Source organism: Pleurodeles waltl, chromosome 5 (genome assembly GCF_031143425.1).
Source record: "Pleurodeles waltl isolate 20211129_DDA chromosome 5, aPleWal1.hap1.20221129, whole genome shotgun sequence".
NCBI lineage: Eukaryota > Metazoa > Chordata > Amphibia > Caudata > Salamandridae > Pleurodeles > Pleurodeles waltl.
This window is the reverse complement of record NC_090444.1, coordinates 117318948-117463126: the sequence shown is the minus strand read 5'-3', so window position 1 is coordinate 117463126 and position 144179 is coordinate 117318948. Positions and strand designations below refer to the sequence as shown.

Here is a 144179-nt window from a genome sequence, read left to right as displayed (position 1 = left end):
GCCGCCCTCGCCCCCATTCCTGATTGGTATGTTGTGTGAACGTACAAACTCTGGCAATTTACAACAGTGACAGGTAAGTGTGTGTACTCATGGATGCTGTTGTCATCTTCGGCGTTGATTCCGGTGTCTCTGGCGAGTAGAAGCAGCGGGAAGACATATAGTTCTGGTTCCATAGTGGCTCCAGACGAGTATGGCTTCCTGAAGGTGAGTGTCTCCTTTTATGCAGTTGGTTTCCGCCTGGGTTTCCATGATGGTGCGACCGCGGCAGAAACCTTGGTTGTGTGCAACCTCGTAATCTGTCCGGCGGAAACATGGTCTCTGCTGACCTGCAGGTGGCTACCGTCATCCGTGTGGTGCTTTGACTGTATTCTTTTGTGAATACCGCCATGGTCATAGTGTGGGGTCTTCTCCACCAGCCTGTTGGTGGTGCGACCTCAAATTTGGTGGTCCTGGTACCGTCAGACTCATAACGAGGCCCTAAATATGCGACATTGTGCCTGCATTTTCTTGCTGCATAAGTTAGTAAATCCTACCACTTAATGTGGTCCTCCCTTGCCACATAATTCAGGCAGCATAGTTATACTGAGGGATTAGGGTTAAATTCAGTTGCTTGCTATAAGTATGGGTGAGGTCTCCCTCTCACATGTGGTTACTAAGCAAGGTGCTTTCCAATATAATAAGACCAGGGGGGAAGCCCACCCCGGGACTGGGGCATTTAGCCACCACTAATTGAAAATGTAAAACCTCCCTGACTAGGTCAATGTCTAAACTTTCACCCTGCTCTTATACAAATAAAAATGTAAATCTAAAAGGCCATGAAGTTTGCCATCTCATACCAGTAATTATTAGCAACAGGTAAATGAAATAGTCAATAAAGTCAGAACAAAATCTGACTCAGGGCCTGATTTAGATATTGGTGGATGAGTTTCTCCATCACAACGGTGACGGACATCCTGTCTGCCAAAATCTAAATCCCATAAGAAATAATGGGATTTAGATTTCGGTGAATGGGATATCAGTCACCATTGTAACGGAGTAACCCATCCGCCAATATTTAAATCAGGCCTTCAGTCTCCTGTACAAGATCTTCACACTGTCACTGCACTGCATAAGCTACAGATGAAAACCTCAGTATGTTTTAAAATATTCTATAATTGCAGAGCGCAACTAAAGCATGTGCCATTTTGGATCAAAGAAAGTTGCACCAAGATGAAATTATTGTTCAAAGCTTGCACACTTCTTTGTGCTTGACCTAACTGGAAAATAAATGTGCATTCTTCACCTGATTGGAAAATAAGCAAATGATACTGCAATCCTGAGGCATCAAGTCACTGCTTTTTTTTTATGCCTTGCGTGTGTAAAGTGCTGGAGTATTTAACACTTATGAATTCAGGCGCGGACACTGATAAAACAAATAATCAATACTTGGTCGATGCTCTGTCAATGCACACAGAGGAAGTGAAGCCAGTACGCGATGGACCACTGAGAAGGAACAAAATGAGAGCAATGATGGAGCTAATCCATGGCAAGTAATCGGCCTCTAAGCCTTTTTAGGTTTATATTTTTTTTAGAAACATAGGATCTTGGTGACAGCCCATGCACTGTTTCAGCGAGACTTGATGACAGGCCATGCACGTTTTCAGCGATACCTAAAAAGAAGGTGATTTCTATTGCTTCAGGAATAAATAAATGGCTCAGTTGCTATCCTGGGGTTTTTGCATCGGACTGGATTGGGTTATTTTTAGGTCTGGCATTAGTCAAGACCTTTTGATTTTACTAACATATGTATAATACACTTACATATGGGGGATTTTAGCCACTGCTCTTCATCCTTTGATCTGTTGTTGTGTCAGTCACATTTTGCTTCCACCCACTACAGCATAGAGCATGAGGCAGTGGTGCTTCACTTTGAGTGACTGCATTTTGCTGTCTCACAAGGAGCACATACTCACACAAGTTAGTTCCCTTAAGTGTCAGTGTGTTATTTTTACTTTATGATTTCTTTAGTGTCAGTCAGTCAGTCAAAATAATTTTATTAGGCGTATTGCCATAAAAGTGCACATACATACATATAAGTCATCATAAAATACAGTACTTATTGCATAATTCAAAGGCAAGTCTCTTTGATCTACAAGTCAATAAAACCAAGCTTACCACTTGAACCTACTAAATTGATATAAAATAATAAATACTTATAAAATCGTATACAACAGTAAAACAATATCTGAATTCCCTTAATAAGTAATCACGTTACTAATTCATATCGGTTCCTAATGGTGATAGCGGATTTAATAAAGCTTAAAATAGAGCTGCACATTTGTTTGGATGAAAGCCTTTGAATGCCAATCAATCCTTCTTTGTGAGAAGAGGTGTGCAAATTACGCAAAATAGGTAATAAAAATGTTTCCCTAGGAACTGAGTAGAGTGTACAAAATAAAATAAAGTGACAAGTACTTTGTTTTGAGAAATTGTCGCAGGGGCATGGCGGTAATGTTTTTTCCCACACGCATTTTATCGGAAACGCCACTCTAAAATGGATCATGTTAAATCTAAAAAGTACAAGTAAAGAATATAGAGAAGAGATCGGGAACCAAACAAAATAAGGTTCTAACGAATCTGATGATGAAATTTGTACATATGAATTGAAAGAACTCAATTTCTCTGCCACTTGATATCTAAGGTACGTAACATGCTCTTTGTATCGGAGTTTAACAATTTCTTTCGCATTGGCGGGCAGGTGCGCTGGTTTAGAATACATAAACTCCAAATCCAAGTTTCGGAAACCATTGTGAACAAAATTTAGATTTCTTTAGTGTTGCCTTTATGTTTGAAGTCTTCTGTGATAGCAGTAGCTTCTGATGCACATTCTGGGGGTGATTATGACCTTGGCGGACGGCGGAGGCCGTCCGCCAAGGTACCGCCGCCAAATGACCGCACCGCGGTCAAAAGACCGCGGCGGCCATTCAGACATTTCCTCTGGGCCGGCGGGCGCTCTCCAAAAGAGCGCCCGCCGGCCCAGAGGAAATGCCCCTGCAACGAGGACGCCGGCTCAGAATTGAGCCGGCGTAGTTGCAGGGGTGCGACGGGTGCAGTTTGCACCCGTCGCGTATTTCAGTGTCTGCATTGCAGACACTGAAATACACAGTGGGGCCCTCTTACAGGGGCCCCTGCAGTGCCCCGCGGCACTCCCTACCGCCATCCTGTTCCTGGCGGGAGACCCGCCAGGAACAGGATGGCGGTAGGGGGTGTCAGAATCCCCATGGCGGCGGAGCGCGCTCCGCCACCATGGAGGATTCCCCCGAGCAGCGGGAACGCTTCTGACCGCGGCTGAACCGCCGCGGTCAGAATGCTCGTGGGAGCACCGCCAGCCTGTTGCCGGTGCTCCCGTGGTCGGTGGTCGCGGTGGCCGCCAGGGTCAGAATGACCCCCTCTATCTTTAACAGGTCTCATCTCCTTCCTTTTGGACTTCTGAGCCGAGCTTCAGGCACCTACACTATTTTATTGACAAATTAAGCACTGGGAGTTGGCAGCATTGCACGTGTACGCAGCACTCTCTCATCTTCTCTACAATGATCTTGCTAATTGAGCTCACTCTACCCTTGTTCCCATTGGCTTAACAAAACTGGAGCCCCCCCACAATCCCTGTAAAGAACATTGAGGGGGGCCTCCGGACTCACTCAGCCCAGGTGCTCTGCTGAGGGGGTCCCCTGAATCTAGCCCCCATTCGCCCGCCACGCGGGGGCCTTTGTTACGCCAGTGCTTGTTCCTTCTGCTCACTGCTCTGTGCAGACGTGTTTCGCTCAGTAGTTTTTACTTTGAGAACAAGTCTGTGAAATTAAGAGTTAACACTTGTCCCTCCATAGGCACACGAAGTGTCATTTCTCACTAGGCATCCTTCAGGCTTCTGGGTCTGCTGCAGGAGGTAGGACTCCTGGTCTGCACATGCGCATCTCAGCAGCAAACCTCCAACGCACCTAGGCTTAGATGCACACAACCTGTGCCCATTGAGACAGGTGTTCACCTCAGCAGGAAGAGCATAGGCGGTCTTTCTCTCATGTGGGATGTGCAGCAGCATCCTCCTGACCTAGTCTGCTATGGGAAGAAGTAGAGATCTGCCAGGTCACTTGTCCCTAACCCCTCAACCCATTGCCACTGCCTTGCTTTGCATCAGAGGAAACACTAATTGGTAATTGTGGATTCACCAAGTAAAGGTGGAGAGCTGAGAAACAGCTGTAACTAGATGATTGCACTCAAACTAGTCCTTCTGAAGGTAAGAACCAGAGGCCACGTGTAAGCAACTCACCCAAATACCATTGTGGAGATTGGTCCATCTTGGGACGAAGTAGTAACCCATCTATTATATTCGCAACTATGCTTTGCCCAATGTAATTGTGTGTTTACTGTGCATATAGGCACACTGCACACTATTGCTCATAGTGCCACAGTTTTATTCTTCCTTGCCGTTCCAGTCTTTCCTGAGTCCGGTTTCTTCACCTTCAGCGCTGTGTGTTTCTGAAATGCACGCCATTCTGTAGCTCCAGTTCTGCTTTAATAGGCTTGGAGACTTGACTGGTGTTTCTTTACTTTCAGTTTTGGATTTTGCTGCGTTGCTAGTTCTATCCTTGGATGCAAGTTCAGACCTTATATGTTTAAACATCTTCAGTCCTTTGTTGGACCTGGCCCTTTCTACAGGGTCATCCCCAAGTGTTTTGCCTTCCTTCCCCTCTGTTTCTGACCTAGTTTTTGTTGGCCTTAAGACTCTGGCCACTGTACCACTGCTAACCAGTGCTAAAGTGCATGTGCTCTCTGCTTAAAACATAGTAGCACTGGCTTGTCCACAATTGTCATATCTAATTTATTTACACGTCCCTAAAAAAGAGCACTACCTGTGCCCAGGGCCTGTTAATTAAATGCTACTAGCTGGCCGCCAGCACTAGTTGTGCCATCCACTTCAGTAGCCCTTCAAACATGACTCAGGCCTGCTACTGCATAGCCTGTGGGTGTAGTTTTAAACTGCCATGTCGATCTGGCAAGTTAACCCTCTTGCCAGGCCCAACCCTTCCTTTTTAATACATATGTCACCCCTAAGGTAGGCCCTAGACTGCCAAGGGCAGAGTGCAGTGTATTTAAAACCTAGGGCATGTACTTTTAAGTTTTACATGTCCTGGAAGTGCAAACTCCTAAATTAATTTTTCCCTTCTGCAAGGCCTTTCTCTTATGTAGGGAATTAACTTATTATATTTTATAAGTGTAATTTCAAATTGAGAAGAGATAGGACCCCAAGTTTGGTGTTTCTGGAATTTAAAATCACAACTTATGGTGAAGTCAGATTCTTAGTTGTAATTCTGAAAATGCCACTTTTAGAAAGTTGGTATTTTCTTACTTTAATCATCTGATGCCTTTTGCTGTCTCCAATAAACAAATGGGGTGGAATGACAGCCGGACTTGTGCATTCCCTCCGGTCAGCCACACACAAAGGGAGCTTAGGTGTGACTGATGGGCCATTAACATCATGATGGGGCATCCTGACACATATACCTGAATGGCCTATGTCTTGTGTTACTGTCTAGGTAGCATCATGGAAAGTTATAGCTGGTCTACTGTTGCTGACTGTTGCCAACCATGCCAGCCAGCAGGCACAAATGTTTAGCTATACTATAGTAACATAAACAATAATAGTAAAATGAATAGTATTGGTAACAGTAGTAATACTAGCAATAGTACTAGTAATAGTAATGTCAAGTGACAAAATGAATACATAGAGGTCTTTACCTACAGGGCTTGTGAGTAGGGCACTGGAATGTCTGTAGTAGAGTAGTGACTGTCTTAGTGGCCGCACTGTACACAGTCTACTAGGGTAAAAAAAACTGACAGGTATCCCGTAGAAGTGAGATGATGAGAGCTGCGTGGGCTGTGTGGCCTCCAACATGCTTTGTTTAGGAGAGTAATTGGCCAGGGGTGGAATGGTAGGTCTGAAGCCTGGCTGATCTAGATTGGTCTGTGAGATCTGAGGTAGTTTGACTCTGAAGGTTGGAGCGTGGAGATGTCTTTAGCAAGGTAGGTGCTCGGCACCACTCAGGATGAGCTACTGAGGAAGCTGGATTTGAGAAAGATCCCTCCACTGTGGGCCAGGATCTGAGAAGCATTCTTGTGGTGGCCTGACAGTCCTCATCACCATGAAGATGGGAACAGCTTGGACCAGCAGGCACCATGGCCCCAATAACATTCGGAGAAGATCAGGAACAGTAGATAAATGATAAATGCATGCTAATTCTCACCACAGCCAGATATAAACTCTGTCTTGCTTACTAGAACATTCCCCAGCTCCCGGATAAGCCCAGTGTAGGGAATGTTGCAGGAACTAAGTGACAGGGTGGCTTATGCATCGGGTGTGAGAAATAACCTATTGAGTTCAGGTGACATCATTAGGTAACACTATCTCAACTCTTCTATCCTGTAAACCATGTGAGATACTAGGGCTAATTGTGGATTGTGTGGTCCTTGAGTGAGTACTGGTGAGACTCTAATTCCACCTGACAAATAAGTATTCCCTATGTTGTTCCCTATATGGGAGTTCTGCCCACACCAACTGACCTCATTAATGCTAGGTAAATCAGCATTTCTTTGGGGCGAGTTGTCTGCAAACAATTCAGAGAACCACATCTGTCAAAAGGTACAATACCCTTTTTTTGCATGCCCCTATGCTAAAAGTACGCTTGGGACATCAGTTGAAATCTGAAATTGTAGCCCCTTTTAGGACGAAGAGTATTGGTGTAGTGAAATATATGTTTTGACCACTGACTTTGTGTTGCACCACTTTGCACATGGATTAGCTGTCCAGTGTTTACCAGTTAAAGACTACATTTTGTATTCAGTTTAGCCTTAGATTCATTCTGCTTATTGACTTTATCATAGCACTAGACACTGCCATGTTTAAGGCTGCCGGTGATTTTCCACATTGTAAATTGTGCATTCTGTCTTGTTTTCGTGCTTTTTCTCACCAAGGGCTTTGGTTGATAAGGATCTACTCAAATGGCAGGGAACAGCCTTGTTTTGACTTGACATCTTGGGATTGTGGCCAAACCCCAACGTGTTATTTTCAAAGCATACCTAAACTAGCCAGCACGTTTGAATTACAAAAGGAGGGTTTTTTCCAGAAAGCTCCTTTGTTTTTTTTAAGATATAAAAAGACCCAGTGTGACAGTGAGAGATGGGGTGGCTTCAATCAGGATTCGGACGTCTGATGCCTATACAGATTTCCTGTGAGGGTGGAGATCTCTCTTTCTCTCAGTCGAACGGGGTCATCGGCTTGGTGGCATGAGAAAGATGAAGCACCTGACAGGCCCTACGGTGATGCATTTTTATTCATTATTTGCTTTGCATTGTAATATAGATACATATATTTGCTGTGTATATTGCAGTGGAGAATCATTTTGGTATGTTTTCATTTCATTGCTATGACTATTTTTAAATGTGTGCTTTCAACATGCTAATCTCCTTTTAGGAACCGTGCATAGTGAAATAATAAATATCTTCTTTGGGCTAAGAAGTGCATTCCAGAGATTTTTGTCAGTGTATGAGTAGTTCAGCTCGGTCATTAGTGAAAAGCAAAACAATTGGGTCTTGTCAAGTAGGGATAAGCAGCCCTGAGCTAGAGAGACACAGCCAAGGCCTGGCCGAATGAGACCTGCATGAAGGATGACTTAAAAAGGAAGCCTGCTCAGAAACCATGAGAATCTACAGCCCAACTGATCTGGTCCAAAACTGAAGTTCAGAAGATTCATTATTTTTACAAGAGGGTTAAGGACATGGCAGATATATCAAAGGACTAAACCAAAGGAAGAAGGCATTGTCCCCTCTAGTGGGCCTTTCAGACCTGCCTGGTAATAGGAAAATGGACAAGTGATCAAGTGGTGGGCAAGGCATGAGAAGAAAGAAGTTCACTACAGCCCCCCAGACTGCCAAGCCTGCTTCTCCAGTTCCTTCAAGTTCTAGAAACACAGTAGGTTTGCTCACCTTTTCTTCTGGGCCCAGGTGAATCCCTCAGCATGTGGAGCAGGTTCCATTGAACTTATAAACATTAAACCATCCTTATATGATATACAGTTCATGAGTTATTGTGGCTACAAGTTTTCGTGTCACATTACTCCTGTCTAGAGGGCCCTGAGACACATAGTGAACCACTTTGTCAGATGATTTCCCCATTTAAGCCATCTTCAGAGTGGCCCTAAGACGTTACCACCAATAAATCAAAGAAACCAAGAAAATTTTCCTATCTAAGTGCATAGAATTCAGCTCCAACAGCAGCAAAGAGAATTTTGCAGTCATCTAGGACTTCCCTGCACCAGTATCTACCACCAATAGCATCACCCCTTTCTAAAACTGTTGTGACAACCTATTGGAATTCTTCAGCAACAAAACTATCTAAAACAACTCTGACCAACAACCGAACCACAGCAGTCTCACCTCCAGCCTATCCACATGGCACTCAGGAAAAGCAATGAATACTTGGAAATCAACCGCTGTGGCAGAAACAGCTAACATCATGAGAACCATCCTTGGGGGTCTCCTCAATCAGCAAAGCACTCAATTGCATCCTAAAAACCTCCATCACTAACGCCATCTTCCCGGAAGTCTGAAAACACACAGGAGTTAACGCACTACTAAAAAAAACCTTCATCAGACCTCACTCAGATAGCAAATTGCTGCCAGATGTACGTACTACCAAACCCAGCCAAGGTCATGGAAAAAGTAATCGACATGCATCTTGCAGACCAGCTCAATCTACACCAGCTCCTGGTCACCACTCAATCAGGTTTTAGCACAGAGACAGCTCTCATTGCACCAACGGACGACATCAGGATGATCCTCGACTGAGGAGAAACAGAAACCCTCATCCTGCTCGATCTCTCAGCGGCCATCAAAACAGTCTCCCACTCCATCCTGATTAGAAAACTTCACAAGACAGGCCTCCAAAAACCCACCCATAACTGAATCTGTTACTTCCTCAATGGAAGAACACAGAAAGTCATCATGCCACCCTATACTTTGGAAGAAAAGAAGCTCATCTGTGGAGTTGCCAAATATCGTCTGTCAGCCCGACGCTATTAAACATCTACATGACTTCACAAGCCAACATCATCAGGTTCCACAGCATCAACATTCTCTCCTATGCAGATGGCACATAACTGATACTCTCCCTTATGGACAAGACATCAATGGGAAGAGCTAACTTTGCCATCTACATGACTGAGGTAGCCGCCTAGATAAGAAACAACTGCTTCACGCTCAACTCGGATAAGACATAAATTGCCCAAGTCAACTCGGTGAGCTGTACCTGCTTTCACGTCCTAAGGAGGCTAAGAAAAATCTTCAAATGGCTACCATAAAATGTCAGGTAAACAGTCACAGAAGCATTCATAACCAGCAGACTCGAGTACAGAAACACACTGCATGCTGGAATCACCAAACAGCTCCTGAACAGATTCCAAAAAATCGAGAACACAGCAGCAAGACTCATCCTCAACCGAACTCACTGCTCCAAGATCTCACCATGCGTCAGAGAACTCCACTGGCTCCCCATGCACAAACACGCCCAATTCAAACTCCTCATGCACATATACAAAGCACTACACAACATTGGCCCCAACAGCAGCATACGTTTTCACCAACCCTCAAAACACTGCTGTTCAGCCGGACTCTCACTTTCACATGTACCCCGCATACACAGTAGCAGAGTAGGAGGTCGCTCCTTCTCCTACATCTCCCACAAAGCATGGAAAGACCTCACACACCAGATCCTCCTCATTGCTTCTTGAGTTCCGCACAAAGCTGAAGACCTTGTTTTTCAAATAACCTCCAAGGAATCCTCTGCCTACCCTCTTGATTAGCGTCTGGATACCCTCACGGGTGATTAGTCTGCTATACAAATAGGCATAACATAACATTCTTGAAAGCTACTGCATTTGCTAGGAATCCTTGTCAGACCTGCAACTTCCAAAAAAAAGGTTCTGTGTGCAGGGAGTAGGTGGAGCCTTGGTGGTGGCTTGGTTTAGTGCCAAGCACAGCTTGATGCATTTCTAATCATCCTCCACCCCTCTACTAAAACAAAGAAGCTCCCAAGGCTGGCACTGATGTTCTGAGAAGGAATCCCATCCTCTAATGGGCATTGGCTGTGCATGGCCTCCAAACACGATCTGGAAACCCACTCCTTAAAGGGGTTTTCAGCTCATCTTTTGTTCCCTGTGATATTGGTTCTTTTCAGGGAGTCAGGACACCAAGGACATTCTGAAACTGCAGGAGAACATGACTTTCAATGATGAAGAGAAGCTACTGATTGGCCTGGATGTTGAATCATTGTATACCAACATTCCCCAGGAATCCACTCAAGAGGTAATAGATGGGATCCTGAATAGAGTGACTTGGGAATCTATGACACTTTCTGAGTTCCTTTTAGATATAGCCATGTGGCCCTAACTCGGAATTACTTTGAGTTAGAAGGTGAGTTCTTTCTTCAGGTACACGGAACATCAATGGGGAGCACCTTTGCTCCAAGCCTAGCATACTTCTATGTTCATGCTTTTGAAAAAGAATTTGATTTGCACTCTTCCAATCCCTTCCTAAAAAAGATCAGGCTGTGGAACAATTACATTGATGACGTTCTGTTAATTTGGAAGGGTACCAGAAATTAAGCAATGGAATTTGCGGATTGGTTGAATGCTCTGGACCCCCACCTACAATTCACCATTTCCATAGGTGGCAAGGCGTTACCTTTCCGGAATCTATTGATTGAAGCTATGAATGGCCAGCTTCTAACACAAGTGTATTATAAACCCAAGGATGGGAACAATCTACTGAGATTCAATAGTTTCCGCCCCAGATCTTCGAGAGAGAATCTAGCAGTGGGCCAATGTTTGCACCTAAGAAGGAACTGTTCCAATAAACAAGAATTTGCAAAACATGCAAAGTAACCAAGAAATTAGAGGCAAAAGATTACCGAATGAACTTGATCCAACGAGCATACTAAGGAGCATTGAACAATAATAGGGAACAACTACTAGAGTCTTATGAAAGACCCTCAGTAGAAAGACTTATTTGTGTCTTCGCCTACTGTCCTCTATCTAACCATCTACGGATGATTATCAAGAAGAATTGGAGGATTTTGATTTCAGGTGGCCTCCGCTTTGAGCAACCATTGCACGGTTAAAAGAAGGACAGGAGCATCAAAGACATGTTGGTGCATATATGACCTAAAGAAAAGAAAACAACTACTGGTCAACAAACACTTTGAGACCTTCCACCACCTGTAGGCTACGTACCCTGTGGGAGGTTCAGTGTTTGCCCACCCACAGAAAAGACAACACATTTGGATCTCGGACTTAAGATTCCCTGGGAACTGAGAACCATTTCAACCTGCAGCAGTAAAAAGGTAATGCATCTTATAAAATGTCCATGTAACCTCAGATACATAGGTGTGACAACTAGGCGGGTAGAAACACGTATCTGTGAGCATAGGAGCATGATTTGTTGCAAACGTGACTCAACTATGCTCACTAACCATTTTATTAATATGAACCAAAGCGCTGATGACATTGAGTGGTACGTAGTTGTGAAACTTACACAGACACAATATGACATGACTCAACAGCTACTGTGATTTGAACAAAGGTGGGTGAGGAGGCTTCAAACCAACAAAAATGGCCCCAATGAGAAGGGCCCCTGGCCCGCACCACAGAGGCATTAGGAGTCAACACATTGGACATGTGTATTTATTATCTCACATTGGTCCTCTTGGTACCTTCGATAATTCCCACAAGGTGGGCATATGGTAAATGACTTCTCCAGAGAGGAACAACAAGGTATCATTTATGATCTAGTTGTATTGAACCGTTGATACTGTGGTTATGGTTTTTGATCCTCCCCGTCTTCTCCAGTGAGGAATATCTACACGTTTTTTTCCCCCAGCCATTTTACCAAGTTAGGGAGGTACCTCTGAAGGTGACATTCACCCAGAGCAACCATCCTCCCGCCCCCTCCGATCATTCCCCTCTCTTGCTTTTTTGAAAAAAATCCCCAACTATCTGGCCTGAGCAGATGACCATCTGAACAACTACATTTCCCAGTATCTATAGCCAGGATGTGCTGATCTGGACACATCAAGCAAAGACAAGCTACGTTTTCCACATTTCCAGGCTAGGTCGCGCTGATTATGAGGCATCGCTATGTAGGGGCTGCATTAACCATACGTCACTCCTCCGACACCGTGGAGGCCTTGAATATCACTTTCCCGCTGCTCATCCTCTGTACACAGGAGCGGGATGCCGAGAGGGATAGGTGTCAGATGAGCTAAGTACCTTTTTGATAATGTGAGCACTTGTGTGAATGTGGGCATGATTCCATTTAATTCCCATTAGGATGCATCCCAGAAAGACAAACTATGTTTCCCATGTTTCCCGGCAAGGACGCGCTGATTATGACGCACCGCTAGGACCGGGGCTTCACTAGCCACACATCACTCCCCCGATACCGGGTGGGCCTTGAAAAGCACCTTCCCGCCACTCATTCATTGTACAAGCGGCTGGAAGCGAAAACGTATAGGTGTCAGTTATGCGATGTACCTTTTGATGACGTGAGTACTTGTGTGGATGTGGACATGATTCCTGTGGGCTCGTAATGTGAAATATGGAAATGTATGGAGCTTTCCTGGGGTGCATCGATGGCTACATTTCCTTCTTTCCCGGTTCCATTACAGGGGACCGGTATGTTACCCTTCTGATTCTGCGGGGGGCTTGTAGAACACTGTTTAACCTCATGCTCCATTTACGAGTGGCTTGATAAGTTACTTTAGTTTTTATCTTGCAGTGCAGGGGCACCACTAATACAGAGACATAATGAATATTGTCCCTTAAACATTGGCACTGTGAGAAAAAGACCGACAATATAACTGGTGGTTGGATCTCTGACTACAGTATGGTCTTCTAGCCTGCTTGTAGCCCCCTTTTTTTCTTTCTGTATAAAGATAAGAGAGCTGATCGATATGCTTAGCAATTTTATCGATATTTCCATCCATCAGTATGCATCTGATTATTCAGTTTTCAAAATACGGACAAGAAGTTACTAGGCTTCACACTTGTCGTCCTCAATCTCCTCTGAGGAAAATACTTTTAGTATGATTTATACGTCCTTCTGCTGGTGTTTCCCCTAGTGTGTGACTACAAAGGACATCTCAATCGCTCCAGAGCAGAAGTTTGTTACCCCTTAAGTTTAGGATAAAGTTTTTTCTAATTTCCAAAGTAATCAAGGAAGGTGATTTCACCTTATGCCAGACCCATATATGTGGTCTAAGATTGATTCGGTACATTATGGTTCTTGAGATATCTAGTTGACATGGTCTTCTTGAGAACGCAAGGTTTTCCAGCACCTTTTTTCACAAGTGTTTGCTGTGGTTTGCAGTGACTTTGCATGCTCACATGTGTGTACTTGGACAAACTCCGACAGCCCTCATGGAGATAATGCGAGAAATTGGGAACTTTGTACCACCATGCGTCTGTAGTCCTAAAAGGGCATGGGAGGCTTCACCATAATACATGCAGACATGATTCCATGTGCACATTTTAGACCTATCCTAAATGTGTGGGCTATACTCATGCTGAAGAAAAACCCTCTAAACTCAGCACCTACTGTGAATCATCACAGTGCCTATGGAGACACAACAAATGTGGCTAAATAGCAGTGCTTAATTTGTGCTGGTTGTTTCCGGTGCTGAGCATGGCACTTATTTTTGAGGGTCGACGCTTACTCTTCTGCCCCAAGTATTTCCTGCGAGCAAAAGATGCATATGGGAGAGACGGAGGAAGAGAAAAACAAAAAGTTATCACAATGGGGGGAAGCAGAAAGCTGCAAAAGTGAGCTGAAGGGTCAGGGAGTGGCTTTAAATGGATTGAAGAGACCCGAGATGGATTCAGGATTATGCTGCCTCAGTATCCCGTGTTCCCACATTTAATTGCAGCAGCCGCGTGCTTCAGAGAAGAGCTTTAAGCAGGGCACGTATTTACAAATTAAGCACTGGTAAATTGGTGTGTGGCCCAAGTGTGCTTCCCCTTGTAACATAGTCTTCTCGTTGTTAGCATCACTGACCTTCAGACGCAAGCATATCCCTCTGTGATCCAAAAGGAGCTTTCTTTAACAATCAGTCAACCTGCGCTCCTTGCCTGATCTGCGCCGCTTGCCTTTAATTAGACATATTCTGCTTAGAATGTCCATAATTGAAGACATGCACTGGGTATTGCTAAAGCCAGGTTTGTTTATTTGCACGCGGATATGCTTCACAAAACTATGCACCATGGCTCCACATATTTCAAAACCCAAGATGCCTGGCAGAGAGACAGGAAAGTGAGAGTTGTGCCAGATCAAAAGCAGAGCTGGAGACTAATTAGAGGTTGCGGTGGTACAGCAAGCAGGGAAATTGGCAGAACGAATCGGCCTGGTCCTTGTGTGCCCTCGTTGGCAGGGCATAACGTGCTAGATAATATTGGATGCCTGCAACTTATTTTTGGGTTCCATCAACTTCCGGTCTCTGTGACATAGCAACTGTAAACACGGATTTCCACTCACTCATAGGATTGTGTACCATTGCCTGTAGGAAGGCTAAAGCAATGACCCTGTCATCTCCCTTCTACCCTACAGAAAACGTCAGCAGCAAAGAGTACAAGAAGGACTCATAAAGATTAGCGCCACTCAGTAGGCGGCGTGAGCGCAGCCACTGACATCACAGCAATGGGAACGGTGGCACGCGCCCACCAAGGACGTCCTTTATTCCTGCCCCCTCCAGGACCTCGGGTTCACGCGCTCTCATTTCTGCATTGGACTCGTCAAAATATGTAAGCACAGGGCTAGGGTGACCAGGATTTGCTGGGACACTACTGGTTTTTCACCAGCTGCCCCGGCAGACTTCGGGAAATGTAATTTACGTCCCGGTTTCTAGAGAAGGTCGACTGAAAACGGTGGGAGGTGCCTTTTTAGTTTCCCAAAGCAGGAATAGTTGGCAGCTCTTATATGGAAGCAATTTGATTAACAGGCATGATACCGGCTTTACAAATTGCCTTTTATTTATGTTTTTAGGGTGACCAGACGTCCCGGATTTCCCCCGGACTGTCCCGTTTTTAGAGGACTGTCCCTGTGTCCCGACCCTTCTCTTCATTTTAAATGAAGGTCCCGGTTTTTGGGACAAGAATCAGATCATCTAGGGAAGCATGAGTTAAAGAGGCCTACAAAGTATGACATAATTAAAGTGTTTTATCCCCCGTCTGTTCCCAGCAGAGAGAGGTGGTGGGGGCGAGTTGGGGGTGCAGGGTGGGAGGTCATGACTTGGCTAATTTCATATGTGTAATCTTGTAAATGTATGTGTGTGTGTGTGTGTGTGTGTGTGTGTGTGTATATATATATGTATGCGCATACACACACACACATATGTATAGGCACACATTCACAAAGCTATGCAAAAAAAAGGGACAGACAGATATAAAAGTGACAGTAATGTCTTTACTCCTTCTTTTATGTCTGACCTGTCCCGGTTTTTGCTCCTCAAAATCTGGTCACCCTACCTTAGTGCCTCTGCTTTAATTATATTCTGATGAGCGCTATCATTCTGCGCACCTGGATTAGAGCAAAATTGCAGTCCTTATTTTCTTTCATTGAAATGTCCCCTTTTTTTACTTTCAAATTCTGGTCACCCTAGGGCTGTCAAGGATGGGAACGTGTCATAAGGCCCAGGCCAAGGGACAACTGTGGGTCAAAGAGATAAAAAGAAGGTGGTAGTCCCCCCATCCACTCACCCAATGCTGCACTGCTTAGTGTTTGATTGTGCATTTCATTGTGCATGCGCCAATTGCATCTTGATCAAACATGGAGGACCAAATTCAGAAAGAAATTTGCAAGTCTACGCCAGCAGCATTACATCTACATGTGGGCGTACATTAACACAATATGAAGAACTTTAGGGGTATTCTCAAGCATAAGCAATTATATGTGTGTAATTGTGGAAGATAGACAATGGTATGTACAAATGCTTATCAAAAGTGCATTTGCACATGCTAACTTTTTCGTCTTTTCCTCCACAGGATTATATGTTTGACTCTTGTTTTTTACTCCCCGCCAGCTTTGGAGGTGTTCTCTTCCCATTCCTACTCACAATAGGATCATACTCCTGTGTCTGATAGAGCAAGAGTCTGTCAAGTTCAGAATGGGTAATTGATAATTGTTTGAATACCTACAAACTCACTGGTTTGGAGGTATGTGCAAGAAATGGGTTACTGGTTGAGTAGGGAAGTCACAAGCAAACCCTAAAATAACTTTTGGTTGCTTGGTACAGAGCGTTCAGGCTTAACTCAGAGGCAAAGTGTAAGGTTATTTCTGTACCTCTTCAAACAGTAATAATGTTAAAACACCACACAAGAAGGATCCCACACCAAATCAGAAAATAGAGCAAATCCAATCAGTAGAAAGAGAGATATGCAGGCTTAAAGCTTTCAGTGAAAATTAAAAAGCATAAAGAGGCAACTGTGGAAATCTGGTTGCAAGGTCAAGTCAACCGTAAATGGAGTGGGGCCAGCTACAGGGACCCAGTTAGGCCCCCTGAGCAAGAGTACCCTAAACCCTGGTTGCGGAACATTGCAAGGTTCTGCGTCGAGGATACATCTATTCCGGAGAGCTGTGAGGCTGCGATGTGAGGTCCTGCGTCGTCATCAAGGAAGCCATCAAGGGAAGCTTTCAAAGCGAAGCCGTAAGTTGAGGTTTTGTTCCCAAGAGACTGGAGGGCTTGCAATGCAATGTCCTGTGTCATCGCTGAGGCTACCGTCTACGAGAGGATTACAATGCAAAGGCCTGCATCAGATGCTCCGCACAGTGGAGGTTTCAATTGCAAGGTCAGTGCTGAGTCCTTGAGCTGGAAGCATCCTTTCAGCAGAGGTGATGCGTAAATTCTTTTTGGGGATGCGCCACGCTTCGTCGGAGAAGCACCAGTTCTGCTGGATCAACAGATAGGCTGGCAGAGCACCTTCAGGCCCACCTCCAAGGGTCCAGGACTGGGGTGGCACCATCTGGCAGGGTAGAACTCATAATTGCAGAGTTCAAGTGCTGGTTACAAGCGTCTAGCCCTTGGAGTCTGTTAGAAATAGTGTTTCTGGTTGGCTAAGGTATGCACCTAACCTGGGCAGAACCCTCTCACTTTAGTCAAGTTACACACCCAGGTTAACCCCTACTTACCCCCTTGGTAGCTTGGCACAAGCAGTCAGGCCTAACCTGGAGGCAATGTGTAAAGCGTTTTACACAACACACGTGAAACAATACACACACCACAAAAGGAAGCACAACACTACGTTATTTAAAAATAAACTGAATTGCATAAAACATAATTAGACCAAACATAACAAGTATCAGTAACACCTTGCCACACAGCAGTTGTCAGTACTTTCCTCAGGTACTATTACCCTGTGGAAACCCACAATAGTCATAATAAAATGCACAGTTTACTGGTAGTACTGCAACACAAGTAGTAGTCAGGAAAACATGACCAGAGGAATGCCCATGTCATAACTAACATAGATGGCCATAAAAGGAACATTCTCATGGAGCATAAGACAATAAACTCACCCGAAATCGGTGAGAATGTCCTGCTACCCACCCAGGTGCAAAACAAGGGGATGCTGGAAAACACAGGGATGTCCGTGCCTCAACTTGGGAGGTTCTCACGCTGTGTTACCTGCCCCTTGAGGGTGGCAACCCGGGAAAAAGGCAGTGAAGTGGTGGCCCAGGTGACCCCGCTCCTCACTCGGGGGCCACCGCGCTCCTCTGACCCTCAGCCGGGTGGGCGCTGTCCTACCCGCCGGGGAGGGCATGAAGGTCAGGTGAAGAGGGGCCCAGCGGCGCAGGGACGTCCGATGAGGCTCCTATCCCATCCGTGGCACGGTCGCACCCGACACAATGCACCTTTTCTCAGCCTTTCCCAGGCTGCAGCGGTGAAAGCACACAAAAGAGGGAACTGCCAGTACCCCGGGGCAGCTTCTAAGTATGCCACACCCTGGGGGTACCACCAGGAGCACACCTTCTCCCATCCTCGTCTTTCTCGTGTCCCGGGGGCACGTCACAGAGTGCGGATCGGACACGCCGATGGATTCCGAGCTGCGGCAGTGATTTCTTCACTCGGGCAGCACTATCAGGGCGCACAGGATGCACGTTCCCCCCACAGGTCAGCAACCGCTCTCCAGATGGTACAGAACTGAAAGGCAGGTGCCTTCAAGGTGCTGAAGGGTCAAAGTACAGCTTTGCCCTCGTGCTAAGCAATTAGCTGCAGGGGGCAGGGGCCACAGCACCCAGCCCCTGGAGACAGGAAGGGGGAGCACGGGGCTGTAAGGCCCCACAAACAGGGAAGCACAAGTGTTGCAGTCAGTGGCAGTCTCTCCTATTGAACCAGCAGGTCACAGGTCAGCAGAACATCAGCAGTCCAAGGCGGTTCCTGGTGAGTCCCTCCAGGAGCATTCTGTGTCCAGTTCAGCATCCATTCATGTCTACAATTGTGGGGGAAAGCCCCCTGTAGTTATACTCAGTTTTGCAAAGCAATTTCAATGAGGGGGAAAAGAGGTTCCATTCAGTTACAACTGGTTTTAGGAGTGTCCCCTCTCTCCTCCAGCACAGGCTCCAGACATCAATTGAGGGTAAACAAGCCCTTTGTGTGAGGGTAGGGCACAGCCTTTACAGATGCATGTGTGCCCTGCCTCCCCTTCTCTCAGCCCAGGAAGACCATTCAAAATGCAGATGCACCTCTGTGACACCTCCACCCTCCCTGTGTGAAGGCTGTCTGAAAAGTATGCACAAAGCCTAGCTGTCACTCTGCCCCAGACATGGATTGGAGTCAAGCTGCAAAACACCAGAGTCATAAGCACAGAGAAATGCTTGCTTTCTAAAAGTGGCATTTCTGTAATGGTAATAAAAATCCACCTACACCAGTAAGCAGCATTTCTCACCACCATTACAGCCATACCAAACATGCCTACGCTACCCATCATAAATCAGACAATACCCCCTAGATATAGGGCAGGGTATTTCTGATGCAATCCTATGAGAAGGCAGCACTCACAGCAGTGAGAAACCAAATAGGCTGTTTGTCAGTACCAGGAAGGGCTACATAACCAGGCACATGTCCTGCCTTTCACGTACAAAGCACCCTGCCCATTGTGCAAGCTAGGGCCTACTTTAGGGGGGACTTACATGTAGTAAAAGAGGAGTTCCAGCCCGGGCAAATTAATTTAGATGCCAGGCCCCTGTGGCGGTAAACTGTGTACGGAGGCCCTACGCTAGCAGGCCTGGGACAGGTTTGAAAGGCTACTTCTGTGGGTGGCGCAAGCAGTGCTGCAGGCCCACTAAACACATTTAATTTACAGGCCCTGGGTATAGGGCTACCACTGTACAAGGGACTTACAGGTAAATTAAATGTGCCAATCAGGTATACGCCAACCGTACAAGGTTTACGAGGGAGAGCACATGCACCTTAGCACTGACTAGCAGTCATAAAGTGGCCAGAGTCATAACATCAGCAAAGGGTCAGAAAAATTAGGAGCAAAACGCAAAACATTTGGGGAATGACCCTGTAAAAATGGCCAGGTCCAACAGAGCTCTAGTGGTCCTGGGTACAGGTTGCAGGTCCATTCCTTCTCACCAGGGAAAACGATAGCAGGTCAGCACAGCAGGCAGCAGTCCAGCAGCATGGCACTCCTTTCAGCAACACAGCAGTCCTTCTTCCTGGCCGACTTTTCCACAAGTTCATAAGTGTACTGAAGAGTTGGTGTCTGAGGTCTATTATTTATACCTGGTGCTTCCTTTAAAGTGGGAGAAGCTTCTAGAGGTTTCCCTTTGAAGTGCATAGGTATGCAATCCTTTCTGTTAAGGGAGGACACAGCCTATTCAGGTGTAAGTTGGGCTCTGCCTAACCCCGCCCCTCTATCCTGCCAGTGATGGGCCATCCAGGAACCCCATAGCTCTTTAGTGTGTGTGGCTGTCTAGGAGGAATACACAAGGACTAGCTGCAAACTACACCTAGTAATGTGACCCAGAGACAGCACTAAATGGCTAAGACAGGAAAATGCCAACTTGTTAAAAGTGGCATTGTCAAAATCGTAATTGAAAATCCCACTTTACCATGAAAGAGGATTACTTATTACAATTCCAAAGACGCCAAACATGAACTGTTTACCTGGTCCTATTCGGAAGTTATCCTTATTAAATGTAATACATTAACCTCAATGTTACAGTATGGGAGAGGTAGACCTTACAATTGTGAACAATTAATTTAAAACTTTCTTGCTTCCAGGAGAAAGTACAAGTCCTACATTTTAAATACTTTGCACCCTGCCCTGTGGGTTGTTTAATGCCTACCTAGGAGTGACATATGTATTAAAAGGAAGTTTTGGGCTTGGCAAACAGTTTATTTTGCCAGGCCGAAACAGCAGTTCAAAACTGCAGACGCAAGCTGCAATGGCAGGCCTGAGACATGTTTAAATGGCTACTTAACTGGGTAGCACAAGCAGTGCTGCAGGCCCACTAGTAGCATGTAATTTGCAGGCCCTAGGCACAGGTAGTACTGCTTTACTAGGGACTTACAAGTACATTAAATAGGCCAATTGGGTGATAAGCCAATGTTACCATGTTTTAAGGTGTGAGCACACACACTTTAGCACTGGTTAGCAGTGATAAAGTGCACAGAGTCCTAAGGCCAACAAAAGTGAGATCAGACAAATATGGAGGAGTAATGCAAAAAGTTTGTCGGAAGACCACCCTAAAGCTGACAGGTCTAATGTGTCCAACCTCCTGGGAGTTCTCATCACTAAGGCAGAAGAACCTGCATAGACCATCAGCCTGGGCGTGCTCTGACCCAGGATGGTATACCAAAGTATAGCCCAGTCCCTTTAGGGAGATGGACCACTGCAACAGTTTGGGATTTTCACCCCTCATTTGCACGAGCTACCCGAGGAGTCTGTGGTCTGTCTGTACCCGGAAGTATAGGTATGGTCTCACCTTCTTCAGAGCCCAGACCACAGCAAATGCCTCCCTTTCAATAGTACTCCACCTCTGTTCCTGAGGAAGTAACCTCCTACTAATGTAGGCTACCAGTTGGTCTAAGCCCTTCTCATTTAACTATTCTAAGACATCCTTTATGTCATGCTCTGAAGTGTGTGTCTGCATCAGGAACTGCTAAGAGAAGCCAGGAGCCTTGAGTACCGGTGCTGTACATATGGCTTCCTTAAGGGTGCTAAAGGCTTTCTGGCAGGCCTCTGTCCAGATCAATGTTCTCGGCTGCTTTATGGAAGCCAGATCTGTTAAAGGGGCAATAATTTTGTGCCCTCTCCATTAACACATCTCCTATAGTGTCTTGTGAGGCTGAGGAGGGGTCTCACGTCAGTCTGTGTTTAGGCAGTTGCCAGGCCAGGATAGTTTCCATCTTGGCCTGGAGCTGCTGCACCTTTACCCCGTCCACCAGGTGGCCCAGATATACCATGCAACCCTGCCCTATTTGGCATTTACTGGTCATGATATAGTCAAGTCTGCCAGCTGCAGGGTCTGAAGCACCTCCTGGAGGTGGTACAGGTGTTCTTCCCAGCTGGGAAGCTATGTTAACTAAGTATGTGGCACAGAATGCCTCGTTCTCAGGTAGGACCCTGTTGACCAACCTCTGAAAGGTGGCTTTAAGTCTTTAAACCAAAGCTCACCACCTTAATGTGGTAGTTGCCCTCCAGGTGTGAGAATGCAGACCTCTTTTTTGCCCCCTAAGTCAGAGCAATCTGCCAGTACCCTGATGTGAGATCAAAAGTACTGAGAAACTTGGCAGCATCCCTCCTCTCTATGAGTTCATAAATTAGGGGGATGGGGTGTGTGTCAGCCTTCGTGACAGAATTAAGTCCCCTGTAGTCCACACAGAACCTAAGTTCTGGAGTGGTGCCCAGTGGAGCAGCCTTGGCTACCAGCACTTCAGGGCTGGACCAGCACCTTTTGGAGGGCTCATTCACCCCTAAAACCTGCATCTTGGAGACCCACTCCTTGATAATGGCCCTCACCTTACCCAATAGCCTAGAAACTTTATTTTTTATAGGAGAACTATCTCCAGTGTCTATGCCTGACTCTCAGTACGAGCCCACCTCATCCCTGGTGGCCTAGTGGCCATCTGCATGTAAGTATCTTTTTGTCTCTTTTTACTACTTGTTTGTACTGCTGCCTTTACTTCTGCTTATTTTTCTGTTTATTTTTATTGCATTTTGCTTTTCTTTCTTTCTTGTCTCTTTCTCTCTCCTTTCACTCTCCCTGTATTTTCCCATGCTGCTGCTGCCCCTGCTACCCCACCCTCCTTGCAAAGCGATTTCCTGCCCTCCTGCCTCCCAGCTGACTGGACCCTCCACCTCCTACTCCTTCTTAATGGCGTCCGCTACGCACTGAAAGGGTGACTTCTCTGACCTCCTAGTCAGCATATGTTTGCCCTCCTCTGTGCAGCCGTACCTGTTTGCTGCTGCTGCTGCCTCTGCTGCGAGCAAACTGAGGATCTGCCTGACTCTAGGTTCAGGCCCACCTCCACCTCCTGCAGCCCTGCTCCCCTACCTCCCTGCGAAGCACTTTCCCACTTTCCCGCCTCCCAGCTGACCGGACCTCCTGCCTCCCACCTCTTCTTAATGGTGTCCACGCGCAGCGTGTGCGGCGCTGGCCTAAGGCAAGCCTGTCCGTGCCTGGACCGCACCCAGCACCACAATCCCTGGCCCTCCGAACTTCCATCGTTACAACATGAAGACCCTCCACACGCTGAACACATGATGACCCTCTGCCTGCCATCTTGCATCACCCAGAGACACCCACAGACCGTTCTTCTGCCTCCACTGCCACCGCACCGTCACGTTACACCAAACACTGGACCTTCCCATCGCAGAATCATCCATCCCAGAGTGTCTCAGCTGCATCGTTCTCAACATTCGCTCCCTCCACAAACACGCCAAAGAACTCTGGGATCTAGTGGGCTCCGCCTGCCCCGACATCGCCTTCCTCACTGAAACTTGGACAAACCCAGCATCTGCACCAGACATCGCCATCACCATACCCAGTGACCACAAGCTGCTCCGCCAAGACTGACCATCGTACACAAATCCTCCCTTCGCCTGACAACTAACCATAAGAACACACCCCCTTCATGGAGCACCTCTACTTACAGATACACACCACACCCAAATCAACCTTCTGCGGCACTCTCATCTACAGGCCACCCGGTCCCCCCCATCCAGTCTTCAGTGACTCCATCATCAACATCATTCTCTCCTCACCATCTCGCCTCATCAACCTACTTCCTCTTCAGAGACCTCAGCTACCACATTGACAGCAGCGGCAACACCAACATTGCTTCCCTGCTGGGCAACCTCACTACAATAAGACTAAAGCAACTGGTCACATCGCCAACACATCGCAGGACACACGCTTGATGCCATCTTTTCCACCAGCAACAACATCACAGTCGACAACACCTCCACACTTCACTGGACTGACCACCACTGCATCCATTTCACTATCACCTCACCGACCATCCACCTCCACACACTCTGACCCCCAAGCAGAAAATGGAACCGGATCATCGAGGAACAGCTCTCCAACATTCTCAGCAAGTCTCCCCCACCCCTCACGGCAGATGATAACATCTCGGCACAGAACTTCCACCAATGGATCTCGGAATGAGCCATCACCTAGCACCTCTCCAAAAGACCTCAGCCAAACACCATTGCAAGAAGGCCAGCGGTTCTCCCCCGTACTCCAGGACTCCAGGCACACCTACAGACAGCTAGAGAAAAGATGGAGGAACAGCAAGTCCCTGGAAGACTTTGGCCCTCATTCTGACCTTGGCGGGCGGCGGAGGCCGCCCGCCAAAGTTCCGCCGTCAGATTACCGTTCCGCGGTCGAAAGACCGCGGCGGTAATTCTGACTTTCCCGCTGGGCTGGCGGGCGGTCGCCTTCAGACCGCCCGCCAGCCCAGCGGGAAAGAGGCTTCCACGATGAAGCCGGCTCGGAATCGAGCCGGCGGAGTGGAAGCTGTGCGACGGGTGCAGTTGCACCCGTCGCGTATTTCACTGTCTGCACAGCAGACAGTGAAATACATGTAGGGGCCCTCTTACGGGGGCCCCTGCAATGCCCATGCCAGTGGCATGGGCACTGCAGGGGCCCCCAGGGGCCCCGCGACCCCCCCTACCGCCATCCGGATCCCGGCGGTCCGATCGCCGGGATCTGGATGGCGGTAGGGGGGGTCGGAATCCCCGCGGCGGTGCAGCAAGCTGCGCCGCCGCGGAGGATTCAATGGGGCGGCGGTACACTGGCGGGACCCCGCCAGTGGTGCCGGTCCGACCGCGGCTTTACCGCCGCGGTCGGAATACCCATTGGAGCACCGCCGGCCTGTCGGCGGTGCTCCCGCGGTCCTCCGCCCTGGCGGTCAAAGACCGCCAGGGTCAGAATGACCACCTTTGTGTCTTTCAAAGAGGCCACCAAATCCCACCACCTCCTCATCAGAGTCACCAGGAAAGCTGCCTTGCAAGACCGCATCAACGCCACCACTCACAACAGCAAAGAGCTCTTCACCATGGTCAAAGAGTTTGCCATTCCCCTGTCAGAAACCGCAAACCTCCCTCCATCTCAAGACCTCTGAGACAGGCTAGCCAACTTTTTCCACTGGAAAATGAAAGACATACGACGGCTTCGGATCCCAAGACCCTTCGAGCCCTCCAACAACCCCCCTGATCCATCCCATCAAACCACCACAGACTCTACGCCTCTCGACCACCCTCACCACAGATGAGACCTGCAGCATCCACTCCGGAGCCCCTACGGACCCCAGTCCTCACCACAATTTCAACAAGGCCAACACATCCATCGCACCCAAGCTCCGATACACCCTCAACTGTTCCATAGAGACACCCACTTTCCCAGAGGACTGGAAGCAGGCCGAGATCTGCCCGCTCTTCAAGAAACCCCAGCCTCCAATGGATACTCTCCTTCCAGTCTGGCCGAACATATAGAGTCAGACCCTGCCTTATCTGTCACAACCTACGGAGATCAGCTGTGGAGTCCCACAGTGCTCCTCCCCGAGCCCCACACTCTTCAATGTCTACATGGCTCTGCTCCCATCCATCGTCAGGGACCATGGCGTGAACATTAGCTGGGTTTTGATGGCATAGGAGACAATCATCTCACTGACCTAAAAACCCACTACTGGAAAGAAGAATTGCTACAATGGGATGGAAGCTGTCGCCTCCTGGATGAAGGACAGCTGCCATAAGCTCAACTCCAACAAGACCGAGATCCTCATCCTGGGATATCCACACCAGCCTGCGATGACTCCTGGTGGTCATCGACCCTCAGCACCCCTCCCCAACGCAACAAACCATACACGCAACCTCAGCATCATCCTGGACTCATCGATCACCATAACCCGCCAAGTCAACTCTGTCACATCCTCCTTCTTCCACACACTCCGACTTTTCTGGAAGATCTACAAATGGATCCCAAAGGACTTCTATAAAACTGTAACCCATGCCCTGGTTACCAGCAAACTCGATTATGGCAACACCCTCTACGCCAGTAGCACTCAGAAGGACCTCAAGAAATTACAGCACATCCAAAACCCCTGCCCCAGACTCATCCTGGACATTCCCCACCGCGAACATAACTTCAAACAACAAAGAGACCTCCACTGGCTCCCCATCAAGAAGAGAATTAACTTCATGCTCCTCGCCCGCGCATACAAGGCCCTACACGACCTAGGACCTGCCTACTTCAACCACCACATCACCTTTTACTCCCCCACCAGACCTCTCCGCTCTGCTCAACAAGCACTAGCCAACTTACCTCTCATACGGAAGACCTCGGCTGGTGAGAGATCCTTCGCCTACCTCTCAGCAAAGAGCCGGAACACCCTGCCTCTGCACCTCAGGCAGTCACCATTGCTACCCCAATTCAGGAAGAACCCTAAAATCTGGCTCTTTGACTGAAGCTCAGAGGACAAACCCCCTTAGCGCCTTGAGACCCTCACAGGTGAGTTTTTTACGCTTTACAAATTCTGATTGATTGAGTGATTGATTGTCGTGGGCACACAAATGTGTAGGTCCAGGGTTGAGGAAGAACAGAAAGGAGAACTGTCCCAACAACTTGGGAAAGTCACCTTACTGTCCTGGGGTCACAGTAGGGGAGAGGTTAACACACTGTACTAACCCATCTTGCTCCTGGGCAGACAGGAGCTCAGAGAGATGTTCACTCTCCTCTTCCACCTCTTCATCTGTCACTAGGAGCATGTTGTGTTCAGACCTCTCAAAATGGGATTTGAGGCAGTTTATGTGGAGCATCGTCTCCAGTAGTGCCATGACACCTTTAAAAACCTTGGAATTTACATTTACCACACTGAAACTGGCCTTAGGTAGAGCAATTTGGGGTGTGCGGAAGGTCAGTTTGCAGATCCCTCCTTTTGTGGCACTTCTTACCTCTGTTCTCAGTGGGACACGTAGCAATTGCTAAAATGCTGATCCTACCTAGACTGTATTTCTTTGCAGCCCTCCCTATAGTGCTCCCCAAGGCCTAATTCCACAAACTCAATGGCCTGCTGCTGTACTAAATTTGCGAACAGGTTGCCATCAGGTAGCCGTGGTGATCGTAAAACATCCACTTACAGAGGGGGATGGGTGTACCGCACTTCGAGCTGTACTATGCCACAGCACAACATCAGTGGTCGATGAGCTGGCTTGATGCGGCTGCCAGCCCTGAGCAAGTGATGGTCAGGAGCATGTTGGGTAATACTGGTGTTTATACCTGGCTCACAGACAGCAACTGTCGCCCACCACGTGAGCTGTGCCTGATGACCACAGCGTGACAGTGCTGGTGGTATTTTGTGCATGGCAAGAGCCCTCACATCCCATACTCCCCTTCTGTCCCACTGTAGTGAGTCCCAGGAGTCTGCTGACTGGCCCGCTGACACACTCTATTACTTTGACATGACGCGGGGCTTACTCAGATAGGGGACCTCTTTCGCAATGGAGCCCTAATGTACTTTCAGGATGTGAAGGACAAGTATGACATTGCAGCTGGACATTTCCTCTCCACTATGCTATTAGACAGCAGGTGCAAGTGACATGGGGGTGGGAGAGAGTGAGCCTGCGCTCTCGTCCATCCTACATACCCTCCTTACTTGCGGAAGCTCACAACACACCATGTCCATGTTATATTCCGCATTGTTGGCTGCGTCATTGGGCACTACAGAAAAGGAGAGGACTAGATGGGATAGCGCACTACCCTTCCCACTCAGGGCTGAATCGTGGACACAGGTGCTTCAACAGGTCAAAGAGATGCCCCACAATCCTCAATTCAGGTAAACGCAATTCAAGGACATACACCACACAATTATCCCCTCACCGCATCGGACACATGTCCCACCCCTCACAAACAGAATGCTCCAGGTGTAGATTACCGAATGCCAGCTTCTACCACATGGTTTGCCCCCCACTAAAGGTGTTGTGGCTGGAGATCACAGCTAACATGGTGACGCACCTTCCTCGGGGTAGCACACATGGCTAAAAATCCTCATTAGGACCCTGGCCTCCACTGGTGCAGTCACTGACATCAGAGGGATGGCCTCTGGGTATCGGGTGGAATGTTTTACTAACACCAGGATGAACACGTTGCCTCTCAAGGGGGTTACCAATGGCAGGTGGTGGGGTAGGGGAGCCTTGAACCAGTTCCCTGACTTGAGCTTGGTTGGGCTGTAGGACTACTCAAGAAGATGTGGGTGTATCTTTTGAGAACGGGCCTGAGTTACCCTTTTGTGGGTGTGTTAGTGGATTAGCTTGGACCAGCCTGAACTCCTGGCTAATTTTTCCTTTTCTGTCCTATTTTCGAGTAGCTATTATCCTTTTGAGTCACACTTAGAACTCCACATTTACATCTCAGTAGTAGGTTTCCATGTTGAGGTTAATACCCTGCACATGGCAGATGTCTCTACACACAACAGAAAGTACTGGCTTGTTTGGGCCATTTTCTGAATGGCCCTTTGGTAATTGCCATTATCTGGACCATTGGGTAGAACTGCTGTTGCGCTATTCCTCATGATACAAAAAGGTTATGGGAATTGGATGTCAATACCATTTTAAGTAGAGAGGTTATAGGTCCTCCTCCAGATATTTAATCGATCTAAATCGATACAATGGAGCCAATCTGATGAGTTCTAAAGCCAACTTGACCTAATTGATCGGGAAAAACAAAATACGCAAAAATAACGGGGTGTTTTTTTCTCTAATTATTTCCATCAAACGAAACCTAAAATGATTCATTGTGAATTCACTTTTCACTCTGTTAAACAGTAAAAGTATAAAACTCTGCAACCTCTACGGAATATCCTGCAGATTCATTTTTAGGATTGGATGCTCTTATCTGCATATGTGCCAAACCTCTCTACCAATTATTTTACAATAGCAGCCAATATTTTCATAACCAGCACTCAAAATCCATGCCCAATGTTCAAATACTTATGTAAGGAAAAAAGTTTAATACCAGTGCAAACATTTGGGGATCAGCTGCAATAGAGCCCCACTCTGTCTACCTCAGACAGATGTCCAAAGTGATACCATAATAATGTGCATTCAGTAATCCAAGGTGAGTATAATCTCGGTACATTTATCCCACTATCTAAATCCATTCATGCAATATATTCAGTCGAGATGTCATCCAAGTTTTAAAAATTGTGCTTTATTATATTTCTGTTCCAAAAAATCTCAGTATTTCAAAATTCCATAATCCATTACATAATTTCATAACCAACCAGTGTGTTTAATCCCAAATGGCACTTTCTCAAGACTGTAAACAACAAACATATATATCATATGAGTGCAAAGATTCCAAAACAACAGCAATTAAAAAAAATATATAAAAAAGTATCCTTCTGTGGCTACTCGTAGCGTGTAGAGAATAAAACAGTTAGTCCTCTGATCTGGGGTATTACATATGCCCTTAATGATATCCACCATAATATATATAATCTCTTAATCAAACTATGACCCATATTTACTAGGGAAAGTGTTTTCACATTTATGAATGATTCACATTGTCATCACACTATGTATATTCTAATATTAAATCTTGTTGCTAAGTACTAAAGAAAGCAAAAAAGAGTATAAGCTGAAGACAAATTGTCCAGCATATTGGAAACAGTATCTAATTGCATTTCATACATTTGTCAGTACTTTGTTAAAAATATAAATTACACTGTAAACATACCTCAATTGAATAGGTATAATCCTATTTACACATCTCCAGAATTTGTTGAAGTCAGACAATTATGTAATGTGCTCTAAAAGAGAGTACAGCTTTATATATCAAAAACCCTACTCTTCAATGACAAATAAATACAAAGGCCCTCATTACAACCCTGGCGGTCAGTGTTAAAGCCGCGGTAATACCGCCAACAGGCTGGCAGTAAAAAAAATGGGATCACGACCACGGCAGAAACCGCCAACATAGACAGACACTTTAACAATCCGACTACCAGGGCGGTAGCAACAAACACCGCAGCAGTCACCGCCAACAGACAGGCGGAAGACAATGTACCGCCCACTGTATTATGAGAGGCCAATCCGCCAGCTTTTCCGGGGCGGTACCAACAACATCAAAAGCACGGCGGAAACAGTACACTTAAGGGGAACCACTCACCTTTTGACACTCAACGAAGAACCAGGATGCCATGGAGCCCGAACTGCAGTGACGGTGAGTACTGCACCTAGCACACAGGGGAGGCGGGGAGGAAAAAGAGTGACACACACACACGCAACACCCCCACCCTCACCCAAAACACCATACACACTAACACATCCAACAACATTACTGATACACCCAGTTACCCCCTGGAAGAACGCAAGGACAAAAGGAATTGAGTTCAATCAGTGATATTTTGGAACATGCAGATATAGCTAACGAATATACAAAAATAGTATATACAAATATTTACAATATGTACAGAAGGCCGTACACTGTCCTTTGTAAATGTCCGTGGACCTGTGGCCCAAAAAATCATGGGCAAAGCCCACACTTGACTCCTGCCTCAAAATGGAGAGAACACTGCAGGGGCATCAGGTCTTAAAAACACAGGCACCTCAGGGGGAAGGGGAGGGGGGCACCTCACCCGGAAGATGGGACTACGCCACTTCTCCTCGAGGGGACAACATGCCCACAGCGATGACCTGGGGAGTGCAAAGCCACAGTCTCTCAATGGGTGGTTTGCCCACTGCTTGGTGCTGGAGAGTGCAAAGCCACAGTCTCTCAAGTGGCTGGTTTGCCCACTGCTTGGTCCTGGGGAGTGCAAACCCACAGTGTCTCAAGTATCTCAAGTGGCTGGTTTTCCCACTGCTTGGTCCTGGGGAGTGCAAAGCCACAGTCTCTCAATGGGTGGTTTGCCCACTGCTTGGTGCTGGAGAGTGCAAAGCCACAGTCTCTCAAGTGGCTGGTTTGCCCACTGCTTGGTCCTGGGGAGTGCAAAGCCACAGTGTCTCAAGTATCTCAAGTGGCTGGTTTTCCCACTGCTTGGTCCTGGGGAGTGCAAAGCCACAGTCTCTCAAGTCTCTCAAGTGGGTGGTTTGCCCACTGCTTGGTCCTAGGGAGTGCAAAGCCACAGTCTCTGAAGTGGGTGACATGTTCCACTGGTCCTGGAGGGAGCCTTGTGCCCAGTCTGCTTCATCCTGCCAAGGATTGGGTGAGTGGATGCAGTTCTCCACTGGTTCTGAAGGGGGCCTTGTGCCCAGTCTGCTTCATCCTTCCAAGGATTGGGTGAGTGGATGAGTGGATGCATCTCTCCACTGGTTCTGGAGGGGGCCTTAAGCCCAGTCTGCTTCATCCTGCTAAGGATTGGGTGAGTGGATGCAGTTCTCCACTGGTTCTGGAGGGGGCCTTGTGCCCAGTCTGCTTCATCCTGCCAAGAATTGGGTGAGTGGATGCATCTCTCCACTGGTTCTGGAGGGGGCATTGTGCCCAGTGATGCTGCACCTGGGGTGTGGCAGTTCCCATTCCCTCACCTGGGTGTCTGAGGCACGAGATGTGCAGGGAACAGGTAGCATGATACTCCATGGAGACAGAGCCACACTCCATCCTGCGGCGACTTAGGCTGCAAACTGCTGGTAGTGCCAGTACTGGTGGTGGTGCCTCAAGTGGTGTGTGCAGGGTCTAGGACGTCTCCTGCAGCCTTGGACGGCTGCCCACTGGGGATGCTGCTGATGTCTGATGTAGTGGCACCAGCTGGGCATGTGGCGGTGCATATGGCGATGCAGGTGGCGGTGCCTGCGGCGGTGTCTGCAGCAGAGATTCTGCCGGTGCTGCCCGTGGTGCAGGTGTCTGTAGTAGTGGAGGGAGACACCAGGCCGTCTCCAGCAGCCTTGGATGGCTGCCCACTGGGAATGATGCTGGTGACTGTCGTTGTGGCAGCGGCTGTGCAGATGGCGGGGCAGGTGGCGGTTCAGGTGGCAGTCTTTGTGGCGATGCTTACTGTGGTACAGGTTGCTGGCCTGTCAGGACAAATGGTGGTCACCAGTTCCTCACCAGGAGGCTCCGAGCCCTGAAGTGACTTGCCCTTGCTTTTGTGTCCCTTCCCCACCTCGGTAGACGCTGCTGGGACCTTGGCACTGTCCTCTTTTGTTTTGGATGAGGCCTTGCTGGGTGGGTGGTGCGTCTTGTCCGTGCTGCATGCCGGCCCCTTCTTTATCTTTGCAGGTGGCGGAATCGGGTGTCTTTAGCATCGGTAGGTGGCACACTGCCAGCCCTGACGGGTGCCTCCTTCGATCCTCTCGGACTTGCAGAGACCACAGTGAACGCTGATTTGGTGGCTGAGGTGCTGGCCTGGGATCTAGGCATCCTGGCCCTAGGGGAAGGACCGGGATGGGGGGGGAGGTGTAGGGAAGAGATCAACGTTGGCCAGGGAAAGTTTTTTGACACACTGGGATGGGAAGATGGAGGGGTGAGGGAGTGGAGGAAGAGGTAGTGGTTGTAGGTGTACATGTGCTGAGTTTGGGTAAAGGTGCATGGGCTGGAGGCTGTTGTGAGCTGGATGGCTGTTGAGTAGGTGTGTGCCTGCGTTTGTGTACTTTGGGAGGAGAGCTCACAGACACACTGGGAGAGGACACAGGGGTCATGGGTGTGGGGGTGGTGATTGCTTGTGAGGGGTGTGTTATGATGGGCGTGCTGGTGATGGAGGCAGTGGCTGATGATGTTGTGCATGCAGGTGTGAGTGGAGACGCTACTAGGAGGGAGGTGGATGAATAGGAGGAGGGGGACACAGTGGAGGAAGTGGATGTTGGTATGTGTGCATGGGTATGGTGCTTGTGTGAGTGCCTGTGTGATGATGTGTGGTGCTTATGTTTTCCTGAACCACTTTTGTGTGTGGATTTGTGTGCATGCTGGTCTGAAGGTGTGCTTGGGATAGGGTGAGGTAGAGGGGATTGGGTCTGGGTAGTGGAAGTTGGAGGGGGGAGGCTGGGCACAGGGACAATGGCTGCCATCGGTGCTGAGGCCAGAGCCTGAAATGCTCTCTGTTGGGCCGCCACCCCAGAATGAATGCCCTCCAGGTATGCATTTCTTTGTTGCAAATGCCTCTCGACACCCTGGATGGCATTCAGAATGGTTGACTTCCCAACAGTGAGGGATCTCAGGAGGTCAATAGCCTCCTCACTGAGGGCAGCAGGGCTGACTGGGGCAGGGCCTGAGGTGCCTGGGGCGAAGGAGATGCCCACCCTCCTGGGTGAGCGGTCACAGGAAACCTGCTGAGGGGCTGCTCGGAGGGCGGTGCTGGTAGGGGGGGTGGCGGCTGTACCTGTTGTTGGGGTGGGCACAGAGGTGTCCGCCACCGCCAGGGAGCTTCCATCAGAGGAGTCGCCGCTGTCACTGGTGTCCCCTCCTGTCCCCATCGTGGAGCTCCCCTCGCCCTCCTTCCCACTGGTGCTGCCACCCTCAGTGGATTCACCCTCATGGGCCCTGTGGGATGCAGCGCCCTCCATTGCCGCTGCCTCTGCTCCTCCGCCAGATGATGCTAATGCACACAAGGACAGGGTGACAAAACAAGAAGGGGGGGGATAGACAGAGGATACACATGGTCAATGCCAGCAACACTACCACTGCTGTTGGCGTACACAACATACACTGAGCTGCCCTATGCACTAGGCCATGCCCAACCACTCACTAAGGTAGTCACCAGCCCATGGGGTACAATGCCTAATGCCAGCATCTGACACCCATAGGACCCTGCCCAGTAGTAGTTGGCCACTTGTACCATTGGGGTAGGAGTACTTCAGAGCCTGCAATCAAGGGACCTACCCTGCCATGATCGCCCTGGCCTAGGGGCACCCACAGCCCAAATCCCCCACCCAGCTGGTTCCTAAAGTGCACAAAGTCAACTTTCTGAAACTGTACTCACCCCTTTGTGGCTGCTGTGAAGCCCTCAAGCACCCATCCAACTCCAGATAGGCCACCGCCAGGATGCGGAACATCAGGGGGGTCATGGTAGGACAGGCACCCTTTCCACGTTGGGAGGCCATCCCCAGCTGGGCCTCCGCCGTCTTCTTGGTCCAGCGGCGCAGGTCCTCCCATATCTTGCCGCAGTGGGTGCTCCGCCTGTGATAGATCCCCAGGGTCCGCACCTCCTTGGCCATGGCACGCCAAATACCCTTTTTCTGGTGGGCGCTGACCTAGAGGGAAAAAACAGCAGAAAATGTAATTACTCACCCGTCCGGACCGTCATACTCTTTGCCCACCAGTTCCCACCCATGCCCTGATGCACATACACTGACCACCTCTCATGCAGCATTCAGGCCAGGATGCCTTAGCACCTCACAACATGTGGCTTACATCCACACCACTCCAAACAGGCATTGCCCCTCATCATGCTCACATGGAACTCACCTGTTTGTCTGGAGGACTGTAGAGTAACGTGTACTGGGGGAGGACCCCATCCACCAGTTTCTCCAACTCCTCCGCAGTGAGGGGAGGGGCCCTTTCCCCAGACACTCGAGCCATTGTCGCTTCCAGACTCAGGTCACAGCAGCACTTGCACTGTAGGTCCTCTCCTGTTGATGGTCAGGTAGCAAGTGAGTGAACAGGTAGAAAATGGCGGTGACCATCACCGCCTGCGTACATCGCCATTGGCTCCTGGGACCCATAAGGCCCAATGGTAACCAATGCGGAGTTGGGCGGCGGTCATCGACCACCTACCGTGATGCAGCACAACGCCAGCGCAGTTACCTCATTTCCCCTTGTTCCTCCTTACAGGTCAGGCAGCCGCCATTTCAGGGGGGCACATGGCATGGCACCTAAATGAGTCACAGCACATATTGGCACATATACTGACTCTCAAATTCACACACTGCTTCTGTGACATGAATTAAAACACAGTTGTGCTATCTATGTGGTAAATGACTTTCTGCTCACCGTTCTCCTCCATAGGCTACAACCGCTGAGGCAGCACATGAGATGGCGGCATCCTCCGGTGTACAGACCCCTGGCGGACCTGTCAACAATGGAGGACAGACACATTATCATCACATACAGACTTGATCGTGACACAATCCAAGAACTGTGTGCCCAATTGGAGCCAGACCTGATGTCAGCTATCCGCCAGCCCACAGGAATTCCCCCTCTAGTGCAGGTCCTGTCAGTGCTTCATTTCCTGGCAAGTGGCTCCTTTCAAACAGCAGTGACCATGGCGTCAGGAATGTCTCAGCCAGTGTCCTCCAACGTGTTGACCAGAGTGTTGTCTGCCCTGCTGAAACACATGTGCAGCTACATCGTCTTACCCCAGGTGGAGAATTTGGCCACAGTGAAAGCTGACTTCTATGCCCTGGGACATATCCCCAACATCATTGGTGCCATTGATGGTACACATGTGGCATTTGTCCCCCCGCTGAAATGAACAGGTCTACAGGAATAGAAAAAGCTATAATTCGATGAATGTGCAAATGGTGTGTTTGGCGGACCAGTACATCTCCCATGTGAATGCCAAATATCCTGACTCTGTACATGATGCCTATATCTTGAGAAATAGCAGCATCCCTTATGTGATGGGCCAACTCCAGGGGCCCCCGGGTGTGGCTAATAGGTGAGCCCACGGTCCCCACACAGTATAAGTAGGTGGCTGGGTATGGGGTTGTCCCAAAGGGTTAGTGTGTGCCTAACAGTTGTACCTCAATATTTACATGTAACTCTGGTTACCCTAACCTCTCATGGCTACTGACCCCAGTGAGGGGCAGAGGAACGTTACAATGAGGCACATGGGTGAACAAGGAGGATTATTGAGAGGACCTTCGGCCTCCTGAAGGCCAGATTCTGGTGGCTCCATCTGACAGGTGGATCCCTGTACTACTCACCCAAGAAGATGTGCCAGATCATCGTGGCATGCTGCATGTTGCACAACCTGGCCTTGAGATGCCAGGTGCCTTTTCTGCAGGAGGATGAGCCTGGTGATGGTCTTGTGGCAGCGGTGGAGCCTGTGGACAGTGAGGACAAGGAGGCAGATAAAGAAGATGTGGACAACAGAACAAACATTATACAGCAGTACTTCCAGTGACACACAGGTAAGAGACTGTAACTCCTCTTGACATTTCAGTATACTTTAGGACATTGTACATGGCAGCCTCTTACCCTCTGTCTATGGCCACTGACTATTCCCTTTGGTTTCCTTTTTTCAGATCTGTATACCCCATTCTGGCTTCTGGCTTCTGCTATGTGTACTGCTGCCCACCAACTGTCATACATTGGTATAATTCAATAGACGTTGCAAGGCTTTGAGAAAGTAGTAAGAATACATCTTTCCAATCATTACACTGACTCCAGTATGGTTTATATTTCAATGGTGTTTATTTTTTGTGGTAAATAGTATGGGGGTACGTGCAAGGGGCTGAGGTGATGGTGGAAGAAGGTCAATGGTAGAGTCCAGTCTCTTGGTATCACAGGTGCATTGTCCAATGGGGCATAGGAAGGGGAGTAATGGCAGTTCAAGGTGGACAGGGTGACAGAGTGGGACAGAAGGGTGACAATCAGGAGAGTCCTATTTCCTGGCGGGGGTCTTGGCAATGTTCTCTGTCTGCTGCCTGGATCGCAGGGACCGTTTGTGGGGTGGTTCTCCTTCTGCAGGGGGTGGGGTGCTGGTGGCCTGTTGGTCCTGTGGCGGGGCCTCCTGTCCACTAGCGCCGGCGGAGGTAGAAGGCTGTTCCTCGGTTTGGCTAGTGTCAGGGGCCCTTTGTTGTGCCACTGCCTCCCTCATGGTCTTGCCCATGTCAGCCAGCACCCCTGCTATGGTGACCAGGATGGTGTAGATTTTTGTGAGGTCCTCACTGATCCCCAGGCACTGTCTCTCCTGCAGCCGCTGGGTCTCCTGTAACTTGGCCAGTACTGTGCCCATGGTCTCCTGGGAATGGTGGTATGCTCCCATGATATTGGAGAGTGCCTCGGGGTTAGGGTCGGTTTCCTGGGCCTGTCCTCCCCCTGTTGCACAGCAGTCCTCCCAGCTTCCCTGTTGTCCTGTGCCTCTGTCCCCTGAACCGTGTGCCCACTGCCACTGACCCAGGTCCCTGATCATCCTGTGTTAGTGGGGTTGCCTCGGGTCCCTGTAGTGGTGGACACACTGCTGATTGACGTGTCCTGGGGACAGTGGCATGGGCCCGCTGGGTGGGTGCTGTGGTGGTTTTTTCTGAGGGGGGAGGCTCTGTGGTGGGTTGGGACTGTGGCAGGGGAACCGATTGTCCAGAGGTCCCTGATGGGCCAGGTTGGTCATCGTGATCCAGGCGTGCAGAGCTGCTATCCTCACTGTGGGCCTCTTCTGTGGGGGGACTGGATGTTGGTGGCACCTTCTCTCCGGTGACGTTGGGTAGAGGTCCTGTTGGGATGCAAATGCATTGTTATTGTATCTGTGTGTGCAATCTTGTGCAACTGGTGTGTTTCCCTTGTATAATTGTGCTTTCACTGTCGCCTTGGCCTTGTGTGATTGCTGATTGTGTGGGCTGGGTGAGTCTCTCTACTGGGCATGCTGTGGTGATGGGTGTCCATGCATTATTGTTGCATGCAGGGCTTGGTATTGGGATGTGTGGGTTGTGATGGTGGGGTATATGTGAGGTGATCGAGTGATGGGAGTAAGGGTACGGGTGGGGGTATGTGATAGCATGCAGGTAGGGGGGTAAAAGTAGTAAAAAGTTGTCTTGCAGAGTCCCGTCCTCCTGCTACTCCTGCAAGGCCCTCAGGATGCATGATTGCCAAGACTTGGTCCTCCTATGTTGTTAGTTGTGGGGGAGGAGGTGGTGGTCCACTGCCAATCCTCTGTACAGCAATCTGGTGTCTTGAAACCACAGAACGCACCTTCCCCCGTAGGTCGTTCCACCTCTTCCTGATGTCATCCCTTGTTCTTGGATGCTGTCCCACGGCGTTGACCCTGTCGACGATTCTCCGCCATAGCTCCATCTTCCTTGCAATGGACGTCTGCTACACCTGTGATCCGAATAGTTGTGGCTCTACCCGGATGATTTCCTCCACCATGACCCTTAGCTCCTCCTCAGAATACCTGGGGTGTCTTTGGGGTGCCATGGATGTGGTGTGAGTGATATGTGTGAGGTGATGTGTGGGGTGATGTGTTGGGGTGTATACTATGATGTGCGTGGATGGTGTATGAGTGATGGTGTTCTGTGCCTCTGATTGAGAATGTGCTCTTTGCTTGTCTCTCTGTGCTTGGTCTCTTTTTTTTTTGGTTGTGGGTAGTGTGGGTATGTGTTTTATAGTGGTGTGTGTATGTATGTCAGGTGTGTGTATTTTGAATTGTCCAATGTGGTGGAGTTTTGTAAATGTGTGTGTATTTTGAGCGTGGCGGTGTGTCCCGCCAATGGTTTACCACGGTTGAAAGACCGCTGCGTTGATTCGTGGATCGTGATACTGTGGGCGTAATCCGGTTGGCGTGACGGTGTGGGTTTTGCTATCGCCAGTTTATCACTGACCTTTGGTCTGGCGGACTTGTGTGGGTGTCTGTATTGTGGCGGTATTCTCTGTGTGGGTCATAATACCCGTGACGGATTACAACCGTGGGCAGGTTTCTTGGTGGCCATCGGCACGGCGGTAAGCAGGATTTACCGCCAGGGTTGTAATGAGGGCCAAAGTCTTTTCTTTCTTTATATCTTCATTTCGTAATATTTCAAGTTCATAAAAGGAAGCACACAATCACAATAAATGTAATACATACACAACTCACATTTCATAATTAGCAGCCCAGTGTGGAATATAAACACACAATAAAAACATTATAAAAAGAGCTTTCACTCAAATCATAATAAAAAATTACATTAAAAACATTTAAAACTTAAAAATGATTTGAAATATTGGCTAGCTACACAAAGCTCGGGCCACACAAGCGTGTTCCTGTGTCTAACAGCCGCTGCCAAGTATCTGGCCATATAATCACAGACTGTGTGGGACTGCAACATTTGTAAGTAAACCAAAGCAGGCTTTGCCTGACAAAAAACCTTTCCCCATTAGTAAAGACAGTATATACACTGCTGTCTTAAGGTGCAATAGTGACCACAGAAACAAATAAAGTGCATACTGTACTGGATTGAAAAATTGTCACAAGAGCAAGGGGGCTGAATATCCCCATTATAGTGGATCTGGGAATCTGCTAGGAGCCAGTGTAAAAGGTGTAATCTAAACTGTATTAATAAAAAATAATTTGCCGAGTTCACAACGCAAAGATAGGGCTCCATGCTTAGGTCTGTCTTCAGTGGCATATGTGACCTGACTATAGACTTTTGCAACTCCTTGCTCTCCCTCACACTTTTGGCTGTTTTAAAAAATTACCAGTTTATCTTTTTGCTTGATTCACTCAGGACCTGCAAAAAATTAGGACAACCCAACTTCTCCAAACAATTCTTAATATAACACAACCATGGGATACTGAGACCATTATCTAAAGCGAGACAGTTTCTGACGATGGCCTGATTTAGTTCCAGTTTTGGATTTGACCAAAGTTTGAATCAGCTAACCAATGGGGCAAGGGTCAGTTTATCAGAGATATAGTCCAAGTCCAGTTCCTCGTGGGCAACAAAGGTAGAAATTGACTGTGGGAGACAGAGACACCTCATCCCTACTAGAGAGCATTGCCACTCTCAGACTCAGCAGGACACACCCTTGACTCCATCTTCTCTGCTGGCAACAACAACTCCATCTCACACACTTCTGAACTACACTGGCCCGAAAACCACTGTGTCCACTTTTCCTTCACCAAGAACACCAAACATCACCATGCCCACCACCACCCCTGCAGAAACAAGAGTAAGGTCTCCGAAGCCCAACTCACCAAAGCCCTCTGCCACACCCCACCACCGGACACCAACGCCTCAGCCCTCAACCTGCACCAATGGATCTCCGGCTGCGCCAACACTCTGGCCCCGTCAGGAAACCCTCCAACAATCAACACTATAAAAAAATCAGCTGGTTCTCCCCCCAGCCTCCAAGACTACAAGCGCACCTGCAGACAACTCAAGAGAAAGTGGAGAAGTAGCAAGAACACAGCAGACCACAAAGCCTTCAAAACCGCCATCACCGCGCACCACCTCCTCATCAGAACAGCAAGAAAACTGGCCATTCAGGAATGTATGATCGCCAACGCTCACAACAACAAAGAACTCTTCATCGTGGTCAAAGAATTCACCAAACCCAGCATGACATCCCAACCTCCCAAGACCTCTGCGACAACCTCACCACTTGTTTCCACCACAAGATGCAGTAAATCTATGACGGATTCACCACCCAGGGCCCACCCACCCCGCACACGTCCAAAGCATCCAAAGACTCTACCCCCCTGCCAGCCCTCCACCATTGGACCACCCTCACCTTGGAAGACACCCTTAAGATCATGAAATCTATCCACTCTGGGGCGCCCTCGGACCCTTGCCCTCACCACCTCTTCAACCGAGCTGGCGCCACCATCGCCCCTGAACTGTGCCGCACCATCGATTGCTTCATCGAGGCTGCCACCTTCCCGGAAGGCTGGAAACACGTGGAGATCAACCCTCTATTGAAGAAGCCCTCCGCCTACCCAAAGTACCTGAAAAACTACAGACCCATCTCACTGCCTCCCTACCCAGCCAAAGTCCTTGAGAAGGCCATTAACGCCCAGCTAAACAAATTCATTGAGACTAGCGACATCCTGGACCCCTCCCAATCCGGATTCTGGAGCAACCACAGTACTAAGACCTCACTCCTCACAGCCATGCATGATATCCGCACCCTCCTCGACCATGGCGAAATGGCAGCCCTCATCCTCCTCGACCTCTCCGCCACCTTTGACACCTTCTCAGACACCACTCTCTGCACCCGACTACATGACACAGACAAAGCCCTTGAGTGGATCTGCTCCTTCCTCACCGGCCGAACACAGAGAGTCAGGTGCCCACCATTCACCTTGAAACCAGTGGAGACCAGTTGCGGTGTCCCCCAAGGCTCCTCCCTTAGCCCCACCCTATCTCTACACCCTATATCTACATGACCCCGCTCGCTAACATTGTTAGGCACTATGGTCTCAACATCATCTCCTACGCCGACGACACCCAGCTGATTCTCTCCCTCACAGACGAACCACCAACCACCAACAGCCAAGAACAACTTCCACAATGGGATGGAAGTCGTCTCCCCCTTGATGAAGGGCAGCTACCTTAAGCTCAACTCCAACAAGGCCGAGATCCTCAACCTGGGACCATCCACAACAGCCTGGGACAACCTTTGGTGGCCAGCACCCCTCAAGTCAACGCCGTCTCATCATCGTGCTTCCACACGCTTTACCTGCTCCGAAAGATCTTCAAATGGATCCCTGTTGTTGCAAGAAGAACAGTCACGCATTCCCTCGTCAGCAGCAAGCTTGACTATGGCACTGCACTCTATGCCGGCATCACCAAGAGACTCCAAACAAGACTTCAGAGAATGCAGAATGCCACGGCTAGATTCATCCTGGACATCCCCTGCCACAACCACATCATCACACACCTGAGAGATATCCACTGGCTACCGGTCAACAAAAGAATCACCTTCAAGCTTCTCACACACACATACAAGACCCTACACAACATCGGACCCTCCTACCTCAACCACCGCCTCTCCTTCTACACCCCCACCAGATAGCTCCTGTGTGCCCCACTGGCACTTGCCTCCACCCCCAGGATCTGTAAGAACTCAGCTGGGGGAAGATCCTTCTCCTGCCTCATGGTGCAGACCTGGAACACACTGCTGCTCTACCTCAGGTAATTTCCTTTAGGAAAGTACCCTCTTTTTGTCATGGTTACCCCCACTTTTTGCCTGCTGTCAGTATGCCTTGACTGTTTTCACTGGGATCTTGCTAACTAGGACCCCAGTGATTGTGCTCTCTCCCTCTCAATTTGGGTGCTTAGGACTTTGCACACCCCACAATTGGCATACTGGTGCCCCTATATAAGTCCCTAGTTTATGGTACTTAGGTACCCAGGGCATTGGGGCACCAGGGGTTCCCCATGGGCTGCAGCATGTATAGTACCATCCACGGGAGCCCCTGCAAAATGTGTCTGCAGGCCTGCCATTGCAGCCTGCGTGAAAGGTGCATGTACCCTTTCACTACCAGGTCACTGCTCCAGGTCACTGTAAGTCACCCCTATTGCAGGCCCTCCTAGCCCAGAGGGCAAGATGCAAGTACCTGTGTGTGAGGGCACCCCTGCACTAGCAGAGGTGCCCCCATGAACTCCAGCTCCATTTTCATGGACTTCGTGACTACGGGGACGCTATTTTATGCGTGTACTGAACATAGGTCACTACCTATGTCCAGCTACATAATGGTAACTCCGAACCTGGGCATGTTTGGTATCAACCATGTCAGAAGCATACCCCAATACTGTTGCCAGTATTGGTTGTATGATTCCATGCACTCTGGGGGCTCCTTAGAGGACCCCCAGCATTGCTCCTATTAGTCTTCTGAGGTTTTCCAGGCAGCCCGCCCTGCTGCCACCCCTCAGACAAGTTTCTGTCCTCCTGCTGCTTGACCAGCTCAGGCAGAGGAAGGCAGAACAACGGATTTCCTGTGGGAAATGCAGGTAACACCGTCCGCCTTGGAAGTAGGTGTTACATGCCTTAAGAGGGGTACCTTCCCCAAGCCACCGGTATGCTTCGAAGGGCACATTTGGTGCCCTCATTGCATAAACCAGTTTGCACCAGTCAAGGGAGCCCTGGTCACTGCTCTGGTGCGAAAGTGGACAAAGGAAAGGGGAGTGACCACTCCCCTGACCATCACCACCCTAGGGGTGGTGCCGAGAGCTCCTCCAGATTCTTGATTCTGCCATCTTGAATTCAAGTTGGGTAGAGGCCCCTGGGAGCATCTGAGTGGCCAGGTCAGGTAGGTGACATCACATCCCTCCTGATAGGTGGTCACCCTGCTAGGTGACCAGTTCCCCTTCCTGTGCTTTTTAGGGTCTTCCTCTTGGGTGGGTCCTCAGATTCGACGTGCAAGATTCCAGCAGGACTCCTCTGCATTGTTTACTTCATCTTCTGGTCGCTAGGACCGCAACTGGACATTCCAGGAACTGACAATCTGCAACTACAGTGATGACTCCGCTCTGCAACATTGTTTATCCGGCTTCTTTCAGCAATTGCAACATTTCCCCAGCTGTGCATCCTCTGAGGGCAGTGAGTCTTCAGCCTGCACAAGAAGTAAGACGGAATCTCGCTTGGAGTGAAGGAGTCACTCCTCTGCATCTGCAGGCACCAACTGCAATGACAACTGGCAGCGCGGATCTTCTCTCCTCCAGAACTGCATAGATCCTGCATCACAGGTGGTAGTCTAGAGTGGTCCCCTTGGTCTTCTCTGCCAGCTGTCCAACTTGGGAGACGTTGAGCCCTTGCCTCTCCTTGCAGGACAGTACCCCTATGTACTGGACTCTTGCAGCTACCAAAGCTTGTTTGCTCCTCCTCCAAGGGATCTTCAGGCTCTGTGTAGCCCGGGCCCCCAGCACTCCTTCCTGCAAAGCACAGTCTCCGGCCTGCTGCTCCAGCGACGTGGGACTCCTCTACAGGTGTGCTGAGTGGGCCTCACTCCGACTCCTGTGACTGCTGCCAGTGGGCTGCCTGTGGGGGCTGCCTCCTCTTCTTGGGGCTCTCTGAGCTGCTGATGGTCACCTGGACTCCCGTCCTTGGGTCAAGTCCCCTGGACCTTGCTGGTCCTTTTCAGCCTTGCAAACCTTCTTCTCCATCTCTTGCATTTGCCAAGGATTGTTGATGGTTTTTCAGCACCACTAACCAACTGCATCTCAACCGCTGATGTGGGACTTCTCTTCATCTCCTATGCTGCACTGCTCACCTTCTTCGTCCACCGTCGACCTGGTCCTGCATCCACAGAAGGGTGGGTAGTGGCTCATGCCACAACTGGAAACCCTGTCATGAACTGGACTTGTTCCCCTTCCTTTGCAGGTCCTCCTCTGTCAGGATTCACGTTTGGCTTCTTTCAGTCTTGGTTGGGTCTTGAATAATCCTTTTCCAAAGTCCTCCTGTTGGTTTTGGGGAAAACCAGGTACTTACCTCTGCTTTCCGGGTCGCTGGGGGTCACTCTGGTACTCACCTCTTGGGGTTCATAGTTCCTCCAGCTCCCTTCTACTGATTCCACCTCCTTAGGTGGGGGACTGCCTTTCACATTCCACTTTTTTAGTTTATGGTTTGGCCCTCCCATAGGGCCCTGACTATTTGCTATTACTTTTACCAATGCTTATTGCTTTGTATGCTATTTACTGGTTGCTAATGTGTATAGAATAGTGTGTTTACTTACCTCCAGTTGGGGGACTGCCTAGTCAGTATTCTAGTATTCTAGGATTTGTTTTACCATGATAAAGTACCTTTATTTTTGTAACACTCTTTGGTTCTCTCGTGTGTAAGTGCCGTGTGACCATAGTGGTATTGCATAAGCTTTGCATGTCTCCTAGATAAGTCTTAGCTGCTCATCCACAGCAACCTCTAGAGAGCCCTGGTTTCCTTGACACTGCCTACACTTCACTAACAGGGGATACACAGCTCAGCACACACCAGGCCATCTTGCTACAATCCACCTCGCTGATCCAGTTCAGGAAGGACCTCAAGGCCAGGCTCTTTGACGGATCCGCATCCTTCCCCACAGCACCTTGAGAACCTCCAGTTGATAAGCTGCACTTTATAAATACCTGAGTGATTGAGAGCAATCTTCTTAGGGAGGCGTTTTTTTACTATCTGTGTCTCTCCACAGTCCTTGTAAGTCCATAGCTCACTACTGCCAAACACTTGGTAACATAGGCTTTCAAAATAGCCTATACCGGTCTAGCCCCCAACCTAGAACAAAAGTCAAAAAGCGAGGTCATTGCCCTGGCCATCACATTTCCCTTTGCCCTTCCTGTGGGGCCCAAGGTCCTCTCTCATCAAAAATGACCTTTAGTAGAGAAATGCAAGACCCTTGTCACCTCCTGGCGTCAATCACAATTTTTTGTTTACGCTTGTTTAAGTTCTTAATTGCCATACCATGGGGCTTGGAGTAATTTACTTCCATATCCAGAGAGGACATAAAATCACTAAAGGAGTCAAGGACGCTTTGGAGACCCACCCCAGTTCTGGCCAACAAAACCGTAGCGTCCACAACCACCAATGCGGTATCATCTGCGACCCAGAATACAACCCTGCCTCACCCCTTTGTGGATTTTTACAGGGACCATTAAGGACACTTCTTGATTATATTGCCGTAAGGTCTTAGTGAAGATCCTGCTGAAAATTAACAATACTATGATCCAGGCCCATATCCAATGAGCATAGACCATAGTATAGTTATGTTTACCCAGTCATTTGCTGATGACAGGTCCATGAAGGCTTAATGTAAACAGTCACTTTTAGCCACTGTATATTTACCTAATTGATGGTGCAGGTTGAGACACTGGCCCAGAGTATACCTACCCTGCCTGAACTCGTACTAAAAACAGGAAATCACATTCCTTTGGTCTAACCAATTTGTTAATCTGGCCAAAATCACCCTGCCCAATACCTTAATAAATGAATCGATAAGGGAGATTGGTCTGTAACATTTCAGATGAGACCTTACTCCGTTTTTTAAACACCAGGATAATAACTGACCATTGCTAGGTTGAGGGAAGACCTACTCGCCAAGCTGCATTAAAAATGCCTGTTAGGACTTTAGCCCAAAGACTGATATCTTGACAAAATAAATCAGCCAGCACCCCATCAGGACCTGGGACCTTGTTTTTCGACATACCAGCAATATCAGCCTCAATCTCCTCTTCTGTGAACCAAATAGGAAGGTCTTCCCTGAACCTATTTAGCTTTACAGGGGTCGCGCACTCCTGTGTACCACCATAAACTGCAGAGAAGTGCTTAATCCAGTCATTAGGTGGAATAGAGCAGTCTATAGTCCTGTTCAACAGTTAATACCTTCCCAGAACAAGGCACTAGTATTTAGGACATAGCGGTTCAACAAATCCTCCCAAGCTGGTTCCCTAATCTCTTTTTTGCGGGCTTGAACAGCTGATTTATAAACTCTCCGTCTACTAATAAGTTGTATCCTATCTCTAGGTTCCTTCGTAAGCACCACTTTCAGATTATAAAGGGCCGTAGAACACTGGGAATTAAACCACCTTTCGCCCAAGGGTTGGCCCTGCCTTGTGAACGCTGAAACTAATGTTAATATTTGCTACAATTATTCCTATATTTGACTAAACATATAAGATATAATCAGTATGGAAAATAACATGTGACTCATAATGTGCCTACTTGATTGGCCACCATCATGTATTGGGATGGTTAATAATGTATTAATATGAATTAAGAGTTTATATATGTTTGAAAATGCATTACTCTGTCATACTTGCAGCTAAATAATATGAACTTTGCTTAAGCTAACTGAATGGGCCTCAAGTAAGAAAGGCCACAGCTAAAGTTGAACGTCTGCCAATACATCATAAATTGTTACGTTAGTAGAACAATCTCATGTCCTTTGTATAACAAGTCTTTCAAACTTGTCCGGAGTTTGTATTAATGAAATGTATTTCTTTTCAGGAAATATTGAATAACCCAAGAATGTTTCTACATCACTGTAACTGTTGATTCGTAGCGTGTTTGGTAATGGAGAAGAACATTGAACTCTCTGATGATGAACGGAAGGATCCACCAGTTGATTCTTATTGTATCGACTAGATGTACGCAAATGGAGAAGAACAAACTATAGACGTGCAGATGTCTGCCTAATATATTTTCTGATATCTAATGTCTTTGTAATTGGTTGTTCTTTCTTCGCCTGATGTTTCTGACCACTACAAATGCTCAGGATTTTTAATTTAATGTTTGGGTACTGAGAAGTTAGACCCATTCTTTCTTCTTTGCCATGCTTCTCACAGAGCCATTCTTCGTTCATACTTGAGCGCAGTCTTCTTGGTGTGACTTGTCACTTTGACACTTCGGGCCATAGTTATACTTTTTGACGCAAAACTGCGCTAATGCAGTTTTGCGCCCAAAAAATTAGCGCCGGCTAACGCCATTCTGAAGCGCCATGCGGGCGCCGTATTTATTGAATGGCGTTAGCCGACCGGCGCTGCCTGGTGTGCGTGAAAAAAAAACACGTACACCAGGCAGCGCCGGCGTAGGGAAAAATGGCGTTTGGGCGTCCAAAAATGGGGCAAGTCAGGCTGAGGCAAAAAAATCGTCTTAACCCGATTTGCGCCATTTTTTTTGGGCGCCCAGACGCCATTAACATGACTCCTGTCTTAGCAAAGACAGGAGTCATGCCCCCTTTCCCAATGGCCATGCCCAGGGGACTTCTGTCCCCTGGGCATGGTCATTGGGCATAGTGGCATGTAGGGGGGCACAAATCAGGCCCCCCTATGCCACAAAAAAAAAATTTTAAAAATACTTACCACAACTTACCTTTTCTTCCCTGGGATGGGTCCCTCCAGCCTTGGGTGTCCTCCTGGGGTGGGTAAGGGTGGCAGGGGGTGTCCCTGGGGGCTTGGGAGGGCACCTCTGGGCTCATTCTGAGCCCACAGGTCCCTTAACGCCTGCCCTGACCCAGGTGCTAAAATCCGGCGCAAATGCAGGTTTTTTAGTCCCGCCCACTCCCGGGCGTCATTTTTGCCCGGGAGTATAAATACGACGCATATGCATCGCAGTCATTTTTTAAGACAGGAACGCCTACCTTGCATATCATTAACGCAAGGAAGGTGTTCACGCAAAAAAATGACGCTAACTCCATGAACTTTGGCGCTAGACGCGTCTAACGCCAAAGTATAAATATGGAGTTAGTTTTGCGTCGAATTTGCGTCGAAAAAAATGACGCAAATTCGGCGCAAACGGAGTATAAATATGCCCCTTCGTGCCTTGTCAGTTAGTCTACTGACATTCTGGTGTTTTATTATTTCCTAATTTTCTTATGTCTGTTCAATGCTGAACTAATGATTTGATGGTTTAGTGATTCTATAGACCAAATTCTAACCCATCCCCCTTACCTTGCTCCTATCATGATGCAGATGTTGTTGTCCTCCTGATGAAGTCGAAGCTGTGCTGCTGATTTTCCTTAGGGCTAGGTAACAATGATTAATCTTTGTACTGTTATTTGTATTTTGTTTTTCAGGTACCAACTGCAACCGTTTTAATACTGCTGGTGTTTTGATAGTGCCATAGCTAGATGTCTTCTAAGTTTGTGTTATTAAACACCTTTTGCATGAAGTCCAACATGCCGATGCTGATTTGTAGTTAGTGAGATGATTACCTAGCTCAGTTATAACTCAGATGCCATATAGGGAAATAAACAATTTAATTGATAATCAAAGGTGTGGTTATTTGTGGCCAAATCAGTCATGGAGTGTTCTTTACTGACTTTCTAATGATTTGTATGGTTTAATATTGATGACTTTTATATGTTACTTAGGGGATGATCATCTTAAACGAGTCAAAAGGTTCATCGACCTTATAGTTGCGTCCGCTTACTATTACTATGTAAAATTTGATAAGGCAAGGGCGCGCTAACACCTCCTAATAACCTTAGAATTGCTTTTAATCTGATTGCAGATCCTACCAAAAGCCTCGAGAAGCACTCTATCATGTCCTGAATCATTCAAACAAACTTCAATATCTGATTTAGTTAAGTTGCACAACATGGGTACTCACAAACATTTTCAGAGGGGCTGAAAACATCAGTCTGTGGTGTGACCAAGGGTGCACTGATGCCAGCAGGGTGGCAGTCAGGGGTGAAGGAGGTGTAGGGTTGGCGTGGGGAAGCGACACATGTACATCTAGTGGTTGAAATGCACCTGTGCTCAGTCCTGGCTTCCCCACTTGACTAAATTGTGTGATCCTAGGCAATTGATTTATTTCACTTTGCTTCTTTTTTTCTTTATTATCACATATACAAGGACCTTGAAATATATGACTTCAGGATGTGCCCTGTACAAAACCTTCTCTTGTGTTTGATGGAATAAACTATAATCTTCCCCATATATAATAGCAACCAAGGCAAGGGTGCACATGACAACTGATTTGCCTCTTAGTTCACTATTGGATTGTTGTCAGGATGGGGGCATGAATCTTTCTAAATTCAGGTTTGAAAACTATCACTTTAAAAAAACACTTTGCAAAGCACTGATTTACATCTGATGTGCTAAGATGAAACGCTTTTGCCTGTTAATGAAATACACTTTTTTGAACTTCAAGTAGATGGCTTTAAAATGAAGGTATTCTGAAAGTTAAGAGATACAGGACATCTTCTGTGTAGTGTTTTTACTTCATTTCCCCAGTAAATAAATGATTGCCTTGTATTTAAGACCTTTATGAATGTTAGTGCTTTGTAAATAAAATGACAACCTAGTGCTGCTGTTCAACTGGGGGCCGCATGCAAAGGTCAGGAGGGCCACATGCGACCCCGGGGCCGTACTTTGAGGATTACTGTTGTACAAGGTGTCTAAAAAAACATCATGTGACACATGGCTCCATTTCAACCTACACCCCTGATGGTGTGGGGTAATCTCCTTATTTGAAGGGCCTGTCACCGCAACCTATCCTCTCAGGATCCCCAGTCTATGTAAAAAGTCAATGGACTGTGGTCGCTAAACTTCGACCAATGTACTTCATAACTATGGACAAACCTCACCAAAAAAACAAAGACAAAAATATAATTGATGATCATGTTCGCCCCTCTGCCTTTAAAGATTGGATTTAGCAGCCCTTATATACCCTCCCCAACATATACTAAATCAAAATCGGCCAACACCGCATCCAAAAACTTCCCTGAAGTGAGTGCAGAAGGGCTACCCTGCTCTAAATCACCAACTGTATTGTGTTTAGTTCTGTAACAACTCAAGGGGTAAAGATGCAAATTAAAATCACTCATAAGGGCCAACAAATAAGGGCCTTTATACTTCCCTTCAAAGGACTGCAAGACTGCATGTAGAATACCTAGGTGTTCAATAGGAAATTTTACAAGAAAATACTTGGGAGACCCTCAAAGTCTAGTTTAACCACCAGCAAATGCTTGGTATCAAACACTATCTGAGAAAGGGTACTCCTTAAATTAAGGGATATATAATAAAAAGACCCCCCCTTCCTCTACCCATCCGGGACGGCTCTGCTGATACTGAGAGGGTGGCATACCCATCTAAAAAATAAATTACACTCTTTTTCCCTGGTCTCTTGCAAGCCCATAATATCAAAATATTTCATTTCCCTTATGTAAGCTATATCCTGTTTCTTTTTGCCAAGCCCGGCTATATTCCAACTACAGATTTTTCATAGTGGCAATTGCTTACTCTGGGCTTCGACCTTGGGGATAACCCGTTCCTTGGAAATACCACTAAGAGCCATGCTTTGTCAATCATTACCATCAATCTCCTCCAGTGCCTGATACCTGTTCCTCAAATTCCAAGGATAGTGAAGGTTGGCCAATGCAGGGTTCTGCAAAGTCGGTCCTGGATAGCCGGGTCCATGCCAGGTTTTTAGCATATCCACATTTAGAAAAAAGATGCTTCAGAAATCTACATTTTTCTAAATGTGGATATGTTAAAAATCTGGCATGGAACCAGCTCTCCAGGACCGACTTTGCAGAACCCTGGCCTATTGCATGCTAAATTCCCCCCTGGGGGATGATGAAAATTATTATATAACCTTGTCAGTATATCCCCAACTGGAGGATAAAATAAGTCTAAAGAGAGGACTCTAATATCCACTCCTCTCCCCCTTCAGATGAACAACGGTCCCAGCTATATCTACTTGATTAAAGTTCAACACAATACAGTCACCCTCAAACAGTTTTTCCCCAGCCCATAGCCACCGCACTCTTCTGGCCATAATAATATTTTCACAATCACTGTCAGGCAAATCCCCCTTCCATGAACACCACTGTCTGGCTTTCTGAATGAGTTTGCCTGTGGATTCATTAACCCTGCACTCAGAGGAGGAACGTTTGCCAGAATGGCCACAAAAGGGGTAGAAGCCAGAGGAAGATGCAACCTAGTCACAAAACACATTTTTATAACTCCCTAGGCAATTAGTACATTCACTTATACATTTCTTTCTACTGTACAAAAGGACATTGAAAAAAGACACAAGGAGAAGTGAGATGAAAATCTTTCCTACAGCTCCATAACATATAGTACTACTTTTTATGCTTTAGTGAATGTGCCTTAACCATTGTGCACATTTCCTCTAAATGCTTTGTTCTATTGTGTCACACACATATTCCTAAACCCTAACTGAAGGGTATCCGTGCTAGACATTGAAAGCATATTTCTAATTTAAAGTGGTGGGCAATTTCAATAGAAACCCAACATGTCAGACCATGTGTTATCTCACCAGATTGCACAATACTTATATAAAAACTAATAACATTCCCATTAGCCTAAAAGATATCCAAAATGGAGTGTCCTTTATAAGATGATCAAATTGCATGGATCAAACACCAGAATCCGGAACCTCTGCCACAATTTTGAATATTCTTGAACCACTGGATACAACTACCCCAACAAGTTAATAAGTGTAAAACTATCCTTCGTACCCAGGCAGTATAAGTCAACCTAGTAACTGTTTGTATTTTAACTACACAGTTCACAAATCGTATAATGATGAGGGTATTCCAGAAAGACTTTACATCAATAGTCCTGGACATGTGCCAAAGGGACACTCTGAAATTAGTGGCGGCCATCTCTGACATCTGATTTCTCAATGAGCTAAAAGAGAAAGCTGAAGAGATGTATACCTCAATTATGCATGTACATTATTCTTCCTGTACATATCACAAACATTAATTATATTGAAAGTCACAGTCACATCAATTACTACTATGATTCACGAAAACCATAAATTCATGTATACATATTGCATTGACCAAGTGTGAATAATGTTTCAACCCACGTGATCAGTCATAACTTCATCATCCAATACATGTATTCGGGACGAGTGCCGAAACACATGGCGGCTATCTTAAGTGTATATTGTCCCAACTAACTCTGACCATACGTCCATTCTTGTTTGTATCAAAAACACTGATTTTACTAAAAGTCGTAGTCATATCAATGACTTTCCTTCCGCAAGTAACTGCCCAAACAATATTCCGCCAAAGGCATCATTACACATGCTCATACTACATTAACTCAGATCCCTTAATAGTAGTCATGTTATGAATAACAAATGCTGAAAACTCACCACAAATATTGTGGTGGTTCTAAGTCTACAAATCCACTTGGCCTCGAACTGTGTAAATATAATTCTCTATTTCTACCTCTAGGATTTGATTCCACATAGTCAAGGCCCTGAAACCAAACATCAAGTTTGCTTTTGCAGACTTCTCTGCAGTGGATGGCCATTAGATATTTTTGATCATTATTTTTGATGGCTCATACATGTTCCTGCATGCAGAATTAAAATGATCTCACTGTGCTGCCAACATCAATTTTACTGCACGAATAGGATATAAACCACATTGTTTGTATTACAACTGATATGTCTGATCTTATAGACTTTTTTAAAATCATACCTAAATTCCATGGTCTTATTTCATCCATATTTACAGACATTATGGTCTGTGCAGGTGTTAAATTCAACCAGTTGAGCAAAATTCTTACTGATCGTCTTGGGTGGTAAGTAATTAGGGCATAGCATTTCCCTCAGGGTTTTTGGTCTTCTATCGGCCACTTTTGGTGTAGGGCTTACATCCTCATTTAGTTCTTTACAATCTAATAAGAGATACCAACATTTCATTAAAATATTTACAACTAGCCCGCTGTACATATTATATTTCATAATGAAGGCTGGACATGTCTGTTCCTGTGATTTTTTTTGGACTTCTTAAGAGTATCGTCTCCTAGATTTCTGACCTTCTGTCAAAATATACAATCATTTTTGGCAATATGTAAAACAATATATATATACTTTAGAAAAATGAATTTTTTAGGTCAGGGATTTGATATTATACTACAGAAACCCATATAACAGTAAGTCATTTGACATTATAAGTTGTTTTTTTAGAAAATGTCAGATTTGTGGTGATGTCACGATGTTGCTGCAATGTCACTGTGAATCCACTGTGATATAGAAAAAAGGCATTTCATTGGTTGAAAATGCTTTCCACCTTGTGTAAAGTAAGTCCATCCCATTGTTTTCCCTTTGATGTAGAGCATTATCTCACACCTTTCCATTCACATAAATAGGCCTGTTTTTTTATTTGTATTTGGTGTTTTTTAAAACTGGAAAATGGCAACTTCCGGTGATCAACGTGCAGAGCTGCAGCACTTTGACTCTTCATCCAAAGAAGGACATCCACCAGCAAGGAAGGAGTCGATAGCATGGAAATTCTTCACCAGTCCATCAAGGGAGAAGAAGGTGGTGGCAAAGAACATGGAATGCAGTCTGTGCAAGAAGACGCTATCATGTGCGGGAAGTTCTCCCACGGCACTACCTCAATGCGCAAGCACATGAAAACTATACACCCTCGTCACATAGTTAGGGCACAGAAGGAGAATGAATAGCAGCTTTCAACATCCACTGCAGCTCAACTTGCACCAGGAGACACTTTACAGTCCCCAGCTCCAGCTATGATCCAGGAAGTAGCTCCTGAGTAGACAAATATTAGCACTTTCTACTTGCACTCTCGTAAAGTGCGGACTGTGAGTGAACAGTCAATACCAGCCATTCTGGATGTGGCAAGAAGCCACAAATGTTTTTTTTTTTTCCAAAACTTGTTGCACAGAATCTGTGCATTTGGTTTTTATAGTTTCTATACATTTGCCAGTTGTCCATTGTTGAAAAAACCACAAAAAACACATTTTGTTTACAAAAGCAAAAAAAACAAAAAAAGGTTTTTGTTAGGACCACCTTTTATGGTTTAAAGATAGATAAACTATATGTTACATGTTTGTATGTTGATGTGTGAATGCCTGCTTATGTATGTTTATATATATCAGTGTTGTGTTAGCATATGGATGATGTGTGCCTGGCTATGCCAGTGTATGCATAAGTGTGTGCCTGGTTGTGTCAGTGTATGCATTAGTGTGTGAGTGGGTGTGTCAGTGTCTATATCACCGTGTGCCTGGGTATGTGAATGTATGCATAGGTGTGTGCCTAGCTGTGTTAGTGTATGCACCAGTGTGCGCCTGGGTATGTCAGTGTATGCATGAGTATGTGCCTGAGTATGTCAGTGTATGCATGATTGTGTGCCTGGATATGTCACTGTATCGATGAGTATGTGCCTGGGTGTGTTAGTGTATGCACCAGTGTGTCCCTGGGTCTGTCAGTGTATGCATTAGTGTTTGCCTGGGTGTATCAGTGTATGCGTCAGTGTGTGCCTCGGTGGGTCAGTGTCTGTATCACTGTGTGCTTGGGTATGTGAATGTATGCATAAGTGTGTGGTGTGCCTGGGTGTGTTAGTGTATGCACCAGTGTGTGCCTGGTTGTGTCAGTATATGCGTTAGTGTGTGGGTGGGGTGTGTCAGTGTCTGTATCACTGTGTGCCTGGGTATTTAAATGTATGCATATGTGCGTGATTAGGTGTGTTAGTGTATGCACCAGTGTGTGCCTGGGTGTGTCAAGGTATGCATGAGTGTGTGCCTGGGTGTTTCAGTGTATGCATAAGTGTGTCCATAGGGATGTTAGTGTGTGCATCAGTGTGTGCCTAGGTGTGTCAGTGTATGAGTCAGTGTGTGCCTGGGTGTGTCAACGTATGCATCAGTGTGTGTCTGGGTTTATTAGTGTATGTATGAGTGTGTTCCTGGGTGTCCCAGTGTATTCATCAGTGTGTGCCTCAATATGTCAGTATGTGTATCGGTGAATGCCTGGCTGTGTCAGTGTGTGCATCAGTATGTGCCTGGGTGTGCCAGTGTATGCATTAGTGTATGTCTGGGTGTGCCAGTGTATGCATCAGTGTGTGCCTGGGTGTGTCAGAGTATGCACTAGTGTATGTCTGGGTGTGTCAGTGTATGCGTCTGGGTGTGCCTGGGTGTGTCACTGTACGCATCAGTGTGTGATTGGGTGTGTTACTGTATGCATGAGTGTGTAACTGGGTGTCTCAGTATATGTCTCAGTGTGTACCTGGGTGTGTCAGTGCATCCACCAATGTCTGCCTGGGTGTCTTATTGATTGTGTTATCAATTGTGAAAGATGTAATTAGTCACCTACAATACTGCAATAAATGGTTCCATTGAAAAAGAGATAAAATATAAATATATGTTAATGTTCCATGTTATAAATTTACATTATAAAGGTAAGGTTTCTGCAATGCAAAAGTTCATGTTTTTAATAAAAAAGTACATATTTGTAATGCTGCAAAACAGTCATACATTTAATTAAAGTATTTCATTTTCCCTTTTTATGGGTGAGCACCAAAGCGCTCCGTCCATAAAGTAATCTCTCTTTGGACTTCAAACCAAGCCAAGGTCACGTCAGTCTCTTTCACTGGTTCCTGGGCTTGCTCTTTAAAATCAGCTTGCTTTCATTGGAAGGTCATGTTGAAGCATCTGTTTGTGATATTCTTCTCATTATATTGTGTCCATCCGGTTTTAGGGCCTGACTGCCAAACTTGCAGAGATGAGACTGCCGTAAAGCCGACGGCCTCACCCCTAGTCACATTACGATGTTCCCAACAGGCTGACCGTCAGGGACATCGTACTACGATGTTCCCGCCGGTCGGACCAACAGGAACAGTGGTACGGTATTTGTCTTGGCTCCCTTGCTTTGCAGACAGTGCGCATTCCGAGGGTACTGGGCAGAGGGGCTGCTGCACTGCCCATGACATGGTTGTGAAAAGTAGAGGGGCCCGTCTGTGGTCCTCAGCCCTTCCTTTCCACCAGCCTCTTCATTGCAGTTAAACCGCCATGAAAAGGCTGGCGGAAAGGGGACTAATGAATAGCACAGTGGTGCTGAATTCAGCACTGTCGTGGCTGACCACATGTCCGACTGCCGTCAGCCCGGCTTGAACCAAGTTCCTGGCGGGGAGGGCGATCCCCTGGAGTGCAGTAGTCCGTCCGCAACCACGAGGCTGGTGGTCTCAAGACCACCAGTCTCATAATGAGGCCCTTTGTTTTTAAATACAATATAAAGTATACAGAGGTAATAGAAACTCCTCCATAAAAGGTAATAACCTCAGTAGTATTTCTTTCTCCACAAAATAGTTTTTTGTCCCTGTTTTTAGTTTGTAATGACTGCTTCCAATTTGCTGGAATCTGTGCTGTGTCATTCTACCATTAACTGCATATCGGCATTTTGAATCCCTTAAATAGACATTACCCATGGCAGACCATATGATGTCATAAATAGTAGTATTAGAAATGTGACATGTATATCATTTCATTTTTTCAGTTGTAACCTTCCTTAAAGCTTAGGTGCAAGAAGCAGAACATAGGAATTTGGTAGTTTAAAATTAAAATGCAGTTATTATTTGTATGTGAGGTTGCTATCATTACATTCTGTCCACCCAGTTGGAGTTTTTGAATAGATGGTATACTGTCCAGATGTAATACTTACTCTTTCATGAAAAATAATAGCCATAGTGTTATACGTTTTGCCAGAAATAGATATTTGTCCTGCTTTAAAATTTGTAATTTGTGTTTCCAATCTACTTCCATCTGCTGTACATCGCTGTAGCATTAGGATAAGATATTTGCCACTTCATCATATATGCAAAGTTGATGGAAGATCTGATTGACAATTTCTATGGGTATTGTTCTGTGAAGCTGCTTCAAACAATTTGTCAAAATTGACAGTTTTGCAACCCGGTAACATTAAGTAAATAAATCACTCTGAATCTATTTGTGTATTTGATGTAGAAGAACAATTTTTGCACTCATGGTTCCATGACTAACATAGACCAAATAAGTCATCAATAGTTACTGTCTCTTCTTCTAAGATACCAAAGATTACCATAAAAAATTCCTGTGCATCTTCTTGAGTGTTTTTTGGAAAGTGTACGGATCCAGTGCAGACGTCTACAAGGTTTTGAATGTGAGATGCACAATATGTTTTAGTTCTATGACTGCACAGGTATTCTAACAAAGCAAACAGTGCAGAGCACACTTTCTTTTCTTTGCTCTCTTCATTTGCATGAACAACCTGAGGCAAAGAGAACAGTGCATTCAGAATCATATTAGCATAGCAGTTGAAACCAGAGGGGTTTGACATCTGGTAAACAACAATATCACCAACTTTGTTAGTCTTTTATTCTTAAGAAGTTCATTGTTCTCTTTCTTACACTTCTTCTCAACAACATTGGTATGATCCTTTGAATTCTTTCTCATCGGGCCAATGGTAGATGTTTCATAAACTGGATACTGTCCTAAATGAGGAGCAAGAACACTTCTCAATCGGTTGTACTCTCAGCTTAATCATTATTTACTTTACTATTATCATAGACTACAAGATACAAACTGGACAATGTTCTAGTTCAAGATAAGGCTACAGATGACATACCTTCATTAAAGACAGTAGTACCAATAATAATTAATTCTGCATCTACACTTAAACCTTGCGATTTATGAATAGTCATAGCATATGCTAGTGAAACTGTCAAATTGCTTTCTCCTCACATACACGTCTTTCACAAGCAAGAAACAAGCAACGGACCTCCCAATCTGTTTTACACCATCAACCAGATAAAATGTATTCACTATCTATTCAACCACATTACTGTTAGGAAGCAAAATAAAATCAATTACTTTACCCATAGCACCATTAATTATTCCTTCCTCAACATTTAAATTACGCCACAAAATCACCATACAGTTTTTGCAAACACGTAAACACTTTTCTAATCCTGCATTTCTGGAAACAGATTCCTCCAATGAATCCAATTTTGTTTGTAGTTTTTAACTTAGGAGAACTGTTAAACCCTGGTGCTCTATTTTTCAAATTGCTGTAAGTTCCAAAACATCTTCTTTTTCCAGTTTTAGTAATTTTTCATTAATACACAAGAACTCCTGACGTGTTGCCATTAGGCAGGCAATGGATGTCCCTTTTTCAGTGAAATTGAACATTAGCTGTGGTGCTGTCTTGTTTGTAGGAAATAGTTTCTTTATAAGTCAACTTTCTAAGCAACATTTCTCCTCTTATCTGAGAACTCCTACCAAAATATACTTCAGAATATAACTGTATTCCACATCAAATGCTTGACCCACATTCCTAAGTAGTTCTTTGTGTTGGAAGTATAGCAACATGTTTATGTTTCCATTACTTCCCAAGGAATTCTAAGTTTCATCATGAATATGTGTCATGAACACAGGCTGTCTTTAACTGGGGGTAAGATGTAGTAAATTGCCGAAAACACTTAAGTGCTTTCCTCCAAACAGCACTTCATAGTATATCTTTAGAATCTATTACATTCTCAAATGTACAAAGGCAAGCATTACATTTGAGACCATGCTCACCTCATCGCTTCTTAAAAGTTTCAGTTTCTTCAGTACTATTGAGACTTCATTTTAAGCTTCACCAAATAGCTTTTGGTACTGCAGTTTGTTGTCATGTTCTACAGGTAGCATAAGTAATCAATGTAAAGTAATTCCTTTAATGTTGTATACAGCTAATCAAGTTGGTGCTGTTACTAAACACAACAAATTTGAGTCTGCAGTCCTCTGTAGTAAGCAGTGAGAACTTCAAATAAAATGTATTTCCCAGTGTCAGCTTGATTGCTATGTATTAATAGTATTAGCTTAAATGATGAGCATTTGCATTGATTCTTCAGTTGGACAAATACAAGCTCTATTTTCTCTTTTACCTCAATATATATTTATTTCGGTTAGTCATTCAATTGTCCAACCAATTGCTCCAAAGCAACACTTTCTTGTCTTGCTTGTTGCATTGCAGTCCCCACCTCATTTATGGCTATGGCAGCTTCATTTTCAATAATTGCTTGTCCAAGAGGATCTTGACTCAGAGGTCCTGAACTATGGCTGATTTGTGAACTGCCTTTAGCTATCTCAGCAGCAATTGTTTTCTCCTGTTCAATCTCATCATTTAACGTTTTCATGTAGTTGGGAAAGACTGAACACTGAATGATGTCTTTCACAGTGTTGAAAGAATCTTCATAGCAGTCAAAGTGTTCGAGTGACTCCGATTCAGAATGCCAACGCTTAAACAGTCGCAGAAGTGCCGCAAAAAGAAACTATCTCTCATCAGGAGTTTGGCAATTAAGTTTTCTGTGGTTTATTAAACTTCCTTTTGTGTGTTGAAGCAAACAACCATTGCAACCAACTACTGCATATTTCCCTTCATCTACATTTTCTTTTACATTGTGTCTCTATGTATAGTTTTGAAGTATTTCATAAAGACATATGTTTTCAAAATGTGTACTCCTTCTTGGATAGTGAGCATCCAACTGATTTGTTTTAACAATATCTGTACTTTCTGGGTCAAACTCTGCTAGGTACTGAATTGTCAGGAAAGATTTCAACACTCTGTTTTACATCCTTGCAAAGCCTAGACTTGCCCAAACAATTCTCCTTGGCTTTGAGTACAAACTGAGCTCAACCAACCAAAGCATTCATAGGAACCTGTCTCCCGATGAGAAAACAATTTCTAGCTGAAGCTGTAAAATGTCTTTAAAGACTTTTCAGAAGAAATCTCCTTCCACATCTCCTTCAAATGTGTCCTCTCTGATTTTGTAATGTAAGAAGTGACATAACGAGCAACAGCAATGTAGTTGTCGGAAACAAACTGTATATCCATGTTCACATTCCACATTTTTAGACTCACAAGATTATAGTCATCAATTTACCTGGAAACCTCTGTTTGTGTTGTTTTGGTGATTTTCGTGTCAGTATATGTCTGACTGCAGATATAAAGCTGTTCACTCTTCCTTTGGAAATGACAGGTCTTGGGAATCCAAAATGAAACCTTGTCTAAAATTTTCCTTTACATCTGTATTTTCAATGACAGTACTTGCCACATCTATATGTTTGAAAGTGTAGAACTTATTTTCATAGGCCTTCTTCATCATTGTCTTTCTGGATGACGCTAATCACACACTGTTCTATGAAAGAGAGTACAGAGCCATCACTGTGTGTTCCAAATTTCAGAACATCTTATCCATAACAGCATGTGAATATGAGGAGCACCTCTTGCTTGGTACTCTTTATGCCAAAAGAAATCTGTAACTTCACCAATAGGATGATTTGTTTTGTTGCAGATGAAAGACAGCACGGCCTTGAAACCTGTGGTTGAAATATCCAAAAACATTAGATGGATCCAAAGAGAAATGTTCTCCTGCTGTCTTAGTATTGATGTCCTTAATGTTTGAGTTTGCCTCTCTTAAAAAGTCAAATAACTTATCACACTCATACTCTGCACAAATGAGTGTCACAAACATGTAGGCGCATCTAAGTTTCTCAACATACATTTCAGTTCTCCATGACGACGATACCAATACTCAGTGCCACATTGACATACAATCAGATTAATCATATTGTATTCCAAGTTTTCATTCTTACCTTCAACATTTTCAACACATTTCCTTGTAAAAAGATTTTGTAGATTAACTCCTGTCTTCAGAATGTGGTTTGTAGCATATGATAGTCCACACAAATCACTCTCATATAATAGATGGAATATGTATGGACTGCACTGGCGAAATCTAGGATCCTCTGAGTGTAATGTAGTTGACCTGTACTCAGCTGCTTGTATTTGTACAGGGTGGTCATTATACCGGACAGCTATTCCAGTGGGAAATAGGTGTGGAAAACAGCGAGCCTATACACTTTTTTACCACACACTCAAACATGCGCCCTTTGCTTGTTTCATTAGAAGGCGATCAATAGCATCACCAATAACTTATTTGGAAGAGAGTGGATGGATACAATAGTGTTAATATATTTCTTCTGATGTGGGTCCATCCACTTTCTCAGTTTGTCCACATGATGGTAATGTTTCATTATCCATAGAACTTGCATCTCCCCACAACATTGACATTTTTGTAACTGATATGTTTTGTCAGGTGTAATATAGTTTTGTTTTTAACTTTACTAACATCTACTAACTTTTGCCAGATTTGTTTTGGTAGGCACACCATTCATTAGAATGATCAGTAGATCATCAATATGTTTGTCTACACCCACAGTTTCTACATTCAGTTTAAAATCTAAAGGTAAGTAGATAACTCTTTCTTTAAGGCCTTTGTGTAGCTCTATCGGTAGCAGTTTCCTAGTCTTTGGTTTCATACAAATTATTGCTTGAAAAGAGTACGTAGATTGTATGAGAATTGACTCATAAATATTTAATTGAGCAAGTTCTTCTGGAATTTATACCAATTCTAACTTGCTATGTATTCCTCTGGCTGGCATTTGGTTGCCCTCTAACTTATCATAGCAAAACTTACATCTAATTTGCAGTGTTGACAAATCAAACCATTCCTCCACAAATAAATATACACCAATTTTTTGCCACTTATCTCTGTTCTCCTGTTCAGTTTTTGAGACTACAACATCATTGCGAGTTTGGCTTTTGGATTAAGTGCATTGAGGACAAATACAAACAAAGTTTGGCTTCTTATAACATTTATTGGTTTTAATGTCACTTACTGTTTCTCCTTCTTTGGTTTAATTTAAAACTTTGCTTTGTTTTTCCATGCTTTGGCACACTTTGCAGTTTTACACACACTATTTTGAGGAACTTCTTAGTTTTCTTACCAGCAACTCTTGTCTCTTTACACACATTATCTGCTTTTTCCCCTTTTCAGTCTTACTTACAAGGACATAGCATTCTTTCCTCTGTTTTTTTCTTGTTTCTGTCTTTTTTGTCATTCTTTCTCTTTATTTGTAAATGCAGGTACATATCTGAAAAGCAAAAAAAAAAATACATTTAGGGTTACATGACATACTATTAAATTAAATAATTTATGTGATTAAGTTGCTACATAAAAAGTTATATCACTATGTAGCAGCCACTCCAAGTGCCTTACTTTGCATTTGTAATTGACTGTGTCAATGTTTGCATGTGTGTCCTACTGACTGCATTAGCGTTTTGCTGGGTGTCGCAGTGTGTGTTTCTGAGTGTGTGACTTGGTGTATTAGTGTTTGCCTAGGTCTGTCAGTAGCTGTATTAGTGTGTGACTGGATGTGTCACTGCCTGCATCAGAGTATACCTGTGTGTCAGTGGCTGAATTAGTATCTGGCTGAGTGAGTCACAGTCTGTATCAGGGAGCACAAGTGTGTGTTAGTAACTCTATCAGTGTTTGACATGATGTGTCAGTACCTGCATCAGTGTGTGCCTGGGTGTGTCAGTGGCTGTATTAGTGTTTGGGTGAGTGTGTCAGTGTCTACATCAGTGTGTGCATGAGTGTGTCAGTAGCTGCAGGAGTGTTTGGCTGGGTGTGTCAGTGCCTGCACCTGTGTCTGCTTGGATGTGTCAGTGACTATATTAGTGTTTGGCTGAGTGTGTCAATGTCTGCATCTGTGTGTGCATGAGTGTGTCAGTGACTTCATTAGTGTCTGCCTGGGTGTGTCAGTGCATGCACCAGTGAGTGTGAATGCATGTGCCAGTGACCGCATTAGTGTCTGGCTGGGTGTGTCAGTGCCTGCATCACTGTCTCTCTGGGTGTATCAGTGACTGTACTAGTGTCTCATTGTCTGGATCAGTATGTGCATGTATGTGGCAGAGACTTTATTACTGTCTGTCTGGGTGTTAATGTCTCCATCTGTGTGTGCATGTGCGTGTCAGTGGCTGCATTAGTGTCTGACTGTCTCAGTGTCTGCATCAGTGTGTGCATCGGTGTGTCAGAGCTTATACTAGTATTTTCTCTGGGTGTGTCAGTGCCTGCATCTGTGTGTGCTTGGGGATGTCGGTGACTAAATTGATGTTTGGTTTAGTGTGTTAGTGTGTGCATCAGTGTGCGCATCTGTATGTTAGTGGCTGTTTTAGTGTTTGCCTGGCAGGGTTAGTGTCTGCATCAGTGTGTGGCTGGGAGTGACAGTAGCTGTATTAGTTTTTGGCTGGGTGTGTTAGTGTCTACATCAGTGTGTGTATCGGTGTGTCAGAGACTGAATTATTGTTTGGTTGGGTGAGTAACTCTGTGTGTCAGTGTGTGCCTGGGTGTCCAGGTACCTGTATTAGTGTTTGGATGGATGTGTGAGTAGCTGAATTAGTGTGTGCCTAGGTGTATCAGTGCCTGTATTGCTGTGTACCTGCGTGTCTCAGACCCTGCATTAGTGTTGCAGTGGGTATAACAGTGTCTGTGTCAGTGTGTGCCTGGGTGTGTTAATGTCTACATCAATGTGTGCTTGGGTGTATCAGTGCGTCCATCTAAATGTCACTGGATGGGTCAGTGGCTGCATAAGAGTATACGTATGTGTCGTGGGTGTATTATGTTTTAGGTGAGTGAGTCAGTGTCTACATGAGTGTGTGCATGGGTGTGTGAGTGTCTGCATTAGAATTAACCTTGGGTCTGTCACTGTCTGTATCAGTCTCTCTCTGGGTGCGTCATTTGCTTTATTAGTGTTTGGCTGGGTGTCTCAGTATCTCAGTGTATGCTTGGGCATGTCACTACCTGAATTACTCTCTGCTTGGATATCTCATGAGCTGTGGGTGGGAATGTTAGTGTATATGGGGGGTCTGTGAGTGGCTGTCTGAGTCTGTGAGTAGGTGTATAAGTATTTATGGGGGCCTGTGAGAATGTCTCCATATGTCTGTGATTGGGCATGTGTCTGTCTGAGTCTGTGAGTGGGTGTATGAGTTTATATGGAGGTCTGTGAGGTGGTGTGTGAGTGTCTGCATGGGTCTGTGAGTGGGCATGCAAGTGTCCATGTGGATCTGTGAGTGAGTGCATGAGTTTCTATATTTTTTTCTCTTTCACGACGGGATCCGTGGATTCACCACAAATGTATACGTCGGACCAGGCTGAGCCCCCAAAAAATCATTTTTGGGCATCTACTTCCCATTCTACCTACTTTTGCCACCTCTATAAGACAAACATGGGACAGGAAATCTTCATGTAAATTGCAGCCCACATTTCAGCCCCAGGGACCATTTGCCAATATATAAAAACGGAGGCCACAACTTTTCTCTCAAGTTGTGGCCAGGCAATGTGGGCCATGCTTTGGAGTCTGCAGATCCACTGTGGATGGTTCAGCAGAGGGTTGGCGCTTCTAGATATACCAATGTGTTTTTCCTTTAATATCTCTGTAGGAGCTAGTTTCCATACGAAAAGCGTTTTTTGTTTTGCCAAGAACCGCCATTTGACGAATCCTCACAGAATTTTCAAAACTAGTTTGCCACTTACTTCAGCTGCTGTCATGAAAGTTTCGGGGTGATTCATCAAGCATGGGGTGAGAAGAAGGAGGGTCCCAAAACATGTTTTCCCCAATTCAATTTCCCATAGGGATTTTGAACATGACTACAGCCCGAACCGCTGGACGGAATTACACCCAATTTGGCAGGAAGGTATCTCTTGGTCCAGAAAACATGCTTTGTTTTATGTCTTGTAAGTCAAGTCAGTGGTTTTTGAGATATTAGAGGAAATAAAATGTGTAAATCTGGGCGGAGCCTAAGCACAGATCTCATGGTGAGGTTTGATTGGCTGCCAGCACTTCAACCAGAAAGTGATAGCAGCCATCTTGGTACCAATATACATGATTGCACCCCATTGGAATGCATTGTAGTGAATGGCAGGTTTTGAGGGTCACAAAAAGGTGAATGTATAAAGGATGATAACAGATTTTAGTTACAATATAAATCATTTTATCACTAGGGTGATTTTACCCTGTGAATAAGCCTTCTGCTAGGATTTCAGAAATCATGTTGAGAAAAAAGTTTTCTCATGATTTTCCCATTGAGGTTATGGAAGTTGCTCCAGAAGCTAGAATGGGAGCATGTTTTCTGTAAATTCACACTATCTTCCTCAGCAATATGAGAATGAAGTCTGAAATTTTCAGTAAAACATGTTATTCCAACAGGAGCAGCCTGTCAGTGGATTCCCTTGTGTTCTACTGCAGCCTCCTTCTAAAGAACAACTAGAGTGCTAACAGTCATACTTATGATAAAAGTGTAGGACACCTGAAGCCATCTTGATTGAATCAAATTGGTAAAACTTAAAACATTTAATTTAGAAAGGAACAACATGAGGGGTTTATTTTTTTTCTTAGCAATTGTGGTTAGTGCTGTAGAAAGAAAAATTACAACATGTTTTATGTGTGTTCTCAAATATCGTCCTCTTCTATTTCATTAAAACATTCTGATGTGTAGACTGAAGCATGCACTTTCAAAAACCAGCAGCAGACTTCCACTTAACTCCCTAGTGAGCAGCAGTTTACTACATTGTACTAAGGAGCAACTAAAGTGCTAACATTCTGAATTTATGCCAAAAGTGTGGTACATCGGACCGCCAACTTGATGAAATTGAAGTAGAAAACTGAAAGCATTTTCGACTGAGAATACTCTAGTAAATGAGGAAATTAGGGAGCTTCATAACAAATAGGTCTTCCAAGATGGCCACCAGAGGAAAAAGAGTCCAAATGTAGTATACGTACCCAATTGGAGCCCAAGTATAGCCCAATGACATAAGTGTGCAAAACACTTAGGCCCTCATTATGACCTTGGCAGTCAAAAGACCGCCAGGGCCGTGGTGGCGGTCTCACAGCGAAGACCGCCACATTATGAGTGTGGCAGTTTGGCCTGTGCCAAACCGCCACATCCATACTTGTACCGGCAGGGCGCTTAGAGAGCTAGACCGGAGATCAGCATCTCTGATCCAACTGTCCACTGAAGACCGCCGGCAGTATCAGTCAGCTTTCCACCACGGTTTCTGCGGCGGTAGCACCGCCATGAAAACCCTGGCGGAAACGATACCGGTGACAGGAAATTTCTTTCCTGTCACCGGCAGATGACTTCCCCAACCACCCCTCTTTAACTTCAATATACCCCACCCCCTTCCATAACAGCCTCCCACTATGCCCCTTCCATGCCTGCACCCCCTCCCCACACTCCCACTTCCATACCAGCATCCCCTTCCCCCGACCCCCCTTCCATACCAACACCCCCCTACTCCACCCCCACTTCCATACAGCACCCACTTCCCCTCCCCCTCCCCACATACACTCATTCACCAACACTTACATACACGCATTCACTCACACGCATACATACACACATTCACTCACACGCATACATAGACGCATTCACTCACACACATACATACACACATTCACATAAACATTCCAACATGCACTCCCATAAACAATCATGCACGCATTCACACACCCATACACACACGAATACACACACGCATTCAAACACCCATTCACACAAACATACACACTTGCATTAACACGCAGACAACACCCACTCACACATGCACACACAACACACCCCACCCTCCCACCCCCCTCCCCTGTTGGACGATCGACTTACCTTGTCCGGCAAGGAGGTCGTTCAGCAGGGAACGGGAACAGGCGCTTCCAGTGCATCACCATCAGGACACCGCCAGGCCATATTACAGGTCGTAATACTCCTGGCGGAGTCCTTGAGGCGGGGCAGGGAGGTCCCTGCGTCTCCAACCGCCAGCACTACTACTGGAGGATTTCCACCCAAATTGTGGTGGAAATCCTTCAGCACTCGTAATATAGTGGTCGGAAGACCGCCAGCACTGGCAGTCTTCTGGCACCCATGGCTTCGGCAGTGTTGAGAAAAGACCGCCAAAGTCATAATGAGGGCCTTAGGTTTTCGTTTTTTACAGTATTATATAGCGCAGACTTGACCCTAAGGTAGTGGAGTGCTTTGGGAAACGTCCTCTACGCCGACTCTTTAGTAACAAAGTCCTGGTTAACGAAAGCGGAACAGCGATTTCTTTAACCACGAATTTGTTATTTTGTGCCTAAACCACGCATGTCCTGAACAACGAACATGCGTGGTTAAGGCACAAACAAGGGAGTCGGCTGAGGAGGACGAAGCGGATGACGAGGCGATGACTCAGGTAAGTGGGGGGGGTGTTTTTTTTTAGGTTTTGGGGTGGGGTGGGGGGCGGGGTTTTAGGTTTTGGGGTGGGGTGGGGTGGAGGGTCGGGGTTTTTAGGTTTTGGGGTGGGGTTGGGGGGCGGGGCGTTTTAGGTTTTGGGGCGGGGGTGGGGGGTCTGGGTTTTAGGTTTTGGGGTTGGGGACGGGGCGTTTTAGGTTTTGGGGTGGGGGTTTTAGGTTTTGGGGCGGGGTTGGGGGGCAGGGCGTTTTAGGTTTAGGGGCAGGGGTGGGGGGTCGGGGTTTTAGGTTTTGGGGTGGGGTTGGGGGGGCGGGCGTTTTAGGTTTTGGGGCGGGGTGGGGGGTTGGGGGGTTTTAGGCTTTGGGGTGGGGTAGGGGGGGCGGGCGTTTTAGGTTTTGGGGCAGGGGTGGGGGGTCGGGGGTTTTAGGTTTTGGGGTGGGGTTGGGGGGCGGGGCGTTTTAGGTTTTGGGGCGGGGGGTTGTAGGTTTTGGGGTGGGGTTGCGGGGCGTTTTAGGTTTGGGGTGGGGTGGGGGGTCGGGGTTTTAGGTTTTGGGGTGGGGCTGGGGGGGCAGAGCGTTTTAGGTTTTGGGGCGGGGTGGGGGGGTCTGGGGGTTTTAGGTTTTGGGGTGAGTTTGGGGGGGCGGGCGTTTTAGGTTTTGGGGTGGGGGGTCGGGGGTTTTAGGTTTTGTGGTGGGGTTGGGGGGGCGGGGCATTTTAGGTTTTGAGGCGGGTGGGGGTTGGGGGTTTTAGGTTTTGGGGCGGCGTGGGGGGTTTTAGGTTTTGGGGTTGGGTTGGGGGGCGGGCGTTTTAGGTTTTGGGGTGGGGTTGGGGGGTCAGGGTGACGCATGCAGGATCAATGGGTGCCTATTACTAATGCCTTTACCAGGAATGCCTTTACAACAAAATATTGTTGTTAAGGCATTCGTAGTAAAGGCATTAGTGGTAACAACGAGGTTGGTGTTCTGACCTCGTTGTTCAGGCACTCGTTGTTTCAGCAGGCGGCGTTCCGACATACAACCAAGAGCTTTACATGAGCATCAGTCACATTACACAAGGACACAATCCTTTTAGGCTTTAGGCATGTAGAGATGAAGTGATTTACCCAGAATCACAGGATGTCAAGCTGATGGTGAAACTCAAACCTGGTTCCCCAGTTGCAAAGTCTGCAGCTCTGGCAGTAACCCCAGATTCTCTCCCCGAAGTGCTACATACAATCAAGTGATAAACTGGATTAAAAAAATCAAGACAGCAAATAATTGAAAAGTTCTTTGTGGCTATTTGAGAAGCCACAAACTATGTCCTTATTTTAGTTTTCTTAGAGCACTAACCATAATTTCCCTACCCACCTTCCCCCTGCCCTCTGATGTATGTATGCTTACCCCTGCTCCCTCCTTTTTGCTCATCATGTTCCTTTGACCTCCCATTGCCCCTCCATTCTACGCTGGGTATTCTGTTGAGCTTTCAGTGCCCCTCCCACCTGCCTAGCATGGTCAGATGACTGCTGCCTGCCCTGGTTGCCTCATCACTGCCTGTCTGAGTTCATTGCCACTAGTCCGTCGCTCCTGTTCTCCATGGTCCATTTTCCTGCCACTCCCTTCCGCCTTCCATGCTCCGTTGTGCTGCAACTGCTTCTCCTGCTTACCCTGCATTGTGCTGCAACTGCTTTTCCTGTCTCCCCCACGTGGTCTCCTGTGAAGCCCCTTCCCTTGCCCTCTCTTGCCTGTGTGAAAGCTGAACTAATGAATAACAAAGTTGCATTGATAAATGAACTAAAAAATTACATGTTTTAGGTTAACTTAGGGAAAATAAGTGTTTCTGGAAAATGTGCTCACCAGAGTGTCCATCATCATGCATGCAACATTTATAAATAAATAGCATTAACTGTTATATTAATGTGCATAAGTGAATGAAATGTATTAATAGACCATATTGATGTATAATTAACATGTATTTGCTTAATTTACTAAATGTAGAGTAATTGCGAAAATTCTAGGCCTGCTCAAGGCTTGCTCGACTAAGACTCATGATAAGTTTCATGATATTAAATAAATGGGGGATTCCAGGAGGAAAGTTCGTAAATGTCCTTTTGAGTAGAATTGACATTCTGTAATTTACAAATGACTAACCGACATTGAGGGAGAAGCCAGTGGAATGTTAACAGCAGACAGATAGGTTTGTGAAGTTCGCAAAATTTCAAAATGCTATTTGAAATAGTGGTTCCAGCTGAATTATGGGCTGAATGCAAAAGGAGTGTGGATTGGTCAACAAAAGAGCCTCCACTACATTTAGCTACAGGTGCACCATCTCCAGATGTGATGAAGTGCTATTATAAGGTGATCGTATTTTTGAAAACAAGAATTTCTCCCAAGAACATTGACTGGTGGAGAATGGACAGGACAGCTCAAGAGGGAAAGGAGTCCATACATGCGTACTATGAGAGATTGTTGCAAGCATTCAAGCATTACAGTGGTACAGAAACAATTGAGCCAAAATACATTATTCATTTTGTGTTCAAATCTGTGGAAGGACTGAGACCAGAAATTAGCCAGATGATTAAGAGCCATTTAATTTGTTGACAAGCTAAGACGACTGATGAAGTGGTGCAGTATGCACAATACTGTAGTGATGATATTGAAATGAAGCAGAGATTGAAAGATAAGGCAATGGTGATGCAGATTAAAGCAGCACAATCAGGAATTCAAAGAAGTTTTCCACAACAGCAGCCGGGAAACATGTGGTTTCAGAATCAGGCAAAAGGTAGAGGTCGTGGTGGAAATATGGATGTGAATCGTGGACCTGATTTGAGTACTGTACAAAGTGATGTGCAAGAAATGAAAAGGTTGTTACCATGTCACAGTTGCGGTGGCCTCGGGCATTGGAAGCGGGAATGTCCGATGTTAGATCAGAAAGGTGTAGTTTCACAGATGAATGAAAACAATCCTTTTGCTGACATGAGAGGACCAAGAATGAGAGGACAAAATTTTAATGTGAACCAAATGCAAAGTCCTCAGCCTATGCAGCAGATGCAAATGCCACGTTTGCAGGTGCCAGAGTCACAGCAAATGCAGTCCCAGATTCAGATGGTGCCTAGACAACAAATTCAGATACCTCAAGCCCCAGAGAAACAGCAACAGATGATGCTTACTCAGCAGAGCACCGGTCAAAGGTTTAACACCAGTAATAACACAATACACCAATACCCATTACACAGCGACGACGAGTCGAATGATGAGTGAGAGTTTGGATGAAGAAGAATGCATGCTGGCAGCATCATTAGAGGTAGACCAGAAAGGTCCATATGTGAAGGGAAAAGTAATGGGTCACAAAGGCCCTCATTATGGACTTGGCGGTCTGGGCCGGCCATGCCGGATGGCCCACCATCCGGCATGGCGGCCCAGACCGCCACACAATGATGACAGGGAGGGCTGCTATAGGCGGCCCTCCTCCACCGCCAAGCTGCCTCTGATAGGCAGCCTGGCGGTGGACAGCATCATTATACGACAGGGCAGCACTGCTGCCCCTCGGATAATGATCCCATTTCCACCAGCCTTTCCCTGGCAGACTTCCCCGCCAGGGAAAGGCTGGCGGAAGGGGTGCTCTGGGGCCCCCCTGGGGGCCCCTGCACTGCCTATGCACTTGGAATGTGACAATCAAATTCACCAGAAGGGATAAATATAAAACCAATTATCTAAGCAAAAACCTCAATTTTTCACTGAAACATAATTTCTTTATTATAATTAAAGCAATTCTATCATAATGTCCCCAAATTACCTAAACACCTAAACAACTAATGCACAAAATTATATACCAGTAAAATCTAATTATATACAAGTCTAGTACATAAAGCAATCAGCCAACAATTCCATTGGGGCACCGTATTACATAAGACATAGGTTGCTTAGCCATCCAGTGGCAAGCAGTCACAAAACAAGGCAGTGGCAGTTGTCCAAGAAAAGTATCTAGCCTCAGTGAGAGCGAACAATCACTGGAAAAATGTCCGATACAGTCCATAAATTATTAAATCCAACAATTCGGGAATTCCAACAGTCACTCCTTAGGATTTACAGTCGACGCGTTTCGTCCTTAACAAATCCGGCCTCCTCAGGACAATGGAAACAGTGCCTGTATATACAACATAAACAAATTACCTAAACCGTTATAACTCATCACAACTATATACACTACCAGGTGTAGAGGTCCCACACCTGTTCACCGAAAAAAAACACCTTTGTGCTCGTGAAAAAATAAGTGAATTAAATGTGAAAAACAATAGAAACCTTTTTTGATAATAATAACCCAATAAGTCAGGCTGAACGCCATAAAGATAATTGTAGAGATGTTTTTTAAAAGATGTTTTTTAGAAAAACAGAGTCAGACCCAGAGATGTGGCAGAAATGAATAAAGAAATAAAAATATAACAAAATAAGAACAATAGAAAAAAACAATAAATGGCACTATTACCACATAAGCCTTTAAAAGGTTAATCATTATACTGCAATGTATGTATAAGAGCATGAGAGAAAAGCGTAGCAAGAGGGACTAACCTTAGGGCAGAAAATTCATATACTGCAGGAGCGATAAGAAACTAATAAATCGCAACCAGACTCCTATTGTGCACAACGGAGAAAACAAAGAGTTTTACTCAAAGAGTCTAATTTATTAAACGGATCACAAAGAAAAACCGAAGCACTAAAAAGCGCACAGATTTACCCAGGGCGTACCTGTTGAAAAAACAGCAAACCAGCCGACTTTGTACCGGGTTTGACGCTTATATGCATAACGCGCTGTCAAGAAGCACGTATAAATAGACATGCCGCCGGCAGTCTCTCTCGCTACGCGTCCTCAAAATAAACAGCGAGAAGGTGACTAAACATGCCTCTCGCTCTGTAACAATAATATGGTGGCCATTTTTAAATGTCAAAACAATCTTTAACTATAACAAAGAAGTACACAACCCAATTATACTCAGCTCACTTAACATGCTATCATTCTGACCCAGCGCATAAGAGGCTTTGAAGTTAACACAGCCTGTTAAAACTACCAAAAACACGAATAAGTAAATTTATAATCATTAAAAATAACATACCGAAGCAAGATACATCAAAGAAAAATACTTACAAAACATATGATAAATACATAAACGCGACAGACACCTGCATATATTATTAGCAGTACCTGTCCCATCAATAACTACCCAAGTGTGATATATATGTATAGCATACTTACAGGACTTGTACTAAATACATGATCTAAACAGGCCTATGTATCTATTATTAACAGTGCCTGTCCAAACGATATCTACCCAGGTATGATGTATATATTTATCAAGAAAACTCATGAAACCCACATATGTAATAAAAACCACCCACAATAAACAGAAACAATAAAATTAAACAAAACATTTTTTGAACAAAAAATTATATACATCTCTGGGACTGCTTGCAGCCAACATCTTTTACCGATGTGGAGCTATACAGATAAGGCCGATATTTAGCCAGTTACAGTTTGATTAGGGCCCACATTTCAGACAAATCGTTTAGTCCCCTCCTAGCCGTCCCAAATCTTTCTATCAAGCGTGCTTCCATTCTGTCCAACACGGAAGCTGACAAACTTCCTGTTTTTATTTTGTCGACTACATACAAAATCGACCATGTGATGTCTTCTGGACGATGATGCTGTTCAATATAGTGGTCCACCATTGGGGCACCATGTACCGCACATCTGATCCTGGACATAAGTTGGAGAATACGTGTTTTCACGGGTTGTGTCGTCTGACCGATATAGGTCAGTGAACAGGGACAAGTGATACAATATATCACTTGACGAGTATTACAATTTGAAAAACAACGTTGGTAATGTATTTTACCATTCAGCTCCAACTGTGTGCTCTTCTCTCTGTACTGGCAAGCCAGACAATTCATACATTGGAAATGTCCAATGATTGGAGGAAGAGCTAGCATGCTTCGCAAATTGGCCTTTTTCTTAGTATTAGAGCTAAACGGAGCATGTACTAAGGAATCATAGATATTCCGACCTCTTTTAAAAGCAAACAAGGGTTTATCTAACCCTACAGGAAGAAGTAACTTACAGTTTTTTTCAATAATGGCTCTAATACGGTTTGCTTTAGGGTTGTATGTCAATACGCACGTGAAAGGACACTCCCTGTTTTTAGGCTTGGGGACTAACAGATGTTCACGTGGAGTGTACCATGCGCGTTTACATGCTCCTTTTACAATTTTTTTAGGGTAACCCCTATTCATCAGTCTAGATGACAGCAATTCTGCATTTTGGAAGTAGTCTTCTTTGGTAGTGCAATTTTGACAGATCCGAAGAAATTGACCATAGGGTAAGTTCTCCTTAAGAGACCGGGGACGATTACTTGAAAAATGAAGTAGGGTATTTCTATCAGTGGGTTTTTTGTATAGACTCACTGAAATATAGCCTTCATTAGATTGGATCCCTAGGTCTAAAAAATTGATCCGTTTACAGTCAGAGGACAATGTAAACTTAAGATCAGGTGTTAAATGATTGATCCATTGATGAAAAACAGTAAGAGCCTCCAGATCGCCTTCCCAAATCATAAAGATGTCGTCAATATATCGTAGCCACATTTTAATGTGGGTGTGAAAAGGGTTATTTGTATCAAAAATCCATTTGTCTTCAAAAAATGCCATAACGAGATTCGCAATTTCAGGGGCAAAATTGCACCCCATTGCTACACCCTTAACTTGCAGGTACAGCTCATTGTCAAATGTGAACACGTTGTTTTTTAAACACAACGTAGCCAAAGAAAGCAAAAAAGAAGAAGGGACTTTATGCGGAAGAGGTCTCTGATCTAAATAGGAACTTGGAATGGGCAGTGCAGGGGCCCCTGTGCAGTCCCCCATTGCGCAGGTCACTGCCTGATTTACGCCTGCCGCACAGAGGTATTGGCAGAGGCTCCATTTGGAGCCACCGGCAATGTCCCGGCCAGGCATTCTGCTTGGCGGGCGGGCGGAAACAATGTTTCCGCCCACCGGCCCAGCAGAATGTTTATAATACGGCCGGCAGGCGGTTCCAGGCGGGCTGGTGGTCACTGGAAAGACCGCCAGCATGAACACGGTGGTGAAAACTGCTGTGTTCATAATGAACCCCAAAGTCTCATTCTTAGTTGATACAGGAGCTATACGCTCTACTGTGAGATCTGCTGAGGTCCCTAACGTGCCCCATTCAGGGAAAACAGTGCAAATTGTAGGAGTTGCAAATCAGTATTTGACCAACCCAACCACAGAACAAGTCCCAGTTAAAATTGGAAACTTCAAAGGCTTACACATGTTTGTGACTCGAGTCCAGTTTCCCTATTGGGAAGAGCCTTGTTGTGCAAAACAAGATATTCCATTCCCTGTTCAGATAATGGGATTGCCATTCAGACAAATAGAGATGATCAGGACGAACGGTTTGAGGAAACAGAGTGCAACCCAGTAAATGAGGAGTACCGACTGATCAGTTTCTTTCCTGTCTTTACAGTACGAGATCTTACTTCTGACTTACAGGGAACAGTTAAGATCAAAGTTTGGGATTTTTCAGGGAAGGAGATCAGTCTAATCAAAGGAGTTGAGCGAGTTAAAGTCCCAGTCAAGCCAAAGGCAGTTTTTCCTCAAATTCACCAATACCACATGACTCAGGATACTATTGAAGGGATTGCAGCCATAACTGCAGAATTTGTGAGACAGGACGTTCTAAAAGAAGTATTGAGTAGCCCATGTAATTCTCCTATCATGGGATTGCGAAAACCCTGTTGTAAGTTTCCCAAGACAATATAAAACACACACCCTCAAACCCCCACTCCTCCAGAATCGGGACCACGCACAGAGAAATAGAGATCCGAGCACCCAGACGCGCATTTTACTTTCACCCAGCAATATTACCACGCACTTCACACAACACACCAATACACATCACCACACTTAGCACCACACAATCCACCCCACACATCACCCACACCACCCCATGGCACTGCAAAGACACCCCAGGTTTTCTGAGGATGAACTCAGGGTCATGGTGGAGGAAATCGCACGGGTAGAGCCACAGCTCTTCGGAACACAGGTGCAGCACACCTCCATTGCCAGGAAGATGGAGCTATGGAGCAGAATAGTCGACAGGGTAAATGCAGTGGGACAGCACCCAAGAAATAGGGACGACATCAGGAAGCGGTGGAACGACCTACGGGGGAAGGTGCGTTCAATGGTATCCAGGCACAACATCACGGTGCAGCGGACTGGCGGCGGACCCCCACCTCCTCCCCCAGAATTTACAACATGGGAGGAGCAGGTCTTGGCGATCCTGCATCCTGAGGGCCTCGGCGGAGTATCAGGAGGAATGGACTCTGGTAAGTCTCATCTTCACAACTACATCCCCCCACCCCACCAGCATGCCAACTCATACCTCCACCCACACCCTCACCCCCATCACACCTACTCCTTGCAAATGTCTCACCATCACAACCCACCCATCCCAACCCCAAGCCCTGCATGCGACCACAAAGCATGGACACCCATCACCAAAACATGCCCACTGCACATACCCATACCCCCCCCAAACCACTGTCACAAAAGCCCCCACACAGGAATGCCAGCACTGGGGTACACGGGCACCCACCCATTGCACGCTATGGCACACACAGATGCAATAACCATCCATTTATACCCCTGCAGGACCCGAACGCTACGTCACCGCGCAGGAGGGTCCACAAATGTCCACTCCACCCCCAGAAGAGGCCCACAGTGATGACAGCACCTCTGTCGACCTGGATCTAGATGACCAGCCCGGCCCATCGGGGACCTCAGGACAGTCGGTTCCCCTCAGACAGCCACAGGCCACAGCAGACCTTCCCCCCTCTGGGAACACCAGCACAGCACCCACCCAGCGGGCCCATACCTCTGTCCCCAGGACACGTCAATCAGCGGTGTGTCCACCACTACAGGGCACCCAGGTTAACCCACCACCCCAATAACAACAGGGACCTGGGGGCAGTGGTAGTGGGCACACGGTCCAGGGGACAGAGGCCCAGGGAAACAGGTGAACTGGGAGGGCTGCTGTGCGACAGGGGGGGGACAGGCCCAGGGAACCCACTCTCCACGAGGCCCTCTCCTCCATCATGGGAGCCTACCATCATTCCCAGGAGACGATGGCGACGGTCCTGGCCAGGTTTCAGGAGATCCAGCTCCTGCAGGAGGAACAGTATTTGGCGTTCAGGGAGGAACTACGAACCATCAGTTCCGCCATGGACACCATTGTAGGGGCTCTGAATCAGGTAGTCACCACATTGCGGGACACTGTGGCACCACAAAGGGCCCCTGACACTAGCATGGACCAAGAACTGCCTACCACCTCTGCCGGCGCTAGTGGACAGGAGGCCCCGCCACAGGACCAACAGGCCACCAGCACCCCACCCCCTGCAGAAGGACAACCACCCCGCAAGCGGGCCCTGAGATCCAGGAAGAAGACAGAGTAAGATGTCAAGACCCCCGCCAGCAAAGAATACCTCCCTGATTGTCATCCCACTGACCCACATTGTCACCCTGTCCATCCTTAAACTGCCCCTGCTCCACTTCCCACAGCCATTTGGACAATGCACCTGTGATAATACTAGTCTGGACTCTGCCATGGACAATCCTCCACCATCACCCCTCACCGATTTGCAACCACCCACCAATATAGAGCAGAGAAATAAACACAGTTATTGCACAAAACATTCTGGAGTCTGGCTGTGATTTAGTACAAATGTATTAGAGATGACTGTGCCAAAATGCATATTTACATTGTGATGCCAACATACCACTGTCACACAGCTCTAGTCCATGGGGAAACAAAGCAGATGTCACGCAGTGGGGCCCACATCTCTGAAATCGGAAGGGAAAGTCACAACTCAGTTACCATACACTGGGGGAAAAGGACAGACAGTAGAGACGTAGTAGTGGTTAAGTATATGTAATATGCCGGTGTGGATTCTTACCTGTGTGTCACTGAAAATACTGCTGTATTACTGTGTTCCTGTTGTCTATGTCGTCCTCTTCGGCTTCCTCGTCTTCACTCTCCACAGGCTCCACAGCTGCTACAATACCACCATCTGGACCATCCTCCTGCAGAAAAGGCACCTGGCGTCGCAAAGCCAGGGTGTGAAGCATACAGCAGGCCATGATGATCTGGCACACCTTCTTTGGTGAGTAGTAGAGAGAACTACCTGTCATATGGAGGCACCGGAACCTGGCCTTCAGGAGGCCGAAGGTCCGCTCGATCACCCTCCTAGTTCGCCCATGGGCCTCATTGTAGCGTTCCTCTGCCCTTGTCCTGGGATTCCTCACTGGGGTCAGTAGCCATGACAGGTTGGGGTAACCAGAGTCACCAATTAGCCACACACGGTGCCTCTGGAGTTGACCCATCACGTAAGGGATGCTGCTATTCCGCATGATGTACGCGTCATGCACTAAGCCAGGGAACTTGGCATTCACATGGGAGATGTACTGGTCTGCCAAAGACACCATCTGTACATTCATCGAATGATAACTCTTCCTGTTTCTGTACACCTGTTCACTCCTGCTGGGGGGTACCAAAGCCACATGTGTCCCATCAATGGCACCTATGATGTTGGGGATATGTCCAAGGGCATAGAAGTCACCTTTCACTGTAGGCAAATCCCCCACCTCAGGGAAAACGATGTAGCTGCGCATGTGTTTCAGCAGGGCAGACAACACTCTGGACAACACCTTGGAAAACATAGGCTGAGACATCCCTGATGATATGGCCACTGTTGTTTGAAATGACCCACTTGCAAAGAAATGGAGCACTGACAGCACCTGCACTAGAGGGGGGATCCCTGTGGGTTGGCGGATTGGTGACATCAGGTCTGGCTCCAGCTGGGCACCCAGTTCATGGATAGTGGCTCGGTCAAGCCAGTATGTCAGTATGACATGTCTTTCCTCCATTGTCGACAGGTCCACCAGTGGTCTGTACACGGGAAGATTCCTCCATCTCCTCGCATGTCCCAGCGGACGGTGCCTATGAAGGACAACAGCGAGCACAGAGTCAATCAACCCACAGGTACGTAACCACAGCTTGCACATAACACGATTCGCAATGCATTGAATGGCTTGTATGAGTGTTGATGCAAGGCCTAGGTATGTGTGACTCAGTAGAAAGAAAGCCATGTGGGCCCCTGAAATGGCGGCTGCCTGACCAGTGAAGTGCGACAATGGGATGTGAGGTAAATGCGCTGGCGTGGCACACCGTGGCGGTAGGCGGTCGAAGACCGCGGCGCTAAGCACCATTGGTTAACATTGAACCCTATGGGTCTCAGGAGCCAATGAAGATGTGCGCCGGCGGTCGCGGTACGCACCACCGCGGGCGTGACCGCCATTTTCTATCAGCTTAATCACTCGATACCTGATCTTCGACAGGAGAGGACCTACACTGCAAGTGCTGCTGTGACCTCGGTCTGGAAGAGACAATGGCTCATGCGACTGGGGAAAGGGCCCCTGCTTTCACTGCTCAGGAATTGGAGAAACTTGTCGACGGGGTCCTCCCCCAGTACGTGCTACTCTACGATCCTCCAGACCAACAGGTAAGTACACTGGGACCATGCTTTGTGGGCAATGCCTGTGTTGAGTGGGGTGGATGAATGATGGTGGGGGGGAGCGATTGAGGCGATCAAACGACGGTGAGAGCATGTGCCACATGGCAAGGGTAGGGATGGGGGGCCACTCACATTGAGCATGCAGATGGTGATTACTATTTTTCCCCCCCTGTACATTTCACAAAGGTCAGCGCCCACCAGAAGATCGATATTTGGCGTGCCATCGCCAAGGACTTCCGGACCCTGGGGGTCCACCAGAGACGGGGCACCCACTGCCGGAAGAGATGGGAGGACATCCGACGCTGGAGCAGGAAGAAGGCGGAGGCTCAGCTGGGGATGGCCTCCCAATGTGGGAGGGGTGCCAGTCGGACTTTGACCCCCCTGACGTCCCGGATCCTGGCGGTGGCCTACCCCGATTTGGATGGGCGCGTGAGGACATCACAGCAGACACAAGGGGGTGAGTACACTCTCATTCTGTTGACTTAGCGCGCAGTGGAGGTGTCTGGGTGGGGGAGGAGGGCTGTGGGTATCCCTAGGCCAGGGCGATTTCTGTAGGCTAGGCCCCTCCGTAAGGCATGGCCCTGTGCCCCCGCCCCCCACCTCTGTAGGGTGCCAAGTACAGCTAATCAAGGCCCTGTGTCATCTATGTGTGCAGATGTCGTCCATAGGCTTGCAGGCCATGTTCCACGGCTTGAGTAGTCGACCCCAAGTGCGCGGCGTAGTGCAGGGGGCTTCTGTGTCTGTCCTGTCTGCCAACGGTGTCGCCAATGCATGCACTCAACATGTCTTTATTTTCTCCCCCCCCCCCTTTTTTGTGGTCTTCCTGTTCATGTGTGCATTAGCATCATCAGGCGGAGCACGAGGGAGCTGCATCCCACATGGCCATGGAGGGCCATGCAACGGACTCCGAATTCACCAGTGGGACGGAGGGCGAGGGGAGCTCCACAGCGGGGACTCGGGCAGACATCAGCGACACGGACTCGTCCTCTGAAGGGAGCTCCCTTGTGGTGGCGGCAACATCTGTGCCCCCTGCAACAACAGGTACAGCCGCCACCCAACGCACCAGCACCGCCCTCCCAGCAGCCCCTCAGCGTTTGCCCCGTGCCCGCTCACCCAGGAAGGTGGGCATCTCCTTCGCCCCAGGCACCTCAGGCCCTGCCCCAGTCACCCCTGCTGCCCTCAGTGAGGAGGTCATTGACCTCCTGAGGACGCTCACTGTTGGGCAGTCTACCATTTTGAATGCCATCCAGGGTGTAGAAAGAGAGGTGCACCAGAGTAATGCATACCTGGAGGGCATTCATTCTGGTCAGGCTGCCCTACAGCGATCGTTCAACACTCTGGCCTCAGCACTGATGGCAGCCATTGTCCCTGTCTCTAGCCTCCACCCTCCAACTTCCTCCACCCAGACCCTATCACCTGTACCTCTGCCTATCCCTGACACACCATCAGACCAGCCTGCACACACCTCAACACCCAAGGGAAGCTCAGGCAGACATAAGCACCACAGATCACACAGGCATTCACCTAAGCAACATCCACATACAGACATACCAACACCCACTGCCTCCACTGTGTCCCCCTCCTCCTCATCTCCCTCCTCCCTCCCTGTCACGTCTCCACTCACACCTGCATGCACAACATCTTCAGCCACTACGTCCATCACCAGCACACACACCAGAACCCCCCGCACATGTGCAGTCACCACCCCACTAGCATTTACACGTCCCCTGTGTCCTCTCCCAGTGTGTCTGTGACCCCCTCTTCCAAGATACACAAACGCAGGCAGCCACCCGCCCAACAGCCATCCAACTCACGACAGCCTCCAGACCAAGCACCTGCACCCAAAGACACCAGACTTCATACTCCTACAACCACAACCTCTTCCTCCACTCCCATACCCACTACACCTACCCGTCCCACTGCTCCTAAGAAGTTTTTCCTGTCCAAACTCAACCTCTTTCCACCAACTCCCCCACCCCGTCCATGTCATAGGACTATAGTCAGCACCTCAGCCATGACAAAACCGGGCCCTGTCATGACAGTCTGCCATGGACTGTGGAGTCCCCCACCCTCCAGGGCAGCAAGTTCAGTACGGAGCCAAGGCACGGGCAGCCCATCCCCGGAGAAACATCCAAAGATAGGCAGTGGCCGGCGCGAGAGGGTGAAAACAGCAGGGACTAAAACCCCTACCATGGCTCCGGCAGGAAGTGTGGAGACAGCTGGCACACCGCCCAAGGTGGGGAAGGGACACAGGCGATCAGGGAAGGCTGGGAAGGGCCCGACAACACCGCCAATCAGCCCAGCTGGCCAGGAGGGCCCCGCCAGCCCCGTCCCAGGTGGGCAGGAGGGCCCCGCCAGCCCCATCCCAGGTGGGCAGGAGGCCACCAACAGGCCCGGCACTGCAGCCCAGAAGGGCCCCGCCAGCCACAGGACAGATGGGCAGGAAGGCTCCGCCAGCCACAGGACAGGTGGCAAATGACCTCCACGCCATGGCCAGATCCGCTGCACTGGGCCCTTCATCTCAAGCACCGCTGAACTGGGCCCTTCATCTCAAGAACTGCTGCACTGGGCACCGCCGTCTCAAGCACCGCTGAACTGGGCACCGCCGTCTCAAGTACCGCTGAACAGGGCACCGCCGTCTCAAGCACCGCTGAACTGGGCCCTTCATCTCAAGCACCGCTGCACTGGGCACTGCCGTCTCAAGCACCGCTGAACAGGGCACCGCCGTCTCAAGTACCGCTGAACTGGGCCCTTCATCTCAAGCACCGCTGCACTGGGCACCGCCGTCTCAAGCACCGCTGAACAGGGCACCGCCGTCTCAAGTAACGCTGAACTGGGCCCTTCATCTCAAGCACCGCTGCACTGGGCACCGCCGTCTCAAGTACCGCTGAACAGGGCACCTCCGTCTCAAGCACCGCTGAACTGGGCACCGCCGTCTCAAGCACCGCTGAACAGGGCACCGCCGTCTCAAGTACCGCTAAACTGGGCCCTTCATCTCAAGCACCGCTGCACTGGGCACTGCCGTCTCAAGCACCGCTGAACAGGGCACCGCCGTCTCAAGCACCGCTGAACGGGGCACCGCCGTCTCAAGTACCGCTGAACAGGGCACCGCCGTCTCAAGCACCGCTGAACTGGGCCCTTCATCTCAAGCACCGCCGCACTGGGCACCGCCGTCTCAAGCACCGCTGAACTGGGCCCTTCATCTGAAGCACCGCTGCACTGGGCACCGCCGTCTCAAGCACCGCTGCCCCATGAGTGGCAGGGGCTGGCCCGCATCTGTGTTGGGCAGGGCTGCACGAAGCACTCTGGGCACAAAGCCCCCTCCAGAACCAGTGGAGACTGTTATCCACTTGTGAGACTGTGGCTTTGCACTCCCCAGGATGGTACAGTGGGCAAACCACCCACTGCAGAGACTTGTGAGACTGTGGCTTTGCACTCCCCAGGATTGAACAGTGGCCATGGAGGCCCCTCGTGGATCTGGCGTCGTTCACTCATCTGGCTGAGGTGCCCCCCCTTCCCTTCCCCCTGAGGTGCCTGTAGTTTTGCTATCTGATGCCCCTGCAGTGTTCTCTCCGTTGGAGCCAGGTATCTTGTGTGGGCTTTGCCCATGTGATTTGGGCCCAGTGGTCCACGGACAATGCATGCTACAATGCTCGGACTTGTACATTTATGTATATAAGATTTTTTGATGTGTAGATATATTTTTAAGCCAGTTATACAATATATTCCAATGTTTAGAATCATTTCCTTTTGTATTTGCATTCTTCCAGGGGGTTTGGGGTGTGTCACTCTGATGTGTTGCTATGCATTGATGTGTGTGTTGTAGTGGGTGAGGGTGAGGGTGGGTGTGTCGCCTATGTGTGTACCCGTAATATGTTCTTCTCCCCCCTCCCCTGTGTCGTAGATGCTGTACTCACTGTTGTCTTCTATGCCGGCGTTCGTGCTCCTGGTAGAGGAGTAGGTACACTATCGCTGGGAGTATGTGGAGTTCGGGTTCCATGCTGTCCTGATTCCTCGTGGGGTATATGGAGGTGGGCGTTTTCCCTTCTAAATGTCTGTTTCCGCCGTGTTTTTATCGGCGGGGCTACCGCCCCGGAAAAGGTGGCGGATTGGTAGCTTGTGATACAGTGGGCGGTACATTGTCTCCCGCCTGTCTGTTGGCGGTGACCGCCGCGCTGTTTGTTTGTGCCGCCGTGGCGGGCGGTGTGGTAATGTGGCGGTCTCTGTTGGTGGTTTCCGTCAGGGTCGGAATTCCATTTTTTACCCCGCCAGCCTCTTTGCGGTTTGGCCGCAGGTTTAACACCGACCGCCAGGGTTGGAATGACCCCCAAAGTGTCTCCAGCAAAATCACAGTACTGTCAGAAAGAAGTGAAATATTTGGGACATTTGATTGAAAAGGGAGTGAGAAAGATTTCAAGAGTGAGAGTTACTGCTATACTGCAGATGAATCCCTCAGTTACACAGAGAGATGTCAGAATGTTTTTGGGAATGGTTAGATATTGTCGCCAGTGGATTCCCTACTTTTTTGAATATTTCAAAGCCATTGCAGAAGTTGACCCACAAAGATGTTACTGAACCCTTGGATTTAGATTAGGTCTGTATGAAAGCTTTTGCTGAGTTGAGAGCAAGTCTGTGCAAAGCTCCGGCTTTGGGAATGCCTGACTACACATAGCCATTCATGTTGTTTTGTCATGAGCGTGATGTATGTGCACTCTCTGTTTTGACACAGGTACATGGTGGTGTAAACTGCCGAGTAGCATATTTTTCAGCTACTTTAGACACAATTGCAGCAGCTTTACCTGGCTGTTTGCAAAATGTGGCAGCGGTTGGATTGAGCCTCACTCAAAGTGAGAGCACAGTGATGGGACATCCCTTAACTGTTTTGTCCCTCACTCCATTGAAGTTTTGCTTACCTGAATGAGAACTCAGCACCTCCCAAATGCAAGATTGACCAGACATGAAACTGTAATTCTTGATTCGCCAAATGTAACTCTGAAAAGGTGGACAGTGCTTAACCCAGCAACTTTGCTTCAGAAAGAAAATGTTGAAATTGACAATTTGAAAGATGTTGAACATGACTGTCTTGAAGTGACTGAACTGTGCACTAAACCTAGACTTGACATTCGAGATACCCAATTGGAAGAAAATTATCAAATTATTTTTGTTGATGGTTCCTGTTTAAGAGACAACATGGTAATATTGAGAGCAGGATATTCTGTGTGCACAATTTCTGGCATACTCGAAGCGTCCTGGCTTCGGCGAGTATTTTCTGCGCAAGTGGCTGAATAAGTGTCTCTTATTAGAGCTTGCCATGCTTCTGCACATCTTAAAGTTACTATTTATACAGACAGACAGTATGGATTTGGAATAGTGTATGACTTTGGCCAACTTTGGTCAGGGAGAGGCTACATGACCTCTTCTGGTTCGCCAGTTAGAAATGGTGAAAGAATTAATGATTTGTTGCAAGCTTTGCAAATGCCTGAAAAGATTGCTGTGGTGAAATGCAGTGCACATCAGAGATCGCAAGACTTTGTTTCGATGGGAAATGGATATCCAGATCAAGTTGCAAGATTTTGTGCATTGAAATGTATATATTTCAAAGACAAATGAGAACTGTTAACTGAAGAAGAAATTTGTACAAATTATGCTCTGTCTGTCATTGACACCTGGGAAGAATTAAAGGGTCTTCAGGAAAATGCTGACAGACAGGAAAAGAAAATGTGGGGGAAATTAAAATGTGTCCAATGGGAAAATGATTTCTGGGTGTCCGGGGAGGGACAAGTGGTTCTGCCAAACTGCTTACTGCCTCAAATGGCTAGATATTATCATGGACAAGCAAATGTTGGGAGAGATGCCATGATTCGTACTTTTAAACAGTCTTGGTTTAATCTGAAATTCAGACAGGTTGCCGGAGCAGTTTGCCACCGTTGCATTACCTGCTAACAGATGAACGTGGGTAAAAGGACAGTTGTGAACATGAACCACATTGGAAAAGCAGGAGGTCCGTTAATCAGAACGCAAATGGATTTTATTGAAATGCCTGTGTGTGTAGATTTGAGATACGTGCTGGTAATTGTTTGCATTTTTAGTCACTGGATTGAAGTGTACCCTACATGTAGGATTGAAAGCCTCTCTGTAGCGAAATTACTGCTTATTGGAACTGATACCACAATTTGTTTTTCTGGTCTCTTTATAATCAGATCGAGAAAGTGACTTCAACAACGAAATAATTAAATTACTGTGTTCAGCCTTAAACATTAAGCAGAAGCTGCACTGTAGTTATCGCCCAGAAGCATCAGGACTTGTAGAGCAGATGAATGGTACCCTGAAGTCACGTCTTGCAAAAATGTGTGCATCAACGAATATGAAATGGCCGGATGCATTGCCGTTAGTTCTGATGAGCATGCAAAATACACCTTACAGGAAGACTGGACTGTCGCTACATGAAATCCTCATGAGAAGAGCTATGAGGTTACCAGCGGTTCCTGCAAATGCTCTTGTGAACCTAACAGATGATAGGGTGTTGGATTACTGCAAGGGTCTAGCTGATGTGGTTCACTCTTTTTCTCATCAGGTGGAAGATACAACTGTACTGCCATCTCAAGAGCAATTTTCACAACTTGAGAGCTGGAGACTGGGTTGTGATCCAAAAACACATGAGGAAGACTTGCTTGGAGCCTCGGTGGAAAGGCCCTCACCAAGTGACACTGGTTACCAAAAAGGGGGGCCCTAGGACGCAAAGCTAGAACTGTAGCTAGTCCACCTTTGAATCCTATCCTTGAAATATACAGAGTTCAAATTCAAGGTGCTGCACTGTACGGGGCAGAGTTATGGGGTTCCCAAAGGCAGTTGGATGTCCTCCAAATTAAAGAGAATCATTTCTTCAGGTATATAACTAGATTGGGGAAGGGTACACCGATGATCCCTCTCAGACTTGATCTCGGAACAAACAGCATCAAAGATGTAGCGGGTCTGAGACCTCTCTTAAATTGGATCCGCTTATGGAAAATGGAAGAACTGGAACCCTTTCGAGAGGCAATTAAAGATCTTATAAAGACCCAGTGTAGCTGGAAAAAGGTCAGCTGGTTGAGGGAGATGAAATTGGCCTGGGACGAATTGACTTTCCCCCAATTTTTAGGAGAGGCCCGAGTCGATCCGCAGGCCAATGAGGAGATCCTCCATAGTAATGGGGTAGGCCGATTAACATCTGAGTGATTGCCAAACAAGAACCATGGCCTGAGCAGTTTTTTGATCTCCCAATACCTGCATATGCCCGTGTTTTATTCCTCCAGTTTAGACATGGAACCTTACCAGTTAATAGTTTTACTGCTCGATGGTCGAAGAATAGTTCTGAGGCCAACAAGTGCTCAAACTGCAATACATACGAGGAATCAATTGAACATGTTCTGTTTTTTTGTCCCCTATATCAGAGTCCTGGGGAAAAATGGATTATCCCATTGTGCAAAGCTTTGCTATTATATGATCGAGCTAACGCATATAGAATTTGTAAATATGATTCGTCTACACTGGTTGTAAGTGCGGTCACCAAATGTTTTACAGCAGCTTGGTCCATTCGTCACAGGGCCACTTTAGTGTCAGATTTTTAATGTTGAGCCACATAGTAGGAATAGTGGGGAATAATAGATGGTTATGACTTTTGAATGGCTCTTCCCATTTTTCCTGTTTTTATTCAATGGTTTTAGAGATGATATTCTCATACCAAATTTTATTATAATTTACAGTGATAATATTATGATAACAAAAGTATCTGCTTTTATTATTCTATGTATAGCTTTTATGATCAATGGTTGAGATAAAGTATTTATTTATCAATCTATTTACTGTATAACAGTACACTGCACTTTAGACTGTTAGTACCAGAACAGTTCTTATGATTCACGGTCGAGATATAGTATTTATTTACAAATTTACTTACTGTATGACAGCACACTGCACTTTAGACTGTTAGTACTACAACTATTTTAATACGAGCGGTTCTGGCTATAAAATGTGTCTTCCCTTAGGATAATGGTATATTGAATCCTAGACTAGCAGTCCCGGAATTATTCTTACATTGAAGTCCTGACTCTATTATGTATTTATATATGTATTAATGGTTAACAGCACATTCCATTTTAAATAGTTGTGAATGGAAATTCAATAGCCTACAGCAGGAGCTTGCCAAAATGTGCTGACGATTGGTTTTTAAGCAGGCAAGAAGGTCTCCTGTTGTTTTCTCCAGATTATAAAGAAGCCAATGGTTGTTCTTGCTTTTAGTATTTATTAAGAGTTTTATCATTTAAAAAAAAAAATGTATGTACTGATGTATGGTTGACTACACTCTAATGGTCTAAATTTTTACAGAATAAAGAGAATTGAATTGAATTGAATTGACACTGTTTACCAACACGGCTGTGAAATGTGCAGTAGTCCCAAACTGGATTCATGCCAGCCATACTCGGAAAGTACTGTGCCATTTGAACAATGAAGAAGAGTTGTTGAGAGTACCAACAACTTCCAGACAAGCTCTGGAAGTGGAGAACGAGGCAGGAGAATCATAAACAGGCACTGAATCATCAGAGGAAAATCCAGATACCCCAGTAAGAGACAAGGACATACAGGAGGTCAATGTTGAACCAGTCTCAGCCGAGACAGCAAGAGAGTCTAGTCAAAAGCAGACGATTTGAATGAACAAAGAGAGCAACCCCTTGACCTGATAGAAGGGGTTGAAGCAAACCAGAGTCAAACAGATCTGACCCCTCAAAAAACAGTTACAGGTACCTCAAGTCAAAATCCTGCAGAGCAAGAAGATACTGTAAGACTAACATTGAAAAGATAATTGAAAAAGGGAACACCGAGAGAAGATAAGTGGCCAAGATCACAAGCTAAAATAAAGGAATCAGTCACATTGTCAACAATTGAAGAAGAAATAGACACAACTAGAAGGGATGACCTGAGTGATGGAGAAATAAGTGCAGATCGAAAACTAAAAAGAAAAAGAATAGTCAAAGGTATTCGGGACCTGAATGGGCATATGCAGAAACTGAGGAGTGGAAAAGTGAATTTTTGTCATTTTGCTTTGATGGGAAAACTCCAGGTCAATATTTCGGCATGTGAAGAAGGTTCATGAACTGAAAGGAGAAAATACACTGTGAACTGAAAGTGGAAAAGAAGAGAGACTTTAAAGATAACTTGAAGAGACGTTTTGAAATAACCTGATTTGACAAGCTGCTAACCGAATTTGACAAACATTACTGATTTTTGACAAAAGCTCTGAAGAAACTGAAAGCTGTAAATAACTGCCAAGATTTGAATTTCTGTTGTATAAGTTGTTCTTCCACTTCTGATTCTTTACAGATCATGGATAACCATAGCAAATAGGTTAGGAATAATAAGTGCTGTAAATACATAGGTAATGGCTTGGCCATTGTGTGTCTGATACTATGTATACTATTGATTGTGAGTGTGAGCTTCATTAGTAAGCCTGAGACTATTCACACTTCTTCTTTAGGAGTTACTACACTAGAATTAGAAACGTTTAGGCAGGATGAGAAATATTTGCACGTAGACAATTCGTAAGGAGATCTTTCTTCCAATGTTTTCTATCGCTTATTGTATGAATATGTTGAGATGATGAATGTGAGACAATGCTATGTTTGTATGCAAATTCCTTCATCAGTGGGAGAAGGAGTAACCTACCAGAGCTTGCCATTAACATATGAAATTAGTTGCACTCTTCTACTAACAAGAGTCTACAACCAGGAGTACATTTCAATATTTTTATTCAAACCATGATTTAGTATTTTCATTTGTTGCTATTATTAAGTACCTGAGTACTGTAGCTAGAGCAGAAAATATAGAATTATTAAGGGGTTTCTTTGAACCTACCCTAACCTTTAGTACTGCTTATGCTCACAGAAATAACCTTGCATGCTTATTAACACCCGTGGAAAAGAGCTTTGTAGATCAGACTGATGACAGGAGAAAGGCATTGAAGGAGATGGTAGAAAAAGAGTTAGTGAAAAGAACATTTAGAAATGATCATGCTTTTAGTGTCACAAAACACAGGGGAAATTAGCTTTAGATGGGCAACATGTAGAGAAGCTTTGTATATATAGACCGCAATCCAAAGCGGACACATTATTTGTGGGAACGAGTAAGTGCAGACGTGTTTCTTTTCCATAGTGAATGGACGTTCATGCTAAATGGACAAGACCCAGCGAGTCCTGGGGTTTACTATATATGTGTACACAATGCTTATCACTGTCTTCTAAGGGGATGGTACGGTAATTGTTATTTGGGAATTGTTTTCCCAAAGATTTATCAACTTGAGAAATTAAATGAGACACCTAAATTAAATGAATTACATCTTGCTAGATCTAAGAGAGAATCTTTTGCTGCCATAGTGGGAGATATATTTGGAACAATTATTCCTTCAGTGGGAGTAATCCTGAATTCTTTGAAAATTCAAAAGTTGTCTACTATTGTGTATAACATGCTGACAAGTTTTTCTGGCACCATGGACTTAATAGACACTGAAATGGCTGCGGTACGATCTATGTCTCTTTAGAAATGCCTTGTGTTAGACATCCTTTTAGCAAAGGAGGGCGGAGTCTGTAAAATGCTGAAATCGCAATATTGTTGCACATATATTACTGACAATAGTAGAGAAATGAGAAGCTTTATTAACAATTTGACTAATGTTAACTCTGACTCAAAAGTTCTAAAAGAACCTGGAATTTGGGAAAAGGTTTGCAAAGGTTTTAGTGACGTGGGAAGTTGGTTGGGCAACCTAGGGAAAGGTATAATTGTGAAAATATTGATTATCTTAATTTGTATCATTGGCCTATGGGGAGTTTATAAATTGTATACTATGATTAAAAGGCAGAAAATTAAAAATGATCAGAGGAGAGAACAAATGAAATTAGTAAGAATGAGGTATAAATATTTTAATGACAATTGGAGAAAGAAAAGAAATGCAAAATGTTATGAAGAAACAAAATTTGAGATTGACAAAAATGTGGGTTATGTCAGTGTAAGGTCTGATGACATATTTAGTCATCAGAGGAGGGATTGTGAAAGCTGAACTAATCAATAATAAATTTGCATTGATAAATGAACTAAGACTTTACATGTTTTAGGTTATCTTACAGAAAATAAGTATTTATGGAAAATGTGCCCACCAGAGTGACCACCATGATGCGTGTAACATTTATAGATAAATAGCATTAACTTTTATAATAATGTGCATAAGTGAATGAAATATATTATTAGACCATATTGACGTATAATTAATATGTATTTGCTTAATTTACTAAATGCAGAGTGTTTGTGGAAATTCTAGGCTTGCTCGAGTAAGACTCATGATAAGTTTCATGATGTTGTACAAATGTTCAAAATTGTTTTCTGATGCAAGGAGAGACGTTTTACTGTTCATTGTTCCTTGTTCATATGAGGTTGACCAAACCGGTTGTAATGCTGCATTGTAAGCTGGCTGATGTCCTAACTTTCTCATGAGAACTGCTTGCTGTAATGATCTATACTAGATGTTGCTACTTTGTAATTTTGGTGCATGAGAAGTAAAGGTTCCCAGGAGGTGACAATGACTGTACTGACGACAGATGTGATGTGCAACAAAAAATACTCGAAGAAAACTGGTGACAGGAAATGGAGAAGAGGAGCCAATCATTGACGTGTGAATGACTGTCTAACTATATCATTGATTTAGAAATTAGAAACTATTGGTTCTAGGGTAAACATTCGATATTCTGACCAATGGCAATGTGGGAAATTATTGTGTAGTTTTGCTTTATCCCCGACTTCACTTGATAGGAACAGTTAGTGTTGAGGCAGAGTGTGTTAGTGTGCGTGAGATGGCTTTTCAGGTAGTCAGAGTGTGTGAGTGTATTTTGGAAATGAGTGTGCATTAGAGAGAGACTTAGATATTGTTTCCTATATTGATTCCCTAATTTGGTTCAGCTGACTTAGAGCCAGTCCCTTTCACTGTCCTCAACGGTGAATCCTGACCAGACGGATGTCCAGCTGACAAAAAAGTCTCTGCTTTCTGAATCCATAAAGGAGAGGTATAAATGAAATGAAATGTGTTTGCTACAGATTTTGTTCTTTCTTTCTAGGTACCAACCGCTATATTTTTGCTTAGAGCCCTAAGATGTTTTCGAAATTAACTTTTGTCTGTATTTTCTTTTTGCATGAAAGCCTAATCATGCCATTTGAATTAGAAGGTTAGTTAGAAAGTCCATGTCCCACAAATGTAATTAACAAAGATTGATTTTGTCCATCTATGAATGTCTAATTATACGCTATTTCTTTAATTCAGTTACTGTTGATCCTAATCTGCTTGAATATTCTTAAATGTTTAGTGTTAAATGTTTTGGTTAAATTGAGGTTCTTTCGTCGATTGCGTCAACCCGTGTTGTTCATTTATGTGTATAAATTGGTTTTGAGATTGCTTTACATGACTTTATCATTGTTAATATAGGGAAATAAACATTTTAACTTTTATTGCAGGTGTGCTTATTCATGATCACATGGGTGCGTGAAGGATACTGACTCAAATTGACAGATGTTTTATTGTAATTATCTGCGTTATTGGGAGAAAGAGTATGTGCAGGTATTGCGTCCATGATAGATCACTCTTAACTGAGTCCAAAGGTCCATCAAACCTCTAACACATCCCCTTATAAATAAAATAAATATAAGGACAAATAAGGTTCGACACGCTCACACGTGTCCAGACCCTACCCATTCCTTCTGTCCTGCATGCCCCTTCCTCTTGCCCACTTGGCCGTTGCGCTGCCACTAACCCTCCTGTTTGCCATGCGTGGCCTTCTGTGCTGCCACAGACCCCTCCACCTGCCCAATGTGGTCAGCTTGCTGCCCCTGACCCTCTCACCTTCCCTCTGTTGTCTGTGTGTATGCCATTATAGTCTCACTATTGCCCTCTATGGTGTGTTGTGCTTCCAGTGCCCATCTTCCCAAGTCAGGTTGCTGCTCCCGCCCTGCCCTCTTGCCCCCTGCCCTCTGCTTTCCATGTGCAGGCCCTTTTCCCCTCCCTCCTGCCTTGTCTGGTACATTGTCATGCCCCACCCCCCTTCTCATACCCATAATGGTCCTTTATGGTGCAACAGTCCCTCCTGTCTGTCTGGTATGGTCAGCTTACTGCCATTGCCTCTTTCCCCTCTTCTCTCTGTTGCCCATGTGCACGGCCATGTTCCCTCCCTATTGCTTTCCATGGTTCATTGTGCTGCACTGCCATCCTGCTTACCTTGTGTGGTGTATTGTGCTGCTGCAACTCCTGACGCCTGCTCTGTAAGGGAGGACCTGGTCTGGCAGTTCAGGCTGGACTGTTCCATGGGGAACAGGGTCAAGACTGATTTGCATATAGCTGGGTCCAAACTGGGGTGATGTGGCAAGCAAAACAATGATGGATTAAACCCAGATATGTGACTGGGGGTGAGTGTTTGAAAAGTTTAGCACTCAGTCCATCATTTTATGTTGTTTTGTGATGTTGCTTTGTGCGTCTTAAGTGGCTAGGATATGCCCAGTTGTGGGTCCCTTGCTCGCTGCACCACGATATTCAAGCTAGCCTGTCTGATGAAGGGTGATGTGCTGAAACTGGTCCCCGGATGCTTGTTTTCTGTCCAGTGAGGACCTGGCCTGGCAGTTCGGGCTGGACTGTTCCCGTGGGAAACAGAGTCAAGACTGATTTGCATATGGCTGGGTCCAAACTGAGGTGACATGGCGAGCACAATAATGATGGAACCCAGATCTGTGACTGTGGGTGAGTGTTTGAAAAGTTTCAACACAGTCCATCATTTTATTTTGTTATGTTGCCTAGGTTTGTGTATACAGCCTGCCTTCTTCTGCAAAGATTGTTACTTCTAGGAACATGAATGACTCCTTATTCAGTGTATGGGTAAATTTCAAATTATGATCACAAGTGTCTATCGAGGCAAAGAATAGTGGAATAGAGGTGTCATCTTCTTCGCAGAGGACAAGGATGTCATCTTTGTGCTGTTTCCACAATTCAATATTTTGCCTGTAAGGGCTCTTAACGTGTAGAATATGTTAGGCTTCAAAGTTGTACAGGTACAATTCTGTCACACTAGAGGCAAATGTGCTTCCCATTGAAGTGCCAAATGCCTGTAGATATAATGTACCTCCATATTCAAAATAGTTCCCCGCAAGTGCAAGGATACACATTCAAGAATGAAAGTCTTAGGGGTTTGGTAGTGCTGTTCCTCTTTGTCAAGAGTCTCTTGGGTGACTAATACGGTGCCTTCCTGTGGGAGGCTAGTATAAAGGCTCTCTACATCAAGACTTAGAAGCATGTGTTTTTCTGGGTCATATGTAATGTCTTTTAGTAGATATAGCAGGTATTTTGTGTCCTTAAGTTATGTGGTGGTATGCTGTACCAACGGTCTGAAGCCAAAGTCACAACTTTTTGTTTTTGTGAATTTGTGGAAGTGTATAAAAATAGGATATTCTTGGGTTAATTGTGAGGAGAAATTCTGCCAATTTTTTAGAGATAATGGGGCATATTTATACTCCGTTTGCGCCGAATTTGCGTCGTTTTTTTCTACGCAAATTAGACGCAAAACTAACTCCATATTTATACTTTGGCGTTAGACGCGTCTAGCGCCAAAGTTCATGGAGTTAGCGTCATTTTTTTGCGTGAACACCTTCCTTGCGTTAATGATATGCAAGGTAGGCGTTCCCGCCTTAAAAAATGACTCCGATGCATATGCGTCGTATTTATACTCCCGGGCAAAAATGACGCCCGGGAGTGGGCGGGTCTAAAAAACCCGCATTAGCGCCAGATTTTAGCGCCTGGGTCAGGGCAGGCGTTAAGGGACCTATGGGCTCAGAATGAGCCCAGAGGTGCCCTCCCCTGCCCCCAGGGACACCCCCTGCCACCCTTGCCCACCCCAGGAGGACACCCAAGGATGGAGGGACCCACCCCAGGGACATTAAGGTAAGTCCAGGTAAGTATTTTTTTTTTTTTTTTTTTGTGGCATAGGGGGGCCTGATTTGTGCCCACCTACATGCCACTATGCCCAATGACCATGCCCAGGGGACAGAAGTCCCCTGGGCATGGCCATTGGGCAAGGGGGCATGACTCCTGTCTTTGCTAAGACAGGAGTCATTTCAATGGGGGATGGGCGTCGTAAAAAAATGGCGCAAATCGGGTTGAGGCAATTTTTTTGCCTCAGCCTGACTTGCACCATTTGTGGACGCCCATACGCCATTTTCCCCCTACGCCGGCGCTGCCTGGTGTACGTCGTTTTTTTTAACGCACACCAGACAGCGCCGGCGGCTAACGCCGGCTAACGTCATTGAATAAATACGGCGCCCGCATGCCGCTTCAGAATGGCGTTAGCCGGCGCTAATTTTTTTGGCGCAAAACTGCGTTAGCGCAGTTTTGCGTCAAAAAGTATAAATATGGCCCAATATTCTTGTTCTCTGCTGTCTCAATTAGATTCTTTATCTCTGTACCTAGCTGTTGTCAATGATCTGAGGAGAGAATTTTATAATTATTTCTGTCTCCAAGAAAATGCAGACATTCATTGCCATAATCCTGTTTGTTTTTGACTACAGCTTCTACTCCCTTATCTGCAAGTTTTATGATAAACCTTTTCTCCATTCTTAGCTCCTTTAGTGCTAAAGTCTCTTCTTTGCTCATGAAAAACCTCTCTGTCTTCTTCGTGGGTTGCTTCTATTTCATTAAACACTTCCTACCCAAAGACTAACACCGCCATAGGTTTTGTAGTTGTGTCTGGAAAAAATGTAGATCTAACCCCCAGGCCTGTGTCTCCATCACTGCATGGAGCTCCTGAGGCCACCAGGTAGGTGCACAAAAGGTTGATTTCACTTGACGAAGTAAAAGGAGGCGGAATACCAGGAATATGGTGATATTTTCTAGCCTTAACGACGAAGGTATCCTTGACATTGGATATAATTTCTAACAGTGTGTGACTACATGGCTCTCTTCCCCCTCCCAAGGCTCCCTGTGGTGAATTACTACCGATTGAGAAGTATGTAAACTTTCAGACATTCTGCATGACATTTACGTCACCCCACACCTATTAACACGTGTGCTTTGGTATTTTTAAACTCAAAAATATAAGCCTGATACATAAATGTAATGAATACTTACAGACATCATTTTACCATCACAACACATAGCATGCAGAATAATGATGCACAGTGTAATTGTCACTTTATAGTCTTGATTAGGATAACACCATGGAGTGTTGCAGGGCACATAGAACTTGGGCCCATATTTATACTTTTTTAGCGCCGCATTTGCGCCGCTTTTTGGCGCAAAAACTGTGCAAACTTACAAAATACAAAAGTATTTTGCAAGTTTGCGCAGCTTTTGTGTAAAAAAATTATGCAAATGCGGAGCTAAAAAAGTATAAATATGGGCCTTGGTACGCTATTTTAGAGCACATGTACAGGTGTCCTGCAATTGGGATCAAAAGAACTGGAATTCCACAGCGCATGGAATATATGACACATACGAGTGTTCTCCTGAATAATATATCAACTAATGTTGGGAAACACAGAGGGGACAATAAGTTACACACATGAATTTGTGGCATGCCTTAGCATGCATACGTATTTGGTCCTGAAAAAAGCCATATCCACCCTTCTGGGCAACTTAGATATTATGGCTGAAACATGTCGACCTACACTAAGGACGTGAGAGTGAACTGGTTCTCATAACATATCCATCACTGTTTTTATCCTTGTCAAGGGTTATCATTATTAAAATATCCACCTGTTTGGTAGCCTGAAGACAATTTTAGCTCCCCCTCTTTTTTTGTTTGAAGAATTGTAAAAAAAAAACCTTCAGTCTAATCAAGTTTTAAAGCACATCCTTGATATGCTAGGTGTCTCTGGTGGGACCCCTATGATGAAGCATGCCACCAACCAGGTTGGTCAGTGAATGGTCTTTAAAACAAAATCAGACTTTTTTTATATTGGGATATGAATATCTCAAACAGACAAGTAAATGGATATGGTGGCTTGCTCACTTCTTTTGTTTTAATGCATATTTATGGGGGAAGGCAAGCTCTCTTCTCATTCCCTTTTTTATTGTCTTGTAAATATGATCAAGAAATAATGAGACAATTATCAGATACCTGTGATATGAGGGTAGCTGAGACCCCTTTGCCTGTAGTAAAATGACTGATAAGTTCTAAGTTAAAGGATTGGAGGGAAGGGGATATCTTTTAGAAGAGGAATTTAGATAGCTCCTTGTAACATAACCCAGGCATCCCTGCATATACATATTACCGAAGGTACATAAAGGGATACCATTTCCACCAGGCAGGCCAATAATTTCCAGTGACGAATCACCTAATGAAGAACTATTGGAAAATACATCCATTTGTACAGAATTTACCAGAGTATATACAAGACAGTACAGGTGTATTGAACAAATGTGACAATTTCCAGGGAATAAGAGATAACATAATTTTGTTACCTGGGATGTTAGATGTTTATAAACTTGGGCCCAAAAAGGAACAGGGCATGATGGCCTCACAATATTTTTACCACATAAAAGAGACAATTATATGGGTATACAGAGATGCAGATGGAAATGGTAGAGATTATACTGTCACATAACTATTTTCTGCACAATGACTCATGGTACCGTCAGGTGCAAGGTACTGCAATGGGTTCCATTTTGCTCCATTTTGTGAGGTGATATGAGAGGGAGAATGCCTGGGTCTCACCAGCTAAGGAATGGATTGATTGCACTTACTTTTAGGGGTTTTATATCAACAATATTGTTGTAATCTGGAAAGGAACAGTATAGCAACTTATAGGATATCATGACTATTTGAATGACAATGGGTTCAATGTCAGACTGACCATAAATTATAAACTGCATAGAAAGTTAACATCATACCTTTAACGTTCTCCTGGGAGTGCAAGTTTAAAAATAGGGCATTGTGATTGGCCCAGGGAGCTTTATTTCCCTTGGGCCATCCCTCTTCCATGGAAGTCAGACTACCACGAGAGAGAGCCCTCCGATTGGCTGCCAGCAACATGAGAAAAATGTTGCTGGTAGCTATTACAGGACTTGGGGAATCACTCCCCTGTCCTGAAGTTTTAAATAAAAATAATAAATAAGTGGGGGCAGGGTAGGGACACGCTGACCCCTAGGCCCCATCGGGGGATCCAGAGGGACCCCCTGGGGCCATAGAAAAACAAACATTTGAAATGCAATGAGGCTCACTTGTGACGCCGTGAAGACCGGCGGTGCCTCATTTACAGGCCGCGGTCAGATTGGCGGGCCGCGTCTCAGACGGCCGTTTCTGCCACGGTCCACTTTTTGGTTAATTTTCCCCTTGGGCACTGTTTTATGCTGCCTCCGCTCTTTGCCCTCTTTAGTTGCTTACCTGTTCTTGCTGTTTTTCTCTTTTCTTATTTTGTCTTCCTTTTTTCTTTTTTCTTGCCTTGGCAATGTTTCTTCTTCCCAAGAGTCGGTGTTCCTTTCCCTACATGCTTTGCTCACTACCTTTCTATGCTATGGCTATTTTTTAATTCGCCTGAATGTGGTCTTTCCCAATCCAAGATGGTGTCTTTGTAATTTCCTGCATGTCACTTCCTGTTTTTTCAGTATATAGGCACAGTTGGTTTTCTGTTCCTTGCGTTACAAACACTTCCTTTGTGGTTGTGCTCCTCGCTCCTGAATCCTGTGATTTTGAACTTCTCCTGTTCTTTTTCTGCCTGCAGTTTGTTCCAGTTCTTTTTTGTGGTTTTGTTCTTCTTTTTCAGGAGTCCTTGATTACGAGTTTTTTTCCAATGTTGGGTTTTTTCCTCTGGGACTCCTTCTGGAAGTTATGGCCTGCTTGGTGTTATATTATCAGCAGAACCGTGGCTACTGGAAAAGGTCGCTCCTACCTTGGTCAATCCAGAACAAGCATGAAACCAAGTGGTTTCCAGAGACTGGCTGACTGTAGCGGTAAGAAGCACTCAAGTCGTGACAGATTGCAACACCCAAAGTTTCTGGGTTGTTCTGGAGCCATGGAAGGTCCACCAGAACATGTTGTGGATACTGCACAGTCAATGGTTCATACCGTACACTAACAAGCACAAGATTTACAACAATATCTATGTACCGAAAATACTGCTCTAAGAGAGGCCCTGGTGACTCAATTCATTGATGTACCTACTATCTCTGCCTCAACACTACATTATTCTGGAGACCCAAATAAGTTAAAGGAATTTCTGGATTCCTTAACAGTATATTTTGCTTTTCGACCCTCTCAGTTTGATAAGCTCCCTTTCTGGTTCAGCCCTAGCCTGGGCAACCCCATTGGTAGCCACCAGTGACTCCTTATCATCTAACTATTCAGATTTCCTTCAAGCCTTTAAACAAATGTTCGAACGACCTGGATTGGAAGCTGCAGCTGAACAGGCGTTATTCGAGATACATCAAGGGAATCAGGATGTCCTTACTTACATAACTTGTTTCAAACAACAAGCAGCTGAAACCACATGGGTTGAACATACTTTTATGACACTCTTTCGTCAAGGGTTACAAGCCAAAATAAAAGATGAAATGGTGCATTCGATCCAGGCATCATCATTGAAGGAACTGATGGATCTGGCACTTAGGGGGTTATTACAACTTTGGAGGAGGTGTTAATCTGTCCCAAAAGTGACGGTAAAGTGACGGATATTCCACCAGCCGTATTACGAGTCCATTATATCCTATGGAACTCGTAATACGGTTGGTGGTATATCTGTCACTTTTGGGACGGATTAACACCTCCTCCAAAGTTGTAATAACCCCCTTAGTATTGAGTACCGTTTACAAGAGCGTAGATTGGAGAAACGAAGGTCCAGATTTCCGTCCCAGCCTGTGTCTATGTACCCCTCTGCACGTCGTCCTGAAGAAGATCGATCAGAAAAAACAGCTTCTACAAATGAAGAACCTATGCACACAGATGTTGCTCGTGGACCGCTATCTAAGGCAGAGCGAGAAAACAGACGACGCAAAGGCTTGTGTCTTTATTGTGGCAGTATGGGGCATTTAATTCGAATGTGTCCAGTCCGTCCCATCAGACCTTCGGGAAACGTCAACTCCCGTCCCCTGTGAGACGGAAGGGGACGGGAGGCATTGAGATACCTTCTATCTGCTCATCCAGAGAAATTACCACACCTCTTTTCATATTCTCAGTAATTCTACAGTGTCCTAATCAGGAAGAACAAATATTTGCATTATTGGATTGTGGAGCCAGTGGAATGTTCCTAGATGAGAGTTGGACTAAAGAAAAAGGAATACCCTGTGTTCCTAAAGATGTTCCCGAACATGTTCAAACAGTTGATGGCTCACCCTTAACTTCCGGACCAGTGATGGATACCACTCCTACTCTTTGCCTGCAATTCGGAAAACATAAGGAATATGTTGCTTTTGACTTGATATCTTCCTCTAACCATACAATGATTCTGAGTATTCCTTGGCTAACACAACATAATCCCTATATCAATTTGGAAACAAGGACCATATCACTTTCGTCCCACTTTTGTCAAGTACATTGCTATTCAAATGATTCCTATTGGTCTCAAAGAGGGTAAATTTTTTCTTCCACTGATGCAAGCAATACTATTAATCTGATTCAAGGAGTAGCCAGATGTTACTAGGATTACTCCGACGTGTTCCAGAAACCTCAAAGACCCATTTTGCCTCCTCATCGGGAGTATGACTGCACTATTCCTGTGATACCTGGGGAGGTGGTTCCATTTGGAAGAATGTATTCCTTATCAGAGCAAGAAAGGAAGGTTCTTAAGGAATACATTTATGAAAACATGCAAAGTAGCTTGATTGTTCCCTCTACATCATCTGCTGGGGATCTTCTTTTCTTTGTACCAAAGAAGACCAAAGCTCTCCGTCCCTATATTGACTTTTGAGGGTTAAATAAGATTACCATCAAGGATAGGAATCCCCTACCTCTCATTAAGTATGTTTTGGAAGCAGTCCAAAGGGCCACGATTTTTACCAAGTTAGATTTGCGGGGTGCCTATCATCTGTTACGAATCAAGGATGGAGATGAATAGAAGACCACTTTGCGTACCCCGTTAGGTCATTTTGAATACTCATCATGCCTTTTGGTCTGACTAATGCCCCTTCTATATTCCAAAGATTTATTGACTCAATTTTCTCAGATCTTTTGAATCAAAGTGTTGTAGACAATCTGGATGACATTCTGATATATATATATAATAGCTCTGATACTACATAATCCTGACACTACAAAGAAATTTATAGTGGTCACAGATGCATCAGATAGAGCCATTGGAGCTGTGTTATTGCAAAAACAAGATGATGACGACCTAGAACACCCTGTCTTTTATCTGTCCCATGTGTTATCAGATAAGGACGAAATAACTCTGTGTTGGAAAAGGAATTACTAGCACTGAAAACTGCCTGCAAGGAGTGGAGGCAATTTCTAATGGGTTCAGAGTAAACCTCTGAAGTCACGACAGATCATCGCAATCTACAGTGTCCCCGCAGTTTTCAATGCAGGAACATTCAGCAAGCCAAATGTTTTTTTTTCTTTTGCCAGTATGACTTTGTGGTAACCTATATACCTGGATCCCAAAATATTGTGGCTGATGCTTTATCCCGCCGATATCCGGAAAGCACAATTACCACCTTTCCACACATAATAGAGCCATGTCGAATAGGAGGGGTCGTTCAGTCCTATCTCGACAGAGTGAAGACTGAGTATCAGGGGGTACCTATGGAAGAATGGAACGTCTTAAGTTCCCATATACAGAAATACCAAGAGTATTACTATCATAAGAACACCTTATTTTTGCCTACTAAGAAGGTGCAAACGGAAGCCCTGCAAATGTGTCATGACTATTGCTGGACATCGTGGAATACAGAACACACAGGAACTGCTCCTTCGCTCCTTCTGGTGGCCCACATTAAAATCTGATGTGGAAACATATGTAAGATCTTGCCCGATATGTGCTCAGACTAAGACACCTCGAACAAAGTCAGCAGGTTTATTGATGCCCTTGCCTGTGCCTTCCGTTCCATGGCAAACGGTGACCACAGATTTTGGGGCATATTTATACTCTGTTTGTGCCGGATTTGCATCTTTTTTTTTTTACGCAAATCCGACACAAAGCTAACTCCATATTTATACTTTGGCGTTAGACCCGTCTAGCGCCAAAGATCTTGGAGTTTGCGTAATTTTTTAGCGTGGACACCTACCTTGTGTCAATGATATGCAAGGTAGGCGTTCCCTTCTAAAAAATGACTCTAAGGCATGTGCGCCTTATTTAAACTCCCGTGCAAAAATGACGCACAGGAGTGGGCGTGCCTGAAAAAATGACGTCCAGCCGCTTTTGCGTCATTTTTTAACGCCTGGTCAGGGCAGGCGCTAAGGGACCTGTGGGCTCGGAAGGAGCCCAGAGGTGCCCTCCCATGCCCCCAGGGACACCCCCTGCCACCATTGCCCACCCCAGGAGGACGCCCAAGGATGGAGGGACCCATCCCAGGGAACTTAAGGTAAGTTCAGGTAAGTATTTTTTTATTTATTTTTTGTGGCATAGGGGGGCCTGATTTGTGCCCCCCTACATGCCACTATGCCCAATGACCATGCCCAGGGGACACAAGTCCCCTGGGCATGGCCATTGGGCAAGGGGGCATGACTCCTGTCTGTGCTAAGACAGGAGTCATTTCAATGGGGGTTGGGAGTAAAAAAAAATGGTGCAAATCGGGTTGAGGCCAATATTTTGCCTCAGACCTGACTTGCCTCATTTTTTTACACCCAAGCTCCATTGTCCCCTACGCCGGCACTGTCTGGTGTGGGTAATTTTTTTTTACGCACACCAGTCAGCTGCGCCGGATAACGTCATTCAATAAATAAGGCACCCGCATGGCGCTTTGGAATGGCGTTAGCCGGCGTTAAAATTTTTTACGCACAACTGCGTTGGCGCAGTTGTGCGTCAAAAAGTATAAATATGGCCCTTTATATGTTCATTACCATCATCAGCAGGATATCAGGTCATAATGGTTACGGTGGACTCTTTCACAAAGATGGCTAATTTTTCAGCCCTAAAGAAGTTACCTACCGCTAAGGAAATGAGTCAAGTCTTTCTACAAGATATTTTCAGATTACATGGCTTCCCGCAATCATTTCTGATCGAGGACCTCAATATGTGTCTAGTTTTTGGAGTTTTTTTTTTACATTTTTACATATAGAGGTGGCTCTATCATCTGGTTTTCATACCCAGACCAGTGGTCAAACAGAACGTTTAAATCAAGGACTACAACAATTTCTACATTGTTTCTGCAATGCAATTCAAAGTAATTGGTCATTCTATCTACCATTAGCATCAAAATCAAAGGTATATTTGCTACGTATCAAGGCTCAGTTGACCTGATACATGGTGTAAATTAGTTTGGTCCATTTCAAAAGAGCTGGCTTTCGTCACATAAAACACATGTACTGTGTATAATTTTATCATCATTTGATGTTAAGACTCTGCTGGGTAAAAAAGGGCATGTAACTGTAATCTTACATTTTAGCCAAACAATTTTTTCAGTTGGGCAAAGCTTGAGGCAAATGGATTTAACTCTGTTTCGTTGCAATTACTTATTAAAAACAAGACGATTTAAAGGGCCACGCCACAGTCAAACATATCAGCAGTTATGCAATTATCCATGTAACAGAGTCGATGTCATGCAAATCGCTCAACTACTGCCCAGCGAGATCGCGCTGCATAGGAAATAAATAAAAAAAGTAGTCCAGAAGACATACGGAAAACATGGAGCCTGATGTGTTTTTAGTAGTTTACCAGTGCTCTCGAGGAGGGCTAAACACCGGAAAAGGCATGAAGTATGCATGCCTTTCACAAATTAAATCAAGCAATTTTTAAAAGGCAAGCCCACGAACCTGCTGGGCATGAGGAGGCCATGGTTAAAAGCCCACAGAGAGATTACAACAGGAGCCAGAGCACTTGTGCGCTCAACCCTAAAATACAAAAGAAAATGCTGCGATCCCACACGATTTTTGCAAGATAAAATAAACAAAAAAACGCAATGGCACCAAGGTTGTTTATATTTATTATAAGCCACAGTGAGCCTTCACCCAGGACTCTAATGCCACAGTAATTTACACACCAATATGCAGGAAAACGAAGCTTGGCTGATTTCATCCGTCAAGTCATCAGTGATGTCATAAATTATGTGATTTGAGATGTCATCAGGGATGTCATAAATGATATCCTAGAACATGCCATGAGTGTTGTCATATGTGAGGTGATAGACAGAGCATGGCGGGGGTGCAAGTTATAGTTAGCGCTGCTAACTATAACTGGTGAATTTCTGTGTTTTTTTAGTATAAAACGTTAATGTTGTCACTGACAAATTCATCTAACTATAACATTACTTTAACCTTTGTTTTGTTTCAGTAAATTTCTAAACAGATCCATCTTTTCACAAGACCGCCGAGGGACCGCCGTGCTGAAGACCGCCAGTGGTGGCGGTTTTCCGCTCGGCATATTATGACTGCTGGCAGCCCTCCGTCCTTTTTTGGACGGAGAGCCGCCAGCAGCCATACTGGCAGGCGGCGGGGAAGTGGAGGTTGCTCCACCTCCACCGCCACATCAACAGAACACCGCCCACCGAATCACGTCCTGTGATTCGGCGTGGCGGTGTTCTGTTGACGGTGTGGTGGTGGCGGAGCAGCCCTCATGGATCCCGTCCCCTCGAGGAGGATCAACGGACCAGGTAAGTTGATCGTCCGTTAGAGGAGGGGGGGTGGGGGGATGTTGTGTGTTGTGTGCGTGCATGGGGGTGTGCGTCTGTGTATGTAGAGGGGATGGGTGAGTGCGTGTATGATTGCGGGGGTGTTGTGTGTTTGGAAATTAGTATGTGTCTGTCTGTATGTCTGTATGGATGTGTGTGTGTATGTCTGAATGTGGGTGTGTGCGTATGACTGTGTGGGTGGCAGTTGGCATGTATGTTGGTGTGTGTGCGTGTATGTGTCTTGGTGGTGCCTGCGTGCGTGTCGGTTGTGTATGTGTAATGTAATGTTGGGGGTAGGGGTGGGGAGGGGGGTCCTGCCACCTTTGGGGGTGGCAGGGGTGGTGGGGGGTGTAGGGGAAGGACTCGGGTGGGGGTGGAGGGTGGGGGAGACCCCTATCAGTGCCAGGGAAGGAATTCCCTGGCACTGATAGTGCTTACTGCCATGGATTTCATGGCGGTTCCAAACCCCATGAAATCCATGACGGTCAGCCGGGTCATGATACCGCCGGCGGTATTGTGACAACTGCCGGGCTGGAGACCCAGGTCTCCAGCCCAGCGGTCATCTCCGCCCTGGCAGGCGGATCGGAGAAGTGGCAGATGACCATGGCGGTAACCGCCATGGTCATAATTCCAAAAAATTTACCGCCAGCCTGTTGGCGGTAAGACCGCCGCTTATCCCCGCCGACCGCCAGGGTTGTAATGACCCCCATTGTGTGGTAAAGAATGCGTGGTAAAGGCATTTGTTGTAATGTTATAAAACCTTGTACCACTATTCATACATTTTTGTACTGAGTTTTCAGCATTTATTGTTGATAACATGACTGCTGTGAAGGGATTTGATTGTTTGGACTGTCAGGAAAGTCATTGTTGTGTCTGATATTTGATGACTGTGACGTTTAAAAAAATTAGCGTTTTTGATACATACCTAAACAGAGGTATGCTCTGAGTTAGTTGGAACAATATATGCTTAAGTTGGCCACCATGTGTTTCGGCACTCATCCTGAATACATTATTGGATGATCAAGTTATGACTGATCATGTGGAGTGAAACTCTATTCACATTGCGTCAATGCAGTGTGAACACATGAAATTATGCTTATGGTGGATTATAATAGTCACTGATGTGACTGTGACTTTCGATATAATGATTGTGATAGGTATCCAAATGAGAAGAATAATGTACATTCATATTTGTGCTATACAACTGTTCAGCGGTCTCCTTTAGCTCACTGGGACATTAGATGTAAAATATGACCGCCACTAATTTCAGCATGTGCCTTTGGCTCATGTCCAGGATTACTGATGTACAGTCTTTCTGGAATAGCTTCACCATTATATGATTAGTGAACTGTACAGTTGAAAATAAAAATAGTTACTATGTTGACTTATACTGCCCGGGAATGAAGGATAGTTTTACATTTGTTACATTGATGGGTTAGTTGTATCCAATTAATCAATTATGTTCGAAATGGTGGCCGATGTTTCCGTGTCTGCTGTTTGGTCAATGCAATTTGATTAGTTTATCAGAGATGTTCCTTTTTGGATATCTTGTAAGCTAATGGGAATGTGATTAGCCTTGATATAAGTATTATGCAATCTGAGACGAAAGTTCTCAACTTCGGGAACTACATCTCGCCATGGAATGATGCATGGTGGCCTGCTTAATTTGGACCACTCTCTGCCCCGACAGACAATCCCTGCAACCTCAGCATCATCTTGGACAGCAAGCTATCTATGAAGAAACAGGTACGTGCAGTCTCATCCTCTTGCTTCCACGCCCCATGTGTGCTCCACAAGATCTTTCAGGTGTAACCAGAAGGACCATCACGCAGGCCTTCATATCCAGGAGGCTGGACTACAGGAGCACTCTATGTAGGGACCACTGCACGCCTCATGAATAGACTACAGACAATACAAAACTCAGCAGCAAGACTCATCTGTGACCTCTCAAAATGTACGCACATCACATCCCACCTCAAAAAGCTACACTCGCTACTAATCCAGAAGAGATGATGGTTCAAGGCGATGACCCACGCATAAAAAACCCTGCACAATGAAGTACCAGCATACATCAACAAACACATAACCTTCCTCCTACCGACTAGACACCTACAATCAGCCACCCACTTCCTCTCAGACACCCCCCAGATCTGCAGAAGCAACAGCGGAAGATGCTCATATTTCACACCTAGTGGCAAAAGCTTGGATTGACCTGCCTCTGCACCTCAGGACGGACCGCCTCATCGCTTCAGGAATTCAGGAAATAACTCAAGACTTGGCTGTTTGAATGAGCAGACCAGATCTAACAGGTAACAACTCCAGCACCCTGAGACCCTCACAGGTGATTTGCAGCCCTTCATAAATCCCAGATTGATTGATTGATTGATTAATTGAGAAATAGCAGAAGAGCTGGCGTGTTGGGTTTCTATTGAAATGGCCCACCACTTTAAATTAGAAATATGCTTTCAATGTCTGGTACTGATACCTTTTAGTTAGGATTTAGAAATATGCGTGTAGCATAATAGAACAAACCATTTAGGGGAATATGTGCATAATGATTAAAGCATCTTCACTAAGAGCACAAAAACTAGTACTGTTTATATGTTATGCTGTGTTATGGTGCTTCCTCATGTGTCTTTTCGTAATGTCCTTTCATAACGTTAAAAGAGATGAATAAGTGAATGCTCTAATCACCTACATAGTTATAAAATTTGTTTTGTGAGTTCGTATTTATTTGTCATTGATAGGTAGGATTTTGGATATATAGAGCTATTCTCTCTTTTAGAGCACATTAAATATTTGGCTGACTTCAACAAATACTGGGGATGTACAAATAGGATTACACTTATTCAAGTAAAGTTTGTTTACAGTGTGGTTTATGTTTCTTAACAAAGTACTGACAAATGTATGGAATGCAATTAGATGGTGTTTACATTATATTTTGGTTCAAACATGCTGGACAAATTGTCTCCCACTTATGGTCTTGCTTTTTTTAGTACTTAGCATCAACATATGATAATAGAATAATTATGATGACAATGTGAATCATTCATAAATGTGATATTAGTTTCCTAGTAACATGGGTCATTAACTGATTATGATTAAGAAACAATACATGTTATGGTGGATATCATTCAGGACACATACATTACCTCAGATCAGAAGGACTAACACTTTTTCTCTCTGTATGCTATGGGTAGCTACCGTAGAGTATTTTCTGATATGTTTTAAATTGTTGTTTCTGCAGTCTTTGCACTTATATGTTTTTATATGTGTTTATTGTTTACAGTCTTGAGAAAGTCCTGTTTGGGATTAAACACGTCAGCTGGTTATCGAATTATGTAATAGATTATGACATTTTGGAGTACTGAGATTTTTGGAACAGAAAAAATAAAGCACAATTATTTTTAATGAAATCTTTACTAGATATATTGTATGAATGGATTTACATTGGGGAATAAATAGATTGAGGTTATAATCAACTTGGATTGCTGTGTGCACATTATCATGGTTTCTCTCTCAGTGCTTAATTTGTTGAAAAAATAAATGCCTGTTTCCAATTTTTTAAGACGCTGCTGCCAATGCCTACCAGTGGAACGGCATGCATCCACCACCAGCCCGCCCACGCCAACCACTAGCATCTCCCACAGCTCCATGGCCCCTCCCACTGGCTTTGCTGCTAGCACAAGACTCATTTGTGAGCAGTGGTAGCTGATGAAAGAGGTGGGCATAAATATCTGCCTCAAATTGGATTGTGCAAGCGAGTGAGCCTTGCTTTATTGTAAGGTAATTTATGGGGATTTCTCCTCCTAAGAATATTTAAAAAAGGGTCAAATGGTACATTTTTCCATCACAGATTTCACATTAATGGACCGAAAGTCCAAAGGTCCTGAAGGGACATTAATGAACCGTTCTAACATTTTTGTAGTGTGCTCCATAAACATCCTCACCAATTGTTATTGGGGCTTACAATATTTAGAGAGTCTGAGAAAAATGGGGCAAAACAGTGGAAGATTTTAGTAGAATTTGTCTTATAATTGTCTAAAGAGCTATATGAATATCATACATTTGAGCAAATTTAATTATCCAATTTCACATGGCTTATCGTTAATCAAAATGAATAAATCTTTCTTCTCTTCTTTTTTCATTCTGAGAATGCACTTGAAAAGACCTGGGTACAAAATGTTTTTAGTTACACACACCCCACAATCTTGTGCTGTAGATAGGATACTTCACCAAAACCAATAAGGGAGTAATTAAGAGTTTGGCGGACGGAAAAGGCTGCCGGCCAAACTCCCATGGTCAAATTACCGCCGTGTGGTCCCCTTCCCGTAGACCCCATTAAGAGTTTCCCACTGGGTCAGTGGGTGGAAAGGCCCAGCGGGAATCTGCCTACAACACTGACGTCAGCTCATTGCCAAGTGCATGGGCAGTCCAGGGACCCACCTGGGGTACCCTGCACCCCGTCTCCGACAGCCTTTATATGGCAGGGCTACCGTCATGTAATCACCAGCGGAGAAGGGACTCGTAATCGTAAAAATGTTTTTAGTTACACACACCCCACAATCCTGTGTTGTAGATAGGATTCCTCACCAAAACCAATAAGGGGGTCATTAAGAGTTTAGCGGACGGAAAAGGCTGTCTGCAAAACTCCAGCAGTCAGGTAAGTCCTGTAAGAGTTTCCCACTGGGTCAGTGGGCGGAAACAGAGTTTCTGCCCCCTGGCCCAGCGGGAAACGGCCTACAACATTAACGTCGGCTCATAACTGAGACGGAGGCAATGCTGTAGTGCGTAGGGTGCATTACAGCAGACAGTGAAAATCGCGATGGGGCTGGCCAGGAGGGCCCCTGCACTGCCCATGCCAAGCTCATGGGCAGTGCAGGAGCCGCCCTAAGGCCCCCTGAAACCCGTCTCCCCCAGCCTTTACATGGCGGGGCTACTGCCATGTTATCGCCAGCAGAGACAGGACTCGTAATCCCCAGTGCAGCGCTGCCCTGGTGGATTAGGACCACCCGCACCGCCGGACTGACGAAAAGTTGTAATCTTGTAGTGCTGGCGATCTGACCATGGCGCAACTGCCACAGTCGCAATGTGGCTGCCTGACCACCACATTGGCGGCGGTCCAACCGCCTCCTTGACCCTCGTAATGATGCAGTAAGTGTGTCTAAAATTCTGTTTATTAAATTTCAATTTCTAGTTTTAGTCACTATCACTAACAGTGTCTCCATTGTCTTTGACAGATAACACCCAAATTGGCCTAATTTAGATTTCTGTGGATGGGTTACTCGGTCACAAGGGTGATGGATATCCTGTACGCCGAAATATAAATCCCATAGGAAATAATGGGATTTACATGTCAGCAGACGGGATATCAGTCACGGTTGTGATGGAGTAGCCCGTCTGCTGAAATCTAAATCAGGCCAGAAATCATCATCATGTCTAGTGGAGTAATCCCCATCAAATTAATAAATGGTTGTAGTGAAATACAGAAGCTTTTCACATCTCAAGGACAGTGCATGTTGTAGTGTAGCTGTTTCATCTGATACCCTTAGCTAGGCTGTGATTTCAATCCTGGCAGGGAAATGTAATTCAAAATCTGATGCAGTCAGTCACTAGTGTCACATACATCATCAACTCTTCCTTTGTTGAAAGGCCATTAAAAGGGATGCTAACCTCACTCCATTCCATCACAGACAAGACATCCAGTGCAGGCTTTCATGTGATACATTCTGGAGGTTGTAGTCCAGTATTCTTTCATTTACCAAACAAGAAAAACACCACCTCTGGGGTGAAGACTGGAAATAGAGTCTGTAATGATATGGAATGAGGTGGCGTAAGCTTCTCTGCCTTAGAAGAGAACAGCCTATTAGAAGCAGTGCAAGCTTCCCTCATCATATGGAGAAGTGCTGCATGCTTATCTCACTCAGATGAAACACTTCACAAGAAGCAGCTGCACAAGCTCATACAGTAAGTACTGCACTTGGGGAAGCAGTGCAAGCTTAGAACTGAAAACTCTTACCTGCAGGTTGCACACAGATCCCAGCAGCAGGTACATCAATCAAAACAATTTACTCATTTAGCTATGTGAGCAGCATTAGCCAACACCAGGGCAACATGACATATATGCACATAGTGACCAGACCTAAAAATGGGAAATGCCAACACACTTGGCTTGGTACTGATTGGACAGAAACCCTCGCCTACACCTGCATTAAGCAATTCGAAACTCCACAGACCATAGTTTAATTACCATAACCCACAGAAAAGACAGCTAATGAGATGTAGCAGGAAATCAACACTATAACTAAGCAACCCTGTTTTAATAGGAAAATTAGGAGAACTATAAACGATGTGTCACCATTTTCTGGACGCAGGAGAGTGCTCCAATTGTCTCACGATAGCAACAAGATGATGCTTATTGCCAGGACATGATAGACCAATATACTGAGATGGTCAGAAAAGGGAAGCCGGCGATTTCCCGACGGCTTCCCGCTGCCCCAGGGAATCCTCCATGGCGCAGCACCGCCATGGGGATGCCGACCCCCTTCCCGCCAGCCTAGTTCTGGCGGTTTTCACCGCCAGAACCTGGCTGGCGGGAACGGGTGTCGTGGGGCCCCTGGGGGCCCCTGCAGTGCCCATGCCACTGGCATGGGCAGTGCAGGGGCCCCCTAACAGGGCCCCACATAGATTTTCAGTGTCTGCGTGGCAGACACTGAAAATCGCGACGGGTGCAACTGCACCCGTCGCACCCCTTCCACTCCGCCGGCTCCATTCGGAGCCGGCATCCTCGTGGAAGGGGGTTTCCCGCTGGGTGGGCGGGCGGCCTTCTGGCGGTCGCCCGCCAGCCCAGCGGGAAACTCAGAATGACTGCCGCGGTCTTTTGACCGCGGTACGGTCTTTTGACCGCGGTACGGTCTTCTGGCGGTTCCCGCCAGGCCGGCGGCATCCGCCGCCGGCGGGGGTCAGAATGACCCCCTTAGACTCCCTTCCCGGGAGTACCCGAAATTGGATACGACAGCACCCTAAGATAGACACCGAACTGGCAGTTGACCTGGCCTGTGCTTACCACCGGTCTGTGGATGTTAAGCCCCTAGTTCCCAGGAACCTCAGCAAACCATCTATAGGAACCCTCAAGTATACACCCCGACGACCCCTTGAGGAAGCTGGATCCTCCCGAAGCGGAGAACATAGCCCCATGCAACAACCACAATGCTTCAGTTGTGGCGAATGGGGCCACATCGCCAGAGGATGTCCTAAAAACAGGAAGCGGTTGAACCTATGGAAATAGGAGTCACCCGGGGTAGGGTGTTATGTGTTGGGAAAGGGAATAACACCTTCAAAAAAATCATAAGGATAAATGGAACCCCGGTAGAGGCCTTGATTGACTCAGGTTGTAGCCAGTCGTGATACGCAGAGAAGTGGTAAAAGACGTAAGCCTGACTCCGAGTCAGTGGGTTACGATATGCTGTATCCATGGAGACAGAGCCAACTACCCCCTGGAACTGGTCAGAGTAAAATGGGGAACACATCATGATTTCCTTCCCATAGGTTTAATGGACCACTTAATAAAAGAATGCGTTATTGGTACTGATTATTCCAGGTTCATTGATCTCTTAGAGCAAACGAGAAAATCCGAGCCCACCACTGAGTGGTGGTTGGATGCCCCATTTGCTACCAGTCACATTGAGGGTTCTCCAGACCGGAAGGAAAAAAGAGAAGAAAGACGAAAGTATGCCATAAACAGGAGGGAGAGTACCCCAGAAAAGAGGATAGCTAGCATTGACAGTGTCTCAGTCTCCTTTAGACTTAGCCAGCGGGAAGACCCCACCCTCTTACATGCTTGGAAGAATGCCAAAAGCGAGTCCACCGGGGAGGTAGGTCCATACTTCCTAGTCCATAACAACCTGTTATATAGAGTCACGATGACGGCAAACAGGGAGAAGAAACAGTTAGTGGTACCAGAGGCTTACCGGACTCAGGTCTTATTCCTAGCTCATAACCAACCAGGCGGTGGACATTATGGCCGAGAGAAAACCGAAGAATACTTATTGAGGCGGTTTTATTGGCCTGGAGTTTATGCACACATCCGAAAGTATTGCATACAATGTCCCAGATGTCAGTTAGTCAAAGCAGGAGCTTTGAGGAGAGCCCCTCTGCAACCTCTACCTATTATAGACACTCCCTTTAGACGAGTAGGTATGGATCTGGTCGGCCCTCTTTTACCATCATCTAAAGGTCATTCGTATATACTCGTCCTAGTAGACTATGCTACCAGATATCCTGAGGCGATCCCTCTTACCAGCACCACCACTAAATCAGTCGCCCAAGCCATGATAACATTTTTTTCCCGCGTAGGTTTCCCTCAAGAAATCCTTACTGATCCAGGTACCCCCTTTGTATCAGGTCTTATGAAACAGATATGCAAAACACTAGGGATTTCCCAGATAAAAACCGCAGTTCACCATCCACAAACAGATGGTTTAGTGGAACGATATAACCGTACCATTAAAACTCTACTACGGAAAATAGTAGATGACTGGAAAAGACTGGGACCAAAAATTACCCCTGGTTCTTTATGCTATCAGGACGCATGAACAGGCCTCCACTGGTCATAGCCCTTTAGAACTGGTATTTGGGAGACAGCCCCGTAACTTACTTGACATAGCAGCAGAAATGTGGGAGGAAGAGGATAACGAAGAAAAACTCATACTAGAATATATCCATAAGTTAAAAACACAGCTACAAATAGTTTGGGAAGATGTGCGACACCATTTAGAAAAAGCTCAAGCAACACAAAAGACGTATTACGATCAGGGCGCCAAACTACGGGTTCTCCAACCCAAAGACCAAGTTCTAATAATGCGACCCACATCTGAACATAAACTACTGGCTAAGTGGCAAGGTCCTTATCGGGTAATAAAGGCAGTTTCTCCCGTCACCTATCTTATTGAAATCAATGACCATCCAAAACGGACCCAAATCTACCATATTAATCTTCAAAACAAATGGGAAAAACCTGAAAACAACCCTAACCTCCCAGCTATTGGATGTCTCATAACGCCAACCACTGGGTTAGATCTTAACCTGTATCCCACGCCAACCACAGAACAACCCATAAGTCCCTACATCAACGATTCCTTGTCCAAGGTCGAAAAAAAACAATTGACCGCGTTGATACATAAATACTCTGACTTTTTCTCAGAGACTCCCGGCCGGACGTCTCTGGTTCAACACCATATTAGAACTCCAGAGGGTCAGACCATACGCCTACGACCCTACCGGATTCCTGAGGCAAGGAAACATATCATCGAAGAAGAGATAACAAAAATGTTATCTTTAAAAGTTATCGAACCCTCCACTAGCCCTTGGTGTTCCCCGGTCGTTCTGGTACCAAAACCGGACGGGTCCATCCGGTTTTGTATTGACTTCAGGAGATTAAACGACATCTCTTTATTCGACACGTATCCAATTCCCCGGGTAGATGAGGTACTAGAAAAAATAGGAGACGCCCGATATATGTCTACCATTGATCTAACGAAAGGCTATTGGCAGATCCCCTTAGCCCCGGCCGACAAAGAGAAGACGGCCTTTGCAACCCAATCCGGGTTGTATCATTTCACTGTTCTTCCCTTTGGTCTTCACGGAGCACCTGCTACATTTCAGTGCTTAATGGACCGGCTTTTACGACCGTTCCAAGCGTTCACGGCCGCATACCTCGACGACATTGTCATCTTTAGCGATTCATGGCCGGAACACCTACATCACCTAGAAACGGTGTTTTACACATTAGCGAAGGCCGGCCTTAAGGCCAATCCCAAGAAATGTGTACTAGGACAAACTCAAATTTCTTATCTCGGCTACATTATTGGTATGGGGGTCCTACGTCCCCAAAAAGACAAGGTTGAGGCTATTAAACAGAGACTTCTTCCCAAAACCAAGAAAGAACTCCGTTCCTTTTTAGGGTTAGTAGGATACTACCGTAGATTTATCCCACAGTATTCCACCATTGCAGCCCCCCTCACTGACCTACTGAAGAAACAATTCCCCACCAGACTTCCCCCTTTTTCAGCCTCTCAGAGTCGGGGGTTCCACTTACTAAAAGAGTCCCTTACGACAGAACCAATTTTACGGTGTCCAGATTTTTCCAAACCCTTCCATCTCTACACAGACGCTTCCAACGTGGGTCTCGGGGCCGTCTTAGCCCAGCCTGACGAGATGGGTCATGATCATCCTATCGTGTACATTAGTCGCAAACTCCTGCCGAGAGAAGTTCATTATCCTTCTATCGAAAAGGAATGCCTAGCCATAAAGTGGGCCATTGAATGTTTACAGTATTATCTCCTGGGCAGGCCTTTTGTCCTCTACACTGATCATGCCCCTTTGACGTGGTTGGCCTCCCATAAGGACACTAATTCAAGAGTGTTGCGCTGGTTTCTTGAGCTCCAGCCTTTTACCTTTCAGGTCCGCCACATTTCCGGAACCCGGCAATGCCCTGCTGATTTTCTCTCCCGCTGTCCGGACTCTACGGTACTCTACCAGTCCCGCTCTTGGGATGGGGAGTGTAGACGGGTCTTATCGCCCTCGTCTACCAACACTTCCGAATGGCGCCTTTCACGCGCCTCGTCCGACCCCTTTACGCGTTTCCATGGAGACGCGTGGAGGCCGGACGTGCCATCGGAACCGGATTTCCGGATTACCGAGGAAAGAAAACAGAGAAGGGACTCCCAGAAGCCGGAGGAGGAGCCTGTGAGCGGAGAGGAGAGAACGCCGGAGGAGGAGCCCGTGAGCGGAAAGGAGAGAACGCCGGAGGAGGAGCCCGTGAGCGGAGAGGAGAGAACGCCGGAGGAGGAGCCCGTGAGCGGGGAGGAGAGAACGCCAAGAGAGGAAGACGCCGGAGCTGCAGCAGACGAGGAGGCGACACGCCGGACAGAAAACGGAGCACGAAACCAAGACCGAGTAGAAAGCAAGCCCCGCCACGACCCAGGAGGGTCGTGGCTTACCAAGGTACGGTCCCTCTTGAAAGGGAAAACGTCTTTGAAGAATAGCCAAGATTCTAATAACAGGGGAGGGGTTGGGGGGGGAAAAAGAGGCACTGGGGACGGGACACAAAAGGGGAACAGGCTGGGCTGAGCACCAAACCATTGTGTGAGAACCACTTCACCCTGAAACTCTCTGTCACAGCTCACAAGGATATAATCCTAAACCTGTACACCCTAACCCACCGGCCACAATATTTATTTCTTCACTCTTCCCCTCCCACACTAACCTAACCCGAACAAACCCCCACAACTCCACTTACCACTTGTCCTGTTCATGTCTTCTTGCTTTTCCGGGACCTCCACGAGAGAGCGAAAGAGAGACGAGACCAGGAGCTCCACCACCTAGGAAAGAAAGAACATAACAAGATATTAACCCAAGAAGACCCTACAGGAGGCAACTCCAAGAAAAGGACAGTTGTAGATGTGCACTATACGAACAGTTGAGACTACTACACATAATTCAATAAAACAAGTTTATTTTTTTTTCTGTAAACTATAAGACGGATCTGAGTTTTTTTTGTACCGCCGAGCCTTCCACAGTTGTATGATTAAATATTACATTGCTTTAGCAATTTATACCATTCTGATTTTGAAATAGATGACCTGTCATTTCTATGTGTTTGGTTTTCTGGGATTTTTTTAGATACTTTTTAATTCTTCTTTGCCATGTCCTGTAAGTCCTGTAAGTTTTTTAACTCGAGAAAGAGCAACATGTGCTTTACCTTCTTTGAACACTGCTGACCAATTGTTAATGAGTAAATAATCTAACCTTAGTCCTTGCGATTTCATAAGCCAAATAAAGTCAACGCTGTCCTCTACAAATACATAACTCTTTCAGAAGTAAATATCTTGCTGCCCATCAGGAGATATATTTTTACTGTTTAGCGTGGTGAAATCTGACCACAATATATTCTCTGTCTTGGTTTATCCAGAAGTAACAAAGTCCACTACAAATCACATGCCTCAATTTAAGTCTTTCTTCTGCATTTAAAGTTTGATGTAAATTACACAACAATTTTTACGTAATTCTAAATCTTTCTTTAATCCCACTGTATGTGACACTGAATTTTCCATTTTATGTACCTTATTGGCTGAAGTTTTGCTTATAGGTATATTTAGTCAGTAATTCTCCACTTTATCTTTAAAAGGAAATTGTTTCTTTTTACAGATGTAGCATTTCATAGTTTAATTGTGTTAATTTTTATACAGTTGGCATGAAACAAACAATGAGTTGTGATTTTGAGAGAAGGTAATGCATAACTTCAGCAGGTGAATGAAGATTAGGAAATAATTTTCTTGTGTTTTATGTCCCTAGGATAATCTTTGCTTCATTTGTTACAATGCCAAGACGAATGCCTTTCGATATCCTGGCATATTCTTCATTGCTAGCTTGACTCATATTTTGTGTTAATTCTGTGTATGTGAAATGCAACCAAATTTTGACATTGCTTATACTTCCCAAACAAACCTGAGTTTGTTTTTTGAAAATATTTTCGAAAATCAGTTGACCATTTACAGGTATTGGTTGTAATAAGTCCACAAACACAATGAAATGTTTGTCTCCAAACAGCACATCATAAGATGTTCTGACTTCCTCCTGCATACAAAGACAAACAAAGGGCAACATTAAGTTAGAAAAAATACTAATTTAATCTATAATCAGAACTTTTCATTTTTTCAGGTCTAAATCAAGTTCTTGACTTGTATCAGTATTTTATTTTAAGTATTCCAGTTTTTTATCATGCTCCACAGATAGCAAGAGTAGAAGATGTAAGGTAATTCCTTTGATTTTATGTGCTGCTAAACCAATAGGAGCAGTAACTACACAAGATGAATTAGAGCTACTAACTTTATGCACATAAGCAGTAACTACCTTAATAGAAAAGGTTTTCCCTGTTCCTGCCTGACTACTCACATATGCTAATGCAGGTTCATAAGTACCACATTTACATATTCCATGTTGATCTTGAGATCCATGATCTACTGATTCTTTTATACATTTGTAAATCTCTGGTTGTTCACTGTTTCATTGAAATACTAAGTTATCTAAATTATGTACGTTCTTTTTTACTTGGTCCATTGCATTTTGAACCTCGTCCATGGCGACCACACCTTCAGTATCAATAATTAATTGTCCAAGTGGGTCGGCAGTCCTGGAATTAGAAGTATTATTAGTATTATTAGTAGATAGAGTGTTGCATTATTATTGTCATCTTCTTATATTTCTTGATTGAGCGTTTGTAACTATGTCTGAAATTCAGGCAATGCAATGTCATCTTTATAAACGCAGCAATGTAATCTTTATAAATGCAGCTTCATAGCTTTGAAAAGGACCTATAAGTTCTTCCACTTTGTGCCATGGTTCAAATAGTTGAAGAAGTGCTAAATAGTAAAACACTTTCTTGTCTCCTGTGTCACAACTTACTTTACAATGGTGAATAATAGTAGGTTTATCATGCTGTATTAATTAAACAACCATTAGTACCTTCTACTCAAAGTTTTCCAGTGTGGATATCTTCTGTCACATTGTTTCTATATGTAAAGAACTAAGCCACTTCATAGAGGTATAGTTTTTCTAACAATGGAATTCTTTTGGGTAGTGTGTGTCCAATATATTTGTTCTCAAATTGTCAATGTTTCTGGATTCAAAATGGGGAAGGTATTCAATTTTAAGCAGATTTTTCAAACCTCTTTGATGTGATGATGGCAATGCGTCTTAATTGTATTCTTTATCTAGTTTTCTATTTGTTTTTATTGTCATGTGACCACAAAAGTGTGTGTCAAATACCTTTCAAATACTTGTTGTTGCTGCTGCTGACTAGTGTATTTCACTACCTCATTTTGGTTTTTTGTAGTATTGTGCTACATTAGTAGCCCAAATTGTATTTGAGGCAATAATGGTCCTCCATTCAAAATTAAGATGTTGGTTTGAGCTAGTTTCCTAATGGCCAATCACCTAACTTTTTTATATTTGTTTGTCTGTCTCTGTGTTCCTTCTTCTTGTATGTCAGTGTACATGCAAGATGGTTAGGCTTTGCTTTGTTTGCCAAAGTTTTTCCTTTGGACCAGACAGCATGCTAAAAAAGTGGGTTTTGAAAATGATATAGATTTGAAAGGAGCTGAAATGACATAGATTGATGAAAGAGATCTGAAATGGAATCAGTTACTCCCTCTACGTTCCTCTGTTAGTAAATGTGACTATAGAGAATTAGGTTAATAGTTGTATGGTGTGCACAAGTAATAGGTCTACAGTTTCTCCTTACTGGAACCCAAGCATCCTAAAGTATCGCTTGACGTGCAACAGTAGTGAAGAAGAGCAGTCCAAGGCCAACTCAGGGGAGGTTATGTGGGCTAGAAATCACCAATCATGGGCAGGCAATAATACCACTCAATAAATGATTGTCCAGTCAGGGCTTTTGTCTCTAGAAAGATGAATAGTACATTTATTACACACATGTTACTAAAAGCTATGCACTAACTTACAAAAATTGCATTAGAATGATGGAAAACGGCATAGATGACATTGCATAATCACCTTTGACCTCCTAAATGGGTCATACAAACATATAAGGTAAGTCTGCTGGCTTGGTCAAAGGTTCATGATAAACATACCACATGTTAGAAACTACCATCATTTTGTGCATATATGCAATAACTCATTATTACTGTTGATAAAGCAATTTCACTTTGATGCATAATCTCCTCCAATATTTTTATAGCAATAAAACATTTTAAAATGAGCAGAATATGTGTGTCTCCTTTTTGTACACTTTCAGCCATATACAATGCAATCATAAAAACAGCCCCTAGAATATATCACTTTCTGATCACATGACGTGCAAACATTGACCGTAGAAGTCACTGCACAACAGGTACTTTCTTTAAACATCTTCAGGCCACAATTAATGCAGTCATAGAACAAGCCCCTAAAGGGTGCTACACTCCCAGCTGTAGAGACGAAGCTCCAGCCTTGCGAGTGCTTTGAAATGGTAAGAAAAATCCCAGGGATGTCCTTGTTTCCTGATCCCTGCTGACGTAGGGTCAGTCCTGTGTAAAATGTCTTAGGAGAGGCGGTGCTGTACTTCTGCTGCACCTCCTCTCCTTACACTTAATTTGTAACATTGGTGGTGCACCTACCGTCTTGGGGCCACCAGAGAAGAGAAAAAAAGGCAAATGAAGAAGCCCTGCAGGTCATTATGGGGCACTCCAGCCTGGAGCAGTAAATATTTGATGAGCGGTTCTCCCGCTGCTCTTTGCTTTCTTCAGGGCGCACCTCTGCACCTCTTTACCGCTTTATTCAGTTTCTTTAGTGGTGGATGCTCGGTCACACTTGGATACCTCCTTGCGCTTTCAAAACGTTGGGGGCAGCTGAGAAAGTACTGTGGTATATTGTAAACTTTAAAAAATATATATCAATGAATAAAAATACTTCTCCCTGACTGTACAGTTTGTTAAACTGACTAATGTCTTACTATACATTACAAAAAGAGTAATAAGGTATATTTAACATTATAAACAGAACAAAGACAATGTGTGGGCTGAACAATATGGCTGCCTTTTTATTTTGCAACAACTTTGAATAACCAATAATATTGTGTTTTGTCATCGTCATATACTGCATTATGCCACAAAGGTAACGCAATATACCATGCCCTAATATATCACTAGGTTTTTGTCCCTTATTGCTTAAAAACAACTGAACATATTTAGATCAGATAACAAAAAGTACCATTTCCATACCGTAATCTATATTCCTTACAAACTTCATATAAATCCATTCAGCCATTTTGTGGGTGCGTCTGTTTCAAAAGTCTATGGAAAAGGCATTGGTGGGAAAAACTGTTTTGGGTCCCTTCTTTTTTTTTGCACCCCCTTTATTAATCACCCCAAAACTGTGTATCATCAGTCAACGTGAAAAAAGAAATTGCTCTGCAAGTTTCCCTTGAGATTCATCAAACAGGCACAAAGTTCTTAGCAAGCAAAAATCTGAAGAATTCCCATTTTCTGGGAATCCTAACTACAACTACAGAGTGTCCACCGCCACTCTGTAATTTATACACACACACGCACGTGCACACACATACACACACACACACATCATTTAAATAATGAAATAATTTGATTATCTTAACATTATTTCCTATGGGGTGTTTTAAATCCCTGCCACCATTATTTTCTGAGGGAGGCGCAGTGGCATTTAACCGCTGTGGTCTGCATCCTATATCTGGTTGCTGCACAAAGAACTGCAAGGAAGACAAACTGATTCTGCCTGTCTGCTGTCACATTGAGGGCTGCTAATCGGGGTGGGGGCACCAGTGACAAGGATAGCCTGATAGCCAGGGTTGTAACACACTGACACAGGATTGCACTAAACGATTGGGGGAACAACTCTTAGGGACCTTGCTCACCTCGCAGTGAAGTGTGGAGAGAGAGTGGCGGAGGGATGCTGGGCTGAAGAGGGGCCTCTGAGGGATCCAGTTATTTCATGGACCCTGGGCCTTTTGGAAGCGAGGTTCTGACCCAGAGCAGACGCTAGAATATAAGTTTGGATCGCCTCTAGAGCCTTTGAGCTCTCTTGTGTTGTTCAAGACACCAAAGGGGTCACGCCCTGTGGCAAGGGCAAGAGACACTGCAGAGATGGGAAAACTAAGGAACAAGCTGATGGGCACACTACCTGAGGCAGAGGAACCACCCCCACCTCCAACTGGAGAGTCAGGGCGAGAACCCCCAGATGCCTTCATACATTTGAATCTGGATAAAGTTCTTGCTGCTATAGCGGACAGCAAATTCACCCTCCAACAAAATATTAGTGTGTTTCAGTGAGTCTGGGTCTATTGCAGACTGAACATCGCATATTGGCTGATGGCGTTAAAGGCATGGAGACCTCCATAGAGGGCCATAATCGCTGAAACAATACCAGAGTGGTGGGCTTCCGAAGGGTGTTGAAGGGACCAATATTGTGGCTCCGGACAGAAGTTGCACCAAACCATCTTCCACCTTTCTTTGCACTGGAGAGAACCCACAGGGTGCCAGCCCACCTGCTGGCACCTGGTCACCCACCACACCCTGTAGGGATAGAGATGTTATCCTACCTTGTTGTCAGGACAGGACGCTCCCCCCGCCGTGCAGCGCACCCTGCAGGTGCTCTGTCCCTGACTGCCGCTGCTGCCCGTGTTTGTGGCCCTCCTCCACCCGCAGGCCCCCGCCTGCGCCTCATCCCTGGTGGCCCAGTGGTGGGCAGTAAGGTTTGCTTCTGTCGTGTTTGTTTTTCACACCGTTTGTCTCTGTTGTGCCGTTTGTCTCTGCTGTGCCCACTGTATTCACTGTACTGTACTTTAATCACGTTGTTCTGTTTTTCAATCTGTACCCTTTGTGCTAGTATCTGCTGTCTAGTAGTCACGTTATTGTTTCTGTCCTCTCTGTGCGCTTGTACCACATCTCGCTCTCTCCCCTTGCGCGTCTCCCTCCTCCTCTGACCCCCCGCCCCCAATCCAGCGCCATCCACCCGCTTACCTGACTTTTTTTTGCTACTCTACACATCCATCCCTTCCAACCCCCCTTCGCCTCTAGCTACCCAGAGTTATTTCCCACCCCCCCTCCCCACTCGCCGCTCCCTCGCCCGTTTTCCCGCCGCTTCGGCCCCGTCCCCCTCCCACCCCCAGCACCTCCTCCCTCCCTCCACCCCCTCTTAATGCACGTCGCTGCGCTTCGAGGGTGCGTTCTCTGACCTTGTTGTCAGGACAGGACGCTCCCCCCGCCGCGCTGCGCACCCTGCAGGTGCTCTGTCCCTGACTGCCGCTGCTGCCCGTGTTCGAGGTCCTCCTCCACCCGCAGGCCCCCGCATGCGCCTCATCCCTGGTGGCCCAGTGGTGGGCAGTAAGGTTTGCTTCTGTCGTGTTTGTTTTTCACACCGTTTGTCTCTGTTGTGCCGTTTGTCTCTGCTGTGCCCACTGTATTCACTGTACTGTACTTTTATCATGTTGTTCTGTTTTTCAATCTGTACCCTTTGTGCTAGTATCTGCTGCCTAGTAGTCACGTTATTGTTTCTGTCATCCCTGTGCGCTTGTACCACATCTCGCTCTCTCCCCTTGCGCGTCTCCCTCCTCCTCTGACCCCACCCGCCCCCAATCCAGCGCCATCCGCCCGCTTACTTGACTTTTTTCTGCTACTCTACACCCCCTGCCCTCCCACCTCCCCCTCCCCTCTAGCTACCCAGCGTTATTTCCCACCCTCCTCCCCACTCGCCGCTCCCTCGCCCGTTTTCCCGCCGCTTCGGACCGCCCCCCTCCCACCCCCAGCTCCTCCTCCCTCCCTCCACCCCTTCTTAATGCAGGTCGCTGCGCTTCGAGGGTGAGTTCTCTGACCTTGTTGTCAGGACAGGACGCTCCCCCCGCCGCGCAGCGCACCCTGCAGGTGCTCTGTCCCTGACTGCCGCTGCTGCCCGTGTTCGAGGCCGCCTCATCCCTGGTGGCCCAGTGGTGGGCAGTAAGGTTTGCTTCTGTCGTGTTTGTTTTTCACACCGTTTGTCTCTGTTGTGCCGTTTGTCTCTGCTGTGCCCACTGTATTCACTGTACTGTACTTTAATCACGTTGTTCTGTTTTTCAATCTGTACCCTTTGTGCTAGTATCTGCTGCCTAGTAGTCACGTTATTGTTTCTGTCCTCTCTGTGCGCTTGTACCACATCTCGCTCTCTCCCCTTGCGCGTCTCCCTCCTCCTCTGACCCCCTGCCCCCAATCCAGCGCCATCCGCCCGCTTACCTGACTTTTTTCTGCTACTCTACACCCCCTGCCCTCCCACCTCCCCCTCCCCTCTAGCTACCCAGCGTTATTTCCCACCCCCCCTCCCCACTCGCTGCTCCCTCGTCCGTTTTCCCACCGCTTCAGCCCCGCCCCCAGCTCCTCCTCCCTCCCTCCACCCCCTCTTAATGCAGGTCGCTGCGCGACCGCGCCGGCGCGCCAGAGGCAAGCCCGTCTGCGCCCGTCTGCGCCCGAACCGCGCCCATCGCCAGAACCCCTGGACCTCGTACTCCGCACCGCACACCGCCCAGGCTCAGCTACGACGCCGCCTCCCTCCACGCACTCAACAACAGCCGAGACCAACACTGCCACCAAGCCGCCCCAAAGCACACCCACGGACCTTTCGCCTGCCGCAACTGCCACTTCTCCTGTAACCGAACCTCCAAACCAACAACCACCAGACCGAACCACCTCCGCTGCATACTCCTCAACACCCGCTCCGCACGCAAACACGCCGTGGAACTCTGGGACCTGCTCGACAGCACCGCCCCGGATGTAGCCTTCCTGACCGAGACATGGTGGAACAACTCATCCGCGCCAGACATCGCCATCCCAGACGGATACAAGATCTCCCGCAGAGACCGCACCAACGGCTACGGAGGAGGACTCACCATCATCCACAGATCCACCCTCAAGATCACCACCCACACCGACGACCACTTCAACACCGCAGAGCTTCTACACTTCCGGATCCACACCGACCCCAACACCACCCTCAGAGGAACGCTCGTCTACAGACCCCCCGGACCACGGGCCCAGTTCTGCGACGCCATCGCCGACCTCGCAAGCACCCACGCACTCGCCGCCACGGATTACATCCTCCTTGGGGACCTCAACTTTCAACTCGAGAACAACAACGACCACAACTCCACCACGCTGATCAGCAACCTCAAGCACCTCGGACTCAGACAACTCAGACTCAGACGTCACCAACCCACGCCGCCGGACACACACTGGACGCCATCTTCTCCACCAGCGACCACGTTACCTTCAAAGACACCACCGAACCCTACTGGACCGACCACCACTGCATCCACTTCACCTACAACAAAAATACCGCACACCACCACAGCCGCCAACTCCCCCGGGGCAAAGTCACTGAAGAACAACTCCTCAGCGCCCTCTCCCAGAACCCACCGAACGAGCCCACCGACCCAGACACCGCGGCCTGCAACTTCAGACAATGGATCAACAACTGCGCCAACATCCTCGCCCCACTGAAGAAACCCCCCAGCAACCTCGCCAGCAAGAAAGCCTCCTGGTTCACCGACGAACTCCTGGCCTCCAAACGCGCCTGCAGGAAACTGGAAAAAAAATGGCTCCAAGAACGTACACCGGACAACCACGTAACCCTCAAAGACGCCACCCGCCGACACCAGCACCTCATCAGGACCACCAAGAGGTCCTCCTTCAAAGACCGCCTAGACAACAACGCACACGACAGCAAAGAACTCTACCACATCGTAAAGGAACTGTCCAACCCCAGCGCCAACGTCAGCGACATCCCGCCCTCCCAGGAACTCTGCTACTCCCTCGCCGCTTTTTTCCACAACAAGATCGCCGACATCCACAGCAGCTTCAACTCCCCGACCACACCCACCTCCGTCACCACCTCGAACCCAAGCATCGCCAACCCCATCACCGCCTGGTCCAACGTCGACGACGACGCAACGCGCAAAATCATGAACTCCATCCACTCCGGATCACCGACTGCCCCCTGCCCCCACCACATCTTCAACAAAGCAGACTCTATCATTGCACCCCAACTCCGCAAGATCATCAACGCCTCCTTCGAAACAGGCACCTTCCCGGAAAGCTGGAAGCACGCACACATCAACGACCTCCTCAAGAAACCCAAAGCCGACCCCAAGGACCACAGAACTTCCGCCCCATCTCCCTCCTCCCCTACCCAGCGAAAGTCGCCGAAAAGATCGTCAACCTTCAACTGACACGCCACATCGAAGACAACAACGTCCTCGACCCCTCACAAACCGGATTTAGACGCAAGCACAGCACCGAGACCACCCTCATCGCCGCCACAGATGACATCAGACGCCAACTCGACCACGGCGAGACCTCCGCCCTCATCCTCCTAGACCTCTCTGCGGCCTTCGACACGGTCTGCCACCGCACCCTGCTCCAAGAAGCCGGCATCCAGAAAAAAAAAGCCCTAGCCTAGACCTCATCCTTCCTCTCCGGCAGAACACAGACCGTCCGCCTCCCACCCTTCCGCTCAGAAGCCAACAACATCATCTGCGGCGTCCCCCAGGGCTCCTCCCTGAGCCCAACGCTGTTCAACATTTACATGGCCCCCCTCGCACAAGTGGCCCGCCGTCACGACCTCAACATCATCACCTACGCCGACGACACCCAGCTCATCCTCTCCCTCACCAACGACCCCGCCACCGCCAAAGCCAACCTCCACGAAGGAATGAAAGCAGTCGCCGATTGGATGAGAAATAGTCGCCTGAAACTCAACAACGACAAGACAGAAATCCTCATCCTCGGGACATCACCCTCCGCCTGGGACGACTCGTGGTGGCCCACCACCCTCGGGACGGCCCCGACGTCCACCGACCAAGCCTGCAACTTGGGATTCATCCTCGACTCTGCACTCTCCATGGACAGACAAGTCAGCGCCTTCACCTTCTCCTGCTACAACACCCTCCGCACCCTCCGCAGGATCTACAAGTGGATCCCGACCAACACCAGGAAGACAGTGACCCACGCCCTCGTCAGCAACAGATTGGACTACGGCAACACACTCTATGCGGGAATCCCAGCAAAACACCTCCAACGACTTCAACGCATCCAAAACGCCTCAGCCCGACTCATCACCAATGCACCCCGCCACAGCCACATCACCCCTCACCTCAAAGAGCTCCACTGGCTTCCCGTCGACAAAAGGGTCACCTTCAAGCTCCTCACCCACGCACACAAAGCACTCCACAACGCCGGCCCCACCTACCTCAACAGCAGACTCAATTTCTACACGCCAACCCGCCAACTGCGATCCGCAAGCCTCGCCCTCGCCACAGTCCCCCTCATCCAACGAACCACCTCCGGCGGCAGATCCTTCTTCTACCTCGCCGCCAAGACCTGGAACACGCTCCCTACCTACCTCCGACAGACTCAAGACCCACTTGCCTTCAGAAGACTCCTGAAGACCTGGCTCTTCGAGCAGTAACAATCTCCCCCCTCTCTCCCCCTCAGCGCCTTGGAACCCTAACTGGAAAGTAGCGCGCTCTATAAATGTCTGTGATTGATTGATTGATCCAAAGAGCACGCACTAGTGGCCCTTTTGTTGTAGAGAATGTAAAAGTGTTGGTGTTCCCAGATTTTATGGCAACGGTCAAGGCACAACATGCATCGTTCCTCAAGGTCAAAAAGGCCCTTTGTGAAGAAGGACAGCAATACTCGCTATTTCCTGCCCAACTTAAGATCATTTTAGATGGCACCATTCACTTCTGTGATACTCCGAATGCAGCAAGGACATGGCTGGAGGTGTATTGCACTGGGACGCCACTCCCCAAAGCCTGGCTCTGGCCAAGAGCTCCTCGATAAAGACCCAAGAAAAGAACAAAAGGTGCCTACAGGGGGAAATCCTTGAAGAAGCTGTTCCTATCCCAAACCAATGAGAACAGGCCATGTCACTGCTCACAGTAGCTGAAATAGCATTGACGCACCAGACAGATGCTGAGACTGAAACACCTTTAGAACGACAATCACTAGTCTCAGAATCTGACACATCTATCATTAATGAAGAAGGTCTGCATAAAGTGAATCCTCAAACTGCAGAGGTTCTGATATGATAAAATGGCACTAGATTCCACTGCAACATCACCAAGAAACTGGGACTGACTAGTTAGAGAACAGGGGAGTGCCTTGAGACCCTCACGGGTGAGTAGTGCACTTTACAAATACCCTGATTGATTGATTGATAAGACAATGCGGTCCTCACGTTCGGCTGCAGTCCTGGGTCTATGGTAATGGGTCGCCCAAGGGGTGTTCGAGGCCTGGAAGTAGGTTGGGGTCCTGCTGATGCCCAGATAAACACTGAGAACAGGGCTGGCGCTGCATTCTGGGAACTCATCCTATTTAGCCCACCCCACTCAGATTTGCCCCTGCCACGACTTTTCCGGTTTGGGTGGCCAGCTGTTGCCAAACTGATCCTGGGTTGGGGAGTTTGAAATTGGGGTTTTGTTTGTTTGTCCCAGGGGACAAGACACTAGAAACTTCTGGTGAGAGTCGACGGGGGGACTGGGGAGGGTTGCACAAAATATATAGGCTGTTTGCTCCCATGGCAGATCTTTCATACACCTTAACCTTTATGTCCTGGAATAGCAGAGGGATGAGGCCTGCTTCCAAACACCATAACATACACCAATACTTGCAGGGCCAAGGAGTGCAGGTGGCTCTGCTACAGGAAACCCACCTTACAAGGGGGCAGGTGTAACGCCTGTGGTGCAGATGACGAGGGCAATTATATGCAGCTTCCTACTCAGCCTATGCAAGGGGGTGTTCATTTGGATCAGGGTGGGGACACGTGTTGAGCTTATGTACTCTGCCATTGACGAAGATGGAAGATATGTGTTGCTCAGAGGCAAATTGCAAAATAGAGACATTAACCTGGGGAGTGTGTATGCCCCGAATCAAGATCAAGTAATCTTTCAGGTGCTAACTGTCCCAGTGGCCTCTCTAATAGCAGATGACCTTCTATTTGGAGGGGACTTTAACTGTGTTGCAGATGTTACTTTGGACAGATATACCCCTACCCCACAACAGGGCTTTGGCACCTAAGATTTCTGAGGGCTTCAGGGACTGGTTGGGGCACTAGGAACTATCAGGTATTTGGAGGGTCCAACACAGGCAGACACAGACTACTCATACTATTCACACATCTACCAACTAGACATGTTCGTGTGTGTTCAAACAGGCTTACCAGATGCATGACACATACAGAATACCTGGGACGTACACTGTCCGACCACTGCACACTATTATTGAAGTTCTGCCCAGCTGAGGAGTGCTCAAATTGACGTCTTAATTGACCTTGAAAGATGCATGCTTCATAGACTCATTACATACACCTATCTCTGAATATTTTGATCCAAGGCACAGCGACCACTGCCCTTCCTGAGTGGGATGCATTTAAAGTTGTGATACGTGGTCACTGTCTGGGACAGTCAGTGGGGGTGAGAAGGGAGCTAAATGAGGAGATTAGACAGATAGATGGTAGACTACACAATCTAGATAACCAACTGGGGACTGATAACAGGACAGAGGCCCGATTCCGGAAAGACAAGGAACAACCTGCTAGTTAGGGCTCTTTTCTAGGCCTGAGCACAGAGAGTGAGAACTAGATTCTTAGATCTGTCCCTGGCATTGGCCAAGTGATGAATAGCACTGATGTGGAAGTCAGAAAGAGGCCCTGTGGTCACAACTTGGGTAATTGATGTGTTGACTTGGGCTAAGGCTAAAGAAAGATCTCTGATCCGAGAAGATGCCAGAGGAGTGTGACGATACCCATTTGAGGACTAGGGGCAGAGGTACTGGAGGCCTGGGAACACCCAGAAGGGGATTCCAGAGGGGGGGGGGGAACAAGACAGGGGCACAACTAGACTCAAACTTTGTGGGGGGTAGCACTGGGATTAGTGGAGGTAGAGACATCATAAGAGATTAACCAAAATTACTTGTGGGGGGCTCCCTTCACTTTTCTGATGCAGCACATAAAAAACAAAGTCATTCTTTGAAACTACATGAGGCAAATAGTGCATTTTAAAGCACTCTGGTTCAGTAACATTGTTCTCAGCATAACAGGATTTTGGGGCTCACCCTCAAGCAAGTTTAGGACAGTGAATGACAATGTTTTATTTTAATTCATATTAGGCCAGTAAGCAGGAGCAATGTGAAACACCAGATTCTAGTTTCCATATCAACATGTGAAAAATCATAATCATCCATGCCAACACACACTGGGCCAGTTGTGTCAACCTAACTGGTCTTAAATACACACTTTCACAAGATATTTGAGCATCCTTCCCCCAAAGGAAAGTTTGGAAAATAGGAAAGTAACAATGCAGTTCATGACAAACTAATCCCAGAAAGAACTTTGGATGCATAAGACTGTTTTGTAATGAGATTGATGGAGTTAAATTACAACAATTGCAAAACTCAATTATAGTGTGAGAGAAAGACTGGGTTGCAGACAAACTAGTCTCTCCTTTGTCACGGCAGGTAGGAAGTTAGACACAAACGATAGACCCTGTCTAAACCTCATTTGAGATAACGTATTGGCTCGTCTGAGCAGGAAGCAAATACTCCAGAAACACAAAATACCTTCCCTTAGTATTATCCATTTTAAGCACAGCCCTTCTGCTAATGTAGCCTTCTGTCCTATAAACCATTGCTGAAAACAAGACATCTCTAACCATGCTGGCCTCTGGCCTCAAAGAAACCATCCCTCCCTTCCACTTTCTCTCCCGCTGTCTCTGCTCCTAAATGTAAATACTACAGGGTGGATCATGCGTGGTCTGCCTTGAGGCCCTATGTAGTGGGGAGGATCTCCTGCTTCTAAGGGGCTCTTCTTGGCCTGCCCTAGTATGTCTTGAATAGTCTATCCTTATTTTTACATCTGCTATTCCCATTCCTCTCGCTGTCATCCTGCACTGTGAAAATGCAAAACTTTGCATACCCATAGAAACTGACCTACATGATACTCTTGTCCTCGATATTCTTCACACAGTATTTTTTCAATATGATATTTTGGACTTGATATTTCGTCCAAACACCCCCTATCAAAGAACTCCACATACACAGGTGCCATTCCTCTATGTGGCTGAATTCAACAGCCTCTGCATCCTGAGAAACTTGAGCATCTGGAATGTCCAACCAAAACTCAAACTTGATTATTTGTGTTAAACCAAAGACTCAACATCTTCCACAGGTCTTCAGGATAGCATATCATGCTGGACAATATCTGGACACAATTGTTTCCATACCAAAACTCAGTGACTGGACAGTAAATCTTCCCATAATCTGGAGAAACCACAAACCCATCTCCTTCCACATTAACCTGGCCACCATTACCACTTTTACAATATTAAAGAGCAACAATACCTTCTGCAGACTAGTTCAACCTCATCAAATTCACCGCTCACCTCACTGCATTATTGGCATCATAATCGCAAAACAAAAGAGAACGCTATCCAATGGCTTCTACAGAGGCCACTCAAGACCTCCTCATTTCTTGAAACTCACAAATACCACAGATACTGCTGCTCAATCAAATGTGGAAAAAAATGTTAGAGAATGAAAGCAAAACTGAATTGAAGAAGTCAAATGACTGCAATGATAAATTCCACAACCTAGCCTCAACAGTTACCAAGATCACACTACCCCAATAACTTTGTGGTGCACTTGCAGATCTTGTTGTCATGATAACTGATATCCTAGAACATTGCCTCAAACATAAGTCATGAATCCAACGGATCCAGAACGCCGCAGCACGACTCATCCTGGACATACCTCGCCACCACCACATCTCCGGACACCTGAGAAAACTCCATTGGCTCCCGGTCAACAAGAGGATCACCTTCAGACTCCTCACCCACGCACACAAAGCCCTCTACAACCTCAGACCCAAACTCATCAACTCCCGCGTCTCCTTCTACACTCCTCCGCGCACTCTGCGCTCCACCGGTCAGGCCTTGGCAGCCGTTCCCCGCATCCGCAAAACCACCGCCGGAGGAAAATCCTTCTCTTTTCTGGCAGCGAAGACCTGGAACTCCCTGCCCAGTCACCTTCGCGCCATACCCGAACACCTCCCCTTCAGAAGGCAGCTCAAGACCTGGCTCTTCGAGCACTGACCCCCTCCCCCCCAGCGCCTTGAGACCCTTATGGGTGAGTAGCGCGCTTTATAAATGTGATTGATTGATTGATTGAAGTAACCTTCATCCTCAGTCCACAAAGCACAAGACAATCTGTGCTGGTGGACAACAACTCCTCCTAACCCAGTTCTAGGACCTCCTAAATACCAGCCACCCAGATATCTCCCGCATAAGACACCAGTGCACCTCTAGAGGACACCCACCCTTCAACTATCATGCCTATCCAGGCCCGAACCATTACTCCTAAACTCAGACATCTTCCTCTCATTTCCTCGTACACAAAGCCAATCACACAAAAGATTATCCTTAATTTAGCTGATTTAGCCTGCTGCTGATCCAACTCCAATAGTACACTCCTTTGCAAACTGTAAGAAAGAGCTGCTTTTGCTTAAATGTCCAACTTTCTCCCTCTCTAATTGTTACACTGATGTCTATTCTGGCAGTTGATCACAATACACCCACATATCACCTGAAAATCACAGTTGATACGAATGGCGTTGCCGCATACTGCCTCTGGGCCTTTCTGCTACCTTTGATTTAGTCTGCTGCTCCAACAACTATAGGCCTATGAGATCATAGCATACAAGAAATCATTTTAGACTAAGTCAGACCAATACACACATATTCATACTTACTGGACAAAACTAGTGAATTTGTCTCTTTCTCAGTCATGGCTCATTCCCTGACCCCATCAAAACTGGCCACGTCCATGTCTCAAAAACCCTCCACAGATGTGAATGATCTCAACAACTTTTCCCCTATCACCAACCTCCCCTTTCTCACAAAAAATCATCAAAAGATGTTTAGCAGAGCAACTCATCCAACACATCAAAAGCAACAACCTTCTGGATGAATTCCAATCTGGCTTCAGTCAAAGGTGCAGCACCGCTCAAGGTCATTACTGATGCAGTCCACGTCCTTGCCTCACGCTGCTCTTGCCTACTGATCCTTCTAGCTCTATCTGCAGCTTTTGATAAGTAAATCAGAATATACTCCTTCACATACTAAAACATCAGATGGGTGTTGGAGGCATGGTCCTAAAGTGGTTTGAATCTTTACTCATGGGTAGGTCACAGAGGATCAAAATTGAGGACTGTCTTTCTACACAGAAGGACATTGAACAAGGAGTCCCACAGGGTTCTACCCTCGCTCCTACCCTGTTCAACCTCTATATCAAGCCTCTAGGAGTCGTTCTTAGAAAGGCTGAGGTTCTCTATCATCAATATGCAGACAACAACCAACTCTATTTAAAAGTCTACCAAGGACAGCTCTCACCTTGCCACCACCTTAAACTCTGTTCAAGACTAGATGATTTATCAGAACCTAAAACAGAACCTTTCTAAAACCAAATCTCTTATAATTTCCTCTTCGAATTCTCAACTGCCTGTTCAATCCTGGATGAATACTTCCAACATCCTTAGCAGCAAAATCCCCCATGATAATGTACCCTTCCTGAGTCTGAGATCTACTGTATGATCCCTGTTGCCACTCGACCTTGCTGCTACCACCTATACCATCTACACCCTCCAACAATTGTAAGTCCCTTTCCTTGTAACAATCATTACTTATCTCTGTACCTATGTAACCTACCCGCCACTTTGTGGCTTTGTAAAACTTTAATTAACTAGCATACATTCTGTAAAACTGTATCTCTTGTTAGGAAACCTGTTCTTTTGCAAAGCGCTCTAACACCTTTGGGTAATCGGTGCTATATAAAAAAAAAAAACTAAATAAATAAATAAATAAGCCATGACCTGCCCTATGTTGTCTTATCAGCCAATGCCAACTACGTCCACACACCTCTAACACCTTTATGGGCAAGAGCTGTAGAGTTTGATGTGTCTTCTTCTGGCAGGACAACCATCACTGTCCACAATACTAGGACCCACACCACCTCCCAACAGTCTCTCATTCGTTTGTATTTAGTAGAAAGGCTTTCTGTACTATAATCATTTGGTCAGTGCTTTGGCATGGATAAGCAGTTCGGCAGTGTTTTTGCAGATTCAGGTTTTCAGCTAGATGTCCATTAGGTCCATATCATGGCTCACTCTGAAACAAGGCATCATACAGCTCCTTTGACCTGTAAAGTTAATGGGCAAAATATTTTTTGTTTACAAGAGATCCTAGTTTTTGAATGAGTATGGTTCATTGATAAACCACTGATGGATGACATCAGCAACCATGGTTATCCAAAATATTAGTAGGTTATGAGTGTAATGGAGATAAGTTTGCAGTTGCAAGTGTGGGTGGAGGAATAGTCTTTCGTTTGCAAAAGAAAAATACATCTGAATTAATACCAAGTGTATAATATAAGTGGGTGTCTTTGTTGATGAATTATGTTTTTCCGGATATTGTCTAAAGGCTGCTACTATGCCTTTCGGAGGATATTGATCTAAAGGGGTACCTTTCAGCCATGGCTGCTCAGATTAATTGTACCCAATATTTTGTGGTAGAGCCTATTTAGTTAGCTGGTAGTATGGGGGGAACTGGGAATGTTTTACTTTGGGGTTAAATTGTTTTCTATGAGTAAGTACTGCATGTTGGGATAATGAGTCACAAATTAGTTCATTTTTTATTTTTAGGAGTGTAAGGAAGATGAAACCCTTTGGGTCCTTTGGAATTACATTAATGTTGTGTCCTTTGCTCTTGGAAATTAGTTGCAGGATTATTTCCTTAATGGTTCTGCCTCTATCTTGTTTGTGGGATTCCTAGTTTTGTAAAATATTTTGTCTCCTCCTGCATGCATGCTTGTTATATAGCTCCATGGGGTAGGCAATCACTGATAAAATTTACTGGCTCAGCCCTTCATCCTTCTAAAGTCAAAACAGAAATCTGAGTATGCCTGTGTTTAGTAATCATAATACCTTTAATTTTCACAACTAGAAAGCTGCATTAGCAGATACGGTTTTAAAACAACCATATTTAATCAACAGGAAGCAGGGTATTTATAAAAACAAGTTTGATAATTATTTTGTGGTCATATAGCTAGTGATCTATAGAACTGCATGTTTCTTGTGCATCATCTTGAACTTATTCAATTGTTGAGTGAAAGGCTATGCTAGTATTTTAGTATTAGTATTTCATTTACAGTCCTGTTCTGAAAAACAGCTTCAATTACACATTGTGTGCTAACATTCCTAGAGCCAGTGTTCTTTTCACTTTGAAGGAATGAAAGATATGAACAAATGGTAGCATTACAGCTATTATAAGGGCTATGGCTTTTAAAAAGGAGCATGGAGAGACATATTCCTTTCATACCACTTGTGCAAATGGGATTTCTCATGTTCAGCTCTCTTGAAATGGGCATTGTATTCAAGAGGTAACATTAGAGCAAGCACAGTAATCCCTTTCCATTTCAGCTTTTAATTTAATTATTGTGAAATCAAAGATGGGTGCGGCCCTGGCAATTCCCTATCATGGAAAATACCCCTTTTCATTTGTTAACTCCTTAAATCCATTGGGTGCTGCCTCCTTAAAGACATTAAGGCCCAGATTTATACTTTTTCACGCAAAACTGCATAAGCGCAGTTTTGCGTGAAAAAGTATAGCGCCGGCTAGCGCCATTCCAATATGCCGGCCAGGCGCCATATATATGGAATGGCGCTAGCTGGTGCTAATGCCCTGTTAGCGTCCTTGTAAAGGACGCAAACAGGGTGGGGAAGGCATAGGGGAAACCGGAGTTTGTGTGCCGAATTATGGCTCTACACTGTTTAAAAATGCCTCTAAGCAGTGTAGCGCCATCTTTTGGCGCACAACTCCCATGGACATGGCTCCTGTCTTAGCAAAGACAGGAGCCATGCCCACCACCCCAATGGCCATGCCCAGGGGACATATGTCTGAGTGACTGCCGCTCAGACCAATCCTGACGCTGCTTACATGCTGTGTTTAGCACATAAGCAGCACCAGGATTGCGGGGGAGCCTGTGCAAATGCCGGGACACCACAAAAGGAGCGAGGCGGCAGGAGATGGCAGTGGGAGAAAGGCAGCACGAGGTCCGTTTTTTTTTTTAAATGTTGTTTGCCCCGTTATCGTCCCCCTTGACATGTGCGGCGGCCGCCGCTGTTTTTATGTGTATTTCAGTGCTGCTTATCTGACATCCATCACGCCCAGTACTGAAGCCCATGATGCCAATTCACTAACTGCGTTTGTAGTAGGTTTAGGAATACTATAATAGTATTTTTCACATATTAGAAAATGCTACTCAAAACCTACGAGTGTAAATGTCCACCTCCACCTTTCCTATTTTTTATTGGGAAATCCTCATATGTGTAAGTTTATTACTTTGTAGTAAATCTGGGAGGGACAGGGTGTGGCTGCAAAAAAGAGACATTCTTACTATTAAATGGGAGGGGTTTACGAATGAGTAAGGAGGGGTTGAAGTAGGGTTTAGGAAGAGACATTCACCCACTCAAACTTGAATAAGCCCATTGCTGTAAAAACATTCTGCTTTTAAGTTACTACACCTAAAAAAGGACCCAAACAGTAGTATATTATTCCAGCTTCGAGCTAGAGTAAGTCCAGCTCCACACATGGCCAACTACTAGCACTGCAACATCTTCCCATAGGCAATAATATTAAATTAATTCAGTTAATAATATAAATAACTATAACTTAATATTAAACAATATAAAAAAGATATTGATTATTTAACCATAACATATTTTAACATCGTTTTTAATTCATAAACTAATGTAACATTAATTGTTATTAAAATATAATTAAACTACATCAATTGCATACGTGACTTTTAATAATTATTAATGCACAATAAAAATATATATTTTTAACTTTAGGTGGGAATTTATTTTTTAATTTCAACTTCAGTAAAACATGTTTATTCAACTTTATATTTAAAATGTATTTGTTTATATTTTAAACTACTTTAACAAATTAAATATCATTTATCATTATTTCTTTAGCAGTTTTATTTCAAGTCCCTGTTCAAAACATTTTCTATGGGTGGGTGCGGCCCTTTAAGCAGTTGGTCATGTGTGGTGCTGGACTAACTATTGATTTTTTCACAGTAGTAACTTATGCTTGTACATTTGGCTACACCCCCTTTTCCAATGGGTGGGGACATGTAACTCTACACTTTTAAGTAACACTACACTCAAATTTTGAGAATTACCAAAAGTTCTAATAATATTCAAAAGTGTAAGAACAAATTGCATGTGTAAATTACTCAAAAGTGTAAGTTACTTCGGGAATAGCCCTGTATGTCTTCTGTGTGATCTTGCTTGCAGTGTGGGCAAGGCAAAGTTAGAAAGTAGGCAGAGAAAGGGGGGTGAGGGTCACCGGAGGCAATCAGAATGCAAATGTAATGGGCCACAAAAGGCAATAGGGCATGCTCAGGTTAAAGTGGTTCAAGGGCTCAATTTGCCATTCATGATTTAAGTATTTTGTCCCTTGTACATTTTTTATTGCATTTCTAAGGGACACATGGATTGCTGTATGTAGGGTATCCAGAGTACGTTAGGCAAATGACAGGAAAGTCTGGGCAATTGAAAAGACAAATGCAGCGCTGAGAAAAACATTCCAACCTAGCTACGTAATTCATATGCCATTAACCTAGTGCCAAAATGATTTAGTTATGCTTGGTACCAGTCACCCAGGCAGTATTGATACTAATCAGACGTGATTACCTTTATTAAGAGACCAGGCCAGGGTAACTGTCCCTGAGGCAGGATCAGAAATTCAAATGATCAATATTAAGGGGCTGCATTCATTCTGTGGCAAAGGCAGAACTAATTAGGAGTGTGACACCTGAGCCTGAATTACAATGGCTGAGATGGATTGGAGTGGAATGGATTTTTTGTAGTGCAGTGGGGTGGATTGGAGTGGAGTGGATTTGAGTAGGGTGGTTTAAGGTGGTGTGGGGTGGATTGGGTTGGATTGGACTGAGGTGGGTTGGACTGGAGTGGAGTGGGTCGGACTGGTATGGGTTGGATTGGAAGTGGGTGGGTGGGATTTGAATGTGTTGGATTGGAGTGGGATGGGCTGGATTGAAATGGGGTTGGTTGAATTGCAGTGGGGTAGGCCGGACTGTAGTGGAGTCAGTTCGACTGTAATCGGTAGGATTGCAGTGGATTGGAATAGGGTAGATTGGATTGGAGCAGGGGCAGATTGTTATAGATGGGAGTAGGGCAGATTGGAGTGGGGCAGATTGTTTTGGTTTGCAGAGGCACAGATTGGAGTGGGGCAGGTTTTTTTTTATTGGAGAGGGGTGGACTTTTTTATTGGAGTGGGGCAGATTGTTTTGGATGAGTGGGGCAAATTTTTTGGATTTAAGTGGGGCAGATAGTTTTGGATTGCAGTGGGGCAGATTGTAGTGGAGCAGGTTGTTTTGGTTAGCAGTGGGGCAGATTTGAGTGGGGTAGGTTGTTTTGGGTTGGAGTGTGGGATATTATAGGGGGCAGATTGTTTTGGATTGAAATGGGGATGATTCTTTTGGATTGGAATGGGGCAGATTGCTTTGGATAGCAGTAGGGCAGATTGTTTTGGATTGTAGTGGGGCAGTTGTTTTGGGCTGTAGTGGGGCAGAATGATTTGTACTGAAGTGGGGCAGACTATTTTGGATTGGAGTAGGGCAGAATGTTTTGGATTGGAGTGTGGCAGATTAGAGTGGGGACGATTGTTTTGGATTAGAGTGGGGCAGATCAGATTAGGGTAAATCGGAGTGGAGCAGATCGGAGTGGGGTGGATTGGCGTGAGGTGGATTGGAGAGCAGACTGGAGTGGGGCAGAGTGGGGTGGATCGGGGTTAGGTGGACTAGATTGGAGTGGGATGAGCTTGATTAGAGTGGGGCGGACTGGATGGGAGTGGGGCAGATTGCAGTGGGGCAGAGTGTTTTGGATTGGAGTGAGTCAGATTGGTTTGGACTGGAGTGGGGCAGATTGTTTTAGATTGGAGTGGGGCAGATTGTTTTGGATTGGAATGGGTAAAACTGTTTTGGATTCAAGTAGGGCAGATTATTTTTGATTGGAGTGGGACAGAGTGGAGTGGGACAGATTATTTTGGATTGGAGTGTGGCAGATTGGAGTAGGGCATATCGGATTGGGGCACATGGGATTAGGGCAGATTGGAGTGGGGTGGATTGAGGTGGTCCGGATTGGGGTGAGGTGGATTGGGGTGGGGCAGAGTGGGGTGAGGTGGACTGGACTGGAGTGGGGTGAATTGGATTGGACTGGGGCAGATTAGATAGGAATGGGGTGGATTGGAGTGGGGCAAATTGTTTTGGATTGGAGTGAGGCACATTGGTTTGGATTGGAGTGGGGTAGATTGGAATGGGGCTGATTGTTTCAGGTTGGAGTAGGGCAAACTATTTTTGATGGGAGTGGGGACGATTGCTTTGCATTGGAGTGAGGCAGGGTGGTGTGGGTAAGATTGTTTGGGATTTGAATGGGGCAGATTTGAGTGGAGTGGGCGGGGAGGATTGGAATGTGGTGAATTTGAGTGTATTGGCGTGAGTGGTTTGTATTGGAGTGGGGTGGACTGGATTGGAGGGGGGTAGATCGGAGCGTAGGGCATGATTATGTTAACACATAATTTCTGAAATTACACATAAAAAAGAAGACCATTTTGCTTTGCAGTATTTAGCACAAGATAATAGTCATCTTTTGAGAACAGCTCCCATTAACAAAAACAAAACAAAACATCAGTGCAAAATGAGAAAAGTACACTTGGGAAAATAACACAAAAAGAAAACTGCGATTTTGTTTGTCCTGCTGAGCACATTTTTGCCATTCATGTGCCTTCTGTTTGCAGGGCACTAGAAGTTAAAAAGAAGTTAAAAAGAACAAAATAATACCTCAATCACGTCGGGAGTAGCAGATGGCACTGATTAAGTTGAATCAATCAGTGCTTGGGCCCTGCTCCACAGACAGGAATGGAAATGATGATATGCCAGCCATGACCAACTGCGAGGCTGTAAAGAAGAGTGCAACACAATCCAACAAATGAACAGCAGGCAGGCTCCAAGCCCTTTTTTAAACACATCAGCATCTCACAAGCAATACGCATGCACTAGCACATGCTACCGCAGGCTGGACCCTAAAAATTACACCTAAATCTCCTGCAGTGATACTGTGGCCAAAAAAGGCTCAATTCTACTTCAGCCAATCCTTGGGGTAAGTCACACAACACACATATCCAATCACTGGTACTGCAAGACACTCTCGTAGAAATCAGTGGAGGCACTGGCATCATATGGGGAAGAATTGGAAAATACAAATATTTTTAGGTAAAACCCTTATATTTCAACTCTAGCTATAAATACTATAAAGGTCATACTGTAACAAGGCTTGAATTACATGTAACATGCTTATTACTACAAGTACTTCACCAAAACCATCATCAGGTAAAAGCAAGTCTGGACTGGCTGTACCAGGCATCGGGCGTTTCTCTGGGAGGCTGGATTGGTGAGGGCTGGTTTTGTAGCAGTTCAGCAGTTTATATGGCACCGCAGAGTTCCTTGGATATCCAACAGCTTGACTCATCTAAGGTAGCTCAGAGGGTTAATATACCTGCTGCAAAGAACGTGGATTATGCAGATTACAGAACAGTATTTATGTGCATAGCTCAGTGGGATACGGCTTTTGTCACAGCGATCCTTTTGTAACTGTCCAGTTCACAAGTTACAATCATAATCTAGCCCAGTGAGCTATGAACTGTCATCAAAGAGCAGCATGCAAACTGCATGGTACAAGCTAGAAAGTTATGTTTTTTCCCCAGTCTTTGATTATTCTAATTTTGCTAAAAAGGGTTTGTTCAGTTGAAATAAATTATCAGTAAAGAAAACTCTAGCCACTGTGTTACATTCTGCATCTTACGTTTATGCTTCTCCAGACCAAGTGCTCTTAGAAAATGTCTAGCAGTGTGGGTGACATGTGAATCCTATGCCTTCTAGTCCCCTTTGTATTATATAACACTTTCTATACACTGATTTATCACACATACAATTCATTGGCGCTATATGCATGTGATGTAAAGTGCTCCAACACCCTACCCCGGCAAGAGAGGCACTATAAAACAAATGAAATACATGTGAGAGAGCGGCTATAGAGAGAGGAGAGGCATTGTTGGAGCGTGATCGTGATGGAATCATTGAAGAGCCCCAATAAAGGTTGCTGTATTATGGTGCTCTGTAAGCTCATCACTTACTTTACTTTAAAAATAATACAATTGAATATATAATGAAAATTATGTTGTAGAATGAAATGTTTTTGACATTTGTTTCCTAATTTTCTTGGGGGAGAACCCTCCCAAGCCCCATTGTAGTGGTCAGGCTTGCTCACTTTGTACCCTATGGGGGCTGGTCTGACAAACCTTGCCAGGGCTGCTTTGGGTTCCCAGTCCAGCCCTGGGTAAAAAGTCACTAAAACATCAGCTAATCACACACAGGCTGCCTGCATCAGACAACATGACTATTTTGTTTTCACCACGTCACATGAATATGTGTGTTGCCTTCTACCTCATTTAGAAAAATAGCTATTTTAGGAGGAAGGAGAGGACTTACAGGCAGACGATCACAATCTGTGGCATGTCCAGAGAAGCAGTCATTTCTAGATAGTACTTCTCACCTGATATGATCCTTGACATGCTTGAAGATTGGAAGCAGGGAGCTTAATGCACTGAAGGCCCATCCATGGCCATCCTAGCACATGTCTAAATACTAATTGAAATCCACTTCCTAGCCACTGGAAGCTTTCTAGGGGGTCGGTGGAGGCACCTTGAGCAATGTAGGCAGTCCAGAGGCAAGTCAGTCATGCTTCTTGTCACAAGTACTGGAATTCATCACCAAGCATGTGCACCAGTGTATATCTATGCCACTGTAATTGGCAGTAAGGCAACTGGTGAAAAGGGAATTCTATGCTGTTAAACACTTCTATCAGATGTTGAGTCATCGATTGCACTCAGAAGGCACTTCAGCCTTGCTGACACAGGAAAGACTATTCATGCAAAAGACACCACTGTCATTCTATCAATGTGTAAGTTGTCTGCGGTGCCAGGGATTGCTTCAGAGGTGTCTAAACTACGTTTCATGGGTGCACGCATGACAGCTACATATTCTGACAGTCATCTCTTGCATGTCACTTGTTGCTGGGGGTTTGTGTAACATATGGTGACTAGGTAGGTGTCACCAAATCACATTGAGATTGAATATATGCCTAGGGAACAGCATCACAAATACAGTCATTCATAACTTCACACCAACACGTTCTACACCCTTGAAATTAACATTATATCCAGGCACGTATTGAATGTCTGCAGCTTTTCCAATTAAAATGTATTTTCATTAATTTGTCTTTGTTGAAGATGATGCCTGGTATGCCTTTTCTCCCCATTTCCTCTTCCCCGTCAGACATCCAACCGCACAGTTTCAACAGAGTTACGACAGAGACAATGCATGTATACAAGCCATGATTCAGTGCAATTTTTGTATCAGGTCATGTTTCGAATGTCTTGACCAAACAGGGGCGCCTTAGATCTTCTCTGAAGTTCCAAGATTATAGTAGCTTGTTGCATGGTGCACAGCAGTGCAGTGTGACAAGTTTTGCTTTCTTAATAAAGCCCTCGATTCACAATCCCATCCAGGTTACCTTGGTGGGATGTGAATAGAGGTCAGGTACTCCAGCTAGCTGCCTCATTTTACACCTTGCTGCATGTTAGGTTGCTGCGTCACAGTGCTTGAACAGTGAGGGGGAAATGACGAATGAAGGACTTTGACATCGTCCATAGATATCACCATGAGACACCAATGAACCAATACCATGTTGTCCCAACCGAACATGCATGTATATGGTTTTAGTATAGGGCAAACGTAGCCAAAAACAGTGAGCTGTACAGGGTCAAAGACAAGCATAAAGTCATGGAGTGATAGGAGTGGTAGCTGGGTTGTGGACAATTATAGCATTGTGATGTAGTGTTGTAGTAATGCAGCGTTCTTTAAAAAGGTAAGTCTTCACCTTTTTCCAAAATTGGAGCAATGATGGGAGAGTAATGATGGACAGGGGGATGTTGTTCCAGATTCTGGCTGTGTAAGTGGAAAAGTCCTGCTGTGAACCTGGAAGTCTCATTGTAATATGCATCCACTAACAGATCACTCACTCACTTATTCATTCATGTATTAAATGTTATGAATATAAATCATTCACATTCCATAACATACTACATTCTATGTGTGTTGTATGTCTTTTTAATTTAAACTGCATTTTGGGACTGATTTAGAGTAACAGCGACAGAGTAACCTCTCCACCAAATTGAGGTTTGGTGATTCGACTGCTCACTCTATTTAGAGTGGGTGGTCTAATGTCCAGTTATCACTGCCCCTTACAGCCAGCTTTTACCTTGCAATAAGGGGCAGTGAAAACTGCAAAATGAACCCCTCACCATGGAAGACAACTCTTAAGGTTTGAGGGCCATTTGTTTTTGTATTTTCAAAACAAAATCCAGATCTGGGATTTTGTTTTTTGAAAATATAAAAACATGTTAAAAGTTTAACGGAGGGCAATGTCATTTTGATGGTAACGTCCGTCAAACTTTTAATACATTGACAGGGACCACTGCCAGGGTAGTTCCGGCCAATGTTAAAAGATGTCCTCTGGGCAGAGGAGAATCTCTAAGTTTGTCAGACTGAGGATCCTCTGTATGGCAGTAGTGCAGAACTCCGCCAGACTGATGGATTTGCCTCCATCTGCCAACGCCTAAATCAGGCCCATAAAACTTCATTTAGATGTACATATAATTTATTATGTATTTACAAGATTCAATTAAATTAATTTATCCAAATATTAGTGTTCCTTTTATTTTTACTCCTCATATTAAGTTATGTTATGTCATGAGGACTTATAGAGCGCATGACTACCCAAAGGCCTCCCAGTGCTGAATGGAAGTCTTCAATACACAGACTGAGGGCGAAGGTTAAAACAACCAAGTTTTAAGTAGACAACGAAAGGATAATTCGTGGCCGATTTGTTGTAGGCCTAGGAGCAGAGAATTTGCAGAGAACGCATGTCTTATAGATTTCTCCTCCTACATAGTGGAGGTAGAGAAATCCCATACATTGGTGATATACTTTGGCCTAATAGCATGGCAAAAGGGAGGGGTGTTTGTCACATTTACTGTTGATTTTGTTAAAATAGTATTTCAAAGTACCTTAAGTACTGGACATATGCATAAATCATTTATTTCCCCTGTCACCATTCCTCAACAAGCAGTCAAAACCAGAGAAGAGCAGGACCAATGGTTGAAGACAAAAAAGAACTTCAATGCTATGCATGTACTGGAAGACTCTAGAACCATTAACAAGGAGCAGGGACAATACAGTAGGGGCTGTGCCTACCTGGATAGACACTTACAATCTAAAAGACTCTTGGTGCAGGCAGTGGTGTCCGCTCTGGTGGTTGTAGAGCTGGACACCATGAGCCAGGAGAATTCCGATGATGGGACTCTTACTGGCCCTGAACAAGAAGCATCAATGTTGCCCCAGGAGCTGCCCTCACTGTCATCAGGATCTGAAGCCACCTTCCCCATCAAAACTTTGTAGGCAAGTGACCACCAGGACAGCAGAGATTTCATCTTGTATTGTGACCCAGCCTTCGCCACCTGTTTATGTGTGTCTCCCAGTAGTTCTACCCTAGCTGTTTACACACCTAACTCAGTCCTGTCCTGGGAGTCCAACTATCTACCTCTAAAGAGGAGGTAGTTGTGACTGTCAATTCCATGTCAGAGGATGACCAGGAGCTTTTGCGCCAACCCAGAGCAGCCCTTCTGACACACCGTCTTGTTTGGCGAATTACCTTTAGATTTTTGTTGAACTTTGATTGTACTACTGGATCTTCTTTAAAAATGTTGGACTATATTTTGGGCTAATAGTGTTGGACAATTTTACATTTTGTCTTTGTACATCACTGACTTTGTAAATAGACTTGTCCTCTGACATTCCCAAAGTGATTTTTTTTCTCCAACCCCCTCAAAATACCCCCTACCCTCAATTGGCTTTTTCTCCCAGGTCCCCGGCACTATTTCGGTCATTTGCCCATTCCCAGAGGCTGTCCTGTGTTGCTGTGCTTATGCATGTTAATAAATATACAGTTTGTTGCACAATACAGTAAAACTGTTTTCACAACAAGCATCTTATACAGCTAGGCACATGTGAAATGGACAGTAAGATAAATTGGTCTTTTATTTACAAGGTGTAACAAAAGAGTTTAAGTACATCATAGAGATGGTGAATATTAAAGTTGTGTTTTGTGTGAGGATAAGTCAGTGAGGGGTTGGCTGAAATGATCATAGGTTTGGTGGCTGATGGCCTCACCCATGAAAGCGGAAGAGGAATGCTTGTCTCCGCAATACTGGGCCCAATGGAGGTTGAGAATGTGGTTCTATAATGAGAGGCAGTGAGATTGTGAGTAGAGCGTCTGGGCTGCTGGTAGGGTTTATGTGAGTGGTGGGCCTTACCGATTGGTGTTGTGCCCCAGTTGACTGAAGTGTATTCATTAGTCTTGCAGAGTAATTCAGGTACTTGAATGATATTGCCTATATTATGTGCATGGCCAAGGCATGTCGCCGTGCATCCTGCTCCCTCGACAAAGATGTGCCCTGAGCAGCTATGCCCACTCTTTGTTGCTTAATTCTCTTCCGAAACACAGGCCTGTATGTCTCTCAGCCTTCGTCCATCTACCTTGTGAGATGTGATGTTGCAAAATGTCTTCCACATTTATCAAATATCCCCAGGCTCAATGATTGTTGTTAGATTTCTGATCCACCCAGAGCACAAGATTTGTCCATGTCAACCTCCCTGCATGCATGGCTGTCTAACAATGCAAGCAGTCTGTCTATTACATAGAGAATTGACACCCGGGAGGCTGTGAGAAAGAGAAAATAGGGGGAAGCTTCTCCTCACCAAGGTTTTTGTCTCTCTCAGTGGGTGAAAGAAGATCTGAATTTTACCTACATTGGAGGGTTGAGCAGGGAAGTTAACTCGGATACCAGTAGGCTGCGACATGAGTTGAAGAGATTCCTGTATACCGCTCTGGATAGCGCTTTGAAGTCTAAAACGTTTAATGCAAAATAAGCAGCTAGCATAAAATAGACAAAACTCCAAATCAACTAACCCCCGGTCTGTTATGTCAAATAATGATAAGATCCATACGTTTTGGTGATACATTTATACGAGCGAATGAATGCAGGAACACGTGACAGAATGAACCTAGGGATGCACGCTGATGAGCTGGTGGCGGCCTCTTCTCATGAGAAGAATGCGAGAAGACCTTGGAAGACTGTTGCAAGTTTCTAAAATAAAAAGCTGACTATACTACTTCTGAATACTCACTTCCTTGTGACAACTCTAGAATGTGGCTACGCATTCTAGGACTGGTGAGCTAGAATGTGCAATGTACAACACTGGATAACAAAATGCCCCTTCATTTAAAATATGTGTGTTTAGTGAGCTTCAAGCAGGTTTAAAAATGAAATCATAATTATTAATTATTCATCATAATTATTAATACATAGTGATATATGTGTAC

At 45.7% G+C, this 144179-nt stretch overlaps 1 long non-coding RNA gene across 1 annotated transcript; it reads right to left on the bottom strand.

The window, feature by feature from the left end:
* Positions 1–61277: 61277 nt before the first annotated feature.
* LOC138297220 (uncharacterized) lies at positions 61278–137571 on the bottom strand. Its single transcript, XR_011203940.1, has 3 exons — positions 137459–137571; positions 114226–114307; positions 61278–61379 (listed from the first exon to the last, which is right to left on the bottom strand). It is a non-coding gene; the product is annotated as an uncharacterized lncRNA (long non-coding RNA).
* Positions 137572–144179: the final 6608 nt, after the last annotated feature.